Raw genomic sequence first — 121,896 nt, forward strand, 5'->3', positions numbered from 1 at the left:
CTCGTAATCGTCGGCCGGCTGCTGCTGCCTCGCTGCCTTGCTCAGGAGCCTCGGGGAAAAACAGGGCCACGCCAGCCACCTGTGAGGTAGGCTGGCTGGCCCGGTGCCAGAGCAGAAAACAGATATGAAAGATAGTACCTGTGAAGGCGTCGCACTCGAACGCAAACCATACACACCGGTGCTTGCGCACACACACACAAAAGGAGGGATAATTCCCTCGGCCACATGAAAGCGGGAGGCGGCGGGCAGAGCGCCAGGCAGCACTACCTGGAGACAAAGGAGCAGCACCTCTGGGGGGGGGTTTGATGTGCATCTGGGATTCAACATGCTGATGGATCCTGCCTGTGAGGGAGAGACCAGGCTTGTGTGTGTGTGTGAGTGTTTGTGTGTGTGTAAGCAGATGAATATATTTGAGCCTGCGAGCGATGTGTGCTCCCAGCATGCTGCGGCTCCGTAGTCTGCAATTAATCTCTTCGACATCAGGCCTTACCTCGGGGGGGCAGATTTCTCTCTGCTGCTACTGATCTCCGCCGCTCAGCGGGCCCGAGGGCGTGTGGGCGGTCTGAGAGCTCGCCCGGTCTACTCAGGCAGGAGGGGGATCCACCCGAGACGAGGCCCAACTCACCTGGCTTGGCAGGGTAGATGGTGTGATGTAAGATTAGTTGTGATCATCGGCTAATTAAGTGTAAGAAAGCACTTTAAGTAATGTCATGACATGCTTTACTTCCCCTCGTCATTCCTCCCTTCCCGAGACTGTTTCTTATTATAACCATCTTGATTTTCCACTGACCCACTTGGTGAAACGAAACTTTTATTTGTTATTTCATAGGGATCTAAGTCAAACAGCGCAGACTTTGATGACAATGCATTTTGACATCATCCGATGGGTTTTAAAAAGGCTTTTTCTATGAGCTCTTCTGCAGTTTGATGGCGTCTCAACTCTTCAAACGAGCTGACACCATGAGAATTAGCACAGATGTAGGCACAAAGAGCAAGGAAAGGCAAATACATGAGTACACATTTGAATATAATGTAGTTCCATGTGTATGTATGTATGTGTGTCCATTTGTACCGTATATTTCATCATTTATATATCTTTTGCAGGACAAACATATTTGCAGCCCAGTTGCCAGTCTGCAAACCACAGAAATCTGGCCATTTCTACGTGCCATATCATGCTCACGTTACATGTTTATTACGTCACTTTCGTACTGGGTGGTGGGGCTACGGTCCAGACGACCAAGCCAGTAGTAGGCCACAGTTTTCCGAGTCTGCATTGTAACATTATTAGTTTGAAACCACTGGATGTTTGTCTGGAGACCTCGGGAAGCAGGTGTTTTAAGCCAAGATGTGATCTCTTCCGAACCCTAGCCAAGTAGTTTTCTGTGCCTGAACTTACCCAGAGCATCACAAAGTGTTACTATACTTTGAATACATTTATTCTGGCAATTAGGTTGCATACTTTCATCTTAAATCATTATGGAATATGGTTGAAGTGAGATTTGAATCAACAAAGACACTTAACAGAATATCATCATGATACATGTAGTCTATGCTCTCCTTTATGGTCACAGCTAATGATGATATGCTGATTATTGCCCCTGCCCATGTCCTTTTGTCTGTTGGTCGGTTTGTCAGCGGGATTACAGAAAAACTACTGCACAGATTTCCAGGAAACTTGGATGGAGGATGGGTCGAAGTCCAGTCAGAGTCGACCCTAGTCACCTTTGGTACGGTACTAGGATTTTTTTTTTCTCTTACTTTCTTTAACTTTAGATTTGTCAACTAACAGAAAATCAACCAACTATTTTGATTGTCAACCCACTGTTTGAATCACTTCTCGAGCAAATATGAATTCCAGTTTCTCATTTGTGAGAATTTGCAACTTTTCTTGCTCTTACATTATGGTAAGCTGAATGTCATTGGGTTTTTGGCCCACAACAAGGCTGTCATCACTGTTTTCCAATGTTCTACAGACCAAAGAATTCATCGATTTAACTAAGAAACTAATTGTTTAGCCACTGTTTTGTCCAGCCAGCTGTTCAGAGGCCAAAGATGTAAAATTTGCTACCATAGATTAAGATGAAAACCAGCAAATGTCTGTATCTCTTCTTGAAAAACTCCTTAAATGATTGACGTTGGCTAATCACATGATCCGATCTCGTCACTCATTTTTCTTTAAAGTGCATTACCTTGGAAGTTTGAATCAGCTGTGACAGAGTTGCATAATGTGAACACAACAACAAAAAAATGATGACTTTCTGAAAAAAGAAAAAAAAAAAATTACACCTTCCTGCCTCTCAAACTTCTTGGTTCTGTTCCACATGTGACACAGCTGACTGATGGCACCGGTAGAAAGGGTGATGCTGCCGCTGCTGCCAGATAATCCCGTGTTTATGTTTGCATGTGTATACCAAAACATGCACAGTGTCACACCGCATCAGCACAAAGGACCTGTGATGTGAGGATTACCACGTTAGAGGCCACGCGGTGCTTTTGGTTTTCACGTGGTTGGGACAGCGGTTCTCGGCTGCCTGCCTGCACCGCCAGCCCTCTGTACTGCCCTAATGATGTTGTCTGAGCACTGAGGGGTGGGGATGTGGTGGGAGGGAGGGAAGGAGGGAGGGAGTGAGGGGGAAAATGGGGGGGTTTTTGGGGGAGGGGGGGGGGGGATGTTACTTATCTCCAGCCCTCCGCAGCATTTCTCTTAATTAAAACTCCTATCTGTGTCTTTGAAGTTCATAATGAGTCAGTTTGGTTACGCGGAGGAACAGGGAGAAAATAAGGCCAGAGCTGATATTTATGCTGTTATTTCTCCACCTCCGATTCCACCCGGTATCCGACGCCCTATGGAACGCATGTTACCGCGTTGTAGATGTCGGCGAACGAGCGTCGTCGTCTCCCGCTCAGTTATTTACATGAAAACAACCTCTAGGAGCAACGACGTGAAAAAACGGGGCTGAAAAAAAAAAAAAGAGCTGCTCAGTTTTCATTATAGGACGTGAATGGGTTTAATCTTATCACTGGCTGCTCCTCACAGCTTGTGCCGATCTCTCTCTCTCTCTCCCTGCACACTCCTTTGCTTTTTACAGGCCTTTCAGATTACAGTCAAATATTACAGCCCGTGACCAATCTCCAATTAACCAAATGTTGTAGGGGTATAGTATCACCCTTGGCTCCTTTCATGCTCCTTTAACGCCTTTTCAAGGGGCTTGAATATTTTTTTTCACTTCTGCACTATGAAAATATCATTTCTGTTAAAGCCTCCTCACTCTTCTGCGCCACAAACCGAAGCTTAACCTAAATAAATCAGCCCCCCACCCCCCCACCCACCCCCACCATAATGTATTCTGAATCAGCTTGGAATTAATTGAACCTCAAAATTGTATCGCAATCAAGTAAATTACCACGGCGTCCTGGATTTGAAAGGCTGACCAAGGAATCTTAGTGTCTCTAATTTTTGTCGCAAAACTGCCCGGCATAATCGGGCGTTAAACGAGCCGATCTCGTGACAGCGTGGTCGACAAGGGGTTTACACGCGTCTCTTTTGTGTGCGCCTCAACGTGCTTGGCAGTGGTCTCCGCGTGACGTTTGCCGTGTTCATGCTTCCACCGTCGCTCTAAGCGGGTAGGGGAAAAAAGATGTCTGAAAGTCTCTTGCTGTGTTTCTCGACCCGCGCGCGTCTTCGTTCGCGAGCAAAACCAAAGCTTTTTTCTTCTGAAAGTTCTCCTAGGCTCTGATATTTTTCCTCGAGTGCTTTTTCCTTTCTGCTCAGATGAACCTCAGAGACGAGCCTTAAAAAAAACAAAAAAAACTTTCTTTTACTCCAGTTGCTCAAAGCTGGCACCCACTCTGTTTTCTCTTCCCGAGCAAAGAAATCAGAAGCTTCGTGTCCAGATACGCGCTGGATGTGAAACTCCAGATAGCATGCTATTTATTTCTCCTTCTTTTTCTCGAGGTCGAGGGAACTTCAAAAGAACACCCAGATAGTATGAAGCACGTTTGATGTCACCAGGGACAAATATTGCAGCCAGGGCCGGTGCAGAGTAGAAGAGAAGAAGAAGGCGAGGTGAAGCGCTCGATATGAGACGACTTGCTGTATAGCATGCGTCAAATATAGCAAAAAAAAGTGTCTTTGTGTTCTGAAATGAGTTTGGAATCGACCTGTAGAATCTTTGAATTGACTTTTGAAATGAGCTTTGCTCTGTTTGTGACTCACTGTGTCAAACAGTCGCCGCAGTCAGACGGGAGACTGACGTGGATGTGTTGCTCCATAAAGGCTGAATTCAAAATGACAACTGTGGGAACGCAGACCGTGAGAGTGTTCCTGGGGTTTCTGGCAAATGGTTTCCTGTTTGAAATAGTACAAAATACAGTTCTTGGCTATGTAGCTTTGAATTGCCAATCTAATTGTTTTTCATGAGTTTTTCCTCCGCTTCTGAGGCAGATTTGATCAGTCGTTAACTGCTTAAGATTCATAATTCAATTCTTGAAACTTATGCTTCTGTGTTATGGGGCCATAAATCTACAATGACATCTTTACTGCTCCTTATCAAGTTATGAGTAAAAATGATATAAAACACACACTTTACAAGGCGTTTATATGAGATGATGTTTGTAGGGTAACTACTTAAATCTGTACTAACTGATTTGCATTTTCTGTCCTGGTCGGTTGTGGTTTCAGTCTTTGCTGATGCGTGAGGGAAACCTCCGTCTCTTTAGCTGCTGAATGGTTCACTGTGTTTGCTGGCGAGTCTCCAACTTTGTCCGCCTGCTGTTTAACGCTGGGCAGGTAACGTACAGTGTGTGTTTAGTGCTTTTTCACCGCCTCTTCCACAAAATGGGAGCATATCTCCAGTGAACATTGCACAGCGTGTGCTAAAAGTGCTAGCAAATGAGGTGCTGAGAAATTTCCCCTTTGTCTGTCTCTCTGCTGTTTTCTCTTTGTGCTTGATATGCAAATGGAAACTCATCAAACTAGTGGGATGACGTGCAGGTTTAACGTCGCCAAGCTTGCTGTCCACATTCATTTAGTTCATTTTGTCTTAGAACACTTCCAAAGATCGCTCTTGTGACATTTGATCGAATGCCGTCGAATGTTGATGAGCAGCGGTGAAGCTTTTTTTTTAAAATCAACCTCAAGCCTCAAAAAAACGGAGGCACAGAAAAAAGGCAAAGTTGATGTGTTTATCGCTGATATCTCTGAGGCCAGGGCTCCAGCCGATAGCAGATTTTCCAGCACCTCTATTACCGGCACACACAGCCCCGGGCCTGGAAATTGCCTCTCCGTGTCCAGAGGCAGAATTCACCAGAGCATCTTGAGAAAATGCATCTGCGAGGACAGAAGTCCTCTTCAGGTCTGAACCTTTGATCCTTAAGAGACCCCCACCTTCCTTTTACCCCTTGGGTGCAGGCATCAGTGTAATTGAAGATCATTACTAACCCACAATGCAACCCTCTCAGCGACCGTCTCCATAATGGAAATGAATTGTGCGGCGCGGAGCGGCTCACAACAGCAGAAAATGGAAGCCAAAGAGGTAGAAGGAGCGAGGGATGTATTCCAAATTGAAATGAAGTGGAAATATCCCGTCCGTGGTGCCATTGGTTAGCCAAGGAGCCGAAACGAGCAAGATTACTGGCTTACATTTGTAGCTCCTCAGTGTTTTTGTTTTGTTTCGCTGAAGTGGGGTGGTATATGAGAGGGGGGGGGTTGTGTGTGTGTGTGTGTGTGTGTGTGTGTGTGCGTATGTGTGTGTGTGTGTGTCTGTGTGTGCGCACTTCAAAAGAATTTGCAACAAACCTAATTCATCTGAAGCGTAGGATGAGCTGGTAAGAAAGATGAAAGATGAAAGTGAGTTGGCATGGAAACAGAAAGCACATCAGCGCTCGCTGGCACACAAAAGGGCTGCCTGTGTTGCATGTTGCATTTGTGCGGGAAAGGATCCAGAGAGGCTTCAAGTGCTATCGTGACCTTACACACAAAATTAGCCAATTATGACTAACTAGGGTGCCCAATTTCCACTTTTTTTTTTTTTTTATGAGACCGTGCTTATCATGTTTTTATTCTCTCTATTTTTACATAGGTGTATAATCTGGAGCATAGAATCAACATTTTGGTTACACACCTTCGAGTATATTCCCTCCGCGTGCGTTATGTCGGGATTGTTCCGATCAATCGCAGGAGCCACAGTTCAAGACCCCCCCCCCCCCCAAAAAAAAAAAAACACCCATAAAGCTATGCTTTTCCATGTGCACGTCACACTTTCTTTGAACCTCCCGGCTGTCCCCGGCTCTGTCGTTATCACTTCTCATCTCCTCATAGGCGCAGGTGAAGTATTAATTGGAAAGCAGCAAGAGCCCCATATATCTTTCTTTCCATTTGATCTCAGGTAGGGGAATTCCACAAGTTGCTACCGCGCAGACCTCCAGTGCTGCTGCTGTTGCCGCCACTTAACACACACACACGGACGCACAGACAGGGGTGTGCACGCTCGGTGCACGACAGTGTAAAAAAACAACAAGAAAAGTCAGCAGGACACAAAGAACTGCAAAGATCCTGGGGAAAAGTGAAGTTTTTTTTTTTTCTGCTAACTACAGCAGCATTCGCACAGCAAACAGTCCAAGTAAGAGGAAAAAAAGAAAAACATTAAAGGAGACAATCATTTCCAGAAAAAGCAAACACTGTACAACACTGTTGCCCCTAAACATCTGCGGTCAGGACGTTTGAAACAAAGAGAGCCCTCTAAACAGGTAAACCGCCAGGACACAGTGTTTACTATTTCATGTTCGCTCTCCGCGGAGGAGTTTGATCTTTTTTCTCCTGTATATCCCGCAGTGTCACAAACACAATGCGGTGTCTCGCAGCTTCAAAGGCCCATCGGTGACAGGTTCGGGGGGAAAAGATCAAATATTCATTCCTAAGACACAGAATGGAAATTTTTTAAATGAAATACAGCGAAAATAGGAAGAAAAAAAAAATAGCTGCTCGTGTCGCTCATGACAGGGACTCGCTCGGGAGGAGAAGAATAAACCTCTGGGCTCTCCTTTGTGTCGCGTCTCTCCCGTGTGTTTTTAAAAAAAAAATTTTTAGCTTTTGCGACATTGTTCGACGCGGTGAAAGTGGCTGTTTTTCCCCTTACATTTTTTTTGCTTGTGTTCTTTGTTCAACAGTTTGATTTTAATTCATCTACCTGAAAAAGTCTTCTTCAGCCCTTTATGAAACCCTCGGGGAGGGGGTTGTCTCGCTTCTCGCCGCAGCCAACTTCAGCGGCGTGAAAGATCGCCGGCTTGTTTTGCCTTTTAATTAAAACTTTTTTTTTCAAGTTTGTTGCTTGTTGTGGCACCGAAATGTTCTCATCGTATCATCGCATTAACTGGCAATCTTTCTCTCTCTCTCTCGGCTCGCTTTTTTTTTTCTTTCTCTCTCTCGCACCATACCATCAACAAAATATCCCTCTGGGCCTCTGCGCGGCACGCCCCAGTGAAAAAGGGCTAATTGAATTAAACTGAATTAATATGACACTCTGTATGTCCTTCCAACCAAAGAGGAACATCGCTCTCTGATGCCCTCGTGTTTATGATTATACGGGATATTGATTCCAGCACTTAAAAGCGACGTGCGTTTCATCCTACCATCCAAACAGCCCCCTCTCACTCTCTCTCTCATGGTTGCTTGTTTACAGCGAAGCCCGACTAAATCGTAAACACAGATAGCAAACACATGCATGCAAAAAAATTCCCACAGCAATTCAAATACCAATCCTCGGGCAAACACCCCCTTTTTTGGGGGGGGGGGATTTTTTTCCCTCTCTGTGCGCCCTTTGCGGAGGGCAGCAACTTAATCTCCCCACTCTCCAAAGGCGAGAGGCGGTTGTCGTCTGGGATATGGGCGGGCTGCAAACTGATTGCTAGCAGAGTGTTTCATCAATATAACAACGATAGCAGTGAGGCTGACCTCCCGAAGCCTCCGCATCTCCCCCCCCAAAAAAAAACTTCACAGAGGAAGGAGGAGCTCCCTCCACTCCTGTTAAGTGTGTGAAGAGGTGGAGGGCTTTAGTGGATTATTGTGATCCCTGCCTGGCTGGCGTGCGCATGGGAGCGCCTGCGCTAACTGTCAGGATATAAGGAGGATCCGTCGCTGCCATGATTGTTTTCCTGATGTCACTTCTCTTTATAAGTGTTTAAATTTTGAGTGCGAAGCCCAAGATCTTGAGGTTTCCCACCAAATCCTGCGACAACTACTTCCAAAAAGCTGACATCACAACCAAACGCCCTGAGCCGCCAGGATTAAATTACCTCCTCTATTACTTTAACCTTTATTCTTTAATCATTCCTTCTCCCCCTGTTCCCTTGCATTTTGTGTATGTGCGGATGCATCTGAAACGCGAGAGATTGCTCCAGCAGAGGGGAAAGCGGAAGGCAGACCAGCCGGCACATGTTGAAAGGCATGGCTGCTCTTTAATGTGGCTCCAGCTCGGGAGTCCTGGGCCTAATGAGGTGCTGTGGAGCTCTGCTGCTCCGTCTCCACATCGCCTACACACCAGCAGCCCACATACTGCCACGGCTGCACCATTCAGGATCATTAAGGAGATGCTCCCAAATTCCTCCAGGGACACTGGGAGAAAAGACTTGGGGGGGGGGGGGGGGGGTTGGAGAGAAACAGCCCTCAATATTGGCACACAGGGTTTTGGGTGTGATCTGCGTTTCAGTCGCCAGCAGCCACGCCCTACATCCAACACAAACACACGCAGACACACACACACACACACACACACAGACAGACATTCTCATGGCAGACTTGACCAACACTCAGCAGCAAGTCTAGCGTCTGAGTAAAGAGAGGTGCAGCCGTGGCGTTGTGTGCAAAAGTTGAATGAAAGAATGACAGAGAAAGGGCTCTGCGTAATTTATATTGGATAGTTTCTGATTATATTCAGCTTCTTCATTTCGGTGAGGAGAAAAAAGAACAACATGTGTGAGCAGACGCCTTTGTTTTCTGTAAATTCATGCAAACATAAAAACTAATTTGTGGGACTGCTGAAAGGTTAAATGAGAAAAAAAACAGTATTCTGAATGCACATGTTGAATGTGCTTGACAGGCTTCAAACATGCTAACATGCAGTTTCTGAAGCGTTGTGATGACTAGGGGCTGCAGTTAATAAATATTCACAATTCATTTGATATGTTCCCAATTTTCCACTAACCTTTTAGTCCAAACTATGTTTTGTCTAACTTGCTGTCCAAGACAAAATCAGTTTACTTTCACGTGAGATGAAGACATTCAGTGAATGCTGACAAATAACAAGTTGGAACTACTGAATGCTGAATGACGTACACAATTAAATGATTATTCTGTCAACTCTAAATGAAGAGCCTCCAATTCCGTCTATTTATATCTGCATCCTGGTCAAAACCTGTACGGAGCTTTTCTGTGTGGAGTTGGATTGCATGGGTTTCCTCCAGGTTAAACACAGGCAACTACTTTCACCAGGGTGAACATTGTACGATTGTATGTGATCAAATACAGATTCTTCTCTGACATTATCATATTTATTATTGCTTATTTGACCACAGAGTCCTGCACAGGCAAAAAAAAAAAAGATGCTAGAGGACAAAGTACAGCATCATTGTTTGAAACGGAAACCACTGACCAAGTTGGACCGTCATTGAACGTCTCCATCTCACCCTCAGGGCCAGTCAGGGCATCGTTCGCTGCTGGCAGCTCGCACACCAGAAACCAGATTTATGATTGCGGAACATGGCTAGATGATATGTTGTGAATGTAAACATGTTTGTCAAACACATTTGATAGCTACAGTATGAGCAGATCCCAGCGGCGTTTACAAAATATAAATGGTGGTCACCAAACCAACGCAGGTTGTGTCCCATATTTGGTTTCTGTGGAGTGCTTTCTGCGAAGGTCTGTCATTTATTCCATAAAAAGAGGCGTTGTGGAGTTCAAAACCTGATCTTAACCTCAGCGTGTGGGTTGATCTTCGTATTTATGAGAAAACATTTCCACAAATGTGTAACCGGTGTTCGACATTTCGCTGGTAACGACAAATTCCTGGTGACTTTCTTGCACAGTGACACGAGTCTGATGATGTTTTTGCCATCTTGAGACGCCGGGAATCGTCATCACTGCATAACTTAATAACTCAGTAGCTTAATAACAACGACGGATCCAACATCAAAGTGTAGTGTAATGTGAAAGGTCCAAAAAAAAAAAAAAAAAATCCTGAGTGGGAAATATTAGTGCAGTTATTTCTCCAGAGTGTGCCTGTATGTGTATGTCTGTATGTGCACACTGCTGCTGCTGCTGCTGTGTGACAGTGGTGTACGGCCCAACGAACAGGGTGAATAATCCCCAACACCATCAAAGGATCCTCAACTCGGGAGCTCAGGCCATGACAGCAGCACATACAGCGAGTCTCCTAGCCCGTCTCATACCCCCTGGGGACAGCAGAGGCCGAGGAGAAAGGGAGAGAAATGGGTGAAATGACGGCAGAAGAGAAGGAGAAGGAGAAGGAGAAGGAGAAGGAGCCGGGGGGGGGGGGGGGGGGGATTGGAAAGGCAAGAGAAAAGTGGAGAAAGAAGGCAAAAAAAAAAAAAAATAGATGATAGTCAGTGGTTGAGGGGAAGAGATAATGTGAGCTGCAGTAGGTTCAAGAGCATTTAGGAGCTATTCCTTTGGGTGATGGAGACAAAGTGGAGGAGATAGTGTTGTGGCCCAGCCTCGGGGAGCCCGGACTGACATGCAGTGTTGACTCGTCGCTGTGCTCGCTCCAAAGCCTGGCCGGCTTAAAAGAAGTTCAAAGTAAGAGCTTTATGTTTTTTAAGAAAAGCTTTTCTTGTGATTAGTGCCAAAACAAACAAAAAAAAAAGACTAATAACAGTTTTGTTTTCAGAGGCTCTTTCCTACACGCTTGTCTTTTGTATTTTTGTATTTGTGCACAATATTATCTTATGGCCAAAAATAACTTGTATGTGCACAAGGCAAGAATCGGTGTGCACAAGAGTTATGGAAAAAAACTACATTTGGGGGGATTTTGGGGTCTCTTTACACTTACATAAACAAAGATAAAGATGGAAACAAACCTGATCCTCTCACTTCTACAAGTCAGCACCGCTACTGGACTGTGTCAATCCGACGTGGTGAACGGGGACTGAACCGATTGACGTGGGGGCCCGGAGTAGAGCTGCTGCTCCTTTTGCCTGAAGAGGAGCTAGCTGAGGTGGTTCGAGCATCTGATAAGGATGCCTCCTGGGCGCCTCCTCCCCTTGGAGGTTTATCTGGGCACGACCGACTGGGAGGAGGCACCGAGGCAGACCCAACTTGCTGGAGGGATCGCACATTTCTTCTGGCCTCGGAGCGCCTTGGGATCCCCCTGGAGGAGCTGGCGAACGTTGCTGGGGAGACGGACATCTGGAATACCTCGTCCAGCCGGCTGCCACCGCGACCCTACCTCGGATAGGCTCAAGAAAATGGTTTCCGTTGCTGCACACACATGTTCAACCCTGCAGTGCAGAGGATCCATATGATCACCGCAGCCTCAGGGTGGCAACTCAAGATTCTCATTTAATCCTTCTTGACATTTGTTTGAAATGTTGTTGTAATTAGGACTTCTTGAGTTATCGGCAAATGTGTGCTTTGTGAGGTCACAGTGATCTTGACCTTTGACCGTAAGAAGAAAATCCCTCAAGTTGTTCCTGGAAAGAATACTTCCAACCAGGGCCGTAGCCAAGATTTTAGAAATACTGAGGTCATGCCCGCCTGATGTTTATGAATGAATTAAACAGTATTTATCAACCATTTACAAGTAAGTATGAATATCAATTGCAACTTTCCAATAAACAATTGCTAAGAAATAGCTTACAAAAGCATTTCATTGATACGGCCCTGCTTCCAACCATAGTTGACTGTGAGATTGCTACTAATAACTGACGACGCAAAAAGATTTATGCGACCACTGTACGTTAAAGTTGTAACAATTAGTTTATCAACTGGATTATTCAATTGAAAGAAAAATTGTGTCCTATTCTGATAATTGTTTAACCATTTTAGTCACATTTCAAGCAAAAATGTCAAACATTTTCTGGTTCCAGCTCATTAAATGTGAAGGTTTTACGCCTTTTCTTTGCCATTTATGGCAGCGAATGAAGAGCCGTTGGGGTTTTTGGACTTTTGGTTGGACAAAAGAAGCTATTTAGAGACTCTTACTTGTTTTCTGGAAAATCATGATGAGCATTTTTAACAATTATTTAACTTTGTACAGACAAAATGTATTGATTACTAGTAGAGATAATGATGACTTGCCTATCTCTGTAAGCCTCCTCTCCTCTCCTCTCCTCTCCTCTCCTCTCCTCTCCTCTCCTCTCCTCTTGGCATCAGTGCGTTACTGGCCTGTCTGACAGGGAAATACAGTAGATCACAGCTGGCTCCATGCCCACAGATAGAGCAGCTCCCGAGCGTCCTCACACCACTGCCTCAGATCCCGGGCCAATTCTCCTGCCCCGCCTCGTAGGTCAACCTTGGCTGCTCTCTACACCCTCGCACTCCGTCCCCTGAGCCGATGCCCAACCCACCACCCCTGGCACAGACAGTCCCGCCTTTCCCTGCCAGCTTTTTACACAAACCAAAGAGGATACAATGCAGTGTTTTTGTGAGGAGATGGACACGTAATTAACCTTGGACCGTGGGTGTTTTTCACTCAGTGGCAAGACTTGAGGAGAGGTACGGAAGGCAGGTTAGCTAGCAGTCAGGGATGTTAGCAGTGTGTGTTGGGGAGGGGGTAAATAATGAAAAAAGCCATCCATTAACCTTTGTGGCTCACTGGCTGCTCACTGCATCCGGAGCTCTGGATGGACCACAGTGATGTTAACTGCAAACAGCACGTTTCTACTCTGAGCTGCAACAAATAGACGATTTTTCACTTGCGAGATTTGCTCCATTTCTGCTTTTTATATCATAGTAAACGTAGTAAGCTCAAATTTCAAGCCGAAAAAATTATTTGGATCCGAACACTTCAAGTGACTAAGCCTTCTATATCGCCATAGGAGTGGCAGTTTAAGTCCACTGGGAGCAAAATCAGAAACTGTATGACGTTGTTATAGAGCCACAAGTACGTAGAAGGAGGCGGCTGAGATGGACCGATGGGTCACCATGGTTTGATTCCTGTTTACAGCCCACAGTCAACATTGGTTTCTTTCAACCAAGATCATGATTGTTCCTTCACCATAACCATGTGGTTTAACAAGGTGGTAATGTTTAACACAAGCCATCATGTTTTTCTATGCCTAACAAAGTTGCTTTGTGCCTAAACCTGGATCAGACCTTACCTAAAGCTGTGTAAGATCATAAAATGGTTTTAGTCTGGGAAATCAGGAACCAGGAGAACCTGTCGATACTTTTGTGGACATGTTTAAACAATCTGCCAGCTGATCAACAGACAAAACTAGAATGGCACGCGGTAGAGTACATACCTCCGCCAAGGCCCAACAGGCCCCCTTTAATTCGATCAAGTGTCATCAAATGACAAGTAAAACAAGCTTGAATCTGGCAGATTCTGATTTGTTTCGGGTCCCCTTCAAATTGTCCTCACTCATACACACCAGCCACCTTAACACACCAGATGTTTTGCATCAGGACTCATGCCTTATTTTCCCTCAAAAACTGACTCCAGGAATTTAGTTTGGACATTTTTGTGATCACGTTATCAGGATCCCCACCAAAAGTAATCTCACACAGCCACATCTATGTCCACAGCGCTGGGAAAAAAACAGGTCTGGCTTGTCTTAAAACCAATCCCAGTGGGTCACAGTCCCGGATGCCATGACGGTGCCCCTTCAGAATAGTGTCAGGGCAATAGCTGCTAGCTTGATTACGTTTATGCTAATTAATGTTAGAGTAACTTGCCAGTATTGGCGTGTTAACTCTCATGTGGTTGTTGTTATTTCAGGTATCGATGGGGAAACAGTACATGCAGATAGCAGAGGGAAGCAGCAAATGACAGGCTTCATACCAACAGTCTACATCCAGTCGATCTGACTACACCCAAAGTAAACGGGTTGATTTCCAAACCGAGACGCGTCCTCCGTCCAATTTCTGTGGAAATCAGTTCAGCAGGTTTTTGTGTAATCTTGCCGACAAACTCCACAACAAGCCACACCCACGGCTCCCCTTCACCTTTACTTCCTGAGAGCGAATCATCTGCAAAGGTTACGGTCGAATTTGGATTTGCACAGTCATACGGCTCAAGCGCCGCCACCGATGTAAAGATGGCTCTCGTCACGTGACCCTCTAAGCCGTCCCTCCCCCAATCTGCCAGCCCCGTGACATTGTTCATCAGCAATTACATAAAGCCCTTACCGCTGCTGCCGATGTAAGACAGCGTCTATTCACATGCAGATGTTACTAAATCCCCCTCTTTTTTTTTTTTTTTTTTTTTTTTTTTTTTTTATCGGGGATGGCTCATTTTGTTTTCGTCCCCCCTCCCTCTCCTCCCTCCCACAGCTCCCTCTCCTTCTGTGTTTGTGTCTTCATCGCCAAAAAAAAAGAGGTTAAGCCCAAATGTGGATGGTACACAAAATGTTAATTGGTTGCGTGGTCTATATAATCAACCCCTGCACGCTCTGGGTGACTGTATAGATGGCGACTGTTAAATATTTTATCGCAGGCGTGAGGCTGTACGTACGCCATCCCCCCCATCCCCACCCCGTCTGCTGTGTGCTGCCTCCCCTCAGCTGAACAATAGGCCTGATATATTTCTCTCTCGGTGCTCATCCATTTTTCCTTCTTCTCCGTCTCATTCTTTGCCATCCTGCCTTTTTAAAAAGAGCCTCACAGATGCCCCATCAGCAGGGGCTCCCTTTCATCATATGCTGAATCCGTTGCTCGCCATTTTTTTCCCTTTCATCACCCGCACAATAACTCAGGAATCATGGCGACATTACGCAATATGCTGTAACACTATTACCTCATTGTCACATTTTAGCGCTGCTCGCGAAGGCGGGCGCACTGTCTTCCAGCACCGTAATCCAACAAATTCGAATGTCGCCCCCCACACACACACACACCAACCTTCACGCGAGAGAGAGATGCGCTGTGACTTCCTTCCTCTGCCAGACGACCGAGTCACACTGCGGCTGGTTGGCCATCTCTAATTATTTCATGCCCCTTGGTTCTGCATGTGCAGGACGACACGGGCGTAGTGTTGGAGAAGAATGAGGGTGATTGACAGCCAGCCCCCATCCCAGAGGAACTCATTAGGCTTCCTGACTAAAAGCTAGTGGGCACGCTCATGCTGCTCTTGCCTCCTTCTTCCTCTGGTCCTCCTTTTAGTCCAACACTCAGTAAGTTGGAAAAAGAAATGCCTGAACTCAGCTGCGAGCGGAGAGTGAACTTACTGTGCTCTTATCTCATCTGATCTGAGGATCAGCTCGGAATAAAAGTTTTTTTTGGGGGGGGGGGCTCGACGCTCTTTCATTTCGAGTTTTCTTTTTCTCTGTGAGGGTTGCTCTGCTCGTCTCAGCCCCTATGACTCTTTTGCATTTTGGTCTTAGAGTGTTCTCCCTCTTGCTCGCTGTCCCTTGCGTTCTCTTTCTATTTCTCTTTGGCCCTCTTTTCTCTCCCTCCTCCCGGGGTGATACAAGGCAGTGGTGTGGGTTCTAAGAAGCCCTTGAAGTGTTGGCTCCTCTGAGAGTACTTTAAAAGGCCATTTCATCATGTTCATGAAGCAGCACTTGAGACCAAGCTCAAATATGACTTATGTGAAGAAGCTAGCATAAACTCCCTGGAAAGTTTTTTTTTTTTTTTGACCGCCCTTTACAGTTATATACCACTTTTCTGTGCTGTGGTTGTCTGCTTCTGCTGCTTGTTTGTAGTCTTGCAATCAGTTATCTTCAGATCTTCATGCATGTATGTAATGTTTCCAGTTCAAGGAAAAGTACGAGTGCGTCAGTGGACGCTGATAGGAGTTAATTACATCTACCGGTAATTGGAACCCTGATCTGAGCGTCGACAATTGTTGAATTTCAGGCCTCAAACACCACATTTTCTCACCAAGCTGGCTGACTGAGCAGCATGGAGCGCAAACACACCAACTTTCAGACATTCGGTGTCCAGACCTCTCTGGGCTTTGTGAAGCAGCAATTGTGGCGGGCCAATTAGACGGGGACAGAAAGATGGATGTGCAGCTTTCCGGCACCTAATCCGCTCCAAATCTGGGGGAACCTGCAGACCCGGTGCATCAGATTTGGTTCACTCACTGTCGTTCATTTAACACTTCTGTACTCTCTCTCTTACTCACTCACACACACACACACGCACACACACACAGGGATAACAGGAAAGGCAGAGGTACGAGTCAGAAGCCCAGCTCAGACCAAAGATTTGCAACGAGACAAAACCAATTTCAAACATTGCAGAGGAAAGCTGCAGCAGTGTGAACTGACTCAGGCTGCCAGATGATGTTGATGACCGCTGGCTGGTTTTAGAACGTAATGCAATGTAAGTCATTTACAAATTGTCAGCTGGTCAAAATGACAGTTTTGGACTGAGGAAAGAGAGGATCACCTCTTCAATTTGCCTTCATAGGAGCTCCGTCTGTATGACACACATCTTAAAGTTAAGATTGGCCTTCTGCTAAACCAACAACTTCACTGCATTCACTGCCGCTCTAGAAATGCACCTGTGGCAAGTCACCATCACTATGCTCATTCATATTTGAAGGTCCAACATATTATATCCGTGGATAAAAAAGCCGGCAGCGAGAACAGAAGCTCAGAGAGTCGTTTGAACTGGCTTTCAGAACTTTACAAACTAGCACATTGCAAGTAGTTGCAGCTTTCAGCTCGTTGTGTCATCAATCTTTGGTTTGATCAGACCTTTGATTGTTGACTTGCCTCATGAAAATGCAAATGTGAGTCAAATTTTTGGAAGCTGATTGTGCGATTTGTTTTTTTGTTTTTCGTCAGTTCTCCAATATTGGTTTATTTGCATCTAAAGCACAAATATCACTTTCCACGTCTACATCGCAGACAGAAATAATGTTTAATTCAGACATGTGTCAAACGAGAGACCGCCTTGTGATGGAATTACACCAGCCGCAAAGTGTTCATTAAATAGCTGTTACCACGTTATCATTTGCTGTAAAAATGACCCCACCCATCTTTCATTTTGACCTCAGCCACACACCCGTACATTTTCAGGATGACATCTCGCTGGATTGTGACGCTATCATGTCGACAAAATCTGTCAGCAGATAATCAGACATATAAACAGCTGGCAGAGTACACAATACTGCTTCTGTGCTCGTTCCTGGGACAGGAGGTGTCTCCATTACCACATTTCAGCATGATGACACACACACACACACACACACACACACACACACACACACACACACACACACACACACAGTTGGTAATGAGATCTTGTTTTGTGACTTTAAATGAGTCTAAAGTCAAGTTCTTCCTCCTGTCAAAAAATTCAGTTTGGCTGGATTTATTAACACACACACACACACACACACACACACACACACACACACACACTTGTCTGAGTAGGTGCAGTCCATATTATTCAAACTGAATTCGTGTTGTTTGAGTTTACATTGACCCGGCTCCCTTCGCCAAAGCCACTCTCCGTTTCTGCCTCCCAATTAGTTTCCAAACACATCCGAGCAAGTTCCCATTTGAGCTCATCTCATGCAACTCAGTGCAGACAATTACTTCTTCTACTTGCAGTGTAGCACCAAGACTTTAAGGCTCAACAGCTTGTTGTGGGAGCCCGGGTAAATACGGCGCTGTTTGAGGGAATGTTGATTGTGAAATCGCTCAGTTTCATCCGCGATTAACATTATTTACGACATTGTTTGGCCTGGGCTTAGCAGTAAGAAATTAATGATGGATTTTAGAAGGCCATAAACACATTTTCTTTTTTTGGTGCCAAGCCAATGGTTAAATATAAATTAAGAAGAAAGCGGAAGATCAATGGGGCCTCTATCGCGCTCAAATCCCCATTGCTTTATGATCTGTTTGATGTCTCAAGTGAAGAGCTCATTCACGCTAAAATCAAAGACCTGTCATCTCGGATGCACTAAGAGCAGATAATATCACGGTGCGGGACTTTGGGCATGGGTTAGTTTATAAGCCTTTAGGAAATTGTTGTTTCCACAGGGAGGTTTTTGTGGGGCTTGTCTTCTGACTGTTGCCTTCGCTGCCTGCTGACCGACATGTTTACACCAGTTATTGATTGTCATTAGAGACCAGAGATCAGTCTCATGGGACCCTGACCAAAGAGAATCCTTTACAACTGGTTTTGCATGTACAGTGTGACTGGCTGGTACAAATGATTAGTTCGATTAATATTTCATTTAAGTTTAACATCAGGGAATAAAAAAAAGAAAATATGAGCGTATGCAAATGCGACCTCTTATATTCTTGTAGCTCAACATGTTTGATATTTTCCTTCCTTAAAATAATACAAATCACATAATCAGACCGATGGATAATCGTGATTGTGCACAGGCCACTCATCCTGTTTTTCTGACTCCACCTACATAAGAAAAGAACTTAGCTCAGTGTGTCATCTCGTAAGAGTTCAAGCGTGTGATATTTCTAAATAAAATGCTCAAAATGAAAGAATCCAGTTCATATGAGATTATCTTGCCTCAACAAAATACATTTGGGTAGAATGTGATATTATTTCCCCCCCCGAGCTGCTCTGGCAAACATCTGTACTTAACTTTATCAGCACAAGTTTGTTGATTTCTGATGACAGTGTGGAGCAGGATGTGGTCTGATGTGAAAGGTGTTACACGAGCTCTCACTCACTGGATTACGCATGTAAAGCTGTGGAGGAAGCCCACATGCTGCAACGCGAGAGTGATGAGACAAACGCAAACCACAAGCAGCGACAGAAAAACCCCTCTCGCCCCGTCAGACGTCATAGAGGGCCGCTCAGTGCAAATAAACACTGATTCCTGTGAGTGATAGGGGGAGTTAGAGTGTGTGTGTGTGTGTGTGTGTGTGTTGCTGCAATCGTGTGCGACCGTGGATTTTTATAATTGTGCTGCGCCCATGAATGCCTTCCGCCAATCAGATTCCTGACTCAGGCACGCTTCAGGGTGACCGCAAGAGAACAAAAAAACAAATGCTGGGCAAACATACCAGCCCTGATCCCGAGCCACCGAGCCCGTCCTGTGTTCGCGAGCAACAGAGCTGTCAAGAGGCTTTCAGGAAACAGACCCCCGTTCCTCTGTGCGATTTTTTTTCCTCCCAGGATTTTTCCTTTCACCCCGAATGATACTCTCCTCTCCTTTCTCTCACTTCCTTCTCCTCTTTTGACTTTCTTTACCCCCTCTCTCCCGGTCTATCTCGACGCTCTCCCTCCCTCCTTCCTCTCCCTCGGTGTCACTCGGCCCATCTGGGCTGTCTGGTGGAGTTGGGAACATCGGTCCCTGTCAGGGGAGCTCAGTGGGGCCCTGTTGAAGACACAAAGGGCGGATTACTGCAGCTGCCAGTCACACTAAGACCCGCACAGCAGCTCCTCGGAGTCTATTCCAGTGTCCTCAACCCTCACACCCAGCCCTATCACAAAGGGACATCATTAGCTCCGGCACAAAGGAGCCCCCCGCTCACCCCGTCTTAAGCAACACCGCAATCAGGCCCACAAATAGCGTGATTAGCGAAGATAATATGCATTCGTAATGTATGCCGAGACGGTGTCATCTGCTCCAAATGCGAAGGGGTGCGCGTTGTGCGGCTTTGTTTTTTTTTTTTTTTCGGGGAGCATCTTTCACACAGATTTCATGTCATGTCCGCTCACGATTGTATCTCGGCAGTCGTCCCAACATGGGATCGCACCAGCGGGGAGGCAATTAAAGAAGCGAATGACCGGATAAGAAAGTTCCTAATCGGGAAATACAAATGTTTACACTTCTGTTTCCTTTTAGATAATCTCAAACCATTTTGGTGTCAAAATATTAAACTTGGGCCTCATGAAATCACAATGCTCAGCTGAAAGGTTATATTATATATTAAGTGGTTTCAATTATACATCAAATAGGTGTTTTAATTGGACTTTCCAGCAGCTTCACTCCTCGTCTTGATGACGGCATCTGCTGAAAATATGTTTTTGTCTGAGAAATCGTTGCATTTTGATCTAAATTGAAAGAACAAAGAATTCCCCACCCACCCACCGCACTCACATCACCGAAGCAGCCACAACACTCATAGTTTCCTTTGCGTTTGTTCTCGTTCAATCGTTTCTCATATCGCTGAGAAGAAGCAGTCGTGTGATGTCGCGTCGGGCAAAAATTAATTTTTGTTTCCATCCGCTGTGATCCGGCTCGATCCCCCCTGTGACGGATCACACCGAGCATCTGGCCAGAGCTGCTAATGCAGTGAAGCCGGCCGGCGCTCGGGGTGCCGAAAGCACACATTCACCACTCCAAAGCTCACGCTGGGTCGCCAACACTGTCCAGCGTGGTTCTAGTGTTCGCTGTCAGCTACAACTAATAATGTCTCCATTCATGCAGTTGGGCAAGTGACAACACTGAATTCATTGCGTGGCTGGCAGCTCTCACTCTTTGAGAAAAAAAAAACCAAAACATGAATATATTTGGTTCTTCTTCTGTCGCCTGTCGTGTTATTCCTCTGACACTCTGCATCCAGGCTGCACGATGAGGATCAGAAGGTCAACAACACCGGCGCTCGTGTCAACAAGCTCGAATTAGCCTGGAAATCTCGGGAAAATGTCCCCTCGAGTGGATGTTACGACTTCTCTGGAGAGCTGCTGGGTTTCAAAGGAGTAGTTCCACTTTTTCGGGAAACACACTTACTTGCTTATTTGTGATTTTCACAACTGGTAAAATTATAACACCTCCGATGTTGGCTGCTAAACATTGTACAGCACATGTTCCCCATTTCAAAAGGTTTGCTGATGAACTAGATTTTTCCATATCAATTGTTTTACCGCTGACCTGAAGAATTCTCATAACGTGAGAATAGTCTTTGAATGCCTTGGATTAAAGCGAGGAACGATATAAAAAGAGAGGCTCACAGGCACGATAAAGAGGTTGGAAATGCCTTTTAAGTCTGAACCTGGACCAGTGGCAGTCTACAAAGAGAGGAAACATTCACATGTTTTATGTGTGGTGGGAGGGATTTCTGTCCAAGGAAATGTGTGAACATTTTAAGTGTCGTGTGTGGAGGACTGGCCGGGTGCTTTCTCTCGACTCTGTCACTCTCTTTGTATCGCACATTGTCGTGCCTGGATAAGGCAGGCCAAACTGTGACTCTACTGGACGGAGATGAAAACGAGGAGGGGAAAAATGCTCATGGGAGACTTGTTTATGAGCATCGGTCTAGAAACCACTTCACACCGGACAAAACCCCGCTTACATCTGGCCTCTGCCTTCACTGGAAAACGGGGGTTCAGATGGCTGCAGTAGGCACCAAGGTATTGATCAGTAGTGATGGAAACACAACATGTTGGTGTACACGCTCATCTCGAGCGTTTGCTGAAGTTAAGGATGTTATCGCGTAGAAGTTCTCCCTCCATCTCTATTCAAGTGGCGCTCGAACATCGTTCACTTGGCGCTGAGATATAAGAAGTACCAGCACCGGATCGCTGTCAGCTGCCTGATCGGTTCTGCACATGTGCAGCTCTCAACAGAGGTGAGAAGGAAGCGAGATGTCTCCAGAAAAGACACTGTCATGAATCTCACTCCCGTCAGTGAATCAACACGACTGGCTGATATCTTTCTCAGATCAGCTGCTACAATTGGCTTTTGGGGGAAGGGGCGGTTGATGTGTCGCACCGCCACCATCTCTAGCTTTATGGACTTCTCTATTCAAAATACCTGAATTGATCGTGTGTCTTTCTTGTAATATCTCCAGCGTGACAAAGATCAGAAAGGCTAACTCGTCTACTGACAACAGGGAATGAGTCGATTGCCTGTTTTAAGTGAGTTCAACCGCATTTTAAAAAAAAAGCAAATATACATGTACGTGCCAATTGCAAACACGTTATTAGTCAAAGTCAGGGCAAGTGAATCAGAAGAGGACAAATGACATTAACAGCAGCGGGGAGGCACAAACACTGGAAAAACCCACGGGGGCAGTAGGTCACCACATCCTGATTGAAATGCCTTCCTGATGCATTTGCGAGGAAATTTGGAGAAAAAAAAAAGAATCCGAATGTTTACAGAACATTCTTGGAGGTGTGGTGGCACTAAATCTCACTCTCGCAGCCCTTTTCGTGACTACACTTTATGAAGCAGATGGCAGGGCGAGGCAGGGCAAAGGAGGGTTTTTTGGCACAGCCGCTTTACTATACATCCTCTGGGATTTTACTGTTTCAGATTTGGCTCAAATTGGGCCGCGACTTGGGCGAGACTGAGGCCGAGAGTTCAAACGCTCCCGTGGCTGCATATTTCAGCTGTAATAAAATTAGCAACAAGACAAAACAGGCTGCAGCTTTACAGTAGACGGTGTGTCTCAGCCCCCCCCCAACACCACCTTCCAAAACTGTATGGATCGCACTTCAGAAATATTACCTGCAACCACATGTTGGAGCTCAAAGGGAACTTGGACGGGAAAATATGACATTTTGAGTTTAGACTCAGCGCAGAAATGAAGGCCAGCAGCAGAGAGAGGCTTTGATCTCCCCTCCCAGACCGACAAGAACAATACCGCACTCATTTACCAACACATGAAGTCATGCATGCACACAAAACATAAACCTCTACACACATTTTCCAAAATCTTTCTTTTTTTTACACGCGCACACAGTTACTCCACTACACAATCCCAGACAGCACTTTTAAAACTAAAGATAACTTTTCTATAACTTTTCTTTCTTTTTTTTTTTTGTTGAAAAAACTGTTTTCAAAGATGTCATTTAAGATATGACAGGAAATACATTTCAATATTAGTAATCTGCACTTTCATCTGAATTAATTTAAGCGGTGACAGGATAAATAAATCACTTTTGTCTACTTGAGAACATGGCTATTCTTTTTTTTTTTTTTTTTCTTCTCCTTCGCCTGAGGCCTGCCAAGAAGAAATGACTCATTTGCAGCAATTTCTTCGTGTTGGGAGACGTGGGGGGAAAACCCTCAGACAAAAGGAATGAAATGAGTTGTTTCCCCGCTCTGAAACAGAGTCAAACACACTCTGCTTTTAAAATTTTTTTAAAAAAACAAAAAAACAAAAACATTCATCTAATGCTTTTTAAATACAACAAAGGAGTGGAGCCAAGGTGCCTAACTAAACCTGTCAAATTGGCAGCGTGTGCCTGTGCCTGGAAATGCTTCCCTCTCTAGTAACAACTCCTGGGAATTGTGGACTTTTCCTCTGTGAGACTACAAGAAATCAATCAGCGCGAGTAAGTATCACACTCCAGTGGTTTTAACAGTTAATATCCTGATGGTGTAGGCCGCTGCACACAGGAAATCAGCTGCCGACCTGGTTAAATATTGCTTGTTTGGGCTCCGTACACAGGCCCTCCTCAGCTGTGGGCCCTCAGAAGCGAGATGGAAGTGAATTTGCATTATAATGAAGCTAAGTAGTCACACGGCTGCAAGACTTGCACATTGACATTGATTGGGTCGAATCAAAGACCAGCTCAAAATTGAAACTTGTACGAAGAAAATATTATTAATCAATTCCCGAAAGCAAGGTAGGACCGTGGTGTTTGACTGTGCTAGAATAAATGAATGAAAGGGAGAGAATCTAGATTTTGAAAGTTAAAAACCTACAGAAGCTGCTGCACTGACTCTGCTTTTTCAAGACTCGAACATGTAAACCTAATATCATAGCAACCTAAAAATAAAAAGGATTTACCTGAGATTGAGAGTAATATGTCTGTTTTTAATATACTATCTGTACTTTCAACAAAAAAGAATTCATAATTTATGAAAAACATTTTGTGGCAACTTACAATAGTCTCTAATCAATAGTTTTTCTTACCAACACCAGGTCATAGGAATTTGCAACAAAAAAGGGGTTACTCATTGTCTAAAAGTTTTGGTTTTATGGCCTGTAACTTTTTTTATGATTCATTTTTTTTACCACTCTCTTCAAAGCCATTTACAGCCACGGCAGGCGGCAGTGAAGTGAGCCGACTCTACGCCACGCGCTCAGAACCAAAGGGCAGACAAACAAAGTTGGTGACTGGCTGTTAAGTTTCTAAAGTGCCAGATATTTCCCTCAGGAGCTGATAGAGACCAAACAGAGCTTACAAAAAAGAACAAATACTGGACGTGATGCAAAAAAATACAATTTTATGAAATACATTTTCTTTTCTTTTCATTTTATTCTTTACTCGGCAAAAAAATAGCAAGAATCCAAAACATTATTCTATGTGAGCGAGAACTAATAAGTAGAATCAAGTCTTTAAACGATACCTAACCTTTACCTTCATGTTGTCGCGCACAGGCCTACATACTGATATGTACACAAGCTAGCAAGACACACACACACACACACACACACACACACACACGTGCGCTGAGTGAAACCAGGCTGGCTGTGTTTACTGTTTAGCCCTGCGTGTTGATTGAAACTTATACGAAGAAAATATTAAGACACACCTGATGTGCTTTTTCAGGACTCGAACATGTAAACCTAATCTCATAGCAACCCAAAAATCAAAATGATTTACCTGAGATTGAGCTTAATGTGTCTGTTTTAATATACTACCTGTACTTTCAACAAAAAAGAATGGAAAAAAAATAATTCATGAAAACAGTTTGTGGCAACTAAGAGGCGTCTCTAATCAATAGTTTTTCTTACCAACACCAGGTCATATGAATTTGCAGCAAAAAAGGGGTTACTCATTGTCTAAAAGTTTTGGTTTTATAGCCTGTAACTTTTTTTATGATTCATTTTTTTACCACTCTCTTCAAAGCCATTTACAGCCACGGCAGGCGGCAGTGAAGTGAGCCGACTCTACGCCACGCGCTCAGAACCAAAGGGCCGACAAACAAAGTTGGTGACTGGCTGTTAAGCATCTTAAGGGCCGGATAGTTTCCCTCAGGAGTTTCTAAGACACCAAAACAGAGCTTACAAGAATAAAATAATAAATTCTGGACTTGATGCACAAAATGATAATAATGCATATTCATATGTGTGTGTGTGTTTTTCTTTTCACGCTGATAAGTAAGTAGATAAGTAGAATCAAATCTAAACAGTACCTAACCTTTACCTTCATGTTGTCGTGCACAAGCCTCCATACTGATATGTACACAATCTAGCAACACACACACACACACACACACACATACGGTGAGCGAAACCAGGCTGGCTGTGTTTACTGTTTAGCCCTGCGTGTTGATGTGATGAGACACCCAGGCTGATAACACAGGACCAGAGGTACTGCCGCTTCATGTTTGATCTCAGGCAGCCGCGGCGGGCTGAGGCCGGCTGACGGGACAGACGGAGGAGCGGGGTCAGCGAGGTGTGCTGTGTGCTTGATTACAGACTGGACGGGGGCCCCGCGACCTCTTAGCGGGTCAGCTCTGACCCCTGACCCCGACACAGCGGGCTTCGACGCAGCGCTCAATGCTTTCTCCAATAACACAGTGGGATGAAAGGAGGGAGCGGTGTGCGCCGAGAGGACCGGACCACTTCCCCTTTGGACCCGAAGAATGTAGCACAGCACAGCAGCGCGCAGCGGAGGACGGCTGGTGGTGGAGCTTTGCCAGCCTCTGGACATCTGCAGGCCCTGCGCAGTAAAAAGGAGCCTTGTCATGCCTCTCTAACCTGATCAATTACACCAGTCGAGACCTTACCCTTTCCCACGGCGCGACTGAAGGAAAGCCCTCCAAACTTTCTCCCAGAAGATGACATGATGGGCTTTTTTTTTTTTTTTTTTTTCCTAATCGCCTGCAATGTATTTCAGTAACCACTGTGTTGCACTCACAGACTGAGTGAAGCCAAGCAGACACGTCTTTGATTTGCTTTAATTATTTCCAAAGGTCAGTGAAGGGGGGGCCCTACTTGGTTGCATGTAAGCTTATGAGAAAATGACCCTTCTTCTCACTTGATTTATTACCTCCGTGAAAGGTTTCCTAATGAGTTCATCGTTTTAATCGCTAGTTTCAAGTCTTCTTCCATATAGCATTTTGTATATTTTATGAATTATGGTCCCGTTTAGAGTAAAACTGACACAAAAAAGCAGGGTATGCTTTACAGGTGTGGCTACCGTGGATTAGAAGGTTGCTATCGTGGCGTCTCCTCCTGCTCTCAGTCCGATCCAATCAGGATCGAGCTCTAGTAATGCATCCACCATCTTTTCCAATATGGTCACGTTTGGAGTAAAAAAAAGTAATCTACCAATCGACGGGTTACTTAGCAGTGGGTGCACACTTGGTTGCACTGTGTTGGGTCATTTCAGACTGTTCTCAAGGCACTCACACAGTTAAACAGCTGCCCCTATCAACAGTAGAGACCCATGGCGACAATGGGAAAGCTCAGCAGATTTCGCACAAATTCCTGCAACCTGACAGTCTGCTGCAGAGGTGGTGGCCGTCCCAGCTGGGTGAAGTTTGTAGGTAAACACCCTCGCCGTCATTTTTCCCCGCAAGGCACCTGGGTCAGCCAAGTGTTAATCTGCTCATTAGTCTTCGCGGGTGACAGCGGGACAGGGCTGCATGTGCACACACACACTCACACACACACACACACAAAAGAACTCCCTGTCATGATATTATTTGCCCCGGAGGATAGGTTTTTTTTTTTTTTTGCTGTAGTGCGGCAACACTTGCAAGTATCAGTGCAGTATGTGGATGTGCTTTGTGTCGGGGAAAGCCAGCGAAGAGACAGAGATATAGTGTCTGTGCATGCTTGCCTGATGCTGTTCGCCGATGATGGCACCATGCAAACACTTTCTGAAGCTCGGTGAGTGTAAGCTAATACCGTCTCGCCTGTGTGAGTGAGCCAAGTCTCAGGGGAAACTGATCCCCAGCTCTCCCTCTCTTTCGCCGAGGAGCTTTACTCGCTGCTTCACCCTTTTTCTGTCAGCATCGGTGACTGGCGAGGGTAGAAGGGTGGAGTCAGGTGCCACTCGGTGTGAATCATTCTGTATCTTGAGCGAGTAAGACAATGGAGGAGTCTGCTGATTGGATTTGGTAATCTGTGCGGGGGGTGGAGGAGTGGATCCTCACGAGGAAACATGTTTTTCTGCATTGTTGCAAATGTTAAAATGCTGCAGTGTTTCACTTTTAGTCACGCTGGGCTGTTATGGCTCAACGGACAGCAATGTTGGTATGTTTGTTGTTCTGCCACTTTGGTTGAAATATCTCAACAGCCAGAAGGAATAACCTTGACTTTTGAGATATGAAATTCCTCCAGCACCACCAGCAGATCACTGTTTTTTTTGTTTTTTTTTTATTTCTAGTGAAACATCTCAGTACATGCATGGACTCTAATCAACCCTAATACCTTATTGATCGTGTGACTTTTCCTCTGATGTCAGCATGACACATGATGATTGGCCATGAAATTTGGTACAAATGGTCGTGTCATCATCAGGATGATCACAGCAGCTCTGGTGACCCGCTGAATTTTCATAGAGCGCCATGTGCATCATGTCAAACTCCTTCATGTTACACAAACAGAACATATATCACAGTTATTTATGTACATCTAAACATGAACACTTTTTTTTTAAAGATTTGCTTTGGGATGAATGTAAACCAACAGCAACAAGATGGTGATGATGACACTATGGTCGGTCTTGACATTAAAATTGGACATCAGGTAAACACTGTCAATCATCTTCGACCACCTTTGATCACCAAGCACCAAACATCAATGATGTAAACACAGAGTCCACATCTCCTGTGCTTTGATATACTATTGTTCAGTATTCAGGTTTATGACAGAATACTAAAAAAACAATGTGTAAAACTATTAACATTCCCATTGGCCATGGCTGTGCTTGAGTTTACTACCAGTTGTAGCGAACGTGGCAAACATTATACCTGCTACTCATCAGCATGTTAGCGCTGTTGTGAGCAAGTCAGCATTTAGCTCAAAGCAGTACCTGCAGCATCACACACCTGGCATGACTGTAGATCATTTTTCTTGTTTTAAATTCATTCACTTTATCTTTTACTTTTTGAATTAGTTTGTTTTCTTCTTTAACATTGTCTGTACTCTTGGACCTCATCACTGTCTTTTTGGTTTTTTTAACTCCAGCCTCTCCTTTCCAAATTGGACACATCCAAAACACACAGCCCGACAAATTCCACTTCTCCCTCCATCAAGGAGATAATTTCATTTTAATGACAGTTTGTCTGAGACAGCCTCCTGACAGGGTCGCCGTAAATCAACAGATCACACATCAACTCGTCTCTTCCTCACCTTACCCCCGAGACACTTTCCTCCCCTTCAAGGAGATGACTCACCTCCCTCCAATCAAAGAGCAGCGCAAATAATCACTCACCTCGGACCTCCCTCGTTTTTGATTTGCACGTTTGATAAACGGTGTCTTTTCTCGGCTTTAATTGCAAGCTCTCTTCATCATAATTCGATGTTTGTTTCCTGTCGTTTTCTTGGAGATGGCTGCGACTCCAGGGCTGTAATTTCTACATCAAGGAAGTTGTTATGGATGACTAGCAGGTGGAATAGACAAGCAGGGGGGCGGGATTTCAGCTCACCTGGCAGGTGAATTCGGGGACTGACATCTACAAATCATCGCACTGAACAGGCGGCGGCGCTCGCACACACACACACACACACACACACACACACACACACACACACAGACACAAAGACGCACACACACAAACACACAGCTCGAACGGGAGATAATTAGGGTAATTTCTGTTTGAAGTATTATGCATTGCAATGAAAATAGAACAGATAAAAAGACGAGACAATAATAGATCTAAAGAGGACCTTGACTGAATGTTGTTCCAACAAAGAGCATTTTGTTTGACACAATTCAGGCTAAACTGAAATGCTCTCGCAACTTTATAAGAGCGGGGAATAAAATATCATATAAAACAAATCTTGCTTAATGTGCATTATCCTCATCAACACTGTGTATCTCACCCCCAAATTGGCAGACTATTCATTTATTTATTCCCCCTTCTCCAGATTGACTGCCGGCCCTTTTTTAAGGAGGGGAGACAAGAAAAATCGGCTAATAAAGTATGCCGTTAAAGATGCGCTCCCTTCCTTATATAACATGCAAAATGTAGTATCTAAAGTGAGAGACAACTGAATTCAGGTCACAGCGCAGCAGGAAATCTTCCTTTTCATGTGAGATCCAGAGGGGTCACTCTTATGAACTCATTAGGAGAGAAATGCTAATGTAGCTCTGTTTTTTTTTTCCCTCCCCCTCTCCTTCTTCCTTCTTTCTCTTTTTTCTCCTCACTCCAACTTTCCCGGGTATTTCAACAAACTGGAGAGGGAGCAGAATGTATCGTGATGTCAAGGGAAAGTGTGTGAGGTGGTTCTGACAGCGTCTTCATTAGCGAGGCTGTCGTTTGTTGCCTTGTCATCCAGCCGCTAACCCAGGAATCATTACACAGCGAGCAGGGCCTCGTCTGGGTCCGCGCTGGTTTTCGTCGCTGATGTTTTCTCCCTGCCACCGACAATATTCGCGGAGTAAATGAGAAAGAAATTCTATATTGTTCGGTGAAATGTGTACATTCGGCGTCGAACAAATGACCCCTCCCCACAGGCCTCCGAGCCAGGAGGACGGGCTCCTCTCTGCAGCGAGCTCTCTCATCATGCAGCGGAGGGCATTTAATAATGAATCTCTCACTTCCACTTTACAAGACCAGAATATGAAATTCAAGCGAGCCCTTTAGGTTATTTGAAAAAAAATGATAGAAAAAAAAATGTCCATGCAGGGAAAAACAATTAAATTGGATTCCTGATTGTCTTTTTTTTTTCTTCTTCTTGTTTCATCAGAGGCTAATATGCTTCCCCCAAAACTGCATCATGTAACATTTGCAATAATATTCTATAGGTTAACAACCACAATCATGAACTGCACGTGTGATTTGTTTCGTTTAACTTAATTCTCTGATGTTCGCGCCTCTCATGTTGTCATCCTGCTGTCTTTGCCACGGGGCTAACAGGTTTACTTAAACATGTATTCTGATGCAGTTACTATTTACCTGTTAAGAATGAAGCACAATGCAAGTATCGCAACATTAAACTGATGTAACTTCATTACTTTGCGATACTTTTGGATTACCTCACTAACAAACATTATGCAAATAAAGACGAAAAGTAAATGTTATTATAATCTTTACTGTGTATTTGGTTTCACTCGTCATGTGTAAATCATTCTGTATTTTAGTAGTGTAATCCTGTTAATCCCCTTTACTGCTCAATGTATCTGTAATCTATTACATCCCTTTTTTTTTTGTAACTTGACCAGAATACAGTTACCTTCTTTTTGTATGCTAATTTGTATTCCTGTTCCTCCTGGTGTTTTCCATCACTCCCCAAACCTGCTTTCTGTATTATTCAGCTTTCCAGCTCTGATTAGTTTCTAATGGTTTGGGCTCAGCAGTGGATTTCTGTCTTACTCTGAATTAACGCCCGTTTGTTTGTAGATGTTGGCTTTACTTCCTCATTGTTAGCTGCAATGTGTAGAAAATAATACTCATAGCCAAAAATCAACCTGTAATTTTAAATATGTTCTGCTTTTCTTGTTCTATTTTTAGAAATGAAATGATCATTCGTATATAAAAGGGAGTACTATATTTTTTCTTTTGCTCTCCTTACGTTTCTGTCTGTCGAGTCCTGTAAGCTCATGAGGGATGGGCAACCTTTGGTCCATGACACTTTAAAAAATAAAACACTTACTCAAGGGGTGTGGTGAGGACGTAAGGGCGCCGATCAAAAAAAAAACTTTTTAAAAAATAGTCTTCAATATAATGTGACTTCAGCCAATGTAATTTGGGTTTGTATGAGGTCAGAGTAGATCATCACAGCGGGAGGGAAAAACACATCAGAATTCACTTGAAATCATTTGTTCGTTTAGTATTTCTGGCACATTTTTAAAGCTGACTTTTGACTCTCCTTCGCAAATCGTCAAATAATCACACTTTGGGATGGCAGGATGGGTCGGCCACCACCCCAGAGTGTTGGTTTTTGACGAGCTGGGAATGAGACAAAAAAAAATATATTACAAATAACACCTTTAATGCAGTGGCTTTTAAAAAGTGGTGGGGAAATGTCCTCCCAGTGTAAATGACACCCACTTACTTACTTAATAACTGATGATCCCCTTTCATCTGCCACAATCTCTGCAAAATGGACAGAAATTACCATTTAGATATGCCTTAAGACATATTTAATTTATTTGCCGAAAGGCTGCAGAGACGTTATGTTATCTTAAACAGTGTCATTACATACCTTTACATTTTAATAAAGATATATTCAGACTTATTTGGGACTTGGGAGGGACTAGTATTTGATATTATTGTCAGTACTGGGCCATTTTCAAGGTGTCATCAGTTCAAAATTCTTGTGTGTGTGTACAAATCATGAAATATGAAGGTGGTAGAAACATGTTAAGTGTGTTTTTTGAGCTGTTAAAAATGGCCTGAGGCCTCAAGGACCCCAAAAAGAGCACTAGGATTAAGGTTATCCCTAAAAAAAAAAAAAAAAAAAAAAGTCTTGTATGTTGTATTTTATAATATCTCACTCACAATGCCAACAAACCAAAGCCAAAAACCAAACATGAATCATTCAGCCCTGTGGTTTATTTAATCTCTTTCATTTTTCACAGTTTGGATCTGTTCACCTCTTACCTCGGGCCCTGCAGGCCTGCACTGTCTCTTTTTAGTTTCTTAACAGGCCTACCAAAAACCGTTTTTCCCCCTCATTTCCCCTTCACTCCTAATTTTATGATTACAACCATAACCAAGGTGAATGCTGTGAAAGACACGGAGGAAGAAAGAAAAAAAAAAGGGAAATGTATTTCAAGGCCATGAAGTTGTTCCTAGCATGGTTTTAGGGTGGTGGTAGATGTAGGTAGCATCATTTCAGAATGTGCCAGAAAAAAAAAAAAAAAGAAAATGAAGTGGCGGATAATTAAATTAAAGAAAGTAGTGCAATTAAGTCAAACCGACAAGTGCAGGAAGGAAAACAGCCAGAGTTTATACCTTGTGTCACATTTTTCTTCTTCTTAACATTTTGGCTGGAAACAAGAAGAATCATGTTAAAGGTTTTTTTTTTTTTCTTTTTTTTTCTTTTTAATATAAATATATATTTATATAATGAAAGCTGTGCTTGTGTGAAATCTTTCTAATTAACTCTCTCTCTCTTTCACTGCTGGGTTTGCGCGCGTGTGTCGGTGCCTGCATCCCGCATGCGTACGTGCATGAGTGTGTGCGTGAGCGAGGGCTCATGTGTGCGTGTTGGAGCGCGCGTTTTCCGCTATACTCTGGAATGCAGCCAGTCTCGGCTCTTTTGAATCCACACTCGCTTTTCCAAAACCGAAAAGCCTTTGATCTTTTTCTTTTTTTTCTCTCTCTCTCTCCCTCTTTCTCTCTCGCTGTCTCCTTACCCGGAAGAGAACCCCTTCTCTCTCTCTCTCTCTCTCTCTCTCTCTCTCTCTCTCTCTCTCTCTCTCTCAGCTGGGATGAACGCACACGTGGAAATGTTGGCCCGGCTCCACACTCGGACCAAATTTAGTCATACAAAGGCGAGGGAGAGCGAGGAGGAGGGGTGGAGGGGGGTGGAGGTGGTGGTGGTGGTGGAGGGAAGCCGGGCGGGGGGAGGGAGGGGTGGAGGAGGAGGTGGTGGTGGTGGTGGTGGTGGGGGGGAGTCGGGGATGAAAGAGCCAGCCGCCGCAAGATCAAAGGGAGCCGCGGCTCCGCCCCGCTAACCCCACCTCCGAGCTTTATAAAGATCTGCCTCCCCGTCCCAACTTTGATTCTCACGCAATCTCTCGCCGCTCAGACGCACGCAGAAAAGCACGCCACTTCTTCCACCGCTTCTCGGGCTTATTTTCTTACTCCGTTGCCCTCCTCCTCTCTCCTCTCCTCTCCTCTCCTCTCCTGTATTTCCTCATGAAATATTTGACTAAAAAAAAAAACAAAAAACACCCGTTTTCTTCCTCGTATGTTTGTGACCCGGTTGAGGCCCAGTTTTCATTCTGAATTACGTTTAACTTTAAAGTGTGTGTGTGTGTTTGTGTGTGAAAATACCTTCCGATCAAATGTGTCATCATCGCCATCTTTCCATACAGATGACAACGAATTCAGATGTCATACATTCAGAGGTCAAAATAAATCAAGTAAATAATAAATGAATAATAATTATAACAATGATAAGTTCACGGACCCTGCGGCCTGTTCTGTCATTTCGTTACATCACAGGCTTTCGATGTAACCTCTCCACTGTGTAAAATAACAGAACAAGACAAAAAGAGCGTATCAAACATGACATTATTTCTTTTGTTAAATAACGACGTCTTACATGTAGGAAGCAGTAAACTGTGACGTTTAAAGAGAGGTATAAAAAAAAACTACAACTACCACAGCAGACACACCTCTCTTTCCACACAACGTCGCTGAAAGCATATGAAAAAATAAATACATAAACAAACAAATCAATAATAAATCTGTTTGACCCTTACAAACATCTGACCAGACATACACCTGATGTTTACGCATGGATCAACAGAGGGAACAAAGTGGCCTGCTGTTGTTTTTTGGGGGGCGTTTCAGATTAAATCCCACTTTCTCTTCTTCTCCTTTAATTTCCCTCTATCTCTACTATCATTTGAAGTTACCGTGATTGTTTGAACCCTTCACCACCATCATCATCACCACACATGTGTCAGCCTCTCCTTCTTCTTCCCCTCCTGTCTGCCCGCGTATAAACCTCTCTCTCTCTCTCTCTCTCTCTCTCTCTCTCTCAGGAGGAGTGTCAATCGGTGCGGTGTCAATCAGAGCCCCGGCTTCCCTTTCATCTCTCCTTCCTCCCAATGACTGAAGAGTAGAGGAGGAGGAGGAGGAGGGAGCACGGGCTACATTACCAACACACACATACACACACGGGTTACATTACACTGTGGAAGCGGTGCGGGAGCAGTGGGAAGTCGATCCGCGGCGCGTTCCCTCTCTCTCTCTCTCTATCTCTCTCTCTCCGCCTGTCTATCTCCTATCTATTTTTTTTAAATGCCGATTGTTTTGTGACTTTTTCTCCGCTTTCATCCCCTCTTTGCTCATCTCGAGCCGCCTTTTCCGAGGATGTATTTCGCGGCATGAACGCGGCGCAGCTCGTCGTCTCGACCAAGCGTTAAAAGAAAGAGAGAAAAAAAAGAGAGAAGAAGAAGAAGGAGAAGAAGAAGCGGTGCGCTTTTTTCTTCCAAAGTTTGCGCATCCATCAGTTTACCTTCTCACGTCCAGACGGTGTTTTGGTTTGTGTTATCCTACTTTTTTTCCTTCTCCCTCCTGAAGGACACCGCAGCTTCTTCAACTGGACCACCGAGGAAATATTTCTCACACTTTTTTTTTTTTTTTTTAAATATATAAATGCACTTATTTTGTTTGTTTTGTTTTTTGTTTTAACCTTCGCTGGACCGTATTCGCAGTCGGGGTTTTGTATTTGTGTTTGTGACTGAAAAAAAACAAACAGAAAAACAAACTAGTGATGAGATTTTAACTCGTGGTTTGTCTTTGCTTTTTTTTTTTTTTTTTTTTTTTTTTTAATGTTTCCCTCATGACATTGAGGCGAGCGCCGGACTGTCACTGTGAGCTTCCTTCACATCTTCAAGTTTGTCGGGTGTGAGATTCTGTCCCTTTTTTATTTTTCTTTTAGTTCAGACAGAGAGAAAAAAGGACGAGGACAACACACTCACTCACACACACACACACACACACACACACACACACACACACACACACACACACACACACACACACACACACTCCTCCTGTTGCTTCAGTGAAAACACACCGGCAGCGTGTTTGCACGCCGCTTCCTCTCCAAGTGACTCACGGTCGACGCTGAAGGAGAGACCCGGGGAGAGAGGTGGTGGAGGGGGTGGGACGCTTCCCCACTCGGTTTCTTGGGGGATTTCAGTGGGAGGTTTTTTTTTTTGGTTTGTTTTTGTTTTTTTCTATTCCCCCCTCTGTAGTTGACGGACAGTGCTGGCGTGTGTGTCCGTCTTCAGCTTCTCTCTAAAAACAAGCAGTAACAACAACAGCACGCAACATTTTTTTTAAAAATGCCACAGTTATCAGGCGGCGGAGACCCGGAGCTGTGCGCCACGGACGAAATGATCCCGTTCAAAGACGAAGGGGACCCGCATAAGGAGCAGATCTTCGCCGAGCTCAGCCACTCGGAGGAGGAGGGAGACCTGGCAGACATCAAGTCATCTCTGGTCAACGAGTCAGAGAGCAGCCCCAACAGCAACAGCCACGATGTGAGTTCAAATGTTGAGAGTGTGTGTGTGTGTGTGTGTGTGTGCTGAATGACGAGGAAGGTGGGTATCAACTCCCATCAGAGAGGAGGCAGCCTGCACCAGCCCTGTGAGCAAAGTTGTGTTTTTAAAAGCCTTTTTTAAAATCGTGATGAAGCCCTGGTTTTCATTCAGGTGGAGGCACTTTCAGCTTTGCAAGATGGGGCTGATGCCTTCAAGAGCAGATGCACAATATAGGCCTTAAATTATTATCATTGTTATTTTTGAGCCTCTTCATCCTAAAGATTTATCTCTTGCTAGAAAAAAATAAACAAACTGGGTACATGTGCATTTGACAGCCTCCACTGCACTGCACTGTATTCTGCTTGAATTTATTTGTTTTATTATGAAATGTAATCAACAGCTTTCAGGCTCAAACCACCAGCAGCTTTTCTCCTTTTTGTCTTTTACATTATTACATCCCAAGCCATCAGTGATCCTCTTCGTGGAAAGGAATCGAGGCCCAAACGTGCATTTACTCAAGAGTTCATCAGTCTGTAGAGGAAATAAAATCTGGACGTGGACTGTATGTTTTTAGATGTGAGAATCGGGGCCTTGTGTGCTTCCCTGTGACAAGTAGGCTGGCAGCCGTGTTTGCAGGCGTGCACGTAACCCCACATAACAGCTGTAAACATCAGCACGTGAATGCGTTTGGCACACGTGGATTCAGACCTTCTGACCTGCGAGATGGATCATTTATTATTTCTAAGGCCAGAGCTCAATTACACGCAGCCTCAACAAAAGGACAGCGTCTAATAATTTTGTCACCAGGATGTGCTTGTTAATCCATTCATAACGCCGTTCTCTTATTTCATTATTGTCGTGTCCATTTACTCGGTGCCCGTGATTTATTTTTTCATAGTTTTTTTGGGGAGGGGGCTTGATATCAAACACGTTAACACAGCAACCTCTTTTGTTTGTTTTTTTTCCCTCTAAGCAGATTAAATGGAGGCAGGATGGGCAAATCACACGAAATCCATTTTAATGTATAAATGTGTTGAATTCATTCGTGTATGTAAATTCATATAGAATCTCACTGGAAGAATTATTAACCATGAATTTTTAATGTTTTCTAAAATTCGTACGCTCACGCTTTGTGCTCACAGTCGCTCGCAACGATGGGATTTTGTCAGCACACGTAAAGAAGATTGATGAGGAGCGAAACATCACAGTTGATATTTAGTTATTGAATTTATTGTTATTATTTTCTTCCCCCTGCATCCCTCTGTGCCCGAGCACTGACCTCAGGATGCAGGCTGCAGCTTCCCCATCACAAGAAGTTAGTCAGCTGTTTTTGTCATTAACCGCAGTGTTAATGACATTTTTTTTTTTTCGGGCACATCCTGAAACGAGACCGTACACATTCGCCAGCCCGAAATGTCCTGGAGACGCACGAGACGGAGGCTGAATGTTAATTAGGAATCCAGTGAAGTTCCCCTCGCTCAGCTTGAAGTCATCCTGAGGGGTCTGAATTCTCCAAAGGAGAAAAAAAAAAAAAAAAAACGAGGTCCCTCTTCCCTATTCCAGTTCGAAACGAGAACGTACACGGACGAGAGAGAAGCAGAGATTTTTCTATCTTTTCTTTCCTTTTTTAAAAAAAAAAATATAACAAAGTCAAACCACCATTTTCTTTCTCCCCCTTTTTTTCTCGGGTTTTAATTCACAAACACAAATACACTCTGTTTATTTTAATTCAGAAGAAGAAGGCTTAAACTGAGAGATGAAAATGAGAGTGGACCTATGGTACTGAAAACAAGTTAATTTGTAAGCTCCTTAAGGACATGAAGCTTAATTAAGTGGTTCTTTTGAAGCTTTGATGCAGGCTGCTCCATCACCCCTCTGTAGATAGTCGTGTGTGTGTGTTTGTGTGTGTGTGTGTGTGTGTGAGCTTGTTCTGCTTTAGTGACAAGCAAAAGGGACAGCATCTGTCCCAGCAGTGTCTGTGTGTGTGTGTGTGTGTGTGTGTTTCTGACCGCATCATCACGTCTCTGTTTGTTGCGTCTGCGTTTGAAGGCCCCCCTAATTTCTTCAGCATCATTACTAATTTTTTTTCTCCTTTTTCTTCCTCTCTTCCACAGGCAGCTAGACAGTCCCAAATACCGCAAGATTCATATCACGAAAAACACAGAGACCATCAGGAAGATGGTAAGTGACGCGGCCTTGAGCGTGAGCTCGTTAAATCGGCGTGCCTTTTTTTTTATATAGGCCAGCCAGCGTATGGTTTAGCTGCAGTATGCAGAGACTGCCAGAATAATTTCGCTGTGGCTGGAGAAGTTGAGGTGAACGAGGGGGGACAGTGTGAAGAAGTGCCACCTTGTCTTTCTTGATCAGTCCCACTCCTGCACTGTTTGGGTCTATTCTTGATCAGAGCCTCTCTGTTTCTGCTGCTCTCCGACCCATAATCTCTGACTGAAGTCCTGTCAGGACATGCTGTACCTTCATGGACACATCTACCTGTTACCTACCTCACGGATGAGGGCGCCTGCACAAATGGAGTCCAAAGAAAACTCGAAGTTAAAGGCGCTTTTCTCACATTTTAAAGGGGCGCTATGTAGTTTTGGCGAATACGTTCAAACTCAGAATTGTACTATTTGCAATATTAATGAGGTAATGATACAGACATCGGAAGTATTTATTTTTTTCCCATCTCTGAATAAACAAGCTGTTCTCAGAATTAAACAAGGTCCCCAGAAGACTGTTAGAAGCTAGAAAGGTGGCAGGCTCCGCCAAATGTAAGCAAAGTAAAACGTTTTGAAACGTTGTTGTCCTTTTAAAGGCCAGTTTGTTTATTCAGTCGTGAAATCAAAGAGAATTTGTTTATTTGGTTTGTTCAGGCTTAAAGAGTCATTCACTGAAGATCTTTCTCCTCCAATTTAAAATTCAGTCCCCAACACTACGCAGTCCACATCCAATGTTGATAATCATAACGTGACAATTGACATTCCTATCTTTCAGCATCTTGTGATTCTGCTTATGCAATTACCCCAATGAACTCGTTCTCCATACATCAGCCCCCCCCCTCCACTTTGTCACATGCCACATGTTGCTTCTTGCTCGGGGGCTCGATGCTCTCGTTGCCGTTGTGGTGCTCTGACCCCGCTGCTGCAGGTCATTATTATGGCTTTGAGGAGGAGTGTGGCTCCCTCTTTGTTCCCCTTTCCCTCCTGAAAGGGATTCCCCCCCCCTTCCCCTCCCCTCCCCTCCACTTCACGCCACACACACTTTCTTCACAACAAGATCCATGTTGCCCATCAGGCGACGCACCATAAACACTCCCAGCCCCCCTCCGGCCTTATTCGCGCGGCGCAGCAGTTGAGTGGCAAGTGGCGCTGCGTGGAGGCCTCTCGCGTGAAACTCCCCTCCCTCTCAGGTCAAAGGCATTGAGGAACAGTTGGGGCGTCTCCTGTTTTGACACAGTCTGTATGTTCTTCTAATTGGTGCTAATTGGCACAGAGGGGCTCCATTGTTCCTCTGCATAATACGGCCCTCCTCTCCAAGACGGGAAGAAAAGGGCACAAACAAAAGGCCGAGGAAAAATGGGGCACGGGTTAAAGCGATCGACAGTGATATCATTACAGCGTCCAAGCGGGCGGGCAAACTCCTTGCTGCGCCTGATTTATTGACTCGGTCACAGTTGGAATGTGTTGTTGTTGGAAGATTTGTTTATGTCATTAAAGCTGAACAGTTTCAATGCTGATGCATCAAAAAAAAATGTCTGAGATTCTTTTGCGAATGCACATTAAATTGTCACTTTTTAACCTTTTTTTGTTGTTGTTGTCGTTGTTATTATCAGGAAAACTTCAAGACCTGTACAGTAAAGGCCATCCGTACTCGGGCTACCCAGGTTACATCATGATGAGCAACATGAACGACTCCTACATGAACAATGGCTCCCTCTCGCCGCCCATGCCCAGAACGGTCAGTGCCAACTCTTTGTGTACTTTTTAACTCGCGTGATGTCGTGATGTGAAATGCTGTCGGGGGAACAATGAACCTGAGAACAAGCTGGTCAGAGCCAATTCTTGTGCTAGTCGAGCAAAATAATAATAAAGAAAAATCATCCGCACTGTGTTTTGTGTGGCGAGGATAGTAAGTAAATCGTGCTTCGATCAGTTAGGTGACGGAAAATAAATCAGAATAGAAGACTTTGTTATTTCCTTCAGCGGGTTTATGTTAAAGTGATGCTGAACGTGCTGGTCTGAAACAACTCATTTGCTCTGTTTATTAACATGCGCTTGTGGGATCGAAAAGCAAAAACAAACATGGAGGATGATGATGATGATGATAGACCAGCAGAGATTTAACTTGAGGCTGCGATTACCCAGTTTAAACCCAGGCATGGTTTTCAAATATCGCAGTTTAAAGACATGAACTGAGGTTAGATGACTAAAGCTGTTTGTGAACATGCAGCATGCAGACTGAGGAGGCAGAGGGAAGGAAACCTGTTGATTCACCTGCTGTGCTTTTTCGACAGCATCAGTTGTTTTTCAAGATTCACATAAAATAAATTACGAAAAGCACTTTGAAAGGATTGTGATACTTAATCAAATCAGCACCATAAACAGTTACAGGCTATTCCAAAATGTCCTAATAGTGTCAGTTGATTTTGTTCGTCACTTCTTAAAAATCGCAAACATTTGCTCTTTTCAAGCCTCTTGTGCCTATATTTAACTTTTCCCAGTTACTTTTAAATGAAATTGTTGGTTAGACAACATTTGGGCAGGATTCAGTGAGATGCTGCTTTGAGCTGTGATCTGATGTCCATGTTGTACGTTTGGAAATGGTTAATCAATAAAAACAAAAAAAATCCAGTGAAACCAATAAGACAGTCTTTGCTTGCAGTCTTCCATAAAACGATCATGAGCCTGTAGAGGACTGTGTTCATGGCCTGTCTCAGATAATGTACTATGTTTAAAGCTTACCAGAGCTCCTGGGTCAAAATGAATGCAGTGTAATATAATATAAATATCTGGAAAATCAAAGTCAAAGGAAATCAAAGGAAAAAGGAAAAAAAGTGATCGATCTACACCTGAAAGTATGAACTGCGGATGACAATGAATGAAAGAATAGAATAACCTTAGATCACATTTCTTGATTTACAAACAAACTTAAACTTTTTAAAAGGATACAAAGAGAACAAAATAAATATCCTCTCCCAGTGTCCCCTCGGCGACCGTAAGTGGCCCTTGGAAACCGTGTCCAGGCCGTACTTTTCCAGAAGATTAACGTGAGATATACAGTATTTCTCATCTTGTTAAAATCTTAAGTGATGCATGTCTACATGACCCGAGTAAAGCCCTCTAATTAGCCCAGCATGACAGGAGGCCCGAAAGGCAACATCGAGCCTCTGAGGCCGCCCTGCAGAGTTTATAGTGCCGTCCAGGGCTGCGTGTGTTGTTGCAGATATCGTCCCTGTAACGGTATTAATTTCAGGCCAGCTGCAGGTCTCTCCCTCTCTTTCTCTCTCTCTCTCTGGCGGCTTCCTGTGTCTGTCCCATTTGCAAATTTCTCCTCTCAAGACAGACATAAAATGCAGGGCACACCAGCAGCTGTCCATTCTAATCCCGCTCCGTCCATGTCTCTGTGTCACACTCGGGGGGCGGGGGGGGGATGCAAACCGGCCTCAGTCTGGTTTTTTGGTGTCTCCGTGCAGGAAACGCTCACACATGGCGCAGAGCAACCAGAGGCCTGTGGTTTAGTGTGTGCGTGTGTGTGTGTGTGCGCTTCCACAGTGCACATGGGTTGGTTGCATCAGGGTGAAGTTGTGAAATGGGAGTTCTGGGTTAATATAAGAATCGTCTTTTCAGAGGCAGATGCGATTGTCGGGGGCAGATGCCACATGCTGCGCGCAAAGGAGCTGCATTCACACGCAACTCCATCGCGGAATGATGTTAAAATTGCATTGCCCCCCCAACCCCCCACCCTCCCTCTGCCAAAGTTGCAGAGGGTGAAAGTGTGTGACATGGTGGAGAAAGCGTGATGCTGATTCGCCCTCTTGAGTTTACTAATAGAATGGTTTGCGGAAAACGTGGGATGCGATGCTCTCCAAATTCTCTTTTTTATGGCTTGTTTTCTGGTCAATTTTTTATCAATTATTCCAACGTACGCACCGTAGAAGGGGAAAAAAGAATGAAAAGAACCCCTCACCCAGGTCTGTATGGAGACCAGCTGACTGTATGAGAGGAAATTACCCCTCGCTGCAGATGAATTAGGCCAGGCAGTTGCTGCCAAAACTTTTAAAGCCCCGCTTTCATTTCATTTACCATGGCTGCTTTTTTTTTTTTTCCGCCCAATTTTCCCCCTCACCCTGTCTTCAATAAAACGGTAGTCATTTTATATACGTTTCTCTCACTTATCCAATAAAAAGAGCCAAGGCTTGGTGGAGGGGATCACGGAACATGAGTCCTCTGGCTTTCTCACTGATGTCAGCTCGCTGCCTCTGCTGCTGGCCACCGCAGCCACAGTATCTGCAGGCCTGGGATCGGTTTTCACTGAGATCAAAGGCACATTCTCTCTTTCATTCTCTTCCATCCCGAGCCCCGCCGCCGCCCCCGATCCCAGTAGTTTAGATTGATTTCCATTGACCATGACATTCCTGCACATGCCGTCCAGTCATGATGGAGCTGTTGGGAGTAGCTGATTGTCAGCAGATTTTAGGGGGGCCTTCGCGCTTGATAAGTCGCCCCTCCGCCGCGAGAGCTGAGATTTCGCCGCCGACATGCCTGATGGTGTTTGGTTGCGCGTACATGTGGATTTTTTAAGACAATACTGGCCACTTCAAAGAGCCACCGGTGTGTTTTGAAGACCCTGATGTTTATGTAAACCTATAGTAGTTTTTTTTAGGATGTGGGGTCTGCGGGGCATCCTGAGGAGGAAGTGTGGACTGTCACATGATGTGGATCCATCTCCTGGAGGAGCTACAAAGGACATTTTTTTTTCATTCATTTATTAATATAGCTTAGCTTGAAGAGATTTCTTTTTTTCTGCATTCAGACTGTATTGAGACAGCACAGGATTGTTTCTTATTGCTCTTAAATGCATTATTTTACCAGTGGCCTGCTGTCTGACTGTAGAAATCAATTATTTCATTTATAGTCTCGCGTAAGATTGAATCATGTAATTGTCAGGCTCACTTTCAGAAACAATCTTTTCCATCATCACAGATATTTCTCCTGTCCCTGGTCTCCTGGTGGGCATTGCCTATGTGAACTTGTAAAATAAATCAGGGAGGAATCGCTCTCACGTCAGCCCACCTGAACATTATGGGATGCATCAGACAATTTTAGGAGACGTGTTTACGTGTAATAATTCATACTTTTTGTTGTTTTTTAAAACTTTGGTCTATAAAACCAGGAAGAGGATCACAACACTATGGAAGGATTGTGTTTTTCGCTGTCTTCCTTGTCTTTATCATTGTTCGTATTTGCAAATCAAACACGCTTTCACGATACTTTTTTGGTCAGAATTATCATAACAGCCCATAATGGCAGTGATGATAATGTTTGCAAACTATGATCTTCAAAGCACCGAGGATGTCATCACTCTGGGTTTGATGTGTGCGAGAAGACAAGTTGGCTTCTGTGGTTGGGTTTTGTCTCATCTTTTCAAAAAGTGGTCCTGCAGGATTTGAAAAAAACAACAACAAAAAAAAAACCCACGACAGCTTCTAAATAAAGCTCGACCCTGCACGCGATGGATTACAAAATGACATGAAATCTATTCTGAAATCGTGTTGCACTCGCAAAAAACACTCGTGTTTTTGCATGCTCTCCCATAGGTTTAAAGAAATCCTACGACCTCTGAGCTCATGTCGTCCCGCTGAAACCCTTTTGAATAAACTCCTGAACGCATGGTTGACAAGACAAAAAAAAACAAAACAAATCAGCCCGTTAGTCGTCCTGAAATGTTGATAGCGCCGAGATACAGTACAAGGATTTTCACCTGACTGTGAAGACGTGTTGGTGATCTCCAGCTGTGCTAGAACAGTCTCATGGTCTGTGCAACAGCTTGAGGAGAGGAACGGATAGAATCGCTGATTTTTTTTTTTTTTTTTTTAAAGTCGAGTGGAGGAGGGAGTAAAGAAAGCTCCTTCTCCTTTTGCCGTGCACTCTTTTTCCCTTTGGACCCTCAATTGCAGATCCTCATGGCGAGAAAGAGGGGTTGCGGAGGGGGTTGCAGCGCTGTACTTTCCCTTTGATGTAGTGGGAACGTGACGGATCTGCTAGCCAGTGTCTCGCAGCGTGGAATCACTAACCCAGGCTTACCTAACGGGATTTGGTGGGACCGCTCTGGTGTCCCTCAGTGCCATGTGTGTCCCGAGCTCATGCCCCCAGCACTACCGTGGAAGATCCCTGTTAAAGAGAACACTACGTTTACCAGCAGCCTTCCGTGTCCGCACATAATGTTCTAGATTGCGGCTTATGGCACCTTGTGGCATATTTTTATGTCTCACTATAGGGTGGACGTGCTGTGTGGTGATCATCCCACCATCGGCTCCTTTCACTTTCTTTAAGAACTCTGAAAATACATCAAGGGAATATACTAACTGTCAAAATACAGAAGTATAATTGGCTCATTCTATGCTGTATACACCAAATTAGCAATGTGTATCAAAGAGTCGGGCTGACATCTATGTCATCTGCTGCGCAGTGCTATTAAACATGTGCGTTCACATGAAGGACAGCACCGGGGACCTCACACACGAGAAACACTCGCCGTCTCCGAGTCTTTGTAGTGCCGCTGGGTCGCGGTGTTTTATAAACAGCGCCATTAACGCCAAGGTTTTCTTTTTTTTTTCCCCCCCGTCCTCCGCGGCACGGTGATGCTGGTTGACACATTTACTCCATATGCACGGCGCTAATGACGCCATGTGGTTGCAATCACCTTATCAGCGCGTTTCATCTTGTTAAATGGAGCACAGCGGGGCGATTGTCTACCAGGGCCGGGAAGTTTCTGGTTGACTTTTTCCGCAGAAAGATGGTTGTGTTCCTGTGTGTTTACTGTCAAGAAGACGCCTAAACCGTAGAATTACTTTTATTTTTGCGTCATTCTGATGCGTCAAAATGGACACGCCGATTTTAAGGCGGTGTACTTGCATTACAAATACAAGGGTAGATATAATCAGATGCTGCTGATTTTATCTCTGTTGTTTTTGAAATGAGTGACGCCCATGAAAGACGGCCATGGAGTCGTGAAGTGTTCGAAATGCTAGAAATGTGTGTTTCATTGTGTCAGAAGACACGAGAGTGTCGCAGACGTGAGCACGACATGCAGGCGCACTTAACCCCACTTGATGTTTATTTCGGGCATGTGTTACTGCTCAAAGCGAAGCACTCACATATGATGACACTTTCTTCGCTCCCCATCCTCCCACTGAATTGGATGAAGCTTAACCAATCAAGCCGGGCTGCCTGGAGCCAGCCATTCAGGCTCCCATGCGCAGACCGCTGCTCGAGCCCCAACAACACCTGCTCGGAGGACTTCACTCTACACCAGCAGCCTGCCTGCTGATCTCCAGGGGTCAGCGGAGGGCCTCGCCAAGGTTGTCCCTTAAGCCCAATTCTGTGTTGAATGGCCTGGGTGTGGACTTCCTGTAAGGGTGGATCAGAAATGGAGACTAGAGGGCGGTGTGTGTGTGTGTGTGTATGTGTGTGTGCGCTTGTGGGGAGTGTTGTGTTTTTTTTTTTTCTTTTTTGCTAATTTATTGTCGTAACTGTTGGTGGTGTTATGGCTGTGCGGGATGCTGAGTTATGAATGTTTTTGCAGAGTTTTTGGATTCAGGTCAGCGAGGAATAATTTAAAACTTTTTTTTTTTTTTTTTTAAAGTCCATCTTCCAAATTAGTTTTACAGTCGTTGTTTATTCAGAAATCCCAATCGATACGCCCCTGCGGCAAAAAAAGGTTTCGCTTAATCGATCTGGGTCGGTGATTAAAAAGCCTGACAGCGATTCCTCAAAGCTGATCACAGCACCTCGCTGTGTCCTGATACAGTCGTAAAAGGAGTAAAAACATGAATAGCTTTATTGACTTCATCCTGACAGCTCGTAGGTCTATATAGAGGCGAGCAGTGTTCCAGCCAGTAAACTGCGGCAAAGGGAACAATAGGACCACAGGAGTGAAACATGGGTGCAAATCCTGCTGGCTGTGTCCAGACTTCAGAGAAGCTCAAACAGCCCTCACTTTGTCCGGGCTAAGAAATAGAGCTATGATCAATAGCTGCTCTGTTGTATGAAGTTGGTCAGTCTGTGGCGTGCTCTCGCCCTCCCTCCCTTCTTCTTCACTGTTTCATATTTTTCAGAAGCTCATTATTTCTTTCTGCTGTGGGTGTGAGTGCTAAAGAGGCTCACATGCAATGTGTATCTGACAGCGCTGAAATATTAATGGTCCCCAGTGTAGGAGGTTGGTATAGGGCCTGCATAGTTACAGTACAAAGGGTGCCTTCTCGCCACCAGGCTTTATTAGCCAAGCTGTTAAATGGATAGATGGATATAGCTTGCGCTCTTTTTCTCCGTGCCTCCCTTTTTGTGTTTCTGCGCTAAACATCAAAACGCCCCCCCCCCCCCACACACACACACACACACACACACACCGGACTGCTTCCAACACATACACTAAACGGGTATTTTTTTTTTCCCGAGAAACGGAGACTCGCACACGCGCACGAGAGCCGTGCTACGCTGCTGAGCTTTTCCGTGGGAGGACAAAGAGGAGGGCTCTGCTATCAGTTCATTTTGTGTGGTCTCGGCCATAAAAAAACACCCTGTTCTTTGACTGCGAAGGGGAAAAAAAAAAAAAGCCTGTCTTTAATTTTTGGGAAACCCATAAAAGTTTGTCGCTCCTTTCATATCGGCTGGCGGAATTGAAAACAAATGCTACATTCTCCCCTCCTCTCCCTTTGAACTGGCCAATTATGGAGTTGTGAAAATAAAAATCAGTCTGCAGATCTCTTTTACCCCCCCCCCCCCCCTTTCCTTCCTTCTTTTCCACTTCTCCCTTTCTCTCTTTCTTCCTCAGTCACCCCCCCCCCCCTTGTTTTTGAAGAAACCGAGGGGGGATCACTGATGTCAAAGTCAAAACCAAGAGCATTAAGAAAACTGGCGAAATGCAATACAGCTGCAATCCGACATGACGCTAGAAAATAGGGCTGAGGAGCAGAAAGCCTCTCTCCCGTATTCCCAGGGCGCGCAACTGCTCCCGGCCTTGGCTTTGATCTCTTCAAAGCCTCCTGCCTCCTACTAGATGGAGAGTCTTGGCTGCCGCTCGTGAGCGCTGGAGAGAGGCAGGCAGGGAGGGAGGTGGGGGTGTTTTTTTGGGGAGGGGTGGGGGCGGAGGGGGAGGGTTTGGGGGGGGGGGCGAGCCGTCGTCTTTCCCTTTCCAGGGCTGAAATCAATCACGGTGCCGAGGCAATTATGTGTAATTCAAGCCCGGCCAGATTAGTGACTCTTGTTACCTGAGCGACCGGAGAACTGTAATCTGCGAGACACACCGGCCTCACCGGCGAGTTAGGGAGTAAGGTCGGGAACAGGCGGAGGGCACTTGAGGGGAGAGAAGGAGGTGGGGGGGGAGGAAGAGAGGGAGAGGTGCTGAAAAGCAGGCTGCCATGCTGCCGTCCAGTAGAGCAGAAAATCGGAGTACAATGGGGTGATTACACTTGCAGATGTAGCCATATTTATGACGAGGTGGATAGAGGGAGCAGAAAGAATGACGAGTGGCGATCGCCATGGAGCCCGCTAGTTAGTGTGCTAACGAGCCAGGTCCCCTTTTGTGTTAAAACATGTGCGTAATGTCACCTCCACAGCGCTGCCAGCCCCCACCGCCACACCCCCCCCCCATCCATCCACCCACCCACCCACCCACCATCCGCCGCCCTGCCCCCCCCCCCCCACCCCCCCAGTGCCATATCTCTATCCCTCATGCCCTCCACAGTCGGCTCCGAAATGCAAGCTTGGGCAAGGCTCCTGCCCCAGGCGCCCAATTTACTATGGCTGGAGAAAAACTCAGTGGCCCCAAGTCACAGAGGAAAACAGCCGAGCTGAATGCTGCTCTTTCCCCGCTGCTGCAGTTCGTCTGATCTGTGCAACTGTTCGAGTGTCTTAACACACAGAAGTGTAACAATTTACACCCTTCTGCTTTTTTATGTGGCTTACTGAAGAGATTTATCCCAATTATGTCTGCTCCTAGTTTAGGCAAATCTAGAACGTGGTAGGAGTGTGATGCTCATGACTAATACCACCTAGCGTACGTTATGAGATTATTTATTTGTATGGCTTTTTTTTTTTTTCTTTTAAGCCTATGATATTTTCGTGTGGGATTTAAGAAAACAATTGGAGGCTGGGTGAAGGGCAGAGGAAAAAAATTGAGATTTACATTATTGGTATTTAATTGTAAATATATGATTGCCTGGGCTTTGATTCCCCCCCCTCGTGTGCGCTCTGACTGCGAGCGCTGATGTCACAGGGATGAGAACAAGGCTTTGTTTTTTTCCTCAGCAGTCACTTGATGCAGGATGATGAAACCCACAAAGATATCTAGCAAGAATGTGTTTGTTCATCTGATGAGCTCGCCTTGTGCTCCATGTTTCTTTTGATCATCGGACTGCTTGGTCGGTGATGGAAGGCGCTTATTTTTCTCGTGGGATGTACACATTGAATAAATTAGATAAACCGGTCGTGTCGTAATGGAGCGTAGTTGATCAGGACCTTGATGTCTGCGATAGTTTGAACAAGGCAGACTGACAGGAGAGCGGCGCTGACTCTAAAAATATAAAGGTCACGCTGAATGGATTATGTGGCATCAATGGAGCCACCGTCCAGCTCAGCAGGAGCCCTCAAATCCACTAGCAGCCATAACCCTCAGCTCTGGGGCCAGGTGACGCTTTTCATGTCCTCCAATGGAGAGACATCACAGAGACCTCCTCCACTTTGAGCTGCCCGTCATCAAACAATGCATCAAAACATCAAATCAATCCACCCCCACGGTATCCCTATCTTTCGAGATGAAAGATGCAGGAGAAACGAAAGTGCCCAGAGCACTCTGCACCACCAATCTATATTTTCAGTTCTCCCATCATAAACAGTGACACTCTATCTATATTGAAGCAACTATACACTTGTGAAAAAGTTGCGCTTGACTCCAGGATTTTTGGTGACTGTAAGAACAGGTTTACATGTTTTCTCAATCTGTCCAGTGTGGCAGCACTGTTTTCCCCCTCTGTCTGAAACGCTCTGTTTTAGCTCCTGTCTCTTTAAGGGCCCTCCTCCTGAATACCCAGTTTCCTCTGATTGGTCGGCTCGCACACACCTGAGCCAGCACCGCTAACAAGAACAGAGCAGCTGTGCTGAATCAAACTCGCGTGTTTAACTAGCTGTCAGGCATAGATTATGCAATGACATAGTGTGATGTCACAAAGTAACAGAATTAAAGGTGAGGCTACTGACGAGGTGTTCGGGAGCAGTGCTTTCTGTGGGAGAGAGGAGTGTCAAAACAGAATGTCTACATTTCCCAACGTTTTGCTTCAGTTTAAGATTGCAAGCTACAGGTAATGATGTTAACGGTCGCCAAGTGTCATTTCAACATTTGCTCGAGTTTTTGCCATCAAGAAATATTAAAGGTGACATATTTACATTGTTTTAACCGTCCGGCAATCCAAAACCGGAAAGATCCAAAGATACTCGGTTTACTATCATACGTGAAAGAGAGAGATTGGTGCTCATTCAGTCTAACAGTGCTTTCTTAGTAGACAAATGAGATTGTATTAAAATGTATGGGCAGCTTACAATGAATAAATCCCACTAAGAGCTGAATTACAACCGCAGTGTTTTCATTGTACGGTTTACCATTCAGATTTGCAGCATCAGGTGCATGAGTGTGCCCCATAATGTTGCTGTAACCATATGCCCCGAGCCTAAGGAGTCCCTTTTGTGCTCCGCAAAATCACTATTACCATTTCTTTAGAAGTATCAAGGGATAAGCAGACGTTGTCCGTTGCCATGTTGTACATGGTCATTGTTTTGTTTGTATTAAAGCCCCACAAAAACTCTGCCACAAAGCTAATTGATGAGGCGGAGTTTTCATGTGACCGTTCAGATCCTTGGAGAGGTTCTTGAAGTGTTCCCTGCGTCTGTGGGGACGGAGAAAAGCCATTTGTTCGGAGGGGGATCAGATTTGAATAGCTTTGTGCCTTTTCATTCAGATCTTAACAGGGGCGTGTGCGCCTGGCTAGAGAAGGAGCCCTAAAATGTGTGGTTTGATTAATGGCTAATTCCAGGCTGAAAGGCAGTTTGTTGGTAGTCTTTACCAGTTAATCCCTTAAAACGCGGAATCACACCCAAACAGTGGGCTGCTGGCATTGTCGCGCGGGGCCATGATGTGAATAAGCCGAAAAAGGTTTGCAATGTGATCCACGCCCGTGAATGCTCCTTCTTTAAGGCTGCTGCCTGAACCTCGCCTCATTATAGGCAGAGCCGAAACGGTCGTGTAATTTGTAACATAATGAAAACGCAGCTTTTGTCTCGGTGCTTGTCTCACTTTTGTAAAATGAGACGGAACGTGCGTGCCTTCGAGCGCAGTCATCGAGGTGAGAGGAGGGTTGATCACGTGACGGCGGGGTCAGAAGTTCAGATTAAGGCTAGGACACATGACACCTGAGTGAGCGCGGCTTCTCGTGACCCTCCGATCGTGAAACGTTACGTAACCTATTTACTAACCCTGTTACGGGAGAGAATGCACTCCGTCTACTTTTCCCTGTGAATTTTTATTTTCTGTTCCGTTGAGTCGTCCAAGTTACAGGCTGACTTACCCATCAGTATTTTTATTCTTTCTATTCTTACACGTTCCATCGGTGGGCGTGCGTCTGTCTGAGTGAAATACAGAAGGAAAACTAGGTCAATACTCTCTACAGCTCAGGCAGAAGCGGCTCTCATTCAAATCACCTCCCCATCCACATTTTTCCTGGTGTGTGCGCCATTGAAAGCCTTCCCCGCACAACACGGCAGCGCCTCCACAGCCTGCTGCCTTCTGCCTACGTCCAGCTCTGCCTGGCTAGCTCGCCGTGCTAATATTTACCCCTTTCCCTCTCCGTCGGTGCAGCGCTGGCGTCGGAGCTAGCTGGGGGTTTAGCGAGGAGTGTACTGTCTCTAGCTCTCGTCTCCACAGGTAGAGACACACAAAGACCCCCACCAGACTCTATTTTCCCCCTCAACGCTGAGCTCCCAAATCCAAACTGACAGCCATTCATGCCCAGAATACCTGGGCGAAAGCTGAGGGGGGGAAACACTATCTAGGTGTAGCAGGCAAATCCGCTCTTGTTCGACGGATCTACGGAGCTCCTGCATAAGGCAACTCATCAGCACTTTTCCCCCCACCATTCTGCACTGCATTTTTCTCTCCCTTCTTTCTCTCCCGTCTCCCGGTATTGTGCGCAGGCTAAGGTTTTTTTTGTTTGGTTTCTTTTCAGCCCGCTCGCCACACAAAGTTAGCTTGTGCTGCGATTTTATTTGTGTACATCTCTCAGGGCCCTTGGAGTGTTGTTGTTGAATGTGGATGTTGGCACCACCGCGCTGCCTGGCATGAATGTAGCTACTCAGCAGCCCAGCGCTGGCTCCTAATGATAAATCATGCAGTGTGTTAATGCAGCAGCGGGGTTGCTATAAATAGTCGCAGGAGAGGGATGCCGATTGATTCAGGAAGAAAAATAAAGTGCGCTCCAAAGGTTTTTTTTTTTCTGCTCTTGGTCAGCTTTTAAGGGCCGAGTTCAAAACACAGGGGCCCGATACCAACATCCCCCCAGTGGTTCAGGTAAATGATGCAATGACGCCGCTAATTTCGGTCCAGTTGAATGCCGTGACAGTGGGCTGATGTTTATGTCTCTCTCAGTGCTACCGGTGCTGAGGTATTCTGCGAGACCGGCATCATCAGATTCGCTGCGATTTTCGGCTCGCGTCTCAATAGGTCCATGGCGAAGGGGATGGTGCTACCGAGAGCAGCCATGTTCTTTGTGGGGGTGTAGATGCCTCGTGGGTGCTCAAGTGTGTGTGTGCGGTCTGCCTTTTGTGTACGTGTTTGCGTGTGCGCTCGCAGGCCTGCTGACAGTGGCACTTCAGCAGAATGTTTGCCCTTTCCTCAGTCCTTTGATGTGACCAGGTCCCGCTGTGATAATGAGCCCTGTGCCCCGCCGCAAGGTGAACATCCTGCAGTTCGCCCAGGGCTCTGCCAGAGCAGTGGCCCAACCCCCACCACACACACACACACACACACACACACACACACACACACACACACACACACACACACACACACACACACACACACACACACTCTGCAAACACAGCAGTGGAGGAGCCGACCTCCATTCAGCGCTGATCAACTTCCACACAGTGTTTGGATGGTGTGAACGCGACGACTATCCTACGTGTGGCACAGAAATGTACGCCTACACTTATTTGCACAGTAAATACCAGATTACTGCCTGCCATTGTGGCTGAAATATAGTGATCAATATTAGAGCCCAGCGGATGCATAGGTTGGCTGCTGATATTGGCCTGTCACATTTATATCTGTGTTGTCATGTTTTGTCTGATATGTGCCAGTACAAACTTTTGCTTTTACAGAACATAATGCAGAAAAAAAACACATTCAGAGGCAATTGTAATGATTAAATTCACAGTGAATTCTATTGTTCCATTGAACTGATGTAATTCTGGATAAACTGGAATGGTTAAAATGTAAAATATACTGTCTCCATTATGTATATACCTTTGTCATGAGTATTCGATACCAACTTTGAGGGAGCATTGCTACAAATGTGTGTTTTATGCATAAGTTCTGTGAATTAAAGAGTATCGGCCATCATCACACAGCGCCCTAATTTCGAACACAGGAAAGACTCCGACCAGCCGAGACAAAACGAGGAGCTTTGATTTATCGAGTATCTCATCTTTCACCCCTTGAAGTAGAAGAGCCTCAAGGAACCTTTTGGGGTTCCTCACCATTGCCGCTGTTGAGGAACCTTTTCAGTTGAGAAAGGTTCCTCGAGGACCCCTGTGAAGAAGTCCCTCAAGGAACCCCTCAGAAGTGGCATCCTTGTACATATCAGGATATGAGACTTTGGTCATATTGCACAGCCCTGCTCACAATTTTATTCTCATTAATTTATCAACAAAACCCATGAAAGGACCAAAACCAACAGGAGGACTTGATCCTATTTTAAGTATTGACTGTGTTTCCAAAGCAAATAAATGTTCTTTTGTGCCACAGACTGTCTAAAGATGCATCAATACACCAAACCAGAAGCCTAAAGGCCAAAACCAGGAGCAAACCAAACTGTTGTACTGGGCGATATGTTCCTTATTGAGTCCAGCATACAGTCTCCTGCTGTCAATGATTTCACCAGCACACGACAAACAGAAACTGCAGCTACGAACTCAAACCTCCATGACCTCTTGCGTGGCCTTTTTCACGGCCTTTTCATTCTTTACCCGCTGTGTCTTTAACATGGCGGGGGGGTTAAACTTTCATAACGTTCTCTTGCTTTTCCCCTCAGATTTTTAATAGCTCCGCGACATATAGAAATTAAGAGTTTGAAAAACTCTTTTAAAAAGCGGATAAAGTCTTTTTCATCTGGGGCAGGCACATTTCACACAAATTATCTGCTTTGCGCATTCAGAATGTCAGTGTGAGAGCTAGCGTGATTGGTTTGCTCGGAGCGCACGCACTTCATGCCAACTAAAGGATGATTGGTAATCCACCTCGTCCTCTTCAGTTGTGCTCGGTGGCGGGAGGGGGGGAAGATGGCAGTCAGCTGTTAATAGCTCCTTTGTGTTCACATGTAGCATGTATGTGTTAAATTCATTACATGCGTGGTTATTGCAGGCTCTGATCAGCATGTGCCATGACCGCATTTTACAGCTATGTTCCTTCTGCGTTTTTTGTGTGTGTGTGTGTGTGTGTGTCAATTCAGCACTCAGTGCCGGGGCACGTGTCGGTCATGTGTGTTAATGCAAATGTTGGCTTGTGCGTCCCGTGGGCGTAGCGGTGGTATTAAGAGGAGAGCGTGACAAGTTTCCTCGCATGATAAAAATGTGCTGCAACTTAGCCGCTCAAACCATAACGTCGCATACATGGTGACTGTATGTGACCTATTTTTGCTATCTAAGGAATTCTGATCCCTGTTGGTGATATCTGTTTCTTTACTTTCTTCGTGTTTTTTTTTTTCTCTTGTTTTTACCGACCGGCCCTCGGCCTTCAGTGTCGCCCGCTCTTCTTCAACTTTTGGACTCTGACTAGCACGCAGGATTTATGGTTGAAATGAAAGGAGGAGGGAGGAAGAGAGATTGGGGTGCTTCACAGATGTAAATTTCTCTCCAGGGCAGGCTTTTCCTGTTATTCGCAGCCTCCTCCACTCCTGTCCCTGTGGTTGGCTTCGCTTGTTCGTCTCATTACCCCGGGCGCGTGGCGCTCCTTCGCTCGCTGGCGGCCGGGCTTTCTTCTCCATTAATTGGGTTTCGTTACATTAAGCCCCCTGGCCAAGGGGCCATCCTGCCAATAAAACATTCCATTTTTAGCACTCCACTCGGAGCTGGTGGGGTTCAACCCGCTCTGCGAATGGTAATTGGTTATTTATTTAAGCTTCCTCAGGTTGGTCTCCACTGGTTTTGGTGAAGAGGGAGGGGAGGAGCAGAGGTACGGTCCCTTTTTATTTTTTCCCTTCCTGCGCCGCTATGGGAGAATGTTTGCTCACTTTTTGTTGGGGAAAGGTACGGACAGCTCGCACACAAACACACCTGAGAGCGAACACCTGGTCTGAGGGCGACTGTAGGATTCCAGCACTGGGCACACCCTTTGCTTCATACTGCTTCTTTTGGATTAACAGAGGCTTTCCGTCTGTAATCTTGTCCTCTTTATGATCACATTCTCGGTGGGAACGGCAGCCAAAGACGGTATTTAAACAATCGGAGGAGGGCGTGAGCTCTCTGCCCGTATTGTAAATGATTCCCTCAGGCGTCATTTTATTGGAAATTCATAGCGAACCCTGTTTGCAGTCACAGAGCAATTTTCTTGCTTCATCTTTTTTTTCCTATGCTTCTAATATCCTGGGCCTTATTTATTTATTTATTTATTTTTTTCCTGCAACCTTTTCCTCCAGAGTGCAGAAAATCCCATGAGTAGGTGAGGTGGGGTTTTTGGGGTGAGAGGGGCTTCTTAGTGAAAAGATTTAGCAGCATGGGAATCCATAGCCACCACTTGAGCTGCCATCTCCCCAGCTGTTTGTGAAACACCTCACATGGTTTCTACACACTTGATTGTAGCTGCAGGCGCGTAGAGTCCTCATTGCATATAAATTACAGAAGTGGGAAGTGATTATTATAAAATTCCCGCTTTCCCTTTTTTCCACTCCACTCTGCAGAAGTGGTATAATTGAGTGGAGTACAAAAGCCGTGCTGTGAGGGGAGAGAGGGAGAGGGATGCTTAAAAAGGCAATATTGCAAGGATAGCTATTGCATATACTGCATACACACACACGTACAGACGCGCACATGCTCATGGCAGGATGGTGGTGGAATCTGACAGAATACAAGCTCACAGACATCGGCGTGCCGTCAGTAAAATCCTCCCAAAGAAAAAACAAATCAGAAAAAAAAAAAGGAAACAAAAATGAAACGTCCCATTTCCCTTCCCCACCCCCAATTTCAGACAGCACGCCAAGTCATTGGCTCCTTGTGCTGAAACACACTGGAGTGTCTCCTCCATGGAGGGCTCCCTGCCAGCTCCAGTTCCGCACAATGAATTTCTCTTAAAACCACATCTGAGAGGTTCTTTAGAAGGGCCGGCCAAGCCTGGATATGAAATTCCAAATGGAACGTTTTCTTTTCAATCCTCGCCGCCTCTCCTCTTTCGCTCTCCCTGAAAAATATGAATAGAAAGATCCTAAGCCTATTATTTCTCCTATACAATAAAAGGGACCTCCAATATGGCCGCCCTCCATTGCAACACCACCGCCGGTGCCTCGGCTGCAGCCGCCGCTCAGGACTTTCAGAGTCGCTGTCGGAACGGCAGGGGATCAAATTGCAGCAGCGTGGCGTGACCCTCACGGTTGTGGTCACTTCGTAAGTGTCTCCAACTACTTCCTCCAGGAAATTGGTAAAAGGGTGTCATGCATTTTTCTTTGTGTGTAAACTTGCCAAGAGCTTCAGCAAGCCAACAAGTCTCCACCTGGAAGAATACAAAAAAAAATGGTGGCTGCATAGCGGCTGTAATGACCGTAACTTTTAACTGAAAACAGTCAAAACATGTGAGGATCTTACTGAACCCTGATACAGTCCTCCCTGTCGAGTGATATGAGCGATGTGAGAAGCCTTAAATGACAATTCACTGCCCGTCCGCTCTTCAGAAAGTAAAACGTGGTTAGTTATGGCATGCAATTTATGTAAATGTGCACCAAGTAGCCATAAATTCAGTATTGGTCACAGAGGTTTTTCCTCTTTGGATTTTGCAACAATGGGGACGGTTTATTAAGAAGTTGAGAAAAATGGGATTTGACAGCTGTAACTGGGAAAAGCTTAAAAGAGGGCTTCTCCTCTACGGTCAAGTCTGAGCCTTCTGAGGCGCTGAGGAGTCGGTCACCTTTTTATTTATTTTTTGTGTATGAACAAGTGTGAGAGACTAACTTTTTGTTTCCACTCACTTTTTCTTTCTGTTCTCTGGGCTGCAAGTTGGAGAAGACTTCCAGCTAAAATGATAATCCCCCAGGTTCTTATCTCATTCCCACAGGATAACAAATGGGAGTGGAGAGGCGTAAAATAATATGGGCGAGAATGCTATCACTTAGCCCCTGGTGTAGGCATGTCCCAGCCACCCTGGTCCTGGTTGGCCCTCCTTTAGGGTTAGCGGCCCTTAACTAATAAGCCCTCCCCCTTTGTAGAATGAGCTCTGACACTCCCTCACTTGCAGATTATCCCGTCACCTTTGACTCTCGTTGACCCGGGTCAAAGGACCATGCTTACCTGGGCTAATGATAAAAGCCTCTGCATCATGGCTGAATTAGTTTTCAGGCAGGCTTTGTCTGGGTTTTGCTGAATCGGGCATCTCTGATGGTGCAATGTGGAGCATGCCAGAATTGGGAAAGAAACTGGCCCTGGGGGATGAGATTCCCAGCCCAATAAGGGGTCCGATGTGGATGACGTGTCATGTGGTTGATACCAAGACCTTTTTCGACACTCACACATACCGCCCTTTGTGTTCCCCTGGTTAGGACGTTCCCAGAAGGTGGGGAGAAGGGGGGGGGGTCTTAAGTTGAGACCGGTGCCAGTCTGCGAGAGGTTCGGGGAAATGTAGACATTCCAGCCACCCTTGTGTCCAAGAGGTTTGTGTGTGTGTGTGTGTGTGTGTGTGGGCGCGGAGGGCCAACCAATCACCACTTAGCACTGCAGGAATGTCACCTTGGCGGACGCCTTGCTAGGACGACAAAGTGCAAGCTAATAAAGATCAGTTCTTTTGATTATTTCATCTCTTCAGAGATTCATGCTCGCACTAAATTTAGATGAGTATCTTCGACAACATTTGTAATCAGATGACCATTCCCGTGAGAGCCTCCGATCACACTTTCATGAGACCCTTTGATTCAAAGCCCGTGGGGGCCGCTCGGTGCACGACGCTCTTCGCCCAGCGCTGAACCGATGTCTCCCCGATTAGCCATATATCCTGTGGAGGTGATATTTTGACTCCAGCTCAGCTCTGGGCTCACATCGTGAATAGTAGATTTAGCATGGCTAAGCGTTACCATGTGTTTCGTGCTGCTGAAGCATGTAAGCAGCGCTGTTGGCTGGGGGTTGGGTGTCGGGGTTTTTTGGGCCTGGCTCGGTCTTATTTTAGTTGTCAGGAGGCAGGTCTGTGTGAGTCAGCCGGGGATGGGGGGCCTGTGGCCAGGCCACTGTTGACGTGATTACCCCTGCATTAAGTACCGCTGCAGACATCTGTCTCACTCGCGCTCTGCCTCCATAACCAGCCCCCCTTCTCCTCCTCCTCCATCCCTCATATCTCCTTCCCCCGGCTCTTGCTCTGTAATGAACTCCCCTTATTCACCAGCTAATGACTGCCTTTGATCTCCCGCCTAAGACCTCTGCTCTAACTCTACCCTGCGAATCTCTCTTTTTTCTCCCCTCTCTTTGCTCTATCGCTTGTTCGCTCCTATGCGCTCCAGCTCTGTTTGCGTCTTACTCTCTTTTGCCGGCTCAAGCACGCTCACGCACCGTCTTTGACTTGTTTTTTCCTGCTTCCTTCAGGGAGCAGGGTTTTCCGTCCTGCTGACCTAGGCTAAACAAAGTTTTTGAGGTGCTGGTGCTCAGGCTACCTTTTAGAGAAGAAACTGAAGAAATATTGTTTTTAAAGTAACTTTCTTCACTAGCCCACATCTAGAAAGTGAGCACACCGCTTTCTAGATCACGTGGCAGGGAATCGGAGCGGGGGGCAGGGGGGGCACTTACACATGGAATGATCTCATGTACAATGTCATCACTCTTTTAAATCTTTCTGTACTTCTCTCCACAGTCCAACAAAGTCCCCGTGGTGCAGCCGTCCCATGCAGTCCACCCACTCACCCCGCTGATCACGTACAGCGACGAGCACTTCGCCCCGGGATCCCATTCCGGTCATCACCCCCAGGATGGCAACAACAAACAAGGTAGAGAGCGAAGCAGATAAATCGGAGCATGACACAACACTCTCGACAGGATACAGCAACTGTGAGGCAGCAGGTCGCACAATTATTCTGGATGTTGTTGTTGTCGTCTTCTCTCTTTACAAAAAAGCGTCATTATTGTCAAAATCATCTCAGCTTCTTACTGATCAGTGCACAGATCCGGCTGCCTCCCTCCATAACTGATGGTGGAAACACTGAATTTTATAATAACATTGGCAAAGGATTTATATTCGATGTTATTGATAATAGGTTGGTTGATATAAGATGTGTATGGGTGTTGATACCTTTTAAGTTTTGGATCAGTAATTCCGACTAAAGATGAATTAGCAAATAGTCTCTTCATAATTTCAGCTTCTATCTAAATTTTAGAGTCTGTGGAAACAGCAGTCACAAGTTACTTGATCTGAAGTCAATGAAAATAATTTAGTGATCCTTTTCGTTGCCCTTATTAGGACCTTCTTATATTGTTGTTATAATGGGATGGACTGCAAGTTTTTTTGTTTTTTTTTATCACCAGTAGGGCTTTGATTGTTGAGCAGATCCAGTCGCATAGGAACTCACACAGTGGAACGGCGTTTTCAAAATAAAAGGCCCTGTGCAGACTCGGGATCTATAGCACAACAAAGTTGGAAATAAAAACAACAAATACAGATAAAGCAGACAAAAAAAATGAGATGGTTCAAATACTCGGCCTACTCGGGCATAGTACAAGCACACAAATGAAGGGAAAATGATGAAAATAAGCACAATCTGAGCAACAACATCGGGCACGCATCTCCACAACGCTCTCGGCAGGATGTGAAACCATGTGGAGGACAGAACAGAACAGCGCCAGGTGATGGAGGCGTGCCCGGTGGAATCCAGGGGTCAGAGGAGAATAAGTCTTAACAGAGGAAACAAAGTGAACAGGGTTGCCAAAGGTTCACAGGATCAGAAATAAAGTTAGATTTTTCTCAGACTATTGCAATAATGCTTAAGAGTGAACTCAGTCGTGTTTAACTGAGCCCGAGTGTGTTTCTTCACACACCTCTGTCTGCCATCACTGTCAGGACTCAACAGAGACGCGCAAATCAAAACGTGTCGCGGCAAAGTCATCCTCCCGTCTCAGCTCTTTACGTGAACTCATTTGAAGCGGCTTGTGGGACGGCACGCTGAGCTCTGCTGCCCTCTCCCTCTGCACCCATTGCCTCTCGCTAACAACATCAAGCCGCAGCTCTGACAGCTGCAGAGGAGCTCCTCTGCAGTTTGGACGAGCTCCTCGGCACCACGCAGCTGGAGACTTTGGCAGCTTCTCGCGAAAAGAAAAAACGCAGAGAAAGACGTGGGCACCGCCGTAGTTTGGTCCCCGCACCTTCTTTTTTTTTCCCTCTCTCTTCTCCTGGCTTTCTTCTCCCGCGGCTGCCAGTTGAAAAGGAGGAGAGGGATCAGACGGGACGTAGGCGATGATGATGAAGATGATGAGGCTGGGAGGTTCTGAGGGACCGGCTATAAATAACAATGTGGAAGTGAGCACAAGAGTACACGAGCGCAGCGAGATGAAGGGGAGCGAGACGTCTAAAAGAATCCGTGCTCCACATATGTCAGGCCAATCACGCATCAGACACATTTTTTTGTTGTTGAATATTTTTCTAATGGAAGCAGCGAAAGAGTTGTGTTGACACGGAGTTGAGCAGTAAATACACTGTGCGCACATGCACGCGTTTGATTCCAGAAGTTTGTTGTCATGTCGTACAATTTATGAGGTAATGCTCCCCGTTTTTGCCGCTCGCGTTGGTCCGTGGAGATCCACCGAGCCTCCCGACAAGAGCAAAGCCCCCCCAGAGGTCTTATTTCTTTCTTACTATATTTGATCTTTGCACTTGCAGCCAAACAGAAATCCATGTCCGAGTGATCCAGTTGCAAAATTAGCTGCAAATGATTTCCCCAGACATATTCATGCGCGTGTGTACCAGCAGAGCTACGCTGAGGATGCTCAGAAACGAAATCTCTCTCTCTCTCTCTCTCTCTCTCTCTCTCTCTCTCTCTCTCTCTCTCTCTCTCTCTCTCTCTCTCTCTCTCTCTCTCTCATATCGACCAATTGCTGCCTCGTCCTTCCTTAGTGGGCTCAGACTTTGATCTGCTCGTTAATTATGAAAAACAATCATGGATTTTCTCATTATGAGCTCTAATATGCACAGGGCCGCAACGCAGGATGGAAGGTCGAGCGTGCACTCGCCCCTTGTGTGTGCGTGCCATAAAGCATAAATGGGGGGGGAAAAAAAGAATATAATTGCTATTCTCTTTAGCTGATCCGGTGTGAGAGTATGGTAGTGGTGGTGGGGGGGGGGGGATCTTACATCCACACAACCTTCTGTGCGTTGTTGAAAGACATTTAAATACAACAGATTTATTTCCTGGTTTTCGCTGTTGCTTGTTTTGAGTGGAAACGCCGAGTGTGAAACGTTGCGTCGGGGCGTCACCGGGAACGTGCGAATGGGGAGGGTGGTAGGGAGGGGTGGGGAGGGTGGGAGGTGAGTAATTAGTTACCTTCAGGGTGTGAGTGACAAGGTTAACACGCCGGGGCTCTCTCCTCCTCCCTCGCCGCCTCACCCCTTGCCTCCTTCCCTCCTGCCCTCGGGAGGGCCCTCAGGAGTGTTACGTGGTGGATTAGTGGGCAGGGGGTAGCGCTGTGCACGCCATGAATCCGGCGTTGCAACACTGGCTTTGGAGATATAAGCCCCCCTGCTCGCCCTGCTTCTCTGAGGAGGGAGGCCCCTTCAGACCACAGCCTGGAGAGAGAAAGAGAAAAGATAGAGGGCCGGGAGAAAAGGCTGGCTCCAGCAGGGATTAGAAGATGGCGCTAATCTGGAGGCATTTGCCCTCTTCTTTTTTTTCTTTGTGTGTATATATGTGTGTGTGTGTGTGTGTGTGTGTGTGTGAGCACTTTACTACGTATTAACAATATTTTCTGATACCTACGGACTTAAAATCACATTATTACTTGCTCTGCTTTAAAACGAAACACAAAATAAGTGTAAGACGAGTTAGATTTTTCCTCCTTACTGGTCCGGACCCTGGTTAAGTCCTTCAAACAAAAAGGGAAAAAAAATGGGGGGGCACCCCCCCCCCGACCTTGAAACCCAGCAGGAGGAGCAGGCAAACTGGAGATGGAGGAGCTTAGTCCTGAAGATCCACCGACAGTTAGTCCGAGTCAATCCTGTGTCTACAGGGAGAGCCGCCGCCTTCGCCACAAAGAGGAAGTCTCAATTAACCAGCTTAAAGACGCCAAAACACACTGGAAGGACTCGAGCTACACGGGGAAATATTATCCTTTTTCTTGCCGGTTGACGACGTGAGGTCAAGAGGCACGTTCGAGCCCTTGACTTGAATGTCGAGTTATAGACTTTAAACAGATGCATTAACTCAAGGCTCACTTACTTGCTTTTTGGAGGGAATATTTAACTGTGGCTCTCGGTCTTCCTCGGCAGATGGAGTTCGATGAGTTGTTTCTGTAGCTTGACAAAACTCGAGGCATGCTTTAACCATTACCAAGGTCAAGAATGAGCTTTCACAACTTGTTCCTCATTATATTATTATCAGAAACATTCTGCCATCAATATCAAGGTATCTACTGATACCAATATGCCAATCAAATACCAGTTGTCTATATTTCCCAAAGTTAACCTGACTGGAATGATTGTTATATATTTACAATAACATTTAGGGCATTTAGAGGATGCTTTTGTCCAAAGCAGCTTGGTCAACATGAGTCCAGGGATTGCTGTTTTATGTAAACCATACATAACATGGATGGTTGTCCATTATATTGCTAAAATTGTGTCTTTCATACTTTATTTTCAGATGTTTTTGTAATGTGTTTCATGATGACCCTGATTGAGGCTACAAACCAAATTGTATTGGTGTCACCATAAAGTTGGTCCTTATACAACAAGTGTTGCTGTAGTTTTGACATGTTGTAACTGGACACATGAATCAAGTCATTTGATCTCTGACTCAACAAGACCAAAGTCAGCTGTTTTTCTTGGGCGAGCCGAGTCTTTATAGTCTTTACAAAGAGTAAAGAAAAGGTATTAGTCCCTGACTAATGATGACGTCACTGGCCAGTTATCCAACCTGTTCAAAAAAGTATGACAATAAATTGAAATTGAAGTTGTTAAAGGTTAAAAAAAAAAAATCAAGTTCCAAGTCGTCAAACCAGTTACTCGAGTCAGCTTGTGTCCACGTCCCTGTTCTGACTTTTCATACTCGGCTCTGCACTTAGTCCCACAAGATGTGGGTATAAATGAAAACGTTTCCAAACTTTAATATTTCAAACAGTTGTCTCCCGTTTGTTTGTTTTTTTCGTCTAGGAATGCCAAGGCAGCACCCCGGACAAGACATGCCCAACTTCTACTCCCTGTCCCCTGGAGGAGTCGGGCAGATCACGCCACCACTGGGCTGGTGAGTCACAGACAGACAAAACAGAGAGCGTGCACAGATGATTCATGTAAACAAGGGGCAATTACTATCCCGTCTCTTCACATCGGATGCACGCTGACGCTGTGCGCCTGGCGGAGGAGTGGCGGCCTGCAGCGGCAGCAGCCGACGCAGGGGAGGTCTGCCTCTGGCTCTTCCTGCTGCGCTGCTGCGGCTTCAGCCACACGGCAGCTCTGTGTGCCCAGCACATGTCAAACACATCACAGCATACATGCCGCTGCATAACCATATGGCTGCTTAACCCCCATCAAAGCTTCCTGGAAGCACTTTGCTCTCTGAGCCTCACTTCATGTTTGCAAAGCACTTTTTTTTTTTTTAGTATCTTTTACACCCAGTTCTTCCCTCTTTGACTGCATCCCTGTCACTGCCATTCTTTTCTTGCCCTCTCTCTCTTTCTTTCTTTCTTCCTCCTCACTATCTCCTTCTGTCAGCGTGATGTTTGTAAAGACACGGCTTTAGGCACACACTGAGTGAAGCCAGATGTAAGGTGCAGGATCAGGCGATGGGTTGAAGCCCAGGCGGTCTCTTCATGCTTCCCTGCTCAGATCATCTTAAATCTACCTATATCTACCCACGTTTGGGAGCTTTATTTATTTATTTATTTTTTTCTTTTCAAATTTATGAACTTTCTCCCACTTTCTGCTTTGTTCTGACTTTTTGTTTTTTGAGTCGCTTGAACTGAGGGAGCATTGTGTTTTCATTACTGAACGTTGCTGTTCAGTCAAATTTCATGCTTCACAAGGAATCTTCCTTTGCTTTAACAAAAACCAGCAACCAGCGGGATCATAAACCACAGCGTGATGAAGTGACTGCTGAAACAAACAAATGGAACAAAATGGAAAGTGGAGACATTATGGACCCACTGATGACAAGAAACTTTTTACCCCTTAGCATCTCAAACGAAGACTGACAGATGTTTAGCATAACTCTGTATGAAAAACAGCTCTGAAAGAAGCTCAGCTGAGTGAACAAATGCTGCAGATCACAATGGCTTCCTTTGTCAGCTCCTTCCTAATTACCTGATCTTTACTGTTCTCGTGCTACTGTGAAGCTCCTGACTTTATTAGTTACTGTCTTTCCTTTGAATCTTGGGATAAAGTGCGAAACACACGTATATTCCTGTTTAATCATATAGGCGAGTGGTGCACAATCTTTTTTTTTTTTTTTTAACTGTGATCCTTTACATGTTAATAAGCAGTGAACAGTCCATTTGGATAATTTAAGAAGCCTTAAAAGGTAACACAGCTCCAGCATTCACTAGAAAGAAGCGCCGATCGAATTGATGGTCAGAAACACAAATGTGTTTTTTTTTGTTTGTGAGAATTTTGTTTTTCTGATTTTTTGTTTTGCTTTGTTTTGTTGTTTTTGATTGATCATCTCACAACTCACCACTGTTCATCCTGCGAGAATGAGGATTTTCGTGCGGTCTTGTTTACAGAGTCGAGCAGGATATTATTCTAATTATTATTGACTGCTGTCTGCAGGCCAAATTGCCCCTCGGGGACATGAAAGCTTTACTTTCACTGCACTGCTCGAGTGTTGCAGGAGAGAGGTTGATGGAGAACTGTCCACAGCTGGTGACTCTCTTCTCAGTGTCTCTCTACTTATTAAGAATTAAACTTCACACTCACATCACTACAAAAAAAAAAAAAGTAAAATCTTACCAAGTATATCTGTCTTATTCGAGTCAAAAAAAAATCTCACAACACTTAAAGGTGCACTGTGCGTGTTTTGGGAGAAAGATATTCAATTTTTTTTCCAAACTTAAACAAACTCACGCTTTGTTTCCATGACTGAATAAAACAATAAGCAAACTGACCTCAAAGGACAACACAGTTTCATACTGGTTTACTCTGTTTATATGTGGCGGACCCTGCCTCCTTTTTGGCTCCAAACTGTGCGTGTGTTTCTTTCCTTATTGTTTCCTGTTTTCCCCACATTGATGGAACCCTCTCCATGCTGCCTACCTTCTCCGACCTCTTTTGCTAATCAGAGTCTGCTCACGCTGCAGGTTCTCACACCACATGGTGCCCGGCCCCCCTGGTCCCCACGCCACCGGGATCCCCCACCCGGCCATCGTCAACCCACAGGTCAAACACGAGCCTCTGCATGAAACGGACATCATGCACATGTGAGTCCTGCACAAAAAAACACGACACACCTCCATCAAAACCGTCTCTACCAGCCTTTTTCCTGAGAGCATTTCCAGGTATTTGTGTGCTCCGCCACCGCAGTAGGCCTTTGCTGAACAAACCCTCTGTCAGAGCCTTGTTCTCATTCCCTTGATGTGAGCAGATAAGCGGCGAGGGCCCGTGCTCTACTGATAACGGGCCTGTGCTTCATTTGGCCTCAGGGATCACAACACACTTAGCCAGCAACAGATACAGGTCCTAGATTAGCGCTCGGATGAACTGAATTCACATCCCCAGTGTGCGTGCAGTGGGAAGTGCTGTGAGCGCCCTGAAGTGGTTATCGCTGATATTTCCATTATTCATGGCCATCCCAGCACCAAGACTGTACGAGTATCAAAAAGGTTATTAGAAAGTAAGTCAGGAGTGGGCGCAGAGTATCTTTACAGTGTTTTTAAGCGACTGCCAGTGTGCTGAGGAGGTTTGGCTGTCGTCACTGGTGAAGTAACCTCTCCGCATAAAGTGCAACTGCACATGATTAAAGAGAGGCGGGGGCCCATGGCGTGGCGGCCCGTCGCACGCCGGCCCCACCATTGGCTGGGAACAACCGGACCCTCGCTGCTCTCGTCGCCATAGCGGCACCGCAGTTTCCCTTCCCTCCGTTGCTTTGCTCTTTTGTTCCCCCTCGTTCCGTTGCTTCCTCCGTCTTTACCTCCGTCTGTGTCGCTCTTGTTGTTCTTGTCTTCACAGGAAACCCCAGCACGAACAGAGAAAGGAGCAGGAGCCCAAAAGACCGCACATCAAGAAGCCGCTAAACGCCTTCATGCTCTACATGAAAGAGATGCGCGCGAATGTGGTCGCCGAGTGCACGCTGAAGGAGAGCGCCGCCATCAATCAGATCCTGGGACGGAGGGTAGGTGCACCGGCCTCGCTCTCCCTTTTGTTGATTGAGTAAAAAAATCACAGAGAGACCACAGTTCAAGCCGCGGCTCTGAAGAGGCCGTATGGACTGCCTTCCCCCGGCCCAATTAGTTTTAAAAAACAGTACAAGGATACTTCTCTTTATTAACATACAGTCTTTTATGAACTAGTTGTGATTATTGTCATAATGATTGCCCCGGCCAATTACTTCCCTCTCAGCAGCACAGACACAGGCCGCCTATCTAACTGACATTTAATCAAATTGGCTTTAATAAAACATGCCTGGATAATGGCACGGTTGGAAATGACAAAATTTGTTCCCTTTTGAGGATTGGGAAAAGAGTGGAACCACAGAGCCATGTTAAAAGCCTTAACGAATAGGCCTGGCGGTTGAGGCAGCCAGCCACAGCAAAGCCTAGTTTGTGGCCTGCACTGGGGTAATTGCTCGCTGACATAGTTTGAATAAAAAGCGCTGCTAAATTGGAACCAGTGTTTTGATATGAAATCAAAGTTTTTTTTCTCCCCCTCTTTCAGACTCTCTGCATGTTAATCTCTTCATCATGTGGCCCCCCTCCTTCTTCTTTGTCTCTCTTTTACCCCCCCGCCTTTTATTTTTCTTTTATTTCTACACCAAACGTTTGGAAGTTGAAAAGATTTTTTTTTTTTTTTTTTTCTTTTGTAACCAAAACAGCAGCACACTTCTTTATGCAGGGAACATGCAAGTGCATGCCAGTAATTGACTGTATGCTATTTTCTCCCTAATCTCCTTTTGTACTGAAACAGTGGCATGCTTTATCTCGGGAAGAGCAAGCTAAGTATTATGAGTTAGCCCGCAAGGAACGGCAGCTCCACATGCAGCTCTACCCAGGCTGGTCCGCTCGAGACAACTATGTAAGTATCAACAGAACAGATTGGCAGAGGTGCGCGTTCATGTGTGCGTGTGTGATGATTGTCATTGTCGTTTGTTTATGTCGTGCATGTTTTTGTTCTTTAAAAAAAAAAAAAAAAAAAAAAAAATGGCACACGGGCTAATTCACGCTAGTCGGCTCCATGCTAATGGGGGTCCATTTTTGTGGAAAGGCTTTTGTTTCAGCCTAATGTGTAATTCATAGCGCTGTTATATTACCGTCCGCACCAAAAAATGGATTGCAGTATTGTGGACATGATTATCGCCACGGCGAGTGAAAACTGCCTGGTAATGGTTATGCCAGTCTTTGATGTTCCATATCAGCATGGATGTAAAAAGCAGCTGTTAGGCTGAGCTGAGGAGGCAGCAGCAGCAACCTTTGCTCCTCTAGCTGCCCATTTTTGTTAGCGGATGTGGGAGGTTCAGCTGGATTTGGAATGCAACTCTGTTTTTTTTGGTGTGTTTGTGAGCGTGTGTGTCTCGTCAGTGTGCGGCGTGTATGAATTTGTGAGAGCGAGCACCAGCCTTTTATTAAAAGTGTGGCTCCGGCACTCACGTTCACTCCACCACCAAAGTGCTTTGTGGTGTTTATCTGCCTCCCCTCGGACACCGACAGCATCCCTCCTCCTTCTGCCTCCACCGCTCCGCTGCAAAACTGCCTCGCTGAGGGAGGAGGAAGGTTTTTTTCTCTGAAGCTACGCAGCTACAGATACGCAGCATCCTAGCTAGTGACAGTTTGCCCCCCACCCCCATTTAATTTTCCAGCTTTGTTAGTACAAACATGTTTGACAGGTAGAAAAAGTGGAGGAATGGCTTCCCCCCCTTGGCACGCCCGAAGAGATGAAGGGGAAACGATAAGTTTAACGCAAAACATTTCTTTACAAGTATCCCTGCGAGCACTCTTCTGTGACCCCCCTACTACAAACAGACACACACATACACACACACACACACACAAAAATCCTCAGCTGTGCACGTGCACGGGCGCATCATGCCTGGAAAACACCCCGAAATAGGTAACGCGGCGGCGTGGAGAGCGTGCAGCATTGATAGTTTTGGGCGCGTACCCCCTCTCTCATCCTTTTCTCTCACCCACTCTCACTTAGGCTCTCTTCTTCCCTGTCTGCCGCAGCAGTAGAAGGCAGATTAGCTCATGAATAAGTGGATTAGCAGACTTTGCAGCAGGAAACCAAAGTGCTGCTCATATTTGACTAGAACGACTCTCCGCTGCTATCTATACCTATAGTCTCCCCCCTGGGGATTTAGCATAAGCTATAAATCCTTACACACTCCCACCACCTCGCTTGGAAAAAAAAAAAGAGTGGCGCTCTTCACAGTCATTGAGCTAGACTAGCCTAATTACACTGAGCATTTTAAATTGCACTTCATGTTAATATTTGTCATTAGAGGGACTTCAAAGGTAGTGGAAATGTGGCACAGGCGGGTCACGGCGGCAGGACAAGCCGCGCCTCTATCCGGTTAGGATGGTCTCAGCCCAAAATAGGACGAAAAAATGAGTAGAAAGGGAGTCAGTTAAAGGCGCTGGGTGTAATTTTCTGCCACTAGGGGCGCCTCGATCAAAACAAAACAAAAGACGTAAGCAGCGAGGAATCATGGGAGTCGTTGCCTTTCATAGTTTGCCACCAGTGCCAATGAAAATCAGGGAATGGTCATGGACGTGATTTATGGTTTTAAAATTGTACATGCGAACTTCCTTCCTGTCTCTCTGGTGTATCAGCTGAAACGTACCATTACCTTGAATCAAAGGACAACTCAACAAAATATATAGACACTTTAATGTGTAAATGTTTCATATTACCTCTTTAAAAGCAGCCAGAGCACACTAAATGTCAGCTCGGACTCGTTCCCCGGTCCCTCCCTCAGCGCGGCCGTTTGCTTTCGCGGAGTCCGGAGTCCGAGGGATGCTGGTTTGGTTGCCCAGCAGGGGATGAGTGAACATGGCAGTCAGCAGCAGGATACCAGAGTGGTCTAGTGAGCGTGAGTGCTGGAGCCACACTTTATGTGTTCCTCTGTATATTTTTTAGGGAAAGAAGAAGAAGCGGAAGAGGGAGAAGATGCAGGAAACGGCCCCCGGTAAGCACACGGTCCCTTCCCAAGTTCCCCTTTTTTTCTCTCTTTTTCTACTGTTTTTTCCCCTTCTGTCTGTTGCATCTCGAAGTTGTGAGTTATGCCATCTTTTCACGGCAACGCATAATCTCTTAGAGTATACACCGCTGCATTTCTGTTAGTGCACACTCTGTTAATCTCCCAGTAGACAGGGACGAGTCTGACTAACGTTACCTACTATCTTCACTCTGGCTTCAGTAGACTGGCTCGACTAGTCCTCCACTTTTCTTCCAGACATTTCCTTTTGTGTGTGCACCCCTCCTTCCTTCCATTCATTCCTTCTCTCTCTCTCTCTCCCTCCCTCCCTCTCTCTCCATCATCCCCGTCTTCACACATTACACCTACTTTGGGATTAGTCTGTCCATTCTATACGACTTCTTACCGATTCTGGGCTTTTTTCCGCACTATTTGTTTGCCTGCTTGCACCACAGTTGTGTCTTTCTGCTGACCTTGTTTAGCTGCGCTTATGAGCCTCCTCTCAACACTGCAACTGTAATCCATTTGAGAATTACATTTTAAGTTAAAAATAAAATGTCAGTGTTTATTTATTTATTTATTTATTTTTGGATGGTTAAGAGCTAAGCCATCCAGACACCCTCCCAAAATTTTGTTAAAAAAAGATGCAATTTTCTGCAGGTACAGGCCAGAGAATGAAAACGGCGTACATCTGAGAAAAATGGTAAGACAACCCCCCCCCCCCCCATCCACCCTCCCTGTCTGATCAGTTCAATATATGTCAAGTCCTTTTTTTCAAACTGCTAAACACTGACTTGAGAGTATGTACTCACAGACTAATCCTAAAAAGGTCCACCCTAACCTCGCCATAGTCATTGTGTCAGCGGTGTTAAGGCCTGGAGAGGGGATTGCGCTTTGTGTGCGGAGTTTGCTCAGTGGCCTCGGCACAATGGGCCACTGGATTGTCTCCCTCTGTGTTGTGTGTGTGTAATCAAACGTGTGCGAGTGTGTACGTCCGACTGTTTCGATTGGACGTCGAAAGGTTAGATGTCGTGTTGGCACTTTATGGCTTATTTTTTCCTCCCGTCGCGGTGTTAGATGACGATAAAAAGGTGAAAAAAAAATCTTATCCACTCAGTCTCGTTCTAAACACCGACTGAATGGTACATCTGAAAACAGTTTCCTTTTGTTTTGCTTTTGCACTGCTGGTGCAGGCTGGGATGTCAGCTCAGCCCCCCATATGGACTACATGTGTTGTCTCCCTCTGCATCTTCGTGGAGCCGGAGCGTGATTCGGCAGCTTGTATGGCAGGAACTTAATGAGATGCCATACCTTTTAATAAGATTTCACGCTATCTGGGGTTTCGGGGTGTCTATAATGCCTTTGTGACAAAGGCACTCCACAGTCGTGTTTTTTTTTTTTTTTTTTTTTTTTTAAATTTTATTTTACATGTGAATGATGCGTTGAGATACATTGATCCAGATGACATGTCAAACCCTCACCGAACCGTCACCTGTCCTTTTTTTTTTCTTCTTCTCTCTTTTCTCTCAAAAGACGGATTAATGTTCCCAATATGTGGCAAAGGCAACTCTATTTTCCCTCTTTCACTCTTCCTCACTCTCGTCGCTCTGCCTCCCTCTGAGTCTGGTAGCATCCTGTTGTTCCGCTCCCTCTCGGCGGGCAGATGTGACAAATCTGTGTCTTACGTCGAAATCGTCACCCCCCACCACCCCAAAAAAAACGCACAAAGGTTTTCCACTTGATCGATTCCTGACCCAGTGGCTCTCTCTGAACCCAAAATTGGGCTGCTTTTCTTTCTCTCTCTCTCTCTCTCTCTCTCTCTCTCTCTCTCCACAGCCGGGTTTTCAAAGCACAGGGAGAGAGAGCGCTAAAAAGCACTTTATCTCTGATCCAATAATTAGCAGCGCCTAGCCGCAGCGGGATGGACACCCTTGCTGATTCTCAGTGACAGCCTTAAACTAATATGCATAATACCGAGGATACTGCCACAACTCCCCGAGCCCTCAATTTATGCAGATCCCAAAGAGCTGGATTGAGGTTAGCTCGGTGTAGACGCCAAAAAAACATATTTTAAATGAACTCGTTTGTCTGTTTTCTTTTTTTCATCTGCCCCTCGCCTCTACCCCGTCATGAACAAATCTGAAAGGAAATTTGTTCGTGAGTTAAATTGGAAGATAAAATTTGTGCCCCCCCCTTTTTTTTTTCTTGTGCAATGGTTTCAACCTTTTTTTTTTTTTTTTTAGTGCTAATGAAGAATATTCAGCATAGCTCAGTGAAACGTTTCAGTCCAGGTAGATTTTATTAAGGGAGAATTGACTCGAAACATGTTCGTATTACCATATTTTATGGCTTCTGAAGAGTTTTTTTTTTTTTTTTTTTCTGCCTGTGAGGCAAACCAGGAGTCGAGTCGTCGCCGGGCTGTGTTTTATGGCTTTGTCGGTTGCTTTTCTTTGTTATCTTTAGCATGTCAAACACTGGGCCCGCCACACAGCTGGCTCTCACCACAGTGGAGCGCGGCACTCTGAGAAGTCATTACTCCCAACAATGTGATACGAGGGTTTCCGTCTCTTCCCCATCGCCATGCCGTGCCCCAGCCACCTTCTTTTTTTTTCACCCCCTCCTTCCACTGACTGGAAATGTGCAGCTCTCGCCCCACCTTTCCTCACTGCTCCTGCACCCTTCTTTTATTTAGTTTCTCTCTCTCCCTCTCTCTCGCTTCCTCTCGCGCTTTTAGCCTTTTGTCTGACTAAGCCTGCTGATTCACAGCCCCCTTTTGAGATAGTTATCTGGCCGAGACACATACATGCCCCGGAGGCTTTCTCCTTTTTCAGCCACTGCACATTTTTTTCACAGGGGGGAGACACTCTCCTCACAAAGGTGGGCCTTTTTTTTTTTTTTTTTAAATCTGCCCATGGAGTTTGCAAACACTTGCAAACCTCCATTTAAAAAAAAAAAAAAAAAAAACTGCACATGAGTCATCTTGCTCTGGCTCTTATGGAGGCGCTCTTTTGTTGACATCTTTTTACAATGAACACAGTAGAAGAAGAGGTATTTTTCAGTCACATGACCCAGGATATCTTATAGGTATAACAGTAAAGGGGCTCTTTGGAACAATTAACGGTTATTTAGATGTATTCATCGCTTTTTTCATTGGCCACATGTGAGCAGATTGTAACCCAACATAACAGTTAGATTTTCTCGGTGTTCCTCGGTTATTAAAAGTAGCTGGATTGTAGATTTCTTTGCGAAGGACCAGGGTCGGAGTTTTTGCAACTTCATGCACGTTCAGTTACGTTAACCGTAGCTAACGTTAGTTTAGAAATGGCGACTGCTAACACAAACTAACATCCAGCCTCCAATCACAACACAGGAATCTGGTTGGTTCTTTTTTTTTTTTTGGTTCAAGCTCCTCATCGGCCATGTTGCAAGCTCTACCTCACCGTGCATGGTTTAGAAAAATCACCTTTTTGATGTTTTTAAATGTATTTTGTGTCTGAGAACAAAATGTGTGAATCTCGTAAGCTTGTGTTGACCAAAGACTCATTTCAGACATGAAACGATGTACTAAAGGTACTAAAATGCAGTTTAATTATTTCTGAGTTCAGACTCAGAAGGCACACCAAGGGGTTGTTTTTTTATTTATTTATTTTTTGCTGCACAGTTGGAAAGAAGTGCGACCTCATATGTCACTCTTGTTTACATACTGACTCAGCAGGTGAAACACCTTGTTCTTTCAGGATTGGATGGACCTAGTGAGCCGTTGTCTCTTTCTTTTCTCAGGAAGTGTGGACCACAAACTCATCTTTACTGCATGCGTACTGTGAATTTTCAGGGTTCAATTCAGGGTTTCTGTGTGTAGTGATTTTTTTTTTTTATTGGATGACAGATTAAAAACATTCGCACATTAAAATAAACGGGACTTCCTGCGGCACTCTGCTCGCCGGTGAGGTTATGAGAAGTTTGGAAATGGAAGTGAGAGGACAAATGCGTACAGCGATCTCAGACGACTTTTTAAGATCCATCTCCAAAATGGTCAGAACGCCCGCCCCCTAATTAAGAGCGAGTCGAGGTCCATCTCTAACCACACGGTCTCGGTCCAGCAACATAAAAGAAAGTGTTGTTCGAGCAGGAGCTTTTTGGTGGCTGGCTACCCTCTCCCCTCCTCTCCTGCTCCCTCTTGATGTGTGCAGCCAGAAGTCAGCTGTCAAAAGACTTTGATGAGCGAGGAGGGAAGAAGAAGAAGAGGAAGAAGGGGGGGGGGGTGAGAGAGAGGGAGGGTAAGAAACAGGGCCAAAAGAAAATCCCTCATTCTCCAGAGTTCTGAGTTTACCCAATCTCACTCGACTGCCACTCATCCTCCAGCCTCCATCCCTCATTTCTCCCCCCCCCCACACTTTTTTTTTTATTTGTTGCCTCTCATCTTCTCTCTCTCAGACCCTCATCACTCTCTGCACATTTCTTTCTCTCTCTCACACACATCTGAGAAGCCAGCCACACACCCCGGCTGCAATTAGGCAAGATTCAGCGTCTGCCTCCATTTCCCGAGTCGTTTCAATTTGGCACCAAGCCTCTAGGCCACCGCGGCACAGCCCAGTGCCTCCACACCCCGCCTTATTAGTGACCTGGGATAATTGGGGAAGGAATCGCAAAAAAAAAAAAGGGGGGGGGGGGGAGAAAAAAGTCTGGGTATCGCTCTGAGCCTCACGCAGGAGTTGAGAGGATGTTTTTAAAACTACTTCGCACAAAAATAAAGAGGAGTGGGAGGCGAAGGAGAGAGATTTGGGGGTTGAAATCAGACCGACGCCCCGGCTAATGTTTCTCCGGGTGGGAAATAGAATCGGAAATGCCCCCCCCCCGACTCCGCTCCCCTGACCTCCACAAAGCCGACTCTGTGAGGAAAAATGACCCTCTCAGCACTTAGTACGTAGACTTCCAGAGGGTGGCAGTGTGTCAAACTCCATGTAATTTAAGTGTGTGTGGTTTTAGCTCAGGAGTAGCCATCGCTCACCCTGACATGCTGCTCTTATCCTGGCCCGGAAACCTTATTTGACACTTTAAAGAGCAGAAAAAAAAACAGTAAGAGGGAAGTATAATAACCCTCTTAAAAGTCTGTTTACGTGTGAGAAAATGCAGCTATAGCGTGGCCATTGTTTAGACTGGGGCTTGAAATTTGTTTTGATTGAGTCACGGGCCCATTGTGCTGTGGTTTGGCCAGCTGCAGTAACAGTATGAGGGTCCAGTCTCTCCGCTTTCTTTTTTTTTTTTTTTTTTTTTTGTGATGTCTTCTCTACTTCCTCCCCCCCCCCCAGCCTCACCCCTGTGGCTCCTCGAGGCACCGCAGCCCTTTGGAGCTATGTGACCTTATAAAACGCTCCCCCTCTCGTGAGATGCTTATCTCTGAATGAAAGGGCCCCCAGGTAACACGCCGGGCACAGACAGGAAGAGGACGGTGGTGTTTGTTTTTTCTTTTCTTTTTTTTTTTTTTTTTTTTTACTCTCATCATTGTTAATGGATGTACAACCTCACCCCGAGCTCCATCTTTTTTTCTCCCCCCCTCTTCCACTCCCCCGTTTCCTCGCTCCTCCTCTGTCCTGACGGAGAATATGAGTGGCGGCGGAGGCCTTTGAAGCGAGACCACAGCAGAGGGAGCAGTCATTGTGCCGGCTCTTTGAATCTGCAGTAACTCCCCCCCTTCCTCCCTCTCTCCCTCCCCTCCCGACATCCCCCGGCCTGCAGCGGCTCAGACTGAGCTGTGCGGGGGCACACGGCCAGACTTCAGCTGCCCGGGCCCCCAGCGATGCTGCCTCAGATGTGGGCAACGCCTCCCTCCCTTCCTCCCACACCCTCCTGTACTCCCCTAGTCTCACCCACACATGCCTGAGGTTTGGGGTTGCGGTGACTCCCCCCTCCCCTTTTCCCCTTTTGACCACAACCAGACCCCACCCTTCCCTCCTCTCCAGCATTTCACACAGGCGCTTCTTCCCCTCGTCCTCCTCTCTCAGCCCCTCCTGACCGACTTGTTAGTTTCTGATGGCCCCTGTGGAAAAGCCCCAACATCCCAGGAGCCCGCCTTTTGATTGGAGGTTAAAAATATCAAAGGGGCGACTTCTTTTTATGTTCAATGTCTCGGAGCCAAGGAAAGTGCTGACTGCGCACAGCATTTTGTTTAAAACATGGCTTTGTCTTCCAGGTGCTTTGTGTTTTTCTTTATTGCCCAGCCCGTTTTATTTACCCCTGTTGTCTTTAAGAGCGCCGCCGCCACAAGCGTATAGAGAGGAGGCTCCTTTTTTTAAAAAGGTGTCGCCGAAGCCAGCTGTGTGATCCAGAGCTCGGGCCACTGCCAAAACACGCCACCGCACCAGACTCTGATCTAAATGTGTGGATGATTACAAAGTAGAGCTCTCTGAGCCAGACTGAACCGAGTGGATGATGTAACAAAGGGCTGGCGCTCAGTGTGTGCTGGATCTCAGGTCGAAGTTAGAGCGGCTGCGGTTTCATTATTAGTCTACTCATCGGACGATGGACAGACGCTGAGAGGAACGCTGGTCCGGTTTCTGACAGCGGTGGTGACATTTGTCAGCAACGGTTGTTGTAACTCGAGCTGAACAATTTGGGTAATTTCAAGTCATTTACAAGCAAAAATGCTCAACATTCACTGGCTTCAGCTGCTTTTATTGAATAAATTCAACATCTTTTTTGGGCTTTTAACTTTGGGAAAATGTACTAGACAGTGCACGACTCTAACTCCTAGCTAATCTAAAAATGGGCCAAGAAGCCTGATTGCTAACAGCTGGCAGCTAGCTTCAGTTCAAAGCAGCCACACCCATAATTATGCAAGGCTTTAAAAATGTATATTTAATGTAATTTCCACAAGTGAGTTACAGAGTTTAGCTCTTGCACACCTTAAGGTCCACAGGTGCGAAGGAGAAGACAGAAGGCCGACAAAATCAGAAAAAAGACTCCCACACACTCACAGAAATGTTTCAGTACTTCAGGACTTTCATCAGGTTATCTTACAAGACAAAAAAGACAAGTGAGTTATGCAAAAATTCACCACCTGAGATTGCAGTAAAGTTTGGCATTTCAACATGGGGATCAATATATACCACATGCGGTGTGTTGATTGGCTTGTGGAGTCAGCCTCAAGTGGCCATTGGAGGAACTGCTGCTGTTTTCGGCACTTCGGTGACGGCTTCATTTTTCCACCCCCGGTTGTCGCCGCATGGTATCAATGAGGAATAAGATTGCATTGACTACATTAGTCACATAATTGGGGAACAACTGAGATGTGACAGTATTTTGACTTGTCCAAAGAAGTCAAATGGAGCGCGACGTGTGTGCAGTCTGACAGACGGGTTTGATGGGAACTCACTCTTAGTTTGACTTCAAAATAAAGTGGCTGAACTGCTGGCTTGTTTCACAACCTGTCTAATCACCGGCTGCACGCTTGACTGCTTCATAGTGATGTCACCACGTTCCCAGATCTTAACTGATGAGCACGATATTGTCATAGCATGAGAATGATGGCTTAAACTACGTCAGTAAGACTGAACTGCCACATCTGTCTCTCAGCCTTCAGTCTTTCCCGCTTGTTTCTCCTCCAAATCTCCCCTCTCCTCTCTGCCATGGTAAAGTCTGCGCCTCAGCCTGCACTGGAGACACCTCTCTCCACTCGGCTTATTTTTAGAGTAATTTGTCGGCGGTGTTTTCCTTTTTAATGGCACCAAAAGAAACCCCAGAGCTGTGTGTCGGGGGGGAGAGAGAGAGAGAGAGAGAGGGAGAGGGAGAGGGGGAGCTGAGCGGGTGAGTCGGTGGGGTTTTTTTGTAGGTGGGGGGGACGGCGATGAGGCAGGCGGGCCCCAGCTGCGGGCGCTTTGATTTGGCCGGGGAGGTGAAAGCGGCGATTGAGACGCGAGGCCGTGCCAGTTATCTTAACCTCCCACACTTCAAAAGCCGGGGCGAGAGCATGTCCGACCCCCTTCCCCTCCCCTCCCGTCCCGTAGAGGGAAAGGAATTGGGGATGGGGGGAGGGGGGGGGCTAAACCTTCGCGAGCCCTCTGAACAGAGGAGCGTTTCATTTCCTGCAAAAAAGTCCAGCCGGCATTCCAGAGCACTAATGTAGAGGGAGGCGGAGGAGGAGGAGGAGGTGGAGGGGTGGGGAGGGGAGGGGAGGGGAGAGGAGGGGTCAAGTTGCTCCTGAATCCCAGTGTTTGTGTCGGCTGGACCTTGTGAAGAGCTGGCCTGGTGCCCCCCTACAACCAACCACCACGCACATACACACCCCTGCTGTTAGCAACAACCCATTTTTTAACTTGCGCACACACACACACACACACACACACACACACACACACACACACACACACACACACACACACACACACACACACACACACACACACACACACGCACACACACACACACACACACACACACGCACACACACACACACACACTCCTCGCCCACAGCCCCTCAGGCCTCTTCCCCAGGCAGGAAGGCCAGAGCTTTTCATGTCTGTGGTGGGGGGAAGGAAAAATGCTCCCCAGGAAACAGGGTGCAGTGGCGGGCGTGCGGGCCCGGCTTTGAGATCCTGGGATGAAAAGAGAGAGGGCGGCGGAGGTAAATAAAAGCGACAGGGGCTCTCTCTTTCTCTCCGAGCGCTATGCTCCTTTTCAGCTCTCTGCTCTGTGCAGCTCGGGGTCAGCTCTCCTCGAGAAAGGTGGCCTCTGTCCTGTTCCCTTTTATCCACATGTGGTAAAGCAGTCTACAGGGTGGTGTGTGTGTGTGTGTGTGTGTGTGTGTGTGTGTGTGTGTGTGTGTGTGTGTGTGTGTGTGTGTGTGTGTGTGTGTGTGTGTGTGTGTGTGTGTGTGTGTGTGTGTGTGTGTGTTAAGATGCAGAGAGCAGCAGGGCTCAGCTGACTCTCTCTCCTACAAAAACACACTCTTGGCTTTGCCACAAGGGAAAAGCAAACTAATACCGTTTCTTTTTCCTTTTCCCGTCTTCACAAAACATCCATCTTTTTAGTCGCAGGAGGCATCCATCCACCTCTGTCTCTGCCTCTCCACTTTGATCACAGATTCTATTTGATGCTGCTCAGGTCTAAAATAACTCTCCTTGGCTTGTCAATAACTGAAGCTAACTCTGTTATGTTAGCTCAAGCCCGGATCACGAGAGGGAAGAGAACACTTTTAGCAGTCTGACAAACAATCCCCCCCCCCCTCCTTGTCAGGGAAAGGGGGCCCAATTTCATAAGAGTCCTGTGAAGTGGAGTGAGCAGTCAGGTAGCATTTTTACACTGCAGCGTCAGTCTGCACCTGAGCGTCGTCGGCTCGTATAATTACCAACATGAACCCACGAACTCTGCTAGTTTCAACCAGCTGGGTCAACGTTGGCGATTCCTCCTTGTGCGGGGAGTGTTTCCTCGTCCTGTTTTCCCGACGCCCACCTGCAGCACCGGCCTAAAATGTCAACCAGAAGCTGCACAATTGAGTGCTCGCCTCGAGAGCGCGAGAGGAGGAATGAGTCAGTCAGGGGGAGGGCAGAGAGGAGCACAGCGCTGCCAGCTGGGTCACGGCAACCCCCATGTTGGAGTAGATCAAAGCCAGCCCGGCCCACATCCTGTCACTGACCTATAACCCCCCTCTGTAGTTCAGCGCCGCGCTCGACGCTGCCCGCAAAGGCTTTTCATTCAATCAGCTGTAGCACTGTGGAGACAAGAGCAATGATTCATTTTGTAGATGTAATGACAGGTTGCTCGTCCCTCCCTGTGCCGGGGAGGCGTGCTTGCGTGGTGAGACACTCTCGAGTCATTCTGAGTCATCTTGATATGTCTGGGTTTGGTTAATTTGTTGTGAATGTGACCTGTGTTTCAGCGTGCGTTCCTGGTGTTGTTCTCTCTCTCTTTTTTTTTTTCAAGAGGTGGCAAAAGTACACACAGTCTTTACTCGAGCAGAAGTGCAGTTAGAGTAAAAGTCATGCAGAAGAACTGATTCGTGTACTCAAAGTAAGAATGTAAAAAACATCCCCCTAAAGGACATTTCTACAGGCCGATTCACGTCGTTATAATACAATTCGAAGACTATTTAAAGGTGCACTGTGTAGTTTTTTGGGAAGAAATATGAACTGGGAGTGAAAGATCTTCATTGAGACTAAACAAACAAACTCTCGTCACTTTCATGGCTGAATTAACTCAATAAGCAACGTGACCTTAAAGGGCAACACAATTAACTCTGTTTTACTGTGTTTATGTTTGGCGGACCCTGCCACCTTTTGTAGCTTCAAACAAAGTTCTGGGAATCTTGGTTTCCTCTGAGGAAAGGTTTATTTATCCAGTTATGGAAATAATATACATTCCTGAGTTTGTATTATTACAGTATCAGTGTTGTAAGCATTGCCTTTTGGAGTTTTCTGAATCGCTTTTCCACAAACTACGTAGTGCACCTTTTAACTTAAAAGGTAGAATCAGTAGGTTTTGTTGAAGCTGTTCGTACAACGCAGCAGAAATGAGATCGTCAAATACTCACACTGTGGGTTGGTAAAGCAGGCTGAGTGCAGCGGAGAATTAGGAAAATGAGAAATTACAGGTAGAGGGCTGCAGAGACAATAACATCCCCGTCTCCCTTTTCGAGTCTCCCTTACTGTCCATCTTGTGGTGTCGTTCACGTTGTTTCGTCTCGTTTCGTCTGCCGTGCATGATACGCATCCATTGGTTGAAACCCGTCTTGTGACGTCGGGAAAGCAGCATGCCATGATGCCTGGTGTAAAATAATGATGATGATGTAAAAAAATTGATCATTCCCATGAAAACTTAAGGAACCAACCTGTTTTTGAAAAGTAGAAAGTACATATACCTGAAATATCTACCATGATTAATGTCTTGTTTTCTTTTCTTTTTTTTTTTTTTCTTCTTCAGGAGGAAAACGTAGCAACTTCTCCACATGCAAAGCGAAGGCAGCAGCTACGGGCCCTCTGCTAGAGATGGAGGCCTGTTAGATTCCATGAAGACCCTTAAAATCTCCCCACCGAAGCCTCCAGTTCTCAGAGGACCCCTCCCCTCCCCTCCACCTACCCCAAATCCCTCCCGACCCCACACACCCCTCCTCTACTTTCCAACACAGTCACATGCCACCACCACCACCACCACTTCACCGTTTGACTCTACTCCCTTCCTGAAGGCGCCTGCTGTAGAGACACTGAACTGAACAAGACAATCACGATTTAGTCGGAGCACCCTCACGCAAACCACGTTCTCTCACTGAAAAAAAACCCACATCAATTTAGACGTCCGTGTTTCCGTCAGTTTCCTTTTTACAATCAGCTTCACCGCAATCCAAGGCACTGCACTGAGAAAAAAAACAAACAAAAAAACATAAAAAGAAAACAGCAGCACAAACTTCTCCACCGCACCAGTCAGACACTCTTATAACACCTGTTTCTATGTCACTGTAATTTATTTGTCACCTCGGTTGCTTTGTATAGTTCATTAGGCCGACATTCGATCCCTCAACACCTTCACCCCCCGTCCGTCTCTCTCGCTCTTTTTCTCTCCCTGGATTTTTGAGACCATTTGGGGTTTCGCCCGATCGACCAAACACCTCTTTTTAGACTGCACTAAGGAAGACGGAGGGATCTCATCTTGTCTAAGGAAAAAAAAAAAAAAAAAACGTCCTCAAGACGCCATTTTTAGTTCGTCGCTGACCAGTTGGTGCAAAAAAGGATCAACGTTTTATTTGATTTGCTTTTTCATTTTTTAGACCGAATTTTTATTTTGAATGCTTTTTTTTTTTTTTTTGTATCTTGAACCCTCGTTTCGATTCCTCGGTGTATATTTTAGTGATTCTTTTGTTTTTGTTTTTTTAAATATTGTTTTTTTTTTTTATATAGTGGTATATATGAAAATAAGCTTTGGACACAGGAAAGCCATTTTTCTTGTTGAAGCGTCTTGCAGAAAAATTGAAACTTAAGGCTTCTTTTGATAACTATTTGTAACAAATAGTGACCTCGAGTCTTGCTCAGATGTAAAATAATGCTCAGTATGTGTACTTTTTAAAACTGTCAGGATATGTCAATTTTCTTGGTATTTTTGCAGGCAACATTAGGACAAAGGCGAGAGTGATAGCTCAGAGGCCTATATTTTATTGTTCTAAAACATGACAAATGAAGCAGATATATATATTTACCCCAGCACTTGGCAGTCTTTCTTTTATTGCAATGGACCTTTGTCTTTTCTCTCTGGTAGCTAATAGTGTGGTCTTTAGCCATGTTGTTTATTCCATGCAAACATCTCTGTAACATTTTGATTTTAATGCTCTATTTTAGTATTACTTGATGAATTCCTCTTTTTTTTATTATTATTATTATTATTATTATTATTATCATGTTTTGGGTCACTGTCATCTTGGTTTAGCATTTTGCTTCCCAAGTGATCACATTTGAAACTGTTTCGACATGTTTTTTGTTTTGTTTTGTTTTTTTGTAAGAAAAATAAAAAGGCACCATTGGCTCATTTGATCACTCGTGTGGTGGGAAAAAGACCGGAGCTAGAAGTGCCAGATGTAACAGCCTGTGTCGTCCTTGGAGGTTATTAAGCAGGTAGAACACACTGGATCTAATGTGGGTTTTTTTGTTTTTTGAGTCTTTGTTGAAACTTCAAAAAGCTTCTTTTTTTTTTTTTTTTTTTTTTTTTTTTAAATCAAGAAATTAAAACTCCAAAAGCAGACAAAGCTCGGGGCTACAGCTAAACAGTGTTAGTGCAACTATAATGAAATGAGAAACCGACATCATCTCAAGTTTAAAAAACATTTCAGTGGGGTAATAAGTTGATTTCAAGGGTGAGATCCATCTTTTTCTCTTTTTTTTTTTTTTTTGCCGTCTCAGTACAGAATTTGTCAGGTGTGAGCACGAACACACACACACACACACACACACACACACACACACACACACACACACACACACACACACACACACACACTTCAGGTAACAATTGAATTTTTTTGGAGTAAACAACATTTTTTGATGAAAGAGCCGAGATCAAAGGCTTCTATTTATAGACAACACATGAAGCTTGTCTCATGAATGTCCTGATTTAAAGTGGAACAGCGCCATCGTGTGTTCACGGTGGGTCAACAGAAACCAAGTGGCAGTGCGAATCAATCCCTGAGTTTGTGAGGCTGCGTCAAAGACCCGACCGATGTTTCGTTCTGTTGCTTTCAAGTCAGTTTTCTTTATAAACCACTAAAAATCATGTTTCTCTAACAAACAACCTGATCCTCAACCCAAATTCTAAATTTTGAATAGGACAAAACTAAACACAATTCACCTTAAACATGGACAGAACAATAGCAGAATCAAATACAAAGTAAATGGAAAGGTTTAGTAGAATATGAAGCATCATAAATCATAAAGATGTCTCCTGTTAGTTCACTTGAATGTTTGCCATTCACTGTCAATATTGATATGAGCAATGTTTACACATTCACCGATTCTGGAGAGAATCGCGTAATTTCAAGTAATCAATTACCAACAGTAACAAGATAATTTCCTTGGGAGGCAACAATGCCAAACAAGTTACTGACAGTGGAATATTTTGTGTGACTTGAAATAAGTTTGCAAAGGAAGTTTGTAGGATAGGTTTGTAATTGTTTGAAGTTTGGTGGCTTTATGACATTGAAACATGGTTTGGTAGGGTTAGGAGGAAATACAAAAATGTATTCCAAGGCTCATACATCACAGTCTGACTTAACCCAATCAGATGGATATCTTCCATTTCCCTGGCTTTTATTTACTTGTTGTGCCGCAGCTAAAGCACTTATTGTCTTCAGCTGAACCACCAGGTGGACGTAATGTCTCAAGATGAGACGCACCAGCAAAGATGAGAGGAGAAAATGATTGCTAGCTAGTAAACATGCATTCTGTGTCCAGATACATTTTATGTGAAACGCAGTGTCCCTGCTACATCCGCTCACATTTTGCATGATGCACGCTTTTCTGGCCAACAATCGTCTGCACAGTGGAAGGTTTGTCACATCAGCTGAGGCACAAGGAGAGCCCAGCCAGAAGACGGCTCACTCGCACCTTTTAAATCACACACGTTTTCTTTTTACCTCAAATTTCACAGAGCAGTCTGAGACAGCGGGTCAGAGTTCAAAGCACAATGTCATGACACAGTATTACGTACTTTGGAAGGCAGACATGGATTTAAACAGTGTAATTTCAAAATATTAAAAAAAAAATGTTTACAAATGTTTAATGAGGAAGGAAGTACATTCAACATATCTGTTAAACCTTACATACAATGTGTGAAACTGACTAACATTGAGAGTTAAGTGTGAGAGTTTACCTTCTGTGGCACAGACTTGTCTGGCACGCTCAAATCAAACTGAGGGAAACACCTCGGGTAAATATTATAACAGTTATTATAATAACTCTAATGAAAGTTATAACAGTGATATTGTTCTTCTACCACAGTAAATGTCGCCCTGTTCTTTATGTGTATCTGCAAATCAGTCAACATGTGAACTCCAAGTACGAGAACAGGCACAAAGTTTGAGAAAATTATTTAATTGGATATCTTCATACATGATCACACAGTTCAGTTCATCCAGCGCAAGTTCATCTAAGAATGGACAGACAGACAAAAGTCGACCTTTAATGGAGAAGGCACTTGTTCTATAACCTACCAGTCCTTGTTGATGGCTTTTATATGCACATCTAGTTTCACAGCGAAGTCTATCTCCACACTGTAAAACTGAATCACTTGTACTTGTAGAATCCTTCTCCTGACTTTTTGCCCAATTTGCCCTCCTCGACCAACTTGTTTAGCATCGGACTTGGGGCAAACAGAGGGTTGTTGGGCTCCATTTCACTCCAACCTGCAACAGGAATAGAGTTTAACATTAAATGTTATCAGTTCAGCTTCATAGTATGAGAGGCTGTCACACTTCTAAATTAAAGGTTATATCCACATATTTTGGTTCCAAATAGTTTCCCTCACCGTCAATAATGAACTTTGTGGTGTCTAATCCAACATAGTCTGCCAGCTCAAAGGGTCCCATGGGATAACCTGCACCAAGTTTCATGGCAATATCAATGTCCTCTTTGGATCCATGACCTGAGGAAGACAACGGGAAAACAAAACTGTAACCATGAGAATCTCCAGAAGCGAATCAAAGACTGGAAAATGATGAAGACACATTGTTTACTGCTTCTAATGATAGTATGCAAACATACCTCTCTCATGCAACCGGATGGACTCCAATAAGTAAGGAACTAAGAGGCGGTTGACAATGAATCCCGGTGTATCCTGAATAGAGACACGTTGGATGCTGCTGAGTGAGGCTGTGAAATACATTACCACTACAATTTCTACTCCAAAATGAAATCTTACCTTGCAGGATACAGGTGTCTTCCCGAGGGTTTTGCTGAAGTTCAGGAGGGAATCGAAAGTCTCTTGGCTTGTTGCTGAGGTTCCAATGACCTGTGGAGGATGAACACTTGAGCAACTCTGACTTTTAATGAAGTGTTTTCACTCCTAACTGTGTACATCACAGCAGCCTGAGAGACTTTATTTCATTTTGTTGTCGGGGCATATTTCAATTTTCAGTATGTGTCCTTCCTCATAAAAGCTGCAAGGGAAAGAAACCTGGCCTGGACTATTAAATCAGTATATTCCATAACTCACTCCTGTGCACTGCTGGATAACAGAGCCCAATGTGTTACAAGTTTGTAGGTGGCAAGCTCTGAATCTGAGAGCCATCTTCCTGAGAAATACACTTATGACTTTATTAACAGGAGTTGGATGAGTTTAATACCGCTCTGTCTATATGAAGATACCACGATCTTAGCTTAGCTAGCCTGCTTACCAACTTTAAAGTTATATGGACAGATCAGATCCTGTTTGTTCAGTCAGTATAAAAAAAAACCAGACAAGATAATTATTTGCATCAAATCTTTTCTTTTTTCTATACCTCTACAAGCTTCATCATTGGGACTGGGTTGAAGAAGTGAAGGCCACCGAATCTGTCCAGCCTGTTGGTGGAGCTGGCGATGTCAGAGATGGGCAGGGACGATGTGTTGCTGGTGAAGATGGTGTGTCTAAAACACAGCGTGCAGGAAAACAGATGTGATGCATAATGCGGAGAGTGACTCACAGTAAAATTCATAAGCCGGCACTTAAGAACTTTCCATTTCACTGAACTTTAAGAAAACCGCTGAATGGGAATATGTGTCCCCTCCTTCCGCCCAGACCAGAAGACGTAACACAACCACGATCGGCTGTAGCCTCTTGTCCCTATACAACCTTTGATACACTGTTGATGCACTAGCTTGTGATCCAGCACTTACAATGTATGAATTAAACAGAAACAGGTTCTTACGCTGGTGCCGACTTATCAAGCTGACTGAAGAGATCCTGTTTGATTTTCAGATTTTCCACGATGGCCTCAATCACCAGATCTGAGCCCTGGACGACAGAAACGGCGTCTGTGGAGGTCGAAACGTTCTTCAGGACTTTCTGGATGAACTCTTCCCCTGCCTGGAACGAGCCAAACAGAACATCTCCAATCAATGACACACAATTCACTCTTTTTAAATCTGATTCGGTGATCTACTGTGTCTCACCTCTGGTTTATCAGCGTACTTCTTCTTGACCACTCTTTTGAGGCTCCCTTCGATTCCTTTGACAGTCTTTTTAAGGATGTCATCATTCATGTCCACCAGCGTCACAGAGTGGCCAGTTGACGCAGCAACCTTTCGGGAAGAAATCAGTTCAAGTTGGCTCGATACAAAGCCGACAATTTCAGTAATGTTGTTGTGGGAGCATTTAAGGTGATGCTGTTCCGCCTTAACCTGATATCATAGTGGCTTCTATCTTAAGAGGCTCAAGAGGAGGAAGTATCAGTAAAGATCTAGATCTATTTCGCAAGAGAGACCTGGCAGCCGTACAAAATCACAACACAGACAGATGCAACATATGTCAAGTGGTGGCCTGTAGGATGGAGAAGAGAGATTATGACTGGAGAGTTGTCATAAATCTGGGTGGGGGAAAGTAACAGCCAGCACAGAGGAGCCCTTGATTTTATAGACCTAAACTCTACTGAGTTTATGGTGTTGAACTGGGACACAACTGAAGTCAACAATGGGAGTTTGTACAATGGACAGCGACACCTGGTGGTCAACTTTAGTATCTGCTACAACTCCCTGCAGTTCATCACGAGTTGAATCATTGTCTTGTCATGTCACGTCACAAGCGAACAACCGTGTTTAATGAATGACAGGTTAAATATTTCTTAGTTAGCCAATGTGTGATTGTGCTGCGAGACACGACAAACAGTCACCAACAGGGAAACTATGAGCTTTAAAGGCAACGACGTGCTTGAATTTTATAAGCTAGCACGACATGAAAACACTTGGTGACATGTTATCTCCATTAAACACACATAAAACCAACGACATTCACTCTGACTGGTGCGCAAACAGGAGGAGGCATAAAGTGTTTGTAGTTTGAAGCACACGGTCTGACTCGCTGCATGACAGCTGGCTAGCTAACAGGGAAGCTAGCTGGCTAGCTACTCGGCTAACCAGGAGAGCAGGATCGTGTCGCCTCTCACCTGAGCTATTCCTGCGCCCATCTGTCCTCCTCCGATCACCGTGACGTGCTTAATGACGACATTCCTCACAGCCGAGGACGAGAAGCCTCTGCAGACCTGGTGGGTGAAGAAAGCCATGACGTGTGGAGCTCCTGCAGGTCTTCAGGACTGAGACAGACTCGGGTACAACACACGAGAAGTAGGAGGAAGGTCGGCGGTCACGTGACCAGGCAGACACTTGCACGACCTTTCACACACATAGTGATAAAAACACCTCATGCAACATAAGGTCCTGCATTTATATTACAAATATGTTTAATATTGTTGTCAGCAAACGTTATTTTACATTATTAAAGTGAAGTATTAATGAATGTGGAAGTTAAATAACATTTCATTCATGTTATTCTGTTGCAACTGCTCAAGATGGAGCTGATTTTGGAACTTTATATGTAACAAAGAGTGGTGGAAAGTGACTAAGTACATTTAAGTTACATCTTTACTTTCAGTAAGGGCTTCTGACAGTACTCAAAATGAGTTAGGAATATTGGGATATTGGGATTTTTCTTCCTTCTTGATTGTTCTGTGACATATCTGGATATATTTGTGTTTTGAATAATATTAGTCCCTGGAAATAATGTGATTATTTCATTTGCATTTGATTGCATATCCATGCACATGCATATATATGCACCCATATCCCCATATTCCTAACTGATTTTGAGTATGATATTTCATAAATGAGTTCAGTATTTTAATAAGCTGTCAGCAGTTAGTGGAATGTTACCAAACCAAAATTTTGACATACATTTAATTAACTGACTAAATTGTTTTTGCTACCTCATACTCCACTTCTTTCTAATGTTGTGCTTTCTGCTTATTACATTTATTTGACAGCTATAAATAGAACCTAAACCATGGTGAAAGGACAGATACAAGGTTGAAGATTAATACATCTTTTTTTCAGACCAGACATATGTCTTTGACACAATCGTAAGTCACAGCTGATTGTGACTCGTAGCTACACACACTGTGTGCATTTTTAGAGCCTGTGGTGCTTAGTCAATAAAAACCTGAACACCAAACACTTGGCTTTGTCATTTTTTGTGCAATTTACAATCAGTCTGTTCCTCCAGAATAAAGAAGCAATTAAAATGATGATACCTGAAGGTGCACATGTGAGTGGATCAAGAGCAGTAGTTCAGTTTCACACACAACATAATTTTCACTCTTGCTGACAGATACTGTACAACAGATGAAGTGTGTTTGTGTCAGTTAAAACATTTCTAGCACTGAGCCAACTGTTTCTTCCACTGTTCTGATGACAGGCTGCTATTATCTATAACTTCTCCCATCCTAAAATGTCAACACAAAAGCATCAAAGAGTAAAAAAAACTGAAGTTTTTTTTTATTGACATGCTGCCAATAATCTGTAAGGAAATAAATGACCAATCTCTTGGGCAGAAAACTAAAATCTCCCTTTCTCTAATGCCACTATAAGGAGCAATATATAGACAGATATTTGTGTTTCTGTAAATCAGTGATTTGCATCATGCAACACCAAAATGATAAAAAAAAAAAAATCACATCTAAACCTGAATACTTTCTGATATTTTTAGGCATCTTGTGTCTTGTCCTCTTCCAGGTCAGCATACTGGAGCAGAGGTCATGTGAGGTCATCATTCTTCATTTGCATTTTTTGTTTTTCTGTTCTGTACACGCAACGCATAATGAAGTTTTTCTTTTTTTCCCGGTGAGTTTTTCCTCTCTTGAATCGAGGATCTAAGGACAGAGGATGTCGTTCACTGTACAGGTTGTAATGCCCACTGAGGCAACACGATTGGCATTTTAAAACTGACTTAAAAGATATCCGGCAGGTATCTTTAATATATATACTGTATATGTCTCACATCTTCTGCCTTTTGCAAGGTCCTTGACATCACAAGGTTGGTTAATAGGAAATCTGTTCAAACCAAGTCTTTTCACTTCCCCTTCATCTTCGAAGGCTCACACACACAGTGTAGGGGAAGGGCGCCAGCGTCAGGCCGAATCGTCCGTGCAGGGGAGGAGGAGGCGTTCCCTCTGGGAGTCTGAATTTGAAGGCCTGCAGTAAGCTGGTTACAGTCAGGAACAGCTCCATCTTCGCCAGCTGTTCCCCCATGCACACCCTGCGACCTGAAGGATATAGAGGATGAATCTTTAGAGCCCAGTCAAGCACGGATGATTAAAATCAATATGTAGATGAATGGTTCTGTTATGAAGCCCAAATGAGTAAGAGACTGCATACCTATTCCAAATGGTATAAAGCACTCTTTCCTGAGCAGCTTTCCCTCACTGTCCAGGAAGCGTGTTGGGTTGAAACTGTCTGGGTCGTCCCACACAGTAGGATCTCGATGGACAGACCACAGATTGGGCAAAACAACGGTCCCTTTGGGAATGGTGTGGCCTCTGAACTCTGAAAAAGGAAAGTGAGAACATTAACAGCTGTGTAGATATTTTTTATGTCCAAGTTGTATTATTGTCTGACACTCAGAAACTCAGAGAGACTGACTAGTTGAGCATTAACAGAAGATTAAGTGAAACGCGAGGGGTCAGAAGCATTGTTAAAGTCCACCTGCTGTCGCGGAGGCCATGTGAGGGATAGCCAGAGGAACAACTGTAGTCAATCTCTGCACCTCCATGATGGTGGCTTCAGTAAATGGCAAACTTCCCTTATCAGGGTAAGACGGGGCCCGATGTGGGCCAAGCACTTCATCGATCTCCTTCTGGACTTTGTCTGAAATCAAAACATCAGAGGTAAAGTAAGTGCATCATTCTTGCGTGATAAATGAATTCCTTACTTCAGCAAACAAGCAGACAAGAAGTGGGACCTTTTGCCCGCACTTTACTAGAAAGCAGTAGTAAAATGCATGTTTCGATGTGATCAGCATGTGGTTGTGGAGCAGTCTGGGGAAGTGATTAAATGCATGATCGAGACAGACATTTTTTTGCATTCAAGCTGTGGGTTCCCGCCGTGATTCCCAGTTCCTTTTTCACATAAATTTACAAAGAAAAAAGAGGGCTGTGGCCCATATAAGCCTAAAAAAAAATTTGCTTTCAGTTCTGCAACACAAATTCTACCCGACAGCATCTCTACTACATATTTTGAAGCTCTACAAAAATTATACAGTTTTATCTTATCAAATAATTTGTATATGTGTTGGAACTGCATCACAGATTCAAAATCATTAAAGTGTGATTATCATTAATTGTTTTCTATTTCTTTTTCACAAGAACATGTAATCAGTTTAACAAAAGTATAAACTGATGGACATTTGCTACGTTTACCTTGAATATCAGGGTGTAAGACCACGTACAGCAGAATCCATAAAACTGAATTAGTAGTGGTGTCAGTGCCAGCGATGAAGAGATCTCCTATTATATAAAAGAGATAATCTTCTGTAAAGCTGCTGTCCTTCTTTCCAGCAGCTTGCTGGGCCAACATCTTCATCAAGTACATGTCTGTCAGATCCCTTGGTTTCTCAGGATCTAATGTCTCTTGATGCGTTGCGATAATCCTCTTCAGAAACACTGTGATGTCCCTTTCAACCTGCCGTAACTCCTTAAAGACACCGTAAGGCAGGTGGTAAAGCTGTGGAAAGATGTTGATGAGGACCGCAGGGCTGTTCACGCAGATCTCCAGCCCGCGCGCCATCAGGCTCACTATGGTGCGGAACTCATGGTCCTCGTGATGGAAGCGCTGACCCAGGATCAGAGAGCAGATGACGTTTGACACGCTGTTGCTGATCAGTGGGGCCAGGTCCACACCGGCGCCACCAGACTCCTCATTCAGCCGCAGCAGCTCTGCTTTGATGGTAGCCAGGCCCTGCTGGATGCAAGGCTCCAAGCTCAGCTTCCCCAGGCCGAAGTCTCGGAGGGTGGTGTGGCAAAACTTGCGCTGCGTTCTCCACACTGGCCCATAAGGTGCGAAGACTATTCCTAAATTTCAGTTAAATCAAAAAGAGGAGACATATCGCTCAGGTCAGCAGAGAGAGCAGTTAGATCAAGGTCAGTTTAGTTAGTTGTGATAGTTAGTGTTTTTACTCATTTAACTGTAATATATCCATTAATACAGAGTTAGACTTGTCAGTGGGCTACTTGTATTGTTGCTCGATGGGTCAATGTATTCATTCAGTTGGCAGTTTACGTATCAGGCACAGACAGACTGAGAAAAAGAAGTATATGCCATGGCTCCTTCCGGCTTGCGCCAAGAGAAGTATGGAGGTAAAAAGCCTTTGTTAGTTCCGGCAATTCAATGAAAAAACAAAAGGAAAAAGCACCAACCGGTTTTAACTTTTCACAATTTGCTTCAGAGAGAGATTTATTGGATTTGATACTCTCTCATTGTTTGATGTACAAATGTTTTTTGTATAATCTTTATTTATTATTATCACTATTATTATTATAATCATTACTACTCCTGTGACTATAAATGTCCTTTTCCAAATATTTTACATGTGGTGTATTTAGTATGAGGACTGTAGTTATGCTCTCTGACCATTATTTATCCATGTAAGGAATAATTTCATTCTGGTTGGCTCATTTTTCCAGTCACGCCCACAGGAAGGCCCAGTACCGGTCAAAACCGTTGTTTCCTGTGCTTCTGCGACACCGACGGAACCAATAGAGTCAGATACAACAGTCCTGCAATAAATTCTGCATACATGAATGTTATAATGTCCAGGTTTTTCAACTTTAAAACTATCAGAGGTGGTGGTTGAACTTTACGGTCAATATGGTCACAGCAACCTGGAAATCGTGCAGCACTGTATGGTATATAGTAAGTATGAACCAGGGGAAATGTGAACCTATACTTTATGATTATACTGGGAGATATGTCCAGCCGAAGTTTATTTCTTACTGTCGATTAATCTTTTGATTATTTTATTGAAATAACGATTTGTTGTAAGTTTTATACAATCTCATGAAAAAGTGTCAACCAAGAAAAATGTCCTCAAGTGTTTTGTTTTGTCCACAACTCAAACATATCCAACTATTGTCAGAAAGGAGTAAAATAAAAATAAAAATAAAAATCATGATCACGTTTAACAAGCTGGACTTTTTTTCTAAGTAATACTCAAACCAAATTAGTTGGCAATTCATTGATTTATTGTTGAAGCAATCCAAATGCACCACAAACTAGCATGTAAAATGACAAAGTAGAATCAACACCTTTCTAAAGTTTGAACAAACACTTATTGGTACTTTTTAAACTTATAATAATAAATTAATACATGACTTATCCTATTGCATTGGTTCTAGCTTGGTGCAGACTAGCTAATGAAGTGACAACTTGTGTCTATTGCATGCTTCATGTTTAGTCAACATGGGCTAGCTTTAAGGTTGGAAATGGGTCCTTGAACGCACCTTACCTTTGCGTTTGGTCATGATGGTGATGGTGGGAACGACTGGTCTGTCGGAGAACACCTCGGGATGATTTGACAGAGCATCTCTGACCACTTCGTAGCCATTAAGCACAACGACCAGCTGACTTCCTACGAAAAGGCTGTAAACATTCCCATACACGTTAGCTAGCTCTGTCAGGACGACCAGCGGGTTTTTGTCGCCGTTGTCCTCTGACTGCTGTCCGAACCTCCTGCGGATGAAAGCGGGGACGAGAAAGCCGCCAAAGTTACCGACCACCGGCCACGGCTTCGGACCCGGAGGAATATTAGCGAACTCCCGCCGTTTCTGGTAGAAACTAACCAAAACATACACAATGACGAACACTGTCAAAGCTAATGTGACAGTGTTGAGTTGTGAGAGTACAGCGCTGCTCAGATTCTCCAGCCATAAAAGCAACACCATGGCGTCGGAGATAGAAAAACAAAGTGCATCCAGTGAGCTGACACCATCAGGCCATGTTCACCCAAGTCCTCCAGCAGATGTTAAACGGACGGACTCACGCTCTTCCTGTGTTGTTGTGGAACGCCGTGAATCAACGTAGCACCGATACTGGCTTCCTATTGGCTGACGGTCCCATGACCTGCTGTGATAGGTGCACTCTGACAGCGAGGAGAGCAGCCCTTTAAATCGTCTTAAAGGCAACACCTGTTGTTATCCACGTTGCTAATTCATTGAAACAGCAGCAAGCAGGTCGGAGACTCCACTGAATTAACCTGTGATTGATAATGAGTCATGTGATCAGTTTTCTTATATTTTGAGATTCCTTTTATTTTAGGAAGCCCTCTCATGTGGATGACCCCATTATTTATGTAAATATGTATTTTAGGCAGATGCATTTGTCCAAAGCGTCTTACAGTAATTCATACATACATACATACATACATACATACATACATACATACATACATACATACATACATACATACATACATATGGAACCAGCATATCAGGAGCAGTTTGGGGTTCAGTGTCTTGCCCAAGGACATAGATGAACATAGATTTATAGTGACATGAATCACATTCACAAACTGTTTTACTGCACATAAAAGTTTAATGAGGCTTAGGTCAGCTAAATATTGAACAAATAGACTACCGCTAAGAAACTAATAAACAATATTCTACCTAAATAGAGCTTTTGGTGTATTCTTCTAATAAGATGAAAAAATAAGGCACAGTCTGTGAGACAAATGTGAAGCAAGTTGACAAATAAAATGTTTGTGGATATACCAAATGTGTAAGGTCAAAATGAACACATTTATTTTATTTCTATCAAATGTTTGCATCTAGCTCTACTTCAAATTACACACACAGATGATGACATATGTGCAAAATAATGTGATCAGCTGAGAACAATGTGCATTATTAAACAGTGAAACTGTAAAAAGAAAAGATATCTTGTACAATGATGAAGAAATAAATAACTAGCCATTAATTCCTTTCTTGCTTTCTCTTATCCATTGGCGTTTCTAATGATACCTACTATGAATAAACTAGTTCATTTGAGCAAGCTGACCTAACCATACACTAAATGAGTCACCTCATTGCCAGTTATCTGTTTGATTATCTGGGATTTGTGAGAAAAATACATTCTGAAAAGTTGAAGTGATCCATTAGATATATAATGTCTAAAACACCCAGCTGCACTGTATTGCATAATGATGACTTTTAGTAATGATTCATTCAAACAAATAAAAACTCACTGAAGACTTATTTTGGTTACAGTTTAATTACAATGCTACAATAATGAGACTACAGCTATGAGACACACCCTCAAGGCTACGAAAATGAATACAATAATAATAATAATAATAATAATAATAATAATAATAATAATAATAATAAAAAAACTCATAGAAAAGGAAGAGAAACAAATAAACAGAGAGTCATTATGGCAGTTTTGGAACACTTTCTGACATTAAACACACTAAGGCACCTTGTGACTTGAGCACATTGATATCATATTGAGGTAAACCCCGTCAACACATACAGTATGAAAGAGTTGCGTGAGCAGATCTAAAAATAAAACAAATCTTGCAAACACTGCAGCGAATGCTCTGTTCAGGAATGAAATTCACTAGAAGTTGATACAAGTATCAGCTACAGAAACCACGACGGCTGTAGAGGAGTTCGTCTCATAAATAAATTACACCGACAAGAACACACAGAGACAGAATGATTATCCTTCTTGACACATTTTTGCGGATAACACTTCGTTCATAGCTATGCATTTGGTATCATTATGTTCCTGTCCAGCAGACAATCAATGGATTATCAGGCAACACTGCTGGGTATCAGGGTCACTCCTCTCGTGTGCTCTGCACCATGGAGTACTTCTTGCAGGGGTTCTTAAGGCAGGCAGGAGGCCAGGTGATGGGCCAGCTGTAAGAGCACGGCACCGCGGTCTGGACGTTCCTCTCCAGGAAGTTGAACAGCGGGTTCCACCAAGTGTTGGTGAGGTAGTTGTTGGGTGAGCATTTCAGAGTCTGTCAGGAGGATAGAAGTTAAGATATAGAATAATATTGGTACTCATAAAAGATTTTGCTTATATATTTCTTTCCACACAACACCATCAATGCTTTCTGTCACACTGTGACAGGTTTATGTCATTTATAAGGTTATTTTGTTGTGATTGCATGTCAGATAGTTCTATTAGTTGTAACACAATGACCAAATGCAAACCTCTGTTATTGTATTGGGAATGTGACATAAAACTTTTTTTTTTACCGATGTCATACATTTGCATTTTTAAAAATTTTTTTCATACCTGTTCATCAAGTTATGAGATCCTAAGCGCAACAAAAATGATCCCTTTAAATGCTTAAATAAAAGAATGAGAGGCTGATTCCTTAGGATATTGATGTTTTTTAAATTTACCTTGTTTTGTAGCTTATATCTCTTTTTAGAAAGTAAATTCCCTATGCTTGTTTATTGTTTTGTAAAATGTGATGCTTCCTTCATAATGGTTATGATACATAAATCTAAGATATCAAATCACCGTCCTCTTCATTTAACTACAATAATTTGAATAGAGGAACTAAAAAACAACATCATATTCAAATTGAAATCAGCAGCCATGTGTTTATTTTTTTTTGTTTTTTTTATTAAACATATTAACCATGTGGCATATGTATTTGTTTATCTAAAAGGCTCATATTAAAAATGTGTCATCTTATATCACCTCTTTGCTAGATTGACCCTCTGGACCATATCAAACTTGGTCTAATGTCCCTTGAAAGTCCCTTGAATTCCTACTGAACTTGGTTCTGGTCTTACTTTTTATGCCCAGATTACCTTGAACTCCTTACAAGGAGTTTTTCATGAGCTGTATGTTTTGAACATTTGTTCACTTATTCTTGTATCTCATAGGCTACTACTTTTAATCATTTTATGCTATTTTAACTTTTACATTGTAAGGTGGGCTGGACCTTACGTGTGTTTTAAATTTAAATAAAATGAAAATTCTATATAAATACATATTTAAATGTATCTTTAAAATAATTTTGGTTGCCTTTTTAATTTTGGCCAGTAGAGGGGGTAATTCACTTTGTTGAAAAGCCAAATATGGCATGACATCCAGAGTATTCTGACACAGTCTAAAAGTATGTCTTGTACTTTCTGTAAATACACAATTATATGTAATATATAGACTCTTTCTTTGAAATAGAAATGTAAGCTATGAACAGTAAATCTCTCCATGCAAAATGATTAATGTGTAACAAGGTTTCAAAGCGAGGTGAGCTGCCGCCGAGCGCTCGGCTCTGTGTTCACACCTGTAAGTTGGCCATGGTGTGGTACCACCAGAACAGGCGGGAGGTGATGAAATAGGCCACGACCACATCCACGCTGTAGTGCTCGTGTGCTACCAAGATGCACACCACACCCACGGCGCTGAGCAGCCAGCACATCAGATGGTACCACCAAAATGACCGTGGCGAGTCTGGAGAGGGAGATGAAGAGACCGGAGTGTTGGCAATATTTATGACAACATCTATTTTTGGTCTGTTCGTCCATGTTTCCACTGTGAAAATAGGGCAGTCTGTATAATATTAGGGTAATTTGCCAAGAACAGCGAGTTTACTGTTACTGAATTGTTACACTGAGAGTTGTTTTAAAATGTTTTGTCTACTTTTACTGATACTGTGGATAAAATATCAAACACGCCTGTCAGCATAGCACAACATAACTCAACAGCATCCGAAACTACAGTCTTCAAAATGACCATAAAGTTGAATAAATACCTCTCTGAGACTGTTTATAACATTATAACTGTCATGAAACCACAAGTTATAGCAGGTCTGTTGTAGGAGATTACATTAGCTTTCCTTAGGCGTGAATAATAAACTGGGCGTATATCCATTAACGTACAACTTTAAAAGACATATAACATATCTGCAGATAATACAAATCATTTGAATGTTATCCTGTAAATCCTAATAGCGGCAACACACGTCACTTATTTGCATCCTGTAGGTACCTAGAAAGCCTGCGTGTTCATATATTATTCATTCACATGAATTATTCCATACGGGGAAGCAAACAAGTGCTGCTTTGAGTACTCACATTCCTTAATGAACAGGTAGGTGAGAGTGAGCATGACGGTGTGTCCACTGTACAGGAAGTCTCCACACAAGAGATGGGAGCTTGTAATGGACAGACCCCCGCCGGAGACCAGTCGCAGGATTCGCTGGATCTTCGCTTGGGAGTCTCCGTGGAGCTGAGAGAGAACAGGAAGGGCAGATAAAGAGACAAAAATAAGCTCCTAATGCTCAACATAACAGAAATAGCTTGGTTTGTTTGACCGACAAGATATTAACAACAACATGAATATTAACACTAACGTTAACATGAACACTAACAAAAATAGGTGAATACTAATGCCTAATTGCTTATCCAAACTTTTGAAGGATTTGTTCAATCCTTCAATTTAGGAGTCTTAGCTGCTTTCCTTGAAACCTTACGACGACGACACGAACATAGCACCTTTACTGCGCTAGAACAACAAATTATCCGGCAGATAATACTTGAAAAACTGTGTTGTTTTTGCACTTTCTTTTTTGACTTTGGATTAAACAAATTTGACATAACATGTGAATTTGTTAGCTTTAAAGGAGCTAGTATGCAGATTTTGTGATCGTTGGACCGACCAAGTGTTTCTGGTCAACAAGCTGTAGCTCTGTACTTAGGATTGCATGAGTGGCGTGAATCTGAATAAGATAAACAAAGATAACTGTAGAGCTCTACGAATCTAGTCAACTTCACTGAAATTGGTGATTTACAGAGCAGGGAAATTGTAGTCAATGAAACAAAGGTAGTTAAACAGAATCATCAGCTACATCTGATCAAATCTTAGGCTCTTGTGCTTGTTGTTGAAATTACAGACAACTCACATCTTGCAAGTAAAGGACAAATCATTTTCCTATGAATACATGTTCACGAGGATCACTTAGCTTCATTTAAAGGTTTTTCATACACAGCCCAAAACATTTCAAAATCAGCCACAGCCATGTCCGACTTCGGATCCTTTTGCACCACATAACCAAGCAAACGACTGCCAGGAGCACATGTTTTTGATCAAAAAGACTGATGCACCTCAATACTGTCGGTGTCCTGAGGCAGTAAAAAGTCAAAATGGCCTTTTCTTTTCTTTTTATTGCTGCCTCACTTGCGTGGTTGTGCAAAATGACTCCCTGAGGGTGCATGAGAGTACACGGCTGAGCAACGACAGCTGATGCACCGCTCTGATGCTCGGCATGCTACTCACCTTCGGAGCACATGTCATATGCATGCCAGGTACGGGCAGGGTGGTGATGTACATCGTGACACAGCGGTACAAGTACAGGGTGCCGATGAGGAAGAAGAACCGCCTGCTGGCTATTGACCTGCAAATGGACAATATTAAAACAACAATTAAGTGCTACATAAAGGTATTGATCTCTTAAATATCAAGTGCTATTTATAAAGACTACAACATGCAGCTGCATTACTAAACTCCAACTATTGTTAGATTGATGTTTCTATACCTTTATTTCCACTGGCAAATTACCAAATGTGGAAGAAAAATTGAATTTAACGACTTTAAAACTTCAGCAGTGATGATCGGGTTTTGCTGTCACCTCTAGAGACCAAAAGTGCTTTCTAAACTAAAAAACTTTTTGAACAGTAACACAGAGAAAACACCACGTAAGTAAGGAAGGAGATTCAGTTTCATCACTGAAGGCACTGATAGACTTTTATATGACAACCCAGCTGCCGAGATAAAAAGCATTTCTGCAAACCACTGATACGTTCACATATGGCAATATACCATCTTGACATGTCTACAAAACAATCACGTTTTTGACCTGACTTCCGTGTTGGGAAGAGGAGGGGAAGGGGTGGAGTTACAGGCAAGAGGGCGGCCAAGCCGGCCTCTGCAGTTTAGGACTAGGTTTCAACACTTGTAAGAGGTGCACCGTTGGATACTTTGCAGGAGACTTCAGGACAATATCAAGCCATGTTTGTAGCAACAAAAGAAATTGATATTTTTAACAGGGAGTCAGAACATCTCCAGCCTTGTTAGTGGCGACAAAACTGGGCATTTTAGACTAGACCCCGGGACATCTTTGATGACCAAAACATGCGTGTTGAGCCAAATCAGGATCTTTTCCTAACATTAACCAAGTCGATACCACAATAGCAACAATAGATACCACAAAAATACAAAATATTTCCAGACTTGTCCTTGCAGCTGACAGAGAACTTTGCGTGTCATAGGCTCTTACTTGTATCTGAAGAAGAACAACTGGATCAGCCAAATGGCCAGCAGCACCATGCCATTGATCTCTGTCACTGTAAACGCCCACTTGACCCTGTCGACATAGTCAAAAAACTTATCAGGAAGAGGCGGGCTGCTTTCTTTGGGCGGGACCCTCTCGTGGACGATAGTGATGACAACTGTGGTTAGGACCAAGTTAAAACCAGCATAGAAGAAGGCGATTACGGTCTTCCACCACTCCATGGGCAGACGATTGACCTTGGACTCCGGCACAGAGATCTTCACGTAGTCGTTATGCCTCCCTATGCCTTTCCGAAAGCCCCTCTTTGTGTCCTCTGTGCCCGAGGTGTGGACAGGACATGTTTTACCGCCGCTGGGTGCAGCAGCACCCTCCATGCCTGGCTTCAGATTATGAGTGGCAGAGTCCCTTGCATCCACAAGCTCCTGTGATGCCATGGGTGCCTGCACAGTCCATCCACAGACACCACTCCGCTGGGTTGAGACTTTTTTAGCTGCCATGAGATAGAGATAAGATAAAATAAAGATTAATCGCTCCCACACCGGGGAAATTCACTTGTTACAGCTGCTCAAGAGGCTGAAGCAGATGTTAAAAGAAGATTGGGGTGATGGATAAATGACAAGACAAAATGAGAGGGAAAAAAAGGTTGGAAAGTGACAAACTTGTTTGGAAAGCACAAGCATGCTATTATTAATTGTTGAAAGATAGTAGTAAACAGGTTCTGCTTGCTTGCTTGCTTTAGACTGCCAGATCACCATGATGAGAAACAGGGAGGAGACAAACTATCATTTACTTTTGTTTCTACTCCTTATCCTCGGGATTAGCAAAGAAAGAGATGGAGCTTTTATTGATGCAAGGTTCTGGATCCCGCTGGCTGAAATGTCCATTTCAGACTGAAAAGCTCTTTATGAGTTTATAGCAGGCGGCTATTCTAGATGTGGTTGTATAAGTTAACACTGTGTGTTATATTTTCCTTTCCCCGGACATTCAACAGAACCACCATGACAGTTTTCTGTTTGGACGTTCAGTCATATTCTTATTTTAGGCCTTCCAAAACTCTTTCCGCCTCACTGCTTTGGTTTTATGATTTTGTCCTCAACAGGCTGCCTCTAAGGTCGCAGCAGTTTTCATGGTCAAACATTATCTGTTGCAGCAGTGGAATTTGCCTGCTCATTTTTTGGGAATGCAAAAGTAACTAAGCTAAATAACACTAAACAAAACAGACTGAGATTGAAAGCTCTGTCTTGACCTTGTAAAACAGCAGTTGGCAAAAGCAACCTGACCACCAGCATCATTTAGCAGCTGTCCTGGGTGGAGTTCGCACAGTCGCCATGGAATTTGAAGAAAACCCTTTTTTTTTTCCCTGAGCACTTTAAGGACGTCTTGTCAGTGGTCACACTGAAACTCAATGACAACTGGGCAGAAAAAGATCATGAGATATGATTGGAAGCTTGTGCTATGCTAAGCTAAACAGAAATAAGAAGCTACGCTAACCTATATCAACCTAAACTGAAGTTCAATAAAAAGTGAGCTAAACTAAACTAAAGCGACAGGGTTGGGGAAAGGACTTCTTGTCAATGGTGTCATTAAAATTCCACGACAAATTAGGAAACTCCATCTGCTGAAAAACATCAGGATGAGATACGATTGAACGTTCTAAAATAAGCTGAGCTAAATTAAGTTAGGCTACACTGTACCAACCTTAACTACTGGTATATAATAAAATACTGGACGGATTGTTGGGCTGCAGTGAAAGATTCATAATGACAGCCAGAAGAAAAACAACATTGTTGATCTCTGCTCAGTTAATGACTTGAGAGAGCACAATAATCATTTTTGTTCTTTCATGTCTAAAAGGCTTCAAACAGCTCCATTAATGGATTTGAGGATACTGCTATCAGCCCCGGAATGCCTCATAATAAATGCCATCTGGGATACATACAGAATGTCATGTTTACTTGTAGGCAAAACCTGGCACGAGGACAAAAAGATGGGATGGAAATAGAGTGTGGCTGGACACAGGAGGGCTGATGAAAGTATCAGTTTTCTCAGAATCAATTTTCGGGAAAATATTACAGTAGAGAAAGATTTATAGCAGAATGCCCTGTGACTAACCTGTAGCAGATTCAGCCCTCTGTTATGCAACTGATGGATGGCTACAGAAAACGAAACCTGACAGACGTTAAGGACGTTACAGGGGTCATAAGGTATATTAATACTGACCAAGATGGCAAATAAGATCAACAAGAGCAGACAAACAATATAAGCCAATTACACTGCCATGTCTCCTCTGTTATTAGTGGGATTATGTTGCAGCTCTGTGGTTAGTTATACTGGCAGGTTGTGATCTTACATGTCAGTGACTGTCAGTAACTCTGTGGCTGGTGTCTACATCACGAGTGTGGGAAATTGTGTTTTTGGAGTAAAACATAATTCCCGAAGAATCTCAAAGCTCAGTTGAACCTTGTAAATTTGAAGAAGTCTGTACTTTAGATTAATATAGAAGAGACAGAGTGTGGCGCTGTATGTAGTGTGTCATCTAAAAGCTGTAGGTGGTGGTAGCTCAGAGGGTAGAGCGGGTTGTCTCGTGATTAGAAGGTTGCTGGTTGCTTCCCCTGCATGTCAAAGTATCATTAAGAAGAATGTGGTGTATGTGGCAAGTATTGTAAAGCGCTTTGAGTGGTCAGTAGTCCATTCCATAGAAACAAATCATGCTGTTGCGACTTAATTGACCTAAAAATATCTGATAAGCCTAAATACGATTTAGGTAAGGAACAATATACTATGGTATGGATCAGTCCGATAGGATAATACCGTTGCCATACGGTATAATTTGATACGGTTCGAGACAATGTTGCATGCAGGAATGTTGATGTCTTTGCGGTTGCTTGATTGTTCTTGCAAAAAAAAAAAAAAAAAAGAAACTTTGAACTTTGAATGGACAATGAACTTCTTCCTGTGTTTGATTTTGATTTTGATTTTTTGTCACATGGCCTCCATACTGACTTTACTGTCCAAAAGTTTTGGAAATAGAAGATACGTTCTGTGTTGGGGTGGACTTTTCATTTAAAGAAAAAGAAAAAATAACCTGGTAGTCTTCATATCATCATATATTGTTTGTATATGACATCTCCCATGTCAGATACAAATCACATGGGAGATGTTTATTTTGTAGTGTTTGCGCTGAGGCTGCACATGTGTATTGTACATGGGAGGTCAGGAGAGTGTGTCCATTAGACTAGTTTTCCATTGCTCCTCTCCTCCCTAGTGTACAGTACACAGTGTTTTCCCACCAGCCGGAGCACCATGCACTCTGAAGGGATGGGTGGTGATGGAAAACTGGCAGAAAAACCTATTCCACATGGTCACAGGGCTGTAATGGATAACTTGGCTGCCTCTGCTTGCTCAAGCTATTTCAAGAGAAGCCTCCCGGTTGCCTTGAAGGCTGTATTTTACTCCAGGGTTACCAAGGCTTTGACTCCATTTTGGGGCCTTCATAATAACATGCTACTACTGCTGTCCACTCATTTTCTCCTTCACATCATGTGGACTGTCTTCATTAAAGGGATGGTTAAAAATAAGTCACACCGAGAGGTGGCCCTGCCCTCTTGGAACTGGTTACAGTAAAGAGAGGAGTCGGCTGTTGTAAAAATGTACATGCTGTAAATCAGGCCTGTAAACTGCATGTTCAGAAGTGCTCCATTTCTTGGTCCTAGTTTACAGATAATCACATAGTTTCAACAAGTATAGTTTAAAAGTCTCACTGAGGATGCAATGTAAGTATCTAATACAAGTCTGTTTAACACTTTGTACATTGCTGTTTGATGTGATATAATAAAAATATAAAATATCTCCTTGATGGCTTTGTCATTCACCCTGCTGCTGTATGGCAAAAGATACAGAACTATCCGCTGCCATATGCTATATGAAATATATATATATTTTTTTGTTTAATGAAGCTGAAAGGGACTAAAATTTAATTCTACAACCCTGGTGTCATAAATGAACCTTTAAGCTTTTTATTAACTTTTAGTTCAGACTAACCCCAACCATACTTGGTTTAGAGCTTGTAAAACTAACATGTAAAAGTAATCAAACTAGATTAAAAACCATGCTTTGAGGGTTAAGCTACAACAGGGAACTTTCCTTTTCAGTGTCTTTGTTTTAGTGGTTGTACTGTACCACCAGATTAAAGAGCAGCTCCTTTCCTCAGGCTGTGAGACTCCTCAAGTCATCCTCAGCATTTTTATTACTAATCCAACTCAGATAAGTAAGAACTGGTCCTGCTGACTGACATGCATTCAGAATAACTCTCTGATTATACATAAATCGCTAATATTTTTCGCTGATGGTCTCTTTTGCTTATGTAGACTATAGAAAATGATCAGTGTTAAATTGAGACTGTTTCATAACCAGTTAAAAGTTCCTTGTATGTATTTGTGAGCACTATGTAGCTACAGTAACAAAAGTGAAATTGCTCCTGAGTGTGACGTTATATGACTGTAAGATCTACATTGACTAGTGTTTACTGCTCTATCTGGTTCAGCTGGTGGCTAATTTTAACCACTGTGCACTGTAAATGAGTTCACTGTGTAAGAATGCATCATATTATACGAGCTCATCATACATTATTTGTATAGCTGTCTTATTCTTATCTGTTGACTGAATGTACTGAGTAAATGGGACAGTGCTTTCCTTTGGAATTGTAGTGGAGTAGTAGTATAGTCAGTCAATTTTGTATCCAAGCAGAGTGCATGAGTATTCAATTTCATCTACTTATTAGTATTGGAAGCAGAAGCAGTAATAGGTGGTAATACTATGCAAAGAAGAAATAAACTTGTGGTACCATATGGTGTGATCTTAGTCACACTAACATCATCATTGTCATCATTAGCAGTAATCCTGCATATTCATTTACCAGGAAACAAGCCATGATACAAAGGACTATGAGCAGATGTTTGAACCTCTGGTTTCACCACAGTGATGTTCACTTCCTGCAACTGGATCCCGCGCATAAAAGTTAGTTAGTTCACTGTGGAAAGATGTTCGCCAAAACATATTCTTTGTTGACAGAACAAATCATTTCTTTTTTTCCAGACAGAGGGACTGCCAGCTTTGTGCCACACAAGCCAAAAAAGGTCCCACTGAACATGAAGCCCGGCCACCCCTTCTTTTCTTTTCCTTTCTTTTTCGAGGCACCACGACCACATGTGGGGTGGATCTGGCAGTAATGTGAGGTTCAGGACTGGGTGTCTCCTCCGCCTCCCATATATTACAGGGCAGCAGTAGTCTGTCACACATGATGTGTGCGCCGCAGCCGGTTTTGAAGTTTACTTTTGGGGTGTAGCACAGTGGCCCCCCACACACACACATACTGTTAAAAACCATCTCCCTTATATGAGGCTGCTGGGTGGGGCAACAGGTCATTACATCTCCTGTAATTAAGCCCTCTCATTTTCAGTCACAGCTAATGCAGAAACTGAATTATTCAAAATGGAGTTAAAGGGGAAATGACAAGCACTGTTTGTGCACTAGGTAATCTGTGTGTACTCAGAAATGATGTTTTGCATTCAGAGCATCATATGACAACATTTCCATGTATCCCTGTGCAACACGTGATGCTATAAATACCCCCATAATGATGTGTATAACTGACATCATCATACCATAAACACCAAGTCTTCTGGCTCCTACCAAACCAAATCTAACTTTTCTTTTTCTTTTTTTGCATGGATTCATGCCAATACACAAAATCGAATACTGATGTCAAGAATTCACAACACATGCATTTCTGTATCTATAAGCAAGACTGACAGAGAAAGTTGAATGTCATCAAGAGTATCAAATCCACAGCATCATGTCAGAGACCACACATTGACGCCACAGTTATAAAACAGGATAAAACGCGACGTCATGCGAAGGTGAGGATTCAGACACACATGTTGCGCGGACAGTTTCACAGCATCCTACCTGCCTTCCTCGGGCCTCCTAGTGCCTCTTCCTGCACTTGCAGTTCCTTGAATCCCTGACGCGGCTGCTGTGCCTCGTCTGATCGCTCGCTCTGCTCAGGCTGGACTGCTACATTACACGACACGGCCGCTCGCTTTTGAGAGTGCGCTCCTCCCCGAAGCCCCACACTGTACGGCCTATTCTCAGCTCCATCCATCCATCCTCTGTATGCCCAGCCTCCTCATCCTCCTCCTCCTCCTCCTGCTGAGCATCCCCTTTAATTCCAAGGAGCTGTCCTGTAATCAGCACAAGCATCGCCCTGTAACTCAGTAACTCAGCTCATTTCAAAATAAGCTTTTTGAAAAATCCAGCTGAGGATTTTTTTTTTTTTTTTTTGGAATGAATGTGAATGAGATAAATTTGGTTTAATTTGATTTTTCTTTCTTTTTTAAGTAATACATTAATAAAATCCACATTTTTAATAGATTTGCTCATTTAGAATTAAGTCAGAACACATTTTTCTACTACGTGATTAAATCTCTCTATATATGTAAATAAAACCGTATCCAACCCCAACTGCTTTGTAAGCGCTGGTCCCGGATCAGTTGAGTCATCGAGCAAGTCGCTATGCTGTGACATGCTGAACGAGACGGCACTGACATCAGATCAGTTTCTCGCCGAACCGGCCGCGGACCTGACCGAATGAGGAAATGCGTCATCACGTCGCCGTGGACGTGGCTGCTGGAGTAAGCTCTTCCCGGTTGTCGTGCCAGCCAGGCTCCTCGGCTCCTCCGGGCTCCTCCATTCACTGGGGATACCTGTGCCAAAAATAAATAAATACGCAGAAAGACAAATACCAAGAGATAACTCCACTTGCAAACAAAGAACCTGTTTACGGGTTGTCTTCTTGTGTCTTTTAAAAGAGGTAGCCGGTTGAATCAGCCGCTGACTTGCTGCCAGACATGGAGACGTACGGCAACTCCAACAAGAAGCAGAAGCTAAGCAACACTGCTGAAAGCTGGGTGAGTTTTCTTTGGACGACTTGTCTTAACCCAACACTTCGATTAATCAACCAACCTGGAAGCTAATGAATTAGTTATGAGTTAACAGGCTAACAGGGCGGACAGCTAGCTCTATTAGCATGCTCAACAGTGTGGTGCTGTGCAGAACAGCTAACGTTACATTTAACGTATTGGTTGCTAGCAGCGCCGTGACTGAAAAAAGTGGCTAATCAGACAACTGCTGCTGATGCAGTTAACGAAAAGGCATCAACTGTTTGGTCGATGCTATGCAGCTGTGAAAACATTAACTCACCCTGCAGGTCCTTGTTTTCTTTTGCCGGGTAAACTACTTTTGTGTGCACATATTCCTGTGTTCTTGATGGTTTAAAAACATACTGTAACACCAGCTGAGCTGCAGTATTTACAGTCATCGAGGATAAGAATACATAATTCATGCACTGTGGTCCCCCAACCAGCATCAGACAACATACAAACATGAAGAGCTGACTCACTGCGTCATTAGTCGACAGCAGTGTTAATCAATTCATGTCATGGTCATTTTTCAAGTTAAGAGGCCAGCATCATCAAACATGAGGGTGTGAAGCCTTATCAAAGTCATATGTGGTGGCAACCGCCTTATGACGTTTTATAAACAAAATAGCTGATTGAGAGAATAATCAATACATTCATGGATAATGAAAATAATAAGGGATGCATGATATACCAATTTCCAAAAAACTCCAAAGGGCAGCCCACCTCAGATTTCCAACTCTGGGAGGACAAAATACTCTGTTTTCGGCTCACATCACAATAGATCAACGCCAGCACGTTTTGTGAGAGAGCCTTCCTCAGAGGGTTTGAAATATAGGTTCAATTCAGTAATATAATCAAGGGCAGAGTTTGAACACAGCTGGGAGTTGGACCCAATTTTTTGGGAACCAATCACCTTTCTCATCCCATGGTTCTAGATACAGGGACTTACCACAAGTTTATAGTTAAATCTAATTTCAGTCCCATTACATAATATCAAGCTTCTCAAAACAATGTTTCTGGCCATCATTTTCATCATTTTTAGTATCATTAAGACTGCAAACTAAATGAAAACAAAGGGACATAGAATACAAATAGGCCTAACTCAATAGCATTTTAAGATTTACTTATTAACAATGATTTAGTGAAATGATGAAGTTTCTCCCAATATTGAGGAATTTAAACCATCTGCTATTTAGTGGTATCAGTGAAATTCCAGCTGATATAGTAGGGTGCGTTTTTTTCACCTTGAAAGTTTTTTTGCAGTCCGTCAAAGGAACACAGAGAAAAAAAGAAGAAGGAAGAGAAGAAGCAAAAAAGAAGAAGTGTAGCCTGTCGTGCATCTTAAGTCAAAATGCTAGACCTGTAATGTAGAGCCACGTAGTGTAGACTATTAGACAGCCAAATGTTGGTGACACATTTTGTGACAGAGCTTTCTCCAGAGGGTTTGAATTATACAGGTTTCATGTGGTTCTAGATACAGGGACCAATCGCAAGTTTATAGTTGTGTGTCAACTAAGGGACACAGATTACAAATAGGCCTAACTAAACGATGCTCTCCCAATATTGGGAAATTTAAATCATCTGCAATTCAATGGTATCTGTGAAAGTCTAGCTGTAACTTTCAGAGAGGAGGAGAAAGTCCACAAGTTTCAACACGGTCATCATCGTCATCATCATCATCACATTCATCATCTTTGCTAATTCTTTTTAAAATACAAGATGTTAAATTATCGTTTGTCTTCTTGGTGACAGGCATGAGAAACAGGGGATATGGGTTCTTGGTTTTGGCTGAAAGAAAACCCATATAGTTTGTCTCCCCAAAATAATCATTACTTGCTGCTCTACACGCATGTTGTCTGATGTGATCAACTTAAATTTGTTGATCTGTTCATGCTGACCTCCTCTCTTTCAATCTGAGTTTTTTGTTAACTTTGTTTAACAGTGATTCAAGTGGGCTGAATTGACAGCAAACTTTTTTTTTTTAATTTCAGGGAATGCAACGCGCAACCAATGTCACCTATCAAGCTCATCATGTCAGCCGAAACAAGCGAGGGCAGGTTGTTGGCACAAGAGGAGGGTTCAGAGGATGCACCGTGTGGCTGAGTGGTAGGCTATGAGATGTCAGCAGCTTTGATTGACAAAGGTTTAAGAAAGTGTCCCTTTCTGCACATGTATGTCATCTCATGTCCTCTGTTTTGTCCCGTGCCAAGGTTTGTCTGGTGCGGGGAAGACCACGGTGAGCATGGCTCTGGAGGAGTACCTGGTGTGTCACGGTATCCCCTGCTACACACTGGATGGGGACAACGTTCGTCAGGGGCTGAACAAAAACCTCGGCTTCAGCCCAGAGGACCGCGAAGAGAACATTAGACGCACTGCTGAGGTGGCCCGGCTTTTTGCTGATGCTGGGCTGGTCTGCATCGCCAGCTTCATCTCTCCCTACAGCAGGGTGAGTGATTCTCCAGACAAAGCATCAGCAGTTCAGTGAGGGAAACGGATGACAAGAGGGATAAATGTGACTGGTCCTCACTAATACTCTCGGAAATGTGTCTGTCATTCTGTTAAACAGTCTTTATTGAACTATATTTAGATCAATTGCTATATTTTGACCTATTGTGAATAGTTTTGTTCTAGCCTGAGGGAAAATTGACTCTAATAGGCTTTAGAGCATTGTACATTTCACATAGAATTTTGGAACTTGTAAATCTTGGGACGTCATTGATGATGTTATTGATTATGTCCCTTTGCGTCATCCTTATTGTACTGAAATTGATGACGCCAGCTCCAAGAATAGAAGGAAGTTGTGGTATAGCATGATAATATCAGAGTTTTGAAGGCAGGATTTGATGTGCTCTTTGAAACATACCTGGGCTTTCTATTTTTTTTAGTTATTATTTTGGAGAGTGAATTTATTAAAACTGATTTAATCGAGAATGACCAAAAGAAAATTAGATAAAAAGAATTACACTAATTGTAGTGCAGAAACTTTCATATTGTTCTATCTAATTACAATGAAGGCACATGATAAGTATCCGTGTTTTACCTTATACTTTTTGTTATTAGAAGCACAATTTTAGCTGTGGTTGCTGCCAAATGAGCTAATTTACTGCCCACCACAACGAATGGTGTTCTCAACATTTTGTTTGCTAAAAACCAAACCTGATAATCATTGATTAAAGGTAAGAATAGGTCAAGAATCAAAACAATTATTCTACAGACAAATAGAAGGCAGCATATTACCATTGTCACAGCCATCTGTTGCTAACTGTAGTTTCCATTAGCTGTACACAGTTAGCTATGCAGCTATTGCTCCTGTTAGATGATTCTGCATGAACTGGGCTTTCGGAGCACTGTGGAGTGTTAGCATTGTCTCCTATCGACCTATTACAGAGTGGCTCTGGGTTAGCTGGTTAGCCTGCTAACTTCTGTAGAAACCTCTGCAGCAAAATGCATCAATACCTTTGACATAGAGTCAAAACTGTTTTTTTCACATTCTGTAAACGATGTCTAATTTTTGATTGTTTTAGACTGATGTTAGACATGTTGCATCTTTAAATGCTATCTTTCACTAACTCTTTGGCTAAATCATGTGTGTCCCTCACTGTGTATTTGGTTATTATCTGTCAGGATCGCCTCAATGTCAGGAAGATCCACGAGGCTGCAGGGCTGCCTTTCTTCGAGGTGTTTGTGGACGCTCCACTGCATGTCTGTGAGCAGAGGGACGTGAAGGGGCTGTACAAGAAGGCCCGAGCGGGGGAGATAAGAGGTGTAGTATAGTTTGAAGACTGTTTATGTGCAGCACAGCAGCAGGTCCAAGACCTCGATCCTTGGTAATGTTATGTGATCAGGGCAGTCAAGTTTCACACTTGAAGTGATATACAGAGGCCTCTGTTACAGCTGTACATTTTGACCTGAAAGAGACTCGGTCAAATTGTAATTCTACAACGAGAAGATTCGAAAACGTTGCTTTTAAATTGTAGACACATGTACATCGCACATGCAACATTTTCATCATTGTGACTTCTACTGTTATCATACATTTCCGCACTTTCTGTTTGAGTTATTGCTTATCATATCAGATTGCACAGAAAGGACATGACAGTGGCAATAAAACTAATGCATCACTGTTGGAGGAAGGAAATTGCTTAACACAGTGTGATAAACAATTTCCTGAGTTTTGTTTCAAACCTGTACAATAATGGAAATAGAAAAAGGCTAAGCTCTTCATGGTGATAAGAATTGTATATCCTTTGCTCACTCTTTGTATTTAATTCTTTTTATTTTCACAGGTTTCACTGGAATTGATTCAGAATATGAGAAGCCAGAGGCTCCAGAGCTTGTGCTGAAGACTGACACCTGCAGTGTGAATGAGTGCATACAGCAGCTGGTTGACTTGCTTCAGGAGAGGGTGAGGGGAAAAACCATTGCGCCGTAGCAAAATATGTGTGTCATGTTTAGAATCAGCTGCATGTTGTTTTTATTGGCTCTGTTGCCTCCCAAGAATATCTGTGTGACCTTCACAGTGACAGCGATGGTCTTGAAGTTTAGACTTGAAGTTTAGACTCGCACATAAAGCTGCCCTATTATCCTTTATTCCTCTATTGGCCACTAGGGGGTAGTGACGCTTCACATTTGAATGAATGTTGATGTCGCTGCAACCATGTTTAATATGTAAATCAATATCTCCTTAGTGAATCGTAAACCTCTACTAATGTCTTAATTTTGTTGGATGTTTTATAAAGATGACTTCTGTAATTATGAATGTAATTTGTGATTCAACAGGATATTGTTCCAGTTGATGCATCGTATGAAGTGAAAGAACTGTACGTTCAGGAGAATAAACTGGACCTGGCGAAGGCTGATGCAGAGACTCTGCCTGCTGTACAGATTGGGAAGGTGCTTCTAATTTTCCTTAATTATTTAGGATATATCTTAATAACTAAATAATGCTGAATTGCTATTATTACTTATTACCTGTAGTTACCTTTAATTACCTTTTTTATATGTTGTATACAGAGCTGTTATTTATCTATCCCCTCTTACTTGAACTGCAGATATAGGAAGCTGTTAGCCAGTCTGTCACTAACTGTATGTGACTGTTTGTGTCATCCCCAGGTGGACATGCAGTGGGTGCAGGTGCTGGCTGAAGGCTGGGCCACTCCACTGAATGGCTTTATGAGAGAGAGAGAGTTTCTGCAGTGTCTTCATTTTGACTGTCTCCTGGATGGTAAGATGATTGTGTTTTTTCCTCTCCAGAATAAGTAACATTTTAAGATTTTACTGTGAAGAGCAGTGCTGCTATACTTGAGGAAAGGCACTAGATGGAGATCAGTGCTCATGAAATGGATAACTCAGAAATAATGGTCCTCCTTTCTTTAAAAAGTTTTTGTCACTTGACACTTTTTTAGTTTTGTGTTATTTTTTTCAGTTAAAGCACACGTCTGTCAGCTGTTGCTTTCTGTGTTCCCCTTTTTTTACTTTATTCCAATTAATAAATTGAGCATTACATTAGATTAACAAATACTACATGCATGTTGCCTACTTTTAAAGCATATTTTGCACTGTTGGATGTGCTGAAATGTTTAAATGAGGCTGCATTTTACCACAGTGATGTACGACTTGGCTAGGTGGCAGAATGGCACAGTGATAAAATCAGGAATGAATTTGATTTAGATGTTGAATTTAAAGAATGATGATGTTGTAGGAATGCCTTGGTTTTTTTGGCACTTTATACAAAATGAATATCACATTGGGTGTAGAGCGTCCTGGTGTAATTACAGCAATTTCTCATGCGTTGTTTGAAACTCCAAGAAAAAGTCAATTTATTTTTATGGCCCATACGACCACTCAAACCTCAGTTGTGTGTTGTTTTGCCAAATATTTTGTAACGTACACACACAGCAAAATGAAAAATACATAAAATAGATTGAAAGTTAACATAGCCTGTATTTCACTTTGAGATCTTGACAGGTATGTGTTACAACCGCTGTCCTCACTGAAGGATAAAACCTTCACAGTCCTGCAGTGCAGAACAATATCACAGATGATTTAAGTTTTCTTCCCAGGAAAGACAGCTAGAGGCAGAAACTGAGCTGTCTGGACAGGACGGAGGCAAAAATATATATCGATGAGAAAAAGTCTTGATTCCGCTTTTCCCGTTTGTCCGGAGGGAGAGGGACACAGAGGAAGAGGCTTCTGTATTGATTGACACCACACACCACTGCTTGTCCATTTTCACTTCCTTCCAGGGATTTGACAGTGAAAGAATTGATCCCCTGCTATTTAACACTGGGACTGGTTGGGAAGCAGAGAGAGGCATGTTTAGCTAATCAAATGGACTGCAAAAATAAACGGAGACCCAAATTCAAGCTGGTGTCTCTCTTGCTCGGACATTTGGCAGACTTGGGTGGGTGGATGGGTGTGTGTCTGTGTCTGTGTGTGTGTGCGCACGTGCGCGCGCTTTATTGGAACCAGCTGTAAGCTCTACACTGTGACAGAGGGGACGAGATGAGGGTCCAAAGGGGGAGGGCAGGGGCTGCAACCGTCGACGTCCCCTCCTGTTTCCACTGCATTTTGATGTGTTGTGATGTGAAAAGCGTGCCGGGCGAAATGTTTTCATCGACCTGGACGGTGAAATGAAGCTGCCAACATAACACTGTCACTACACAGCTCCAAATCATAAAATGAGAAAGGGTCAAGATCCAGCTTAGCTTAAGAGGGGATTTTCCTCCTCAAGCTTCTTAAATTGCAGCCTTGAAGATTCGCTGCAGCCTGTGGTTTAGCTGTATATTCCACATTTAGCCTGAAGGGGTATAGCATGGAAACTTAATTAGAATGGTCGAGCTGTTTTGTTGATACCAAACCTTTGAACATTTTAACCTGCCTTTTTGTAGGATGTCTGTTCAGTGTTCCCTTGCTTTGTGTTGGGATTGTCATCTGATATTAAAGATGCCCTGTGGAGTTTTTCTTATAAAAAACTAAAGTTTTGTTTACATTCAGTGCTTCACATAAGAGCACATCCTTGAGATCCTGCAGTTGTGTTAAATGCATTTCCTTTGTTATGCTTTTTTATTCGATTTTTTTAAATCATGCCGCGTTCACATTCATGTTAGCCACTGGGTCTTCTTCACTGCTTCTTCACTCCTTACATTTTTACTGCCAGGACTGAGTGTTGGGTTTGCCACGTCTGATGCATATAAGATGGGGGGTTACTCACAAACATTGCTCCATATTGATGCTAGCCATCTTTAATACCGTACGGTGCCTCTAATATACCTTAAACTGGAACGACTAATATAATGATAATTGGGCGACGTCCATGTATTTTAAAGTGAAAGAATGTAAATTAGCCTTTAATATATATCCAGAAATTCTTTGGCAATGTCATAAAGTAATGTCGCTCTTGGTTTTAGCTTCTTGAATGTGATGATTTCATGCGTCTTGATTGAATTTATGTCACCTGATATAACCCTGAGCCATACTTGATAGTAAATTCAGTATCTTTGGGTTTTCGATGATATATCAGACACAACAAAACCATTTATTTTGTAACGCTTTTTATACAAAATGTGTAGCTTTTCTTCCAAGACCCAAAGAGTCTTCATTAACTATCATAAATGGCAAAGATTTCATGTCATCACATTCAGCTTGGACCAACAAAGATGAATCTAATATTGAATGTTTGGCATTACTTAAAAATGTTCTTTGTTCTCCATTGTTCTAGGTGGTGTCATCAACCTGTCGGTGCCTGTGGTGCTGCCAGTCTCCACTGCAGATAAAGAGCGTTTGGATGGTGTGACAGCTATGGCTTTGGTCTATGAGGGCAGGCGAGTGGCCATCCTTCGCAACCCAGAGTTTTATGAACACCGCAAAGAAGAACGATGTGCTCGTCAGTGGGGCACCACCTGCAAGGACCACCCCTACATCAAGGTAAATTTCTGAGCTGAAGTTCGAGTCAGAAATTTCACTAAACTGAATTTAAAATATGGCCTAATGTGTTGGAAATGCGCTTGAAAACCTAGAGCTCAGCCTTGGGGAAAGTCCAGAGCAGCATTGCAGAGCTGCAGACGGTCTGTCTCAGTGTGCTATGTGATAAACACTGCATGTGAAAGCAAACCGCCTCCCTGGATTCGGCACTGATAGAACACAGATCCGAGCTGGACTTTTCACATTGCTTATGGAAAGACTGAATAGGTGGAGGAGTGGAGCTTTTTCTCACAGTCTGTCAGGACGCCCAGTGTAATCACTTGATCTTCTCAGTCCACCCTCATTTTGCAGGTGTTATATTTGGATGCTGAGTCTCCCGCACAGCCTCCACCAAATGCGTTTGAGAATGTTCTGCACAGCTCAACAGGCTGTGGGATCACTGCCAGCTTCCACCTTTCCGCTCACCCAACCCTCCGCCAAATATACCCAGGAATTGTTTCCATCTGTCTCCTATTGACTGCTGCGGGGCTCAGGTAGACTCAGTGGCGAGATAACGTCCTGAAATGATCCTGCACACCCTGCGGAAAGTGCCATTGGCTCGTAGCCGGAAAAGAACAGAACGGTCTGGTGTCGCAGACAAAGACAGTTGTCTTTTTATAAACCCATCTGCGTGGACAGGGAGTGCAGGGTTATTTTTAAAAGTTGCTTGTCAGTCTTATTTTAAATCCTATTGTTTTCAGGATTAATGCAGTTGTTAATACACTTATACTTTGCCAAAGGTGAAAGACAAAATTAATAGTGACATACGTAGTATTCCGTGATTCTTCTCCCTGAGGTCAGCATTTCTGTAAACCTCGTTGGCTTATTTTAAGGTCCTGTAGTGCTGAAAATCCTGGATGGAGATTAACTTGAACACCAGCCCGCAGCTGTCTCAATATTTCAGTGCAGTTGCTAGACACTTTTAATCTTAGCAGCAGATATCTTTTTTCTCACACCATGTTCATGATTAAGTCTGGCTTGGTAGTGTGTTTAAAGATGCAAGAAGCTTCCAGTTTATTAAATTGGTAAAATGACTCTCCAGTGTCAACACGTGATAATGGCTCAGTGCTGGCTCTGGACACATGCTGCTGAACACTGTATTGCCATAACTGTCATTCTTTATCCACTCTAACCTGTCACAGACCCGCGTGTGTTCAGCTTGCTGTGATTAAGGTGTCACTCATTTAAGAGTGTGTGTATGTACACATAAGTGTATGTTTTAACTCCCCGTGCCAGAGCCAGTCTGTCAACACACCTCTGCGCTAGTAGCTACAATGTTTTTTATCCTCTCCAACCCGAAATGACCTGTTCCATATTGCATGTAGTTAATCCACAGCTTCCTGTTTACCTGTCTGTCACTCAAACAGGAGCCCCCTTCATCGGAAACTTTAGTGTAGTGGCTGTTTATTTGTCTGGGGCCCCTTTTTCACATGTGAACTCCTGGGGCTCTTAAAATGGTTAAACAGAGCGCATGTGTACGTGGAAGCATGTTCCTTTCCATATATCCACACAGACATTATATTTTCCATTTACTCGTGTTTGGAAAATAATGGCTGTTGATCTCTCCAAAAGAATAAGGCTGTTAAGCATCTTTCATGACTCTTCTCGGGCCAGCGGGGGACTGGTTGGATTACGTGCAGTGTGGGAAACAAATCACGACAAGTTCCTGAAAACTTCTTACGAGGGAGCCAAGTGGTTATTGATCACATCACGTAGACACCTCTGCTGCGGACAGCTTCTGATTTGATGCATTGTATGCCAGATCATACCGAAATCAGTCTGTTTGTAAAGTCTGGATATCAAAGAGCATCATTGTTTTTTTTCACATGATAAATTACATGTCATTGAGATGAGTGACATCCTTTTTCATCAATTTCCAGATGAAGTTTTCGCAATGCCTCCAGACTTATGGTTTCATTTGTGGCCCTTTGTTTTGTAGTTCTCTCCGTCTTCTTTTATTACCCACCGAGCCTGCAGAGAATTGTCACTTTGTATCACATTAACATCGCACAGGCTAGTGTTTTCAGTAACTCAAGTTACACTCTCATAAATGCCACACGAGGCAGGCGAAAGATGTTGCCTGATAGAATAGCAGCGTTTGCCTGGATCCAAAGCACTCCTGTGACATTATTGGATGAATCTCTTAAGGGGAAAAATTTCTCGCCAATGTGGTCATGAGCTCATCACCAGGTTATATTGTGGAACACAATCTGAATTCGTCTCTGCTCTGCTATTGAAATTAAGGTAGTTGATGCGGCCAAGAGCAGAAGAGTCGTAACGCCAGAGTTTTGTTGACTGTTTAACGACACACATTCTCTGATTTATGCTGTTGTATCCTCGTTACAACTGGGTTATAACTCGTGGGTTTTATTAGAATTCATGCTGGCCTGGTTCCAGCACAGTGAAGTTTTTATGGACCTCAGTGTCTTAAGTCTGGATTATGTTTGAGTTGTGTTCCCTGTCATGATCACTGTGACTCCTTCTCAGATGGTGATGGAAAGTGGGGACTGGCTGGTCGGGGGGGACCTGCAGGTCCTGGACAGGATCCGCTGGAATGATGGACTGGATCAGTACCGACTGACACCCACTGAGCTCAAACAGAAGTTTAAAGAAATGAATGCAGGTATGGGCCAAGTACTGTTGGAGCTTGTTTATTTATTTATTTTTTCCACAAAATGGTGATGAGATTTCTGACATTTATCCCATCATATAGTGTTGTGGACAGGGCATTTGGTGAGTGGTGATTACAGATGGAAAAAAACAGCCACATCAGAGCCAAAGTAGATGTTTTTTAAATTAACGTAAGCCGGACCTTTTTTCTTCCTTTTTTTTTCCTTTTATTTTTTTAGTTGCTGATCTCAAAGATGATTCAACTTTTGATTCAAAACTGTGATACGATCACAACAACCATGAGTTTTGTGATCTGCTGCACCCCTAGCCACAATATTTATAAACTGCTACCTTTTTTCTTAAAACATCGAGGACAAAGTGGATAATCCGCTCTATGCAATCCTTTTGTCTTTGTTTAGTCTTTGGGATGGAAGTAAGAGAGACGGTAGGGAATTCATGGGAGAGAACTCTCTGGTGTGATTCAGTCCCTCATTGTATGTGGTTTCAGTGGTTGGGCACTTAGCTGCTTGATTATCACTGGGTACATTGTGGCCTTTTGTTTGTTTTATACAGATGTGTTCAGATGTGTTTGGTCGCAATTTAACAAACCCTTCTTTTTCTCTCTTTTCAGATGCTGTATTTGCCTTCCAGCTCCGCAACCCGGTCCACAACGGCCATGCTCTTCTGATGCAGGACACCCACAAGCGTCTCATCGAGCGGGGCTACCGCCGGCCCGTTCTGCTGCTCCACCCCCTGGGAGGCTGGACCAAGGACGATGATGTGCCGCTGCCCTGGCGAATGAAGCAGCACGCCGCTGTGCTGGAGGACGGCATCCTAAATCCAGACTCTACCGTCGTAGCTATCTTTCCTTCACCCATGATGTACGCCGGGCCAACTGAGGTGATGATCATCAAGAATGCCTTATTTGTGGTTACATGCTTGAGATGTATTTTACAAAAGCCTTAATGTTTTCCTCAGAACTGACACGGAACAAAAACATGTGAATGCAGCACAGAGTGATGCCGACAGACGCTCATACTTGGTGTCTGCAGATTTTTGAGGGTAAAAAAAATGGCAGGAAAGGGGAATTTACGACTGTCATGAGGCGCTCCGTTTAGTGTTAGCATGCCATACACAAACCACCTCATGGGACTGAGTGTAGCTGTGTAGCTGGAAATCTTTTAATCATTCACTTATAATAATGGGAAAGCTACAGCGTAAATTATTGGGAGCAGATTGGAGGCGGGTGGATGTCAGGCAGTGAATATATTCAGTCTGTGATTCTGAAGGGGAGGGTTACAGAGCCAGGCTATGCAGTTATTGTTCTGACCTTGTTTACCCTTTAATGACAGCATATACTGTTGGTCTGCCCGCCATTCAAATATTTAAACTACCTCATCAGTGTTTGTCGTGTCAGAGTGTTCTTGGCAGTGCAATGAAAGCCTGTAACTTCTGTTTTGTAAGACTAATGCAAATACTGTACACGGCGAAGAACCTAATGGCACTGGTATTAGTAATTGTAGTATCTGAAGATGGGCTGTGTGAATTTCTTCTTGCTTGAGCATTTTGATAATTTTACAGTATTTAGAGATAGCACTTAGACTTTCTTGATAATAATTAAATGAAATATTGCACCTTTAATGTTTCTCCAGTATTTACAGTTCTTCTGTCTTTCTGTTTTTCCCTCGCTAACAGGTTCAGTGGCATTGCAGAGCTCGGATGGTGGCTGGAGCCAACTTCTACATTGTGGGCCGTGACCCTGCGGGCATGCCCCACCCTGACACAGGAAAGGACCTGTACGATCCCACTCATGGGGCTAAGGTCCTCACTATGGCTCCAGGTCTCATTACCCTGGAGATTGTACCCTTCAAAGTGGCTGCTTACAACAAGGTCAAAAGAGCAATGGACTTTTACGATCCCAAAAAGTGAGTTGTTGCTCATGTTTGTGCTATAATTACATTTTTTAGAGCCCTTTTTTGTGTCCCATGGTATTAAAGTTTATTAGTGTCTTGGAATACAGAAATGGTTTGAGTCAAAGCGGAAGTTATCACTCACACTGAATTAAAAAGCTCATTTGTAGATTTATTCCAGAGTAATACCTCTCATTTATCCCAATTAGGACCAGCATACTAAACAGACACTACATTCTCTAAATTAATTACTCATTAGACTTCTCTTGTTTAAACAAAACCCTTTCATCCATTTCCTTTCCTTCTTCTATCAACAGTACAATTCCAAGCCAAGAATAACAGGCATTGTTTTTCTTTCCTATATGGTCCAAAAGTTTTGGGGGTTAGTATGAGCTTTCCTGTTGCTCAGAAATTACAGAGACCTGCTATTAATTAAAGCCTGTATAGGGACACTGCACACGATGACTCACAAAAATCATGCAGTCTCACTGCCTATTGTCCGGATTTGATGCAACCCCCCCAATCAGGTTATGCAACTTAAGCAGAGTTTCACCAGACTAATCAAAAGATTGGCTTTGTTTTCCATGATGCATATTTGTGATGTTGAGTACAAAGCAAATTGTTTGTCGGGAACAAATGGTACTTCTTGTACTGTTAAAAATGGTATGTTTGAAGCATGACCGAACACTTGTTTAGTACATTGGCCCCAAGGGTCAGACATTTCAGAAAATGGAACGACATTTCAGAAAATAATGACATTTTAGAAAACGGATTGATATTTCAGATTACATACATTTCGCAAAACACAATAACATGTCTGAAAAAACATATAACACATCAATCAGAAATGTTGTGTTTTCTGAAATATTTGTTAACACATATATAATATGGTATTTAAAGTGTTAACAACACTGTAATATGCTATGTAGTTCTATCTACACAAAAAAACTCATTGGCCTACAATGAACTTTGACACATTTCGGAATATCATGTAAAATCTCTTCCATCATTTGATAGACTGCTCTGTAATTTTTGATAAAATCTTGTTTTCCCAATGACTTTATCATTTAAATTCTAACGCTAGAGAGCAAATGCAAGATGGTTAGTGGGTTTCCAAAGTCTGTAGTCGTCACTCACTTAAGATTTATGGCATTCCATTCTCTCATGCACACTGACAGCGCCTTGCCAGATTTCAGGAGGAATATGGATGCTTATCCTAATCACCAGCAAAACCCCTCAGTCATTCCTGTAAAGTGTAATGGCTCACATCACAAGCAAGCTGTTTCTAATTTGACACTGTATAAAAATGTTCTCGGAAGAATTTGCCTGGAGCTCTTTCACCTCACGCCATGTGAACTGTTGGGTCTTCTTCCCAGTTTCTCTTTGCTTCAGAGTAACATGACTGGCCCTGTTATATAAAAGCAATTAGATATTTTGCTTCATAAACAGCAGGACTTTGACCCCCTTTGAATGTAATTTCATGTGTAAATGTCTGCTGACAAGATGTCTGAAGCTGTCTTGATTATGCCTGACAGTAATAGAGGAGGCTAGTGAAGATTTGATGAAGATGTGCCAGCACTGTGCTCAGCTCCTGTCGTGGATGATGGCTGCACTTGGCTGCTCGCTTCAAACACAGTTGTCCATATCTTTTTCTGAACAAGGGGAACTTAACGTGCAGCAAGAAGCCATCTGTCATAGAGAAAGAGGACGTAGGAGACATGAGAATGTTTGAAAGTTTAAATCTAAAATCTGATTATCAGAAAAAAGGGGCCTCCTGACAGTGTTTAATTTGAAGCATGGAATAGCAACCAGATGTTTGACAGTAGTGTGCGATACCTTAAAGTGATATTACAGTTTTTAAACATCTGTACCAGTGTTTAGGGTTTCATTTGATAAAGTAGACGCGCTAATATTGTTTTGTTTTTAATATATTAGTTTACAGGTAAATTACATCAGGCTGTGTTGTATTGAATAGCAATTGGTTAGTAGACTAACCCATCTATTGATAGAGAGCATAAAACTATGCATTCCAGGCACTCAAGTTGATCGTTTAGAGCATAAAATCTCTAAAAGATGTGTGCTCATACATTATCAAAAACCTTTAAATTGGACTTGTATTTATGTGCAATATTTGAAAGATTTTACTTCACGACAGGGGCAGACTTGGAATGTTTTAGGGGCAGGGGCGAGTTCCAAACTACCGACACCTCATTCTACAGTGTGAAGCTCAAATATTCAACTGTAGGAGCAAGATAAACACATTTTTGTCTGGAGGGGGACGTTAAACGCATGCATATCAATCATACATATTCTCTAACACACTGAATTTGAAGAATTTCTAAATGTTGAAAGGCAGTTGGACTGGCCTTGGTTTTCAAACAACATTGCAGTGGCGTGCTAGAGCTTACTGGATTGTCACAGTGTCTCTCAAGCCACAGAGCGATTTGGGAGGAATTATGAATGAATCGGCTGCCAGAAACATCAGAACTGAGCACTCATCGTGTCTTATTTCACTGGGTATGATGTAGAGATGTGTTGAGCCGGTCCTGAGTATCTGGACCAATCCAGGCATATTTTTAAATTATCCGTATAGATCAGAAGTGGAATGTGTAATGTTGTAACAGCTTGGTTTTGGTTTCAAATTGTGTTTGCAGAAATGCTAACAGCCCTGCTCCTACGCACTGATGCACTTGATACCAGGGCAGCAGGGAGTTATTGTTGACTCATTTCCTGTGCCGTTGATATGCATCTTCTCATTGATTTTACTCCAAACTCTATTCTCTCCTTCTCCTTTCAGCCATCAAGATTATGATTTCATCTCAGGCACACGTATGAGGAAGATGGCCCGCGAGGGAGAGAATCCTCCTGATGGCTTCATGGCACCAAAGGCTTGGGCTGTGCTGAAGGATTACTATAAGTCACTGGAGAAGGCCTAATGGTTGAGTCTCTGAGAAAAAAACATGGAAACACTGTGGTTTCTGCTGATGTTTTAAATGAGGAATGTGGGGGACCACTCATCTACTATCAAAAATCACACTTGACTTCTTCCTGTGCCACTTGTACACTCACTCTCAGTTGTTTTTTTAGTCTTATAATGTTTGTGTTTTAACTATATGTACATTAAATAAAGTAGAAGAGGTAAAAAAAAAGGTTCACAGTAGATGTTTGTGTTTCTCACTAACTTTATAACTGTATATTCTAACAACTGGTTACAAAAATATAATGTAAAAATGAAAGGATCAACACTGATAATGACCTGTATTGAAAGTACTGTTGACCAGTACTGAAATAGGCGCGGATGGATGTTGAGTATTCGTGATGTCAAAATTGAAAAAGTTACTGCACCTGCTAGAGATCTTCTAACTCATGCAAACAAGTCACTGTGTACTGTATGTTTGCAAGGGACAGTGGTCATTGCTCAGAATTTGGTGTAAAAGTTTGAGTGCCTTGGTCTGCAGAAAGTAAATTCACGTCTTGTTTGAATTAGGACACACAGACACCACCTGCTTCTTGTCTCACTTGTTTTAATGTTACACTGAATAGGTCCAGACATTTCTTTTTTATAGGGATATGCGACTGTAACCTTCCTTAACTCCTAGGAAAAAACCTTTAGCTTTTTTGTTTTTCATATTTAGTCTATTTATTCTGTCCTGACATCACATTTCTTTCTGTCTTTTTTTTTTTTTTTTAACTGTAATGTGCATGTAGTTTTGGTACTCGTCTCTCAACAGTATTGATATTTTGTTACGTTTTCATTTTTTCTGTTCATGGGTTGCTAATATTTTCCATGTGGTAAATCATTTTTAAGAGTTGGCCTCTGTAAACAGATGGTTGATGGTTACTGTCAAGGGATCAGATTTGTAATCTTCCTTGTCCAATAAACCATTTTTAGCAAAAAAGAAGACTTGTTTACTTTTCCTTTCTGTAATCTTTGGATTTGTAGCA

At 43.8% G+C, this 121,896-nt stretch overlaps 5 protein-coding genes across 9 annotated transcripts; 2 read left to right on the forward strand and 3 right to left on the reverse strand.

Annotated features, from left to right (window-relative positions):
- The first annotated feature begins 33,951 nt into the window (after positions 1–33,951).
- lef1 (lymphoid enhancer-binding factor 1) lies at positions 33,952–81,388 on the forward strand. 4 transcript variants are annotated; one of them, XM_037100258.1, is made up of 11 exons: positions 33,953–35,416; positions 37,531–37,597; positions 39,246–39,370; positions 57,995–58,127; positions 62,495–62,585; positions 64,633–64,752; positions 65,501–65,663; positions 66,455–66,562; positions 68,630–68,672; positions 69,342–69,384; positions 79,596–81,388. In XM_037100258.1, exons 1-10 carry the CDS (start codon positions 35,219–35,221, stop codon positions 69,374–69,376), a joined length of 1,083 nt encoding a protein of 360 aa, XP_036956153.1. In that variant the 5' UTR covers positions 33,953–35,218; the 3' UTR covers positions 69,377–69,384; positions 79,596–81,388. The 4 variants fall into 4 exon arrangements, with proteins under 4 accessions (XP_036956171.1, XP_036956153.1, XP_036956163.1 ...); XM_037100268.1 differs by having other exon boundaries at positions 68,633–68,672; XM_037100253.1 differs by having other exon boundaries at positions 33,955–35,416; positions 68,624–68,672; positions 79,596–81,246.
- Positions 81,389–83,224: 1,836 nt separating this feature from the next.
- On the reverse strand, positions 83,225–86,486 carry hadh (hydroxyacyl-CoA dehydrogenase). The gene is made up of 8 exons (XM_037100286.1): positions 86,293–86,486; positions 85,304–85,432; positions 85,060–85,217; positions 84,652–84,778; positions 84,072–84,161; positions 83,915–83,987; positions 83,679–83,795; positions 83,225–83,556 (listed from the first exon to the last, which is right to left on the reverse strand). Exons 1-8 carry the CDS (start codon positions 86,407–86,409, stop codon positions 83,438–83,440), a joined length of 930 nt encoding a protein of 309 aa, XP_036956181.1. The 5' UTR covers positions 86,410–86,486; the 3' UTR covers positions 83,225–83,437.
- A 1,168-nt stretch (positions 86,487–87,654) lies between these two features.
- On the reverse strand, positions 87,655–92,265 carry LOC119020705 (cytochrome P450 2U1). The gene is made up of 5 exons (XM_037100243.1): positions 91,680–92,265; positions 89,596–90,246; positions 88,883–89,044; positions 88,556–88,723; positions 87,655–88,443 (listed from the first exon to the last, which is right to left on the reverse strand). The coding sequence occupies exons 1-5, from the start codon at positions 92,113–92,115 to the stop codon at positions 88,262–88,264; spliced, it is 1,599 nt and encodes a 532-aa protein (XP_036956138.1). The 5' UTR covers positions 92,116–92,265; the 3' UTR covers positions 87,655–88,261.
- A 1,158-nt stretch (positions 92,266–93,423) lies between these two features.
- sgms2a (sphingomyelin synthase 2a) lies at positions 93,424–105,147 on the reverse strand. Of its 2 annotated transcripts, XM_037108264.1 has the most exons (7): positions 105,007–105,147; positions 104,457–104,731; positions 98,475–98,979; positions 97,475–97,592; positions 96,274–96,427; positions 95,484–95,650; positions 93,424–94,196 (listed from the first exon to the last, which is right to left on the reverse strand). In XM_037108264.1, exons 2-7 carry the CDS (start codon positions 104,650–104,652, stop codon positions 94,011–94,013), a joined length of 1,326 nt encoding a protein of 441 aa, XP_036964159.1. In that variant the 5' UTR covers positions 104,653–104,731; positions 105,007–105,147; the 3' UTR covers positions 93,424–94,010. The 2 variants fall into 2 exon arrangements, with proteins under 2 accessions (XP_036964159.1, XP_036964168.1); XM_037108273.1 differs by lacking the exon at positions 105,007–105,147 and having other exon boundaries at positions 104,461–104,581.
- Positions 105,148–105,189: 42 nt separating this feature from the next.
- Positions 105,190–121,672, forward strand: papss1 (3'-phosphoadenosine 5'-phosphosulfate synthase 1). The gene is made up of 12 exons (XM_037108253.1): positions 105,190–105,457; positions 107,461–107,575; positions 107,680–107,915; positions 109,094–109,232; positions 109,756–109,874; positions 110,249–110,362; positions 110,582–110,693; positions 113,190–113,395; positions 115,919–116,054; positions 116,673–116,941; positions 117,737–117,966; positions 120,749–121,672. The coding sequence occupies exons 1-12, from the start codon at positions 105,398–105,400 to the stop codon at positions 120,885–120,887; spliced, it is 1,875 nt and encodes a 624-aa protein (XP_036964148.1). The 5' UTR covers positions 105,190–105,397; the 3' UTR covers positions 120,888–121,672.
- The last annotated feature ends 224 nt before the right edge of the window (positions 121,673–121,896 follow it).

This window comes from Acanthopagrus latus, chromosome 1 (assembly GCF_904848185.1).
Source record: "Acanthopagrus latus isolate v.2019 chromosome 1, fAcaLat1.1, whole genome shotgun sequence".
NCBI lineage: Eukaryota > Metazoa > Chordata > Actinopteri > Spariformes > Sparidae > Acanthopagrus > Acanthopagrus latus.

Excerpts from the sequence above, each read along its gene's own strand:
- lef1 (XM_037100276.1), top strand. The coding sequence starts at position 35,219 with ATGCCACAGTTATCAGGCGGCGGAGACCCGGAGCTGTGCGCCACGGAC. Across the intron at positions 37,598-39,245 it reads CAGAGACCATCAGGAAGATG|GAAAACTTCAAGACCTGTAC; the intron begins GTAAGTGACGCG and ends TGTTATTATCAG. Across the intron at positions 68,673-79,595 it reads GATGCAGGAAACGGCCCCCG|GAGGAAAACGTAGCAACTTC; the intron begins GTAAGCACACGG and ends TTTCTTCTTCAG.
- hadh (XM_037100286.1), bottom strand. The coding sequence starts at position 86,409 with ATGGCTTTCTTCACCCACCAGGTCTGCAGAGGCTTCTCGTCCTCGGCT. Across the intron at positions 85,433-86,292 it reads TGGGCGCAGGAATAGCTCAG|GTTGCTGCGTCAACTGGCCA; the intron begins GTGAGAGGCGAC and ends TCTTCCCGAAAG. Across the intron at positions 83,796-83,914 it reads CATCCGGTTGCATGAGAGAG|GTCATGGATCCAAAGAGGAC; the intron begins GTATGTTTGCAT and ends TGTCTTCCTCAG.
- LOC119020705 (XM_037100243.1), bottom strand. The coding sequence starts at position 92,115 with ATGGTGTTGCTTTTATGGCTGGAGAATCTGAGCAGCGCTGTACTCTCA. Across the intron at positions 90,247-91,679 it reads CATCATGACCAAACGCAAAG|GAATAGTCTTCGCACCTTAT; the intron begins GTAAGGTGCGTT and ends ACTGAAATTTAG. Across the intron at positions 88,444-88,555 it reads CTTTATACCATTTGGAATAG|GTCGCAGGGTGTGCATGGGG; the intron begins GTATGCAGTCTC and ends TATATCCTTCAG.
- sgms2a (XM_037108264.1), bottom strand. The coding sequence starts at position 104,652 with ATGGATGGAGCTGAGAATAGGCCGTACAGTGTGGGGCTTCGGGGAGGA. Across the intron at positions 97,593-98,474 it reads TTGTTCTTCTTCAGATACAA|GTCAATAGCCAGCAGGCGGT; the intron begins GTAAGAGCCTAT and ends GTCCATTTGCAG. Across the intron at positions 94,197-95,483 it reads ACACCATGGCCAACTTACAG|ACTCTGAAATGCTCACCCAA; the intron begins GTGTGAACACAG and ends TCCTCCTGACAG.
- papss1 (XM_037108253.1), top strand. The coding sequence starts at position 105,398 with ATGGAGACGTACGGCAACTCCAACAAGAAGCAGAAGCTAAGCAACACT. Across the intron at positions 107,576-107,679 it reads ATGCACCGTGTGGCTGAGTG|GTTTGTCTGGTGCGGGGAAG; the intron begins GTAGGCTATGAG and ends TCCCGTGCCAAG. Across the intron at positions 109,233-109,755 it reads CCGAGCGGGGGAGATAAGAG|GTTTCACTGGAATTGATTCA; the intron begins GTGTAGTATAGT and ends TTATTTTCACAG.